The 144,179-nt window shown below is 49.6% G+C and overlaps 1 long non-coding RNA gene across 1 annotated transcript; it reads right to left on the reverse strand.

Moving 5' to 3' along the window:
* Nucleotides 1-1,480: 1,480 nt before the first annotated feature.
* LOC140394763 (uncharacterized) lies at nucleotides 1,481-66,186 on the reverse strand. The gene is made up of 2 exons (XR_011935987.1): nucleotides 66,049-66,186; nucleotides 1,481-2,228 (listed from the first exon to the last, which is right to left on the reverse strand). It is a non-coding gene; the product is annotated as an uncharacterized lncRNA (long non-coding RNA).
* Nucleotides 66,187-144,179: the final 77,993 nt, after the last annotated feature.

The following is a 144,179-nucleotide window of genomic DNA, read 5'->3' on the forward strand; positions in this document are numbered from 1 at the left end:
ATCCCATCTCCCCGATTAAATATACCTATGTTATACCCCACTGTCTGAGTAAATACGTATCTCCTGAATTCCCTGTTGGACTTGATAATGACTATCTTATAATCATGTCCTGCAGTATAAACCTCTCCACAAGTGGAATCTCTGCATCTCCTCTATCGAACTCTTTCATTATTTCAGAGATATTGGCCGGGATTCAACGATATCGCAGCCAAGTGTTGACGCCAGCGTAAAAACCAGCGCGAGCGACGCCGGCGTCAACGGACCTCCAGGCCCAGTCATTCTCCTCTTCCTCAGGGGCTAGAGCCGGTGCCGGAGTGCTGTGCACTGCTCCGGCGCCAAAAGCCGGCCGGCGCGGGTCCGTGCATGCGCGCCACAACCGTGTCCGCGCTGGCGCATGCTTGTGGTCGCCATCTCTCTGCCGGCTGCCGGCCCCCAGGCAACATGGCGGAGCCCTACAGGGGCCTGGCATGGAGGTACATAGCCCCCCCCCCCCCCCCGCCGAATCGGTAGCATTCGGCCCGTTGAGCACGGATAATCGCCGCAGGGGCCGCCCCGCCGTGATTGGTGCCGATTCTCCGGTCGGCGGCCCGGCATCGGAGCAGCGTGGCGGGATTCTCGCGCTCCTCTGGTGATTCTCCGACCCGGCGCGGGCTCGGAGAAAACCGGCCATTATCGCATCAGGCCACCTCTCAGGTTTGTGCCTTCTCGGGGGGGTGAAGGTGATGAAACAATTAAGATTCTCAATTAATCTGCACCAGAAGTGAGGCAAAATGGCAGCCCTGAGCTCCCTGTCAATGAAAACAGAGTGCAACATCCGAGTATTGACTGCTGGGCTTTGAAGGGCGCTGTATCTTGTACCCTGGCTGAGGACTGTGCAGTAGTAAAGAGGCTGGATACCAATCGTGACAGGTGATTTAAAATCAAGCTCCCTTGATTTGAACGCAATGTTGTGTGACTACGTCCTCATCCACAGGATGATTGCTTCTAAGTTTTAAATTAGCAAAGGCATTTGCTTTCTTAATGCTGTACTTGCTCATTTCAGAGTCATCGGTTTCTGGGCAGGTGCTGAGATTGAGTGGCCCTTGTAGCATTCCTGACAGTGCAGAGTTACGTGGGACAGTGCATATAGATAGTTGGCTCGGTTTAGAAATTACTAATCACTTGTGTAATGTCAGCGCATTTTGTAACACTGATTTACTATTTCTATGCAGGGGGCATTGAACTGAAGATTAAAGTTGACATGCATTTTTGTTTTTGCCGGTGCTGGAAAGACACAGTCAATAAACTTCAGCGCACAAGCTGGGCCGAGCAGCAAGTTACAAATTCCAGATAGAAGACACATTTTGAGGCATTAATTGCCAAGACCTCGTACCCCACGCACAATTTCATACATCGTAATTTCCCAGGCTAATACCTTATGTTCTGTGAGTCTATCAGGATGCTTTGAGAACGTAGTGTTAACAAAGAACATCAAGCTGAGTTATTGAACAAAGCTGATTTATTTACACTACTAAATTAAAGATTCTAACCAGTCAACAAAGAATAAGATTAAATAAACTATATGCTATCTCTTCCAACAGAACTCTATGCTATACACCTAATCTATCTCATGCTGAACAACCTTCTCCCAGAATCCCAGTAGTCACATGATATTTATACGACCGCTCCGTATTTCCATCTGGTGGCGCAAAGTATTATAATATTATTGTTAACTCTTTGTATTCCTTACAAGACACATATTGTTACAGAGGCCAAATGTAACAGTCTGATCTAAACATGGTGAGGAGGCATTAAGACACCCTCCTCCTCCCTTTCCTTGGGAGAGCTCTCACCTCGTGCCTCCATTCTCTGAGTGCCACCTGTGTGGGATATACAACTTTGCTACATGCGATTCCAGGGAGAAGAATTTGACGTGATTTTCTTTCATCCATAGGGGAGTGGGGGCCTGGAATTCACTGCCTGAAAGGGTGAAATCCTGATCAATTCTCAGTAACAGATGGTTGGACTCGCACTGAAGCAGCTACAGGGTATTGAACAAGAGCTGGAAAATGGGCTGAATGGCCTTCTTCAGTGCCATAGCTGCACCATAGACTCTCAATGTATCTATGTTTCTATGGTTGGGAACATTCCCAGTGATGCAGGTAGCTCCTTGATGCTGTATGTTCACGTCTGTGGACCTAATTCCATCACGTCTGTCCATGGCATCCAAAACCGGAGGACAAGCGAACCTTAAAAGAAAATGGCAGTAATTAGACAAGCACAACATCGAAGACACAATCCAGCAAAGCTCTTGAAGAACAGTCGGAAAGAAGCAATAGGCTCAGCTGATAAAACGTTCAGTGTCCAAGAAAGTCCGGAAGACCACGGTGGTCCGACAATAACTGACATCGCAGCTTTTACACATAAATAAATGTCTGAGTTTAATCCTCGCTCCGTGCTGATCTCAATCGGTGTGGCAACAAAAGGACACTTAGATTAGCTTCAGACATTTGAGTTTGGGATGGAGAGTAATCAGTCAGCATTCTGACTCTTGATTTTTATCTAGTGAACCATCCACAGCATAAATTGGTATCTTTAGAAGAGATGATTAAACATTTGCAGAAGAGGTAAGAGAAAATCAAAAGTAAGCAAAGCAGCAGCAATCATATAGATTACAAACCAAACCCCTCTCCCCACCCCACCACCATCCCAAATAAACACACCCAGATATATGCACACAAATCACTATAAGTTCCTGAATAGATCATTTATGGTAAGACGTTTTACAACACCAGGTTAAAACCCAACAGGTTTGTTTCGATGTCACTAGCTTTCGGAGCGCTGCTTACTGTGCTCACCCCAGTCCAATGCCGGCATCTACACATCATGGCTAAGATCATTTATGGGCAGCAGGGTAGCACAGTGGTTAGCACTGTTGCTTCACAGCTCCAGGGCCCCAGGTTCGATTCCCGGCTCGGGTCACTGTCTGTGCGGAGTCTGCACGTTCTCCCCGTGTCAGCACGGGTTTCCTCCGGGTGCTCCGGTTTCCTCCCACAAGTCCCGAAAGACATGGGCCGGGATTCTCCCCTACCCGGCGGGGCGGGGGATCCCGGCGGGATGGAATGGCGGGAACCACTCTGGCGTCGAGCCGCCCCAAAGGTGCGGATTTCTCTGCACCTTTAGGGGCCAAGCCCTCACCTTGAGGGGCTAGGCCCGCGCCGGAGTGGTTGGTGCGCCGCCGACCGGCAGGCTAGGCCATTGGCACCATGCCAGCCAGGGCCGAAACAACTTCGCCGGCCAGCGGACGTCCGCGCATGCGCGGGAGCGTCAACGGCTGGTGACGTCATCCCCGCGCATGTGCATGGGGGGGTGTCTCTTCCGCGTCGGCCATGGTGAAGACTGTGGCTGAGGCGGAGGGAAAAGAGTGCCCCCACGGCACAGGCCCGCCCGCGGATCAGTGGGCCCCGATCGCCGGCCAGGCCACCGTGGGGGCACCCCCGGGGCCAGATCGCCCCGCGCCCCCCCCCCCCCAGGACCCCGGAGCCCGCCCGCGCCGCCTGGTCCCGCCGGTAAGAGAGGTGGTTTGATTCTCGTCGGCGGGACAGGCATTCCAGCAGCGGGACTTCGGCCCATCGCGGGCTGGAGAATCGCCGGGGGGGGGCCCGCCGACCGGAGTGGCGCGATTCCCGCTCCCGCCAAATATCCGGTGCCGGAGAATTCGGCAACCGGCGGGGGCGGGATTCACGCCAGCCCCTGCCGATTCTCCGACCCGGCGGGGGGTCGGCGAATCCCGCCCATGCTTTAAGGTAATTTGGACTTTCTGAATTCTCCCTCTGTCTATCCGAACAGGTGCCGGAATGTGGCGACTAGGGGTATTTCACAGTAACTTCATTGCAGGGTTAATGTAAGCCTACTTGTGAGAATAAAGATGACTTTACTTTAACATTATCACCAAAGCCTGTCCACCATGTACAAACGACAAGCCAGGAGAGTGATGGAATACTCCCCACTTGTCTGGATTGCTGCAGGTCCGACAACTCTCAAGAAACTTGACACCATCCAGGACAAAGCAGCCGCATGATTGGCATCCCATCCACAAACATCCACTCCCTCCACCGTCAGTGCACAGTCAAAGCTGTGTACCATCTACAAGATGCACTGCAGGCTCCTTAGATGGCACCTTCCCACACATGACATTTACCATCTATAAGGACAAGGTCAGCAGACACCTGATAACACCACCACCTGGAAGTTCTCCTCCAGGTCACTCACCATCCTGACTTGCAAATATATCACCGTTTATCACTGTCGCTGGGTCAAAAATGTGGAACTCCCTCCCTAACAGCACTGTGGGTGTACCTACACCACATGGACTGCAGCGGTACAAGAAGGCAGCTCACCACCACCTTCTCAAAGGCAATTAGGGATGGACAACAAATGCTGGCCTGGCCAATGACGTCCACATCCCGTAAATGAATAATAGATATTACATAGAATGTGTCGCAGAGAAACAGACCCTCCCCTGCTACATGAAGCTGTACCTGCATTATCAACAATTCCTTTTTCCCTCATATGTCTCTCTAGCTTCCCTTTTCATGCATCAATAAGATAGTGTTAAATCAGTGCTCCTACCCTCTTTCCGAGTGGGGCTCCCCACGGGGAGAATCATTTCAAGGTTAACACCAATTTCCAAACTTGAGTCTGCAGGAACAGGAATAGAAACAGGAACGAGCCTAGTCCATTAGAAGATAATGGCCTGGAGGCACTGGCCCCGCAGTGACAGCGAAGGAGGAGTGCTCTATCTGGAACAGTGGGTAATCTTCTATCAGGGGCAGGTATAAAATGCCTGAATAGAGGTAGCAGAGAGAGCTAACCCAGTTCCAGCATATCCATTGGTCACAGGGCCAAATGAGTCGAAGAAATTCAGAACTCTGGGGAAATCTCCCTGGTAGAACTGACCCAGTTTGTCTCTTCTCAAAAGAAAGAAAAAAAAGAAAAAAGAAATCACTTATTGTCACAAGTAGGCTTCAAATGAAGTTACTGTGAAAAGCCCCTAGTCGCCACATTCCTGTTCGGGGAGGCTGGTACGGGAATTGAACCGTGCTGCTGGCCTACCTTGGTCTGCTTTCAAAGTCAGTGATTTAGCCCTGTGCTAAACCAGCCCCAACGTACGGCATTCAGCTGCACGGCTCAAACCGTTTTACTGTCAATTCAGTCACATCTCAATGAGGCCGTATGTAAAACACTCAAAAAACATTTCAACTCTTCCACACACGTGTCCGTTTTGCTGCAAAGGAGAATTTGCCGCTTTCAATTAAATATTCGTCTTAATGACAAAGAGTCATCCAGACTGGAAACGTCAGCTCTCTTCTCTCTCCACAGATGCTGTCAGATCTGTTGAGATTGTTCCGTATTTTCTGGTTTTGTTGTTGATGAAACTGAATGTCCTTCCAAATCCAAATCCCAATACCTGTACATTTTGTGATTACTCACAGCAAAGGCCACACACAATTACTATTGCTTGAAAAGACCAGTTATTAAAGGTCACTGACAGATCTGCCCCCACCCTGGAACATCATTGAAGTGTTTGATCAAGGAGACAGCTTCACTATGGGTGGACTTTTCCTTTTGTTTTGGAGTGTGGCAGCGGGTGGGAAAAGCGGCGTCAAAACCATTGGCCCCAAAGACAGGTCCCTCCGTCGTATTGCTCGGGATAGGTAAAAATATTATTGAAGAGGCGAGTCCCACGATGTCACGCTGAGCTGAGCTCGTCAGTACAGGAAATGAAGCTAAGTGTGGCCTAGGTAGGGCGTTCCTCGTCAAGGCCAGGGAAAAAAAAGAGTCCAGTTGGATAGCGGAATCATTCTCAGCTTTGCAGGTGCCAAGAAACACCCCACTGCACAGTAGCACAGTGGTTAGCGCTGTTGCTTCACAGCACCAAGGACCCAGGTTCGATTCCCGGCTTGGGTCACTGTCTGTGCGGAGTCTGTACGTTCTCCCCGTGTCTGCGTGGATTTCCTCCGGGTGCTCCGGTTTCCTCCCACAAGTCCCGAAAGACGTGCTTGTTAGGTGAATTGGACATTCTGAATTCTCCCTCAGTGTACCCGAACAGGTGCCGGAGTGTGGCAACTAGGGGCTTTTCACAGTAACTTCATTGCAGTGTTAATGTAAGCCTACTTGTGACACTCATAAAGATAATATAAAAAGATTATTAAAGCGTGCCCAAAATGGGACTCTGTTTCTTCTTATTAAATCGTGCCCCTTGTGAATTGTGAATGGGAAGCCTTGAATGGGATGACACTCTGCTCCCTGCTGTATGATGGGCAGCACATTGAATTCTGCATTCAGTGAAGAAGAAAACAACGTCCAGGACCCACTCTGAGACTCCATAACTCTCTTGTTTGATTGGGTGAGGCAGGAGGTTGTTTGATATTTGGCAGTGCTAACCAGCATGCCTGTGCGAAGAAATCGGACTCATGTATACTGGACACTTGCTGCACTGAACGACAGCATGGAGTTTCGAAGAGTGAGGGGCGATTTGATTGAAGCGAACAAGATCTTGAATGGTCTTGACAAGGTGGACGTGGAAAGGATGTTTCCTATTGTGGGTGAGCCCAGAACTACATCGCACGGTTCCAAATTTAGGGATCACCCTTTTAGGGCAGAGATGAGGAGACTGTTTTTCTCTGAGAGGGTTGCGCAACTTTGGAACTCCCTGCCTCAGAAGGCAGTGGAAGCGGGAATCGCTGTATATTTTTTAAGGTGGAGGTAAATGGATTCTTGTTGGGCAATGGAATCGAAGGATATCAGGGGTAGATGGGGAATGTGGAACTCAACGCAAAGAAGTCAACCATGTTCTTATTGAATTGCACAGCAGGCTCGAGGGATCAAAGGGCCTACTTCTGCTTCTATTTCGTGTGGTCATATTTGAAAGGGTTTATAGGTAAATAACCTCCCAATACTGCAATGAAGCTAAATCTGCCATGATTCAACTTTGTTAAGATGAGGAAGACGATTTCCACAGCGAAAAGCATGATTATCGCAAAGTGCAATGATGTGTAACTTGGTCTGTTAAGCAACAATGCAGAATGATGGAACGCTGGACCTGGATTATCCAATTGAACTGCACGGCCTGATCCAAAAATGTGCAGTTGAAGAGCTTTTACGCAGGGTGCTCATCTGCATTAGCTCGATGTGTGCCCTTAGTTCATTTAACAGACAGTGTCTTGTAGACTGATTACGCTTCATTCCACTGGTAGATACCCAGCACAGTGAAATGTTCCTAGTGAGCTTCATATACCTCTGGGGAGAGAGAAACTTTGCAAATCAACTGTGATGATATTAGTTACAACAGCAAAAGCAGATTAAAGTAAAAAAATGAATTGAAGGAGCCTCATCTGGGGCTGCAGAAAGTATGTTGGCCCACATTCTGTGGACAGCAGTACTTGCCATTCACCTTGAGGAAAGCTGTCCGTGTAGTGTTAGCCAGCTCGAGAGGGAGGCGAGAGTATACTTCTTCTTTTCTGGTATGAACTTGAAATTGGTGCAAACCACAGGGTCTCCAGCACCTGGAAGCAAGGCATACAGTGGGGAGGCTGATCCACCAATCCTATTGAAGAATTCTTCCAGACAGCTAAGCAGGAATTAAAATGTTTTGTACATTTCAATCACTGTACAGAAAACAAAATACAGATCAGGATACACACATGAGACAAAGGAAAAAGTGACACAAAGGGACAGATATAAATGTCAAAAAACAAACTTACAAAGAATATGGGGCGGGATTCTCCCATCGGGCGGCTAGGTGCCGACGCCGGCGTAAAAACGGGAGTGTTTTACTCCGGCGTCGATGCCCGTTCCGAGACCCGATTCTCCGGGCCATAGTGGGGTAGCACGGCGCTGGAGCGGCCCACACCGCTCCAGCTGGCGATCCCGGCGTGAACCCGGCGCCGCGGGATCTGCGCATGCGCAGTTGCCTTCTTCGTCACGCCGGCCCTGACGCCAAATTGCGCAGGGCTACAGGAGCCGGCACGAAGGAAAGGAGGCCACCCGACAGAGAGGCCGGCCTGCCGATCGGTGGGCCCTGATCGCGGGCCAGGCCACTACGGAGGCCACCCCCCCCCCTCCCCCCAGGTGGGATTCCCCCCCCCCACAGGCCGCCCCCGGGTACTTCAACGCCAAGGTCCCGCCGGCTCAGAGGATGTTTGAAGAGCTCCGGAGGGACTTGGCTTTTTGGAGACGGCCGCTCAGCCCATCCGGGATGGATAATCGGCGCATCGGCTCGTGCCGGAGAGTCGGCGCATCCCCCGACCGGCGCCGCGCTGCTGACCACGCTGGGCTCAGTGGCGCCGATTCTCCACGTCCTGGCATCGGGGCGACGTGGCGCAATTCGCGCAGCCCGCCGGTGATTCTCCGACCCGGCGGGGGTCGGAGAATTCCGCCCATGCTTTCAAAATGTGATATATTTTGATTTTCAAGTGAGGGAATGCTACTCTACACTTGATAATTACTTTTCAGAAACAGGGGGCGTCATTCTCCGACCCCCCGCCGGGTTGGAGAATCGCCGGGGGCTGCTGTGAATCCCGCCCCCGCCGGTTGCCGAAGTCTCCGGCACCGGATATTCGGCTGGGGCGGGAATCGGGCTGCACCGGGCCCCACCGCTCGATTCTCTGGGCCGGATGGGCCGAAGTCCCGCCGATAAATTGCCTGTCCCGCCGGCGTGGATTAAACCACCTTTTGAACGGCGGGACAGGGCGGCGTGAGCGGGCTCCGGGGTCCTGGGAGGGGCGCGGGGCAATCTGGCCCCGGGGGGTGCCCCCACGGTGGCCTGGCCCGCGATCGGGGCCCACTGATGAAGGAGATGATTCCTGCAATTCATGGAGAGAGAGAGAGAGAGAGGCAAAGAGAGGCAGAGAGAGAGAGAGAGAGAAGAGAAGGAGAGAAGGCAGAGAGAGAGAGAGGCAGAGAGAGAGAGAGAAGGCAGAGAGAGAGACGAGAAGGAGAGAAGGCAGAGAGAGAGAGAAGGCAGAGAGAGAGAGAGAGAGGCAGAGAGAGAGAGAGGCAGAGAGAGAGAGAGAATGCAGAGAGAGAGAGAAGAGAAGGAGAGAAGGCAGAGAGAGAGAGAAGCCAGCGAGAGAGCAGAGAGAGAGAATGGACAGAGAGAGAGACAGAGAGAGAGAAGGCAGAGAGAGAGAAGAGGAGAGAAGGCAGATGTCATGATATACATCAGCATATCATGGTGCAATCACACACACACTGACACACTGATGGACATACAGTAGGACCAACCAGCATACACAACATCGCAGCCAATCACCAGTGAGAGCACACGCACTATAAAGACAGGGGACAGGAGAGTTCCCGCTCATTCTAGCAGCAGCCAGCTCAGAGCACAGAGCTCACAGCCTGCAACACAGACATTCACCATGTGCTGAGTGCATCACCTAGATAGTGATAGGACAGGGTCCACAGATAAGCTGGTAATGCACGTACCCAAGCTTACAGTATGTTATTACAGTTGAGTTGTTAATAAAATAGAGTTACACCATCTCCAGCCGTGTTGACCTGTTTGTAGACCAGAACACCCAACACAACAGCAGAGAGAGAGGGAAGGCAGAAAGAGAGAAGAGGAGAGAAGGCAGAGAGCGAGGGAAGGCGGAGAGAGAAGACAGAGAGGGAAGGCAGGGAAAGAGAGAAGGCTGAGAGAGAGAGAAGCCAGAGAGAGACAGCAGAGAGGGAAGGCAGAGAGAGTGAGAGAAGAGAAAGAAAGAAGGCAGAGAGAGCGAGAGCAGAGAGGGAGAGAGAGTGGGCAGAGAGAGAGGCAGAGAGAGAGAAGGCAGAGAGAACGAGAGAGAAGTCAGAGCGAGAGTGAGAGAGGCAGAGAGTGAGAGAGGAGGCAGAGAGTAAAAGAATATTCCAAAAGTATTGTGTAGAAAAAAGGCACAAAAATTCAATCGTGTTTTTAGACTTAGAAAGTAATGCCATTGACCAGAGCTGGGAATAAGACTGGAATTTACAAATGTTCGGCATTTTGTATGCTTTATTACACACCCAATGGACTTGTATACCTCACAGCATTTTATTTTCTGTACTGCACTGGTGCAAGAACTCATTAGGTATAGCTACAAACTTTACATAGCATGAAACACCTCAAAGAGAACACAACACTAATCGACATGGACAAGGTCCACTGGCATCAAACCTAATGTAGGGATTGAATGTCCCATCCAAAAGCTGCTTTCTCTGTGGCTCAGCATCCTAATATATTCTTGCAAGACTGATATCTGACACAAAATACGGTTTTTTAACCACCTCCACCCCTTTCAGAATTTATTTTCCCCTAACTCAAGACTACCAACAAGTCCATTCTTGTGAAGGGACTGAAGGCAGACGTGGTCATGCTCCAGGAGACACATCTGAAGGTGGCAGTTCAGGTTAGGCTGAGAAAGGGATGGGTAGGGCAGGTCTTTCATTCAGGGCTGGATGCGAAGAACAGAGGGGTTGCAATACTGGTGGGGAAGCGGGTGTCGTTCGAGGCGCTGAATATTGTAGCGGATAATGGAGGTCGATATGTGATGGTGAGTGGTAGGTTGCAGGGGGTGCGGATGGTACTGGTGAACGTATATGCCCCGAATTGGGATGATGCCGGATTTATGAAACGCATGCTGGGTCGGATTCCGGATCTGGAGGTAGGAAGCTTGATAATGGGGGGGGGGGGACTTCAACACGGTGCTGGACCCAGCACTGGACCGTATGCCGATGACCTGTTGATGTATGTTGCGGACCCAGTGGAGGGGATGGCGGAGGTCATGCAGATCCTTAGGGAGTTTGGGGACTTTTCGGGGTATAAACTCAACGTAGGGAAGAGTGAGCTCTTTGTGGTGCATTCAGGGGACCAGGGAAGGAGGATAGATGAGCTACCGCTGAAGAGGGCGGAAAGGAGCTTTTGGTACCTGGGGATCCAAGTAGCTAGGAGTTGGGGGGCCCTGCACTAGCTCAATTTGACGCAGTTGGTGGAGCAGATGGAGGAGGATTTTAAAAGATGGGATATGCTGCCACTCTCACTAGCGGGTAGGGTGCAGTTGATCAAAATGACGGTCCTTCCGAGGTTTCTCTTTGTGTTCCAGTGCCTTCCCATTTTGATCCCCAAGGCCTTATTCAAACGGGTAACCAGGAGCATCATGGGATTTGTGTGGGCGAATAAGACCCCAAGGGTGAAGAGGGTGTTTCTGGAGCGTAGCAGGGACAGGGGGGGGGCTGGCGCTGCCGAATATATGTGGCTATTATTGGGCAGCCAATGTGGCGATGATCCGTAGGTGGGTAATGGAGGGAGAGGGGGCGGCGTGGAAGAGGTTAGAGATGGCGTCCTGTGTGGGCACGAGCCTGAGGGCGCTGGTGACGGCAACGCTGCCGCTCTCGCCGGCAAGGTACACCACGAGTCCGGTGGTGGCGGCTGAAGATCTGGGGGCAGTGGAGGTGACACAGGGGCGAGGTGGGAGCCTCAGTTTGGTCCCCGATTCGGGAGAATCATCGGTTCGTCCCGGGAAGGATGGATGGGGGGTTTCGGAGCTGGCATCAGGCATGGATTAGAAGAATGGGGGACCTGTTCATCGATGGGACGTTTGCGAGCCTAGGGGTGCTGGAGGAGAAGTTTGGGCTACCCCCAGGAAACGCTTTCAGGTACATGCAAGTGAGGGCGTCCGTGAGGTGGCAGGTGAGGGAATTCCCGCTGCTTCCAGCACGCAGGATTCAGGACAGGGTGATCTCGGGAGTATGGGTTGGAGAAGGCAAGGTTTTGGCAATTTACCAGGAGCTGCAGGAAGAGGAGGAGGCCTCGGTGGAGGAGTTAAAGGGCAAGTGGGAGGAGGAGCTTGGGGAGGAGATAGATGGGGGTCTGTGGGCTGATGCCCTGAGTAGGGTTAATTCTTCCTCCTCATGCGCCAGGCTCAGCCTAATACAGTTTAAAGTTATTAACAGAGCGCATATGACAGGGGTGAGGTTGAGTAGGTTCTTTGGGGTGGAGGACAGATGTGGGAGGTGCTCGGGGAGCCCAGCAAATCACGCCCATATGTTCTGGTCGTGCCCGGCGCTGGATGGGTTTTGGAGGGGTTTTGCGAGGACTATGTCCAAGGTGGTGAACGCCCGGGTCAAGCCGAGCTGGGGGTTAGCATTATTTGGGGTATTGGACGAGCCGGGAGTGCAGGAGGCGAAAGAGGCCAGTATTCTGGCCTTTGCGTCCCTGGTAGCCCGGCGGAGGATTTTGTTATTGTGGAAAGATGTGAAGCCCCCTAGTGTGGAAGCTTGGATCAATGACATGGCAGGGTTCATTAAGCTGGAGAGGATAAAGTTTGCCTTGAGAGGGTCTGTGCAGGGGTTCCTCAGGCGGTGGCAACCGTTCCTAGACTATCTCGCGGAGCGTTAGGAGGAGGTCAGCAGCAGCAGCAGCCCGGGGGGGGGGAGGGGGGGGTTCTTTTGGGGTGGCGTCTGGGTTAGGGTGGGGGGGGTTTCCCTATTTGTGTTTTCTACTGTTAATGGGGGCTTTTGTATTTGGGAGAAATCCAATGTATAATTTCTGCTTGTTGTGTTTTTGTTTCTTTTTCTTGTTGGGGGGGGGGGTTTTGTTGAAAATTTGTTGAAAAATTTGAATAAATATATTTTCAAAACAAAAAGTCCATTCTTGTGTGTAAGCCTGTCACAAAGCGTGTATTCTTCACATTCAATATTCATCAATACACACACTTTTCAACAGAGTCACCGAATAGCACTCCAAACAACAACCAAAGCTTATTTTTCTATTGTGTGTGTCTCAGTGATGGGACCATTATTTGAATGTTGTATCTCTGGGATCGGCCAGCTCAACACAGCAAGGGAATCAAGCCAGAAACCATGTGGGTTACGTGACCTAACATGCTGCCAATCAAGTGCCGGTATTTTTTTGGAAAACTATTGAGCATAACATCTGGACATGGGAAATCCATCTCTTCCCAGTTATTTCTGACCAGCCTCATGAAACATTCTTGCATGCTCTAATGGAGAATCCCTGTTTTAGACAACATTGCAAATACCAACTAATGGCAACCATTAGAATTATAGAATTTACAGTGCAGAAGGAGGCCATTCGGCCCATTGAGTCTGCACAGGCCCTTGGAAAAAGCACCCGACTTAAGCTCATGCCTCCCGTAACCCAGTAACCCCACCTAACCTTTTTGGACACTAAGGGCAATTTAGCATGGCCAATCCACCTAACCTGCACATCTTTGGACTGTGGGAGGAAACCGGAGCACCCGGAGGAAACCCACGCAGACACGGGGAGAACGTGCAGACTCCGCACAGACAGTGACCCAAGCCGGGAATCGAACCTGGGACCCTGGAGCTGTGAAGCAACCGTGCTAACCACTGTGCTACCGTGCTGCCCATCTGAATTGTCACTAATTTCATAAAGGTCCCTTTAATCTGTTGTTTTCACATCCGCACATCCAGACATAGGAATAGCTTCTTCCCCACAGTTACTAGACTCCTCAATGACTCTCTCTTGGACTGATCTCTTCCCTGTAAGAACCCTATTCACGACGCCCTATGCTGCTCTTGTTTGGCCTTGTTCTGCACTGTAATCAATCACTATTTGTTGATGCACCACTGTCAATATACTCTGTCTATTATTCTTTTGTCTACTATGTACGTACTGTGTACGTTCCCTTGGCCGCAGAAAAATACTTTTCACTGTACTTCAGTACATGTGACAATAAATATCAATCAATCTATCAATCAATCAATTCTCACGAGTTATAGGGATGTGATGTTCTTGTTTGTTGTTTTACAAATGTGAGGTTCTGTAAGATGCTTATGTTTTAAACTGTCTTCTGTAATTCAAAGTAAAATTCATTTGCACAGAGGAGCGTGCGATCCCCTATTAGTTCTGCCCAGTGATAGACCTGGGTGCCTTCTTTCCATGGAGAGAGGGGCCCAGGTCATAACCTGTTCAAACTCAAGTGTCAGATTTAACACCTAAACACAAAAGGGGAGGCAACTGTTCTTGAGTTTTGCAGACTTACTGACTCAGAGACTCTAGCCAAATAGAGAGAGGGACTCCCAGAAAAAGAGACAGGGGAGCAACAGCTGCTGTGAAAAACAGAGGAAAAGGCTTCTTTCTATTAGTCAATGGGCACGATGCCAGTCAGGGTTAATTTAGTGGTTGAAGAGATGGGACTTGTGGAGAATTAAGGACACTAGGATAATTTCCCCGATATGGCTAAAAGTAATCTGCTGGGAGTCAGTTAGGGGATTTTTTAGAAGACTGAGGGAAATGACGTGTTAAGAGAAATTAAGGGGGATTGTTTTCTGCAGTTTAGCATATTAGCTACCTACAAAGTCATGTTTAATCAACATTACTTTTAGTTTGCTTGTTAAAGTCTTAAAACTTGAAATCTTGACATATGATGCTTTGAGCGAGCCACTGGGAATTCAAATCCCTTTAACACGTTATCAGGCTGTTTGAGGATGGTAAAAATGTATGGAGGCGAATCAATGGGAAAAAGTTGAAGTGCTGTTTTGGACACGTTTGGCAGGGTATTTCTTGGCGCCTGCAGTACCGAGAATAACTCCGCTATTCAACACCACTTTGCCTTTTCTTTTGCCCTCAGGGTGTTTCTTCCCCATTGAGGCTTTACTTAGGCAGCAGCCCTTCACAGGCAACCGGCTCTTCGCAGATTGGGGTGCCATTTTGGAAGGCTGCCCCAATCTCTAGACCCCCCCCCTTTTCGGCCTCCCCCCATAGGCTTTCAGGGACCCCCCTTCACCCCCCCCAAACATATGGGGCCCTCGAACTCTGCATCCTCCCCGCTCTTATGGGAAAGGCCCTCAAGGCCTGACCCCTGGCACTGCCAAGCTGGCACCTGGGCACCTTTTCACTGGAAGCTTGGCATCCTGGCATGTCCCTTCCCAGGCTGGCAGTGACAAGGTGGTAGGCTGGCAGAGCCTGTGGGTCCGAGTGCCAGGGGAATAACAAGAGCCACCCTGCCCTGCCCCCGATCACCTGTGAGGCCCCCTGAGGTGCCATCACAGCTGGTTCTTGTTTGTGTGACCCAGTCCTGAAAGGCGCCCAGTTGAGGCCTTACAGGCACGGCCATTGAATGCTGGGCACCGGGTGAATCCGGTCAACGCATATTTAGATAAGAATAATGGCGGCAGGCCTCGCGTGTCCGGTAACTCTGGCGAGCTTTTTCTCCCGGCATGAAGGCCGACTTTAATCTCTCCAGGGATTCAACCATTTCCTCCCAACTCCAAGTCAGGCGCGACAAGGTCGTTGAATCATGAATGTGGCCGAAATAACTTTTAAAGATAATAATCTTTATTAGTATCACAAGTAGGCTTACATTAACACTGCAGTGAAGTTAGATCAATAGGAGTAAGATTGTAAATGGAGAAAAAAATGAAATACGAAGGGAAGATGTGGGAAGTGCACAGCACTACAAAGAGAACAATAAATTAACATTTCAGGCTTTGAGGATAACCTTTTCACTTGCCCATGAAGGATAAGGGGAACACAAAAATACCACTTAAAGTTGCCTAGAGGGTCCTTTAATCATTGAAATGTCTTCACAGTGAGATTTTCTTACTCAATAGTTAACCAAAAAACATAAGAAGTGTCGCACGAAAGGTTAACACGAGTTACTTTCATTAAGGCAGCGGTGATATCCGATTTCTTTTTATAATTACTTATATAAATCACATATTCTCTGTTTTTCCAACTAGATTTTGTCAGTTGTATTGATCTAGGGAGGTGACGTTCAGTCTGCAGTATCATGCCTCTAGAGATCCATTTCCCCATGCTCTGTTTCTCTCTTTCTCCGATTTATTATGAACCCATTAGCCTTTTACTAGGGCATGGTCAGGTCACGGGGTCCTTCACAGGGTCTCTGCTGTGCTTATTCCACCTTAAACTTGGTAGATGACATTTTGGGGGACTTCCAGCCACATGTACATCTTCAACAGTTCAAACCGAATAAATGGGCGAGTGAAGTCCTGAACAGCGTTCTTGGAAGCCTGCCTGTGATTTTCGATACGACGTCTGGCAAGGTTTCTGGCTGTCAGCTCATGCTCAGATGGCTTTCCCTGTTATAATACATTTTCTACAGCAGCTCAGTAGTAGCTACTGTTGCAAGAATGTGTTTTCTTTTCCAAAGTAAAAGATGTATTTAATGCCTTTTTTTCCTGACTGGAATTTCATCCCATTAAGACAATGGAAATGCTGGCAGCCAGCTGAGAAGACAACTCGAATTCCACCCCCAAGTGGGATGAAAATGAACAGACTCTCAAACCGACGCCTCCCCGCACCCCTGAACCCCCCCCCCCCCCCCCCCCCCCCACCCCCCACAAGCCTGAGGAACGTGAAAGGCTCCATCTCCTGTTGGCCATACACTATTATCCTTCAAAGGTTTCTGAGACGAGACATCAAAAATGTAATTACCTGCTCTATAACACACTGATTACAGCAGACATAATAATCTACCTCCTCTGGAATATATAGCCAACAAAACTTTTTAAGAACATTTCATCAAGTCAGGCAGAAATCAGAAAGATATACTGAAAGGCTGCAAGAGTTATTTGTGCGTCTCTCTCCCTCGGAAGTATTGTGCACGGATGTTGCAGAGTAATCATTCTAAGGAGGAAAATCTACTGCAAACAAAGATAAAATGTGGACATCTGCTCCATGATGTGACACCCGGGAAGACAACTGAACAAAATGGCAGCAATGTGAAATCGCCGCATTGAGACCAGGCAAAGAACAGTGAACCATATATTTCTTTGATTGTTTAATTTCTCCATGAAATGAAAGTAAATCTTTAAGTTTGCCCTTGTATTTGTGTTGGTATGCATGCTGGGGGGTCCAGGGAATGTGGGTGACTGATGAATGAGGCTTAGTATTTAACCAGTCTGTTAAAAATTCAGGTTGTCGTGTCAATAAACTGATTAATTCTTTAATTTGAACACAGGAAACCTGTCTAGTTAATTATTTATAATCTGGAAGTGTACATAATGAGAAACCTACAATACAGGCAGAACAGATTCTTCGGAAATTCATAAAAACCATGTTGCAGCAAGACCTCGAATGGGAAATTAAGAGAACATGCCACGAGCAGCACGAGGCACACCAGAAATTCAGGTGTCAGCCTGGTGAAGCTACAACACAGGACTACTTACATGCCAAACAACATAAGCAGCAAGCGATGGACAGAGCTAAGCGATCCCACAACCAACAGATCAGATCGAATCTCTGCAGTCCTGCCACATCCAGTTGTGAATGGTGGTGGACAATTAAACAACTCACTGGAGGAGGAGGCTCCACAAATATCCCCATCCTCAACGATGGAGGAGCCCAGCACATCTGTGCAAAAGACAAGGCTGAGGCATTCGCAATGATCTTCACCCAAAGTGGTGAGTGGACGATCCATTTTAGCCTCCTCCAGAGATCCCCAACATTACAGATGCCAGGTTTCAGCCAATTCAATTCACCCCACGTGATATCACTAAACAGCTGAGGGAACTGGATACTGCAAAGTCTATGGGCCCTGACAATATTCCAGCAATAGTGCTGAAGGCTTGTGCTCCAGAACTTGCCTTGACCCTAGTCAAACTGTTCCAGTACAGCTACAACACTGACATCTACCCAGCAATGTGGAAAATCGCCCATGTGTGTCCTGTACACAAGAAACAGGAAAGATCCAACCCAGCCAATTACCGCCTTGGCAGTCTACTCCCCATCATCAGCAAAGTGATGGAAGGAATCATCATCAGTGCTATCAAGCAGCACTTATTTGCTCATTGATGTTCAATTTGGGTTCTGCCAGGGTCACTCAGCTCTTGACTTCATTACAGCCTTGGTTCAAACATGGACAAAAGAGCCGAACTCCAGAGGTGAGGTGAGAGTGATTGCCCTTGACATCAAGGCAGCACTTGACCGAGTGAGGCATAAAGGAGCCCTAGTGTGGCGCTTAGAACTGTACACGATATTCCAGCATTTTTCGGAATGCCTAGTGCTACTCCTGGGCTGTCCTCCGTTGAACCAGGGTAAACCCCCTGGCTTGGTGGTAATGGTAGAGTGGGGTATGCCGGGTCATGAGGTTAAATACAATTCTGCTGCTGTTGATGGCCCACAGTGCCTCACAGAGGGCGTCTTGAGTTGCTAGATCGGTTCAAAGTCTATCCCATTTAGCACTGTGGAGGTGCTACACAACATGATGGATGGCATCCTCAAAGTGAATATGGGACTTCGTCTCCACAAGGATTGTGTGGAGATCACTCCTACCGAGTATTGTTTCCCATCCCTAATTGCCCTTGAACCTCTGAGGCCAATTCAGAGGGGTCATTTAAGAATCAATCAGTATACTATGGAACCAAAGATAAAATGCTGGAAAATCTCAGCAGGTCTGGCAGCATCTGTAGGGAGAGTTTCAAGTCCAGATGACCCTTTGTCAAAGCTATGCTATGGATCTCAAGTCAAACCAGGTAAGGATGGCAGATTTCCTTCAATCAATCACAGTTTAATTTAATTCCGGAATTTTGAAGAATAAAAATTTTACCATCTGCTGCGGTGGGATTTGAATCCAGGCCATTCCGCAGGACTTTCATTGAGTAAAGGTGCAAAGCAGCCGCCGGGTTTCAGGCATTCGGTCCGGTGGACAGCCTGAGGCAAAAGTGAGGTCGTCAACCCAACCTCGGGGCGTCAGCCTGCGAAGCCTTCAGCCAGGCGGGGAGGAGCAGCCAGGTGACTCTCTACGTGCAGGCCAGGTCTGAGGTGGGCGGGCAACCAACCAAAAACAATGTGGCCAGGTAGCCAGCGTCCAGGTAGCCAGCCAGCCAGGAGCAAACACGGTCGTCAAGGCTTGAGGCCCGCCCACAAGAGATGAGCAGAGCAGCAGTCGGGAGGTATGAAGAAGGCTGGGCAAGTGCTGGACCAGAACATTACACAGGACCTATGCTCCAGTGACAATACCATTGTACCACTACCTCCCCCTGTAGATATAAGCAGTCCTGTAGTGTCTGAAGAGTTTATCATGTTATCGAGCATATAACAATGCACATGGATCACTAGCCTGTGGGGATGTCATTATTAGAACTACTTTGCAATTTTTGATGGCTCTTCTCTGAGCAAGTAATAAAACACTGTGCTAACCCTGTGCTATTATATTGCTTCACTAAAATAAATTTATCGGTGATTTTCAATCAATAGATCTTCAACATGCCAAGAGGTTTTGATCATGTCATAAAATTTTAGAGTGAAATCAAGTGACTGACAATGCCATGTCAGCTTGGAAAAATTTTACAGCCTACTATTCGCCATTATATTGTCTCTTTTGTTTGTGTTTGAGCATATAATGGGAAGGATTTGAACTTAAAAAGAAATAATGTTCCTGCGATAGCTCAGAAGATAAACCCATTGTTCCCACTTTAATCCCTGGTTGTTGTTGGACCATCTATTCCGAGCTGCTGGGGTGACGACAGTTGAATCCAGTAGACTGCTGACACCAGCTGGGCTCAAATGTGGAGAATGGTCTCTTGGGCGAAGTTTGCATCCATTGGAGTTGGATATCCCGGCAGGAGTCAGGGCCTTGAGAAGCAAATGGAAAAGTGGAATTAAAAAATAAATAAACATGGTAGAATTTCTGTAGGATACCATCACTTGCCGTAACACCTGTGTGAGATTGACAAGCTGAAGAAAGCAGAACAGATCACTCATAATCTTTACCTGGGGGCTTTCACCAATTGCTAAAGCTACTCCCTACTCGACTTCAAAATTACTTAATTAACTGTAAAGCATCTGTGGGGCATTTTAAGGTCATGAAAGGTGATATAGAACCACCAGTCTTTCTTCTTTCTTTTATTTTGGAAAAATAGAAAATCTCTGCAGAAATTCCAGGAAAATAAATGAAATCTGATCAGAGGTGGACTTTCAATGAATCACACAGCACTGCAGCGTGGAGCCCAGCCAATGGGGGGGTACCATACGCAGAGGTGACTGTGGTGGTGGGAACACCATGGTAACACCAATCAGAGACTTGGTAGCTCTAAATTTGCTGATAGGCTCATTTGAATTTCTTCAACCTATCATCAGACAATACAGAAAGAACAACTTTGGGCTCTGATTGGTGGACTCCCCTTTAGAGCGGAAAAACAGTTTAGAAGGTGTTGAGAGTTGACTTAGAGCAGTTGAGTCACGGATCTCCTGAACTGGTGTGAAGTAGCTGAACTTTCATTGAGTAAAGGTGCAAAGCAGCCGCCGGGTTTCAGGCATTCGGTCCGGTGGACAGCCTGAGGCAAAAGTAAGGTCGTCAACCCAACATCCGGGGCATCAGCCTGCGAAGCCTTCAGCCAGGTGAGGAGGAGCAGCCAGGTGACTCTATACGGGCAGGCCAGGTCTGAGGTGGGCAAGCAACCAACCAAAAACAATGTGGCCAGGTAGCCAGCGTCCAGGTAGCCAGCCAGCCAGGAGCAAACACGGTCGTCAAGGCTTGAGGCCCGCCCACAAGAGATGGGCAGAGCAGCAGTCGGGAGGTATGAAGAAGGCTGGGCAAGTGCTGGCGTTGTCTCTTGGGGAACAGTGGGCCAATGGGAGTGGGATGACACAACCAAGGCCAGAGGCCAGCCAGGCAGAGCTGTGACTCAGAGAGCCGGACAACAACCAACACCTTCTTTCTTTTTCATGTTGAATTTACTGCCTTTTTGGTGTCAGTCGTTTCTCTCCCTTGCCCTTTTATGGTACCCGGCTCGCCTTGACCATCCATTGGCATCACAGCTTTCCCAAAAATTATTGCCAGCAGCCAGTTCCGCCGGTAGGTTTTTTGCAGCGAACTCCGGCTCAACCTCACACCAATTCTTTTCAAAATTTCCCAAGACTACTCCCCGACCAACTCCTGAGCTTTGTTTAATTCGTTGCTGTTTTCGCTGAAGGAAACTTCACTCGACAGGAGATCCTGAAGACACTATTCATGAATCATTGAAATCAGGATGGATCATCCCCTGTCAGTATGAAGAGACACAATTAATCTGACAGCCAAAAACGCAGGAAGTTGAAGGTGAGGCAACAGGACAGTTTGACACTTTACTTTAAAAGGTTTGATGTTTGGAGCAGTGCCCAAACTGCACATTCATCCCCAACAACAACAACCAAAAATGTTTTGGTGAATTGCCTGTTGACTTTGACCTGCCGATTTCCGGAGACAACAAATCTCCTGAAAAACTTGGACAGGATGTGGACTCTGAAATGGGACGGGAACCACAAAATGCTGCTCGAGCTCATTGTTCCTCTGCTGCTGAAGTGAGGGAAGAAACCTACCCTGAAAGCATTGCCTTATGGCCAAAATCTGTTCCACTGTGCACGATTGAATATTCTGTCATAAATAGACCCGAGAACATGGGTAACACGGAAAATTGGAGAAGAGTTTGAGGTTTGATGCCAAAAGCAGTTTAGAAACTTCATGAGCCCAGTTTTCAAATGATGAAGAGAAATGGGATGTTGAAAATTAGAAATTGGTTGACTATTTCAGAAAGCTCTAAGGCAGTCGACTGTTTGTTATGTTTGCAAATTATTCCCTGACCCTAGTGAAGGAAAACAATCATTTGTCGATGGGTACTTTTAGCAACTTGAGGGAGCCAGCAGTAAGAGAACAATACAGTCCTTACTGAGAGAACCAACCACACCAGACCCTGCTTTAGGCCGGCTTTATGTTTGTTTGTAACAAACCCTAGCTGGGTGGCGTCCACCTCCTGTCTGGGGAGCTTGTAATCCACGAGGAGATGAAAATGGTTTGCCCGTGTCCTCATGGGGGTTATGACAGCACTCTAACTGGAGAAATGTTGGAAGAGATATTGCTGATCATGAAGCTTTCAGAAGTCATATTAAGGCTGTGTGTGCATTCATTCAAATATGTAAATTATCTGCAAGAATTGATTCTGTGCTATCAGCTTCATCTTCAGCTGCTTCATCAACGACCTCCCTTCCCTCATAAGATCAGAAGTGGGAATGTTTGCGGATGACTGCACAATGTTCAGCACCTTTCACGACTCATCAGATAATGAAGCAGTCCATGTCCAAATGCAGCAAGACCTGGACAATATCCAGGCTTGGGCTGACAAGCGACAAGTCATATTCGCGTCACACAAGTGCCAGACAATTACCATCTTCTATAAGAGAGGATCTAACCACCACCCCTTGACATTCAATGGCATTACCATCGCTGAATCCCCACTGTCAACATTTGGGGTTACTATTGATCAGAAACTGAACTGGACTAGCCACATTAATACTGTGGCTACCAGGGCAGGTCAAAGGCTAGGAATCATAAGGCAAGCAACTCACCATCTAACCCCCCAAAACCTGTCCACCATCTACAAGGCACAAGTCAGGAGTGTAATGGAATACTCTCCACTTGCCTGGATGAGTGCAGCTCCAACAACACTCAAGAAGCTCAACACCATCCAGGACAAAGCAGCCTGCTGATTGCTCCTCGTTCCACAAACATTCAAACCCTCCAGCAACAACGAACAGCAGCAGTCCGTGTGTACCAGCTACAAGAGGCACTGCAGTAACTCACCAAGGTTTCTTAGGCAGCACCTTCTAAACCTATGACCACAACCATCTCGAAGGACAGACCAGCAGATATCTGGGAACCCCACCATCTGGAGGTCCCTTTCCAAGTCACTGACCACCCCTACTTGGAAATATATCGCCGTTCCTTCACTGTCACTGGGGCAACAAGCTGGAACTTCCTCTCTAACAGCACAGTGGGTATACCTACACCTCAAGGACTGCAGAGGTTCAAGAAGGCAGCTCACCACCACCTTCTGAAGGGCAACTAGGGATGGGCAATAAATGCTGGTCTAACCAGCGACGCCCACATCCCATAAATGAATAAAATAAAAGCTCAGTTTGAAAAGGAGTTTTCTTCTTGGAGTAAAGTACTCCAATAAGTAAACACCGCCCCCCGGTGATTCTTCGACCCCCCGCCGGGTCGGAGAATCGCCGGGGGGTGGCGTGAATCCGCCCCCGCCGGCCGTCCAATTCTTCGGCACCGAAAATTCGGCGGGGACGGGAATCGCGCCGTGCCGGTTGGCGGGCCCCCCCCGGCGATTCTCCGGCCCGCGATGGGCCGAAGTCCCGCTGCTGTCATGCCAGTCCCGCCGGCGTGAATCAAACCACCTACCTTACCGGCGGGACTGGCGGCACGGGCGGGCTCCAGGGTCCTGGGGGGGGGGGGGGGGGATCTGGCCCCGGGGGGGTGCCCCCACGGTGGCCTGGCCGGCGATCGGGGCCCACCGATCCGCAGGCGGGCCTGTGCCGTGGGGACACTCTTTTCCTTCTGCCTCGGCCATAGCCTCCGCGATGGCTGATGCGGAAGTGACCCCCCCCTGCGCATGCACGGACTTCCGCCGGCCGGCGGAGTCCCTTCGTCCCCAGCTGGCGTGGCGCCAAAGGCCTTTCCCGCCGGCCGGCGGCGCACCAATCACTCCGGCGCGGGCCCAGCCCCTCAAGGTGAGTGCTTGGCCCCTAAAGGTGCGGAGAAATCCGCATCTTTGGGGCGGCCTGATGCCGGGGTGGTTCTGGCCACACCATCCCACCGGGACCCCCCGCCCTGCCGGGTAGGGGAGAATCCCGGCCATGATGTTGTCACAGTCAAAGTGCTGTCTTCCTTGGATCTACCTCTAAGAGTACATGAAGAGTCTCAGTGTCAAATTGAAGAGGTAATATTTTAGTCTGCCATGAATATCTCAGTGAATTTGATGAGTTTCTCAAAGAGCATTTGAAAAGTTATCAATATTGTAACTCAGGGAAGACCAACTTAGTGACACACCGAACCTATGATGACTTCATTACTCCAATGGCAGAGCGACCTAGAAACCAATTCACTAATGAAGTCAAAGATACCAAATATTGTTCCATAATAGTTAATTCAACAACAGATGTGAGGCATGTGGACTAGTTAACATTAATTTTAAGATATGTGACCAGTGATGGTGAAGTTGTTGAGCGATTTCTCTGTTTTGCCCAGCTACAATCCCACACTTCTGAGTGCCTGGAGACAACTGTTTGGGAAATAATTTCAAATGGACGTTTGGATATTAAAATTTGTCATGGGCAGAGCTTCGATAATTCTGAAAATATAGCAAGAAAATATTCAGGTCTACAAGCAGGACTGAACAATACAAGCCCCTGTGCTCATCCCATAATCCAGTCACTTCTTGAATTTAATCTTCAATGCTGCAGCTGAATCATGTGAGGCAGTCGGACATTTCTTGGGCTTAGTTCAAAACTTGATTGCCTCTTTTTCGGTTTCCACACATTGGTAGAATGTGTTGCAATCATGCTTGGAGTCGGCACAAGGAAAACTTTTGCTGGTAAAATAATTTGTGACACCAGGTGGTCCGCACATGCAGATGCTGTTCTGGCTTTGAGACTGAACTTTGTCGATATAAAGAAATGCTGATCAGCCAGAGCCACAGCAAAATCACCGAAACCATGTGTGAAAGTTGGAGCAAACCCTTAACAGAGACGTTTATGAAATTGCAGTCTTACTGTTATGTGGAACCTTTTATTTTAAAGTTATTATTATTTATTATAATTTAATGCTGTCAGCAAATGGCTGCAAAATGTTGATACAACTTAATTCAATGCTTCACAATTATTAGCCTCAGTTCGAAGTTTTGTCATGGAAGTTGTCATGAAAGAGGCACTGAAATTAACAAAGAACTCACGTCCCTCTGATGATGCAAACAATCTATAATAATAATAATAGGGAGTTATCTTTTGATGAAACCAGGAACAATTCAACCAGTTTAAAAGGGAAAGAGAAGGAAGGTCGTCATTGAGACTGTCAGTGTTATTTGTGACATAGTCATGGTGTAATTTCAGAGTTGAAGTGAATCTTGGAAGAAGACTGTTGAAATATTTTGTGCGCTATTCAACAAAGGTTTGCACTAGAATGATAATAACCGCGTCAGTAAAAGGTTAATTGGAGGGGGACATAGACACAAGTGAAACAATTCATTAATTTCATCAATAACGATTCTGTTCTTCAAGAGAGAACATTTGCTGGTCTGATACAATGGCTGGTGGTCACATGCGGGCAGTTATAACCGCTGAATAACCTCCATCCCCATTGCTCTTAACTAAACTTCAAAAACTCTCTTCTCTTCTGGACAAAGAAAGGAATCCTGCCAGACAGACACCATCAAAGCCATCGATATTAGACTTGGACTGGACACTCTGCTTCATTTGCTCTTGCACTGGACTTATTCTGGCCCATTCTGTCCTGCACTGTGCTGTAGTCATATTATCAGCTGATTTAACCATCCCATTGTCCATCAGCCAGTTTATGTTTGTTCACCTCAAGACACAGAGATTGCAATATTAACATTCTCTACCGTCAGGCTGACAGCAGATTGCAGACGATCAATTATTACAGGCTTTTTGTTTTCAGAAGTTAAAGAGCAATACAGCAGTCTGTCAATCAGTGATTTGGGGTTCCTGCGCCTTGCATTGTGGCAGCTGGGGGTGGGCGGGGTCATAGGGCATTGATGTCATTGGGGTGGGGCTCTCCGTCATTGGGGACGGGTCACCACGTCACCAGAGGGCGGCGCATGGCGTGGGGCTCCCCCAAATAGGGGGACGCAGGGCCCCCGAAACTGTAAGTCCGCCTGTGAACCCAACCAAAACACAAGTTGATGTCAGTGTGGAGACAATTATCTTTCATAATCTGGTGACTCATTAAGAGATAGGATGCTACTTATCTCATAATAGAGCATTACATACTTTTGTTTTAAAGCTTGATGCTTGTGGAGCTTGTATATATTATCTCTTACTATCTGCAGTTCAGATGGCACCTGAGAGAAAATATTCACAGTTTTTGCAACACTGTTTTGATGAGCAAGTGATTGGTACTCTAACTGACAGATTTGTTTTTCAAAAATGATTCATATTTTCATTCAGCAATTTTAATCACTTCCCGAATATATTCCGAGTGTGATTCACGTTTCTTCCAGGATTTTCTTTTAAAATAGAGCACTATCTCCACATTGATATGACCAAATACATCAGGTTTCTGATGAGATTGTTGAAAGATAACTTTGGAGTGGTCCTGTGCTTTCCTGCCCAGCTGGGCCCCAGTTCCCTTGGGTTTGGTTGATTGAGGAGGTGACTAAACTGTTTGATATGTCAACATGATTTCATGCGATCAATATCATTTCCTCTAATGGGGTCATCGAAAACTCAGCTAACCCTGTCTTAAGTCACACCAGGTCTCGCTCCCCTATTGCCCCAGTGCTCACTGAGCACGGAGGCACTGTGGTTAGCACTGCTGCCTCACAGTGACACTCGGAAGGACTGATGAAGGCCAGACCGCTGTTGAATCCAAATCTAATGACGACCATCTGGAATCGACCCTCAGAGAGATTTTTGAAGCTTCAGTGCCGGGGAGGGTTGTTAGACTTCCATCACCAGATTAGATTGGAGGATGGACGAGTTAATCCAGATTGTTCTGAACACATCAAGGTCACCATTGGAAGGTGCGGACTCGATGGGCCAAATGGCCTCCTTCTGCATTGTAGGGATTCTACGATTGACACCAAAGTAATACTTGTCCTGTGTGTGACCCCACTTGTTAGTAAACCCTGCAGTGAATGTTTGCTTCCAGACTAATGTTGGGACTAAGCATCTCGAAATATTATAAAAAGGTAGAAATTTACAAATTCTTAAATGTGTAAGCACATTGTTAGTTTGTATATTAGTGTGCTTTTGTGCCTTGTGCCCCTGCGTTCCGTGGGGCGAGGGTGGGTGTGGTCGGGAAAGTCATGACATCGGGGGGGGGGTAGGGGGGCGGAGCCAAGAATGAAGGTGAGTGTGAGGCTCCGTGAAGTGTACATGCACCTCTGGAAATGCAGGTGTGCAAAGTATATACAGTGACTGAACACCCGTGCACTATTTCGCTTTCCCTATTTCTTAATTATCCTTACACTACCGTTATTTTTAGGTGCATCCCCGATATCCACAGCAGAGGTGGACTCAGCTGCTGTCTGCTATGCCCTGTTGTCTGCGTTGACCTTGGTAGGTGTCCCCTGGATACTTTGGGTCTCCTGCTGTGGGATAGTTACATCTTCCTCGGCCTGAGCCACTGGAGTTGTTGGGGTCAAAGGCAGAGGGGACTTGGAGTTGCTGGACAGCCTTGGAGTGCCCTGGGTGAATTGCCCTGGGGTGCTTGGCTGATGCTTCCCCTTCATGTAGGTTCCCAAGGGGCCCTGCCTGACTCCTTGAAGGAAGGGGCTCCTGGAGGGAGATTGAAGTGTTCCATCCTCCTCTCGTCCAGCCACTGGAGGATGCCGCTCATGGCTGGAACTATCGTGCAGGTCCAAACGCATACCTGGCACCAACTACTGGACCAGGATCTCTGTGGTGGACATTATGTGATGTGAGAGGCGTGTGTCTATCCTCATGATCTAGGTCTATTACATGGGAAGATGATGGGTTGTCCCTAAAGGTCTGGCTAGCATCACTTGACAGAATCGCTGAGCCAGCTTTCTGAAGACCAATTGACATGGTGTTCTGATCATGACGGTGCCATCAATGCCCCGGACTTCCTCCTGTGTATCTTAAACTGCTGCAATGAAAATGTGGAGGCATCAAATTGAATCAGAGTGGAGCTCCAGTATGTCTAACACGTGCTCTTTATTATCAATGAAATTACTTAGTAATGCTTAAATGTGATGCCTCGATTGATTGGGCCACCTCACTCCCAGATGCCAAGGCAATGCTGGACGGGAACATGGGAAACTCCAGACAAAGGAAGGGTTATGAGAGGAAGTTGATGATCAGACGATGGCCCTGCTGAATCTTTCTCTGTGGAAGCAGAGATGACCTTACTCTCAGGCTCACATCCATGATTGGGACTGACACTCACAGTGTGCTAAAGAACGGCCTCAGAATGAAGATGGCCTGTGGAGAGAGATGCTGCAGTTAGGATTCAGATCAGTCCTCAGACAGTCAAGTGAGAACCAGTGATTGATGATTGTCCTCCTTCAGGCACCTTGCGATGCTGCAGGCTTACTGTACTTGGAGGTTTGCTGTGTCGTTCCTGGCTATTGAAGACTGCCGTAGACAGTAAGCTGTTGATGATTGAATGGACGGCACTATAGCTACTTGCTTCACGGTGAGCGCTGATGGAGTTCATACCTCATTATATAACAGCCACATAGGCTGCCTAGCCTTCCAAGGATGAAGCCACTGTCATGCAAGGTTGTGACTATTCAATCTGAGATTGATATCCTTCATTGCATCATTAAGGATAACGAGGAAGGTGTTAATCTTGAGTTTGCATCTGGGATCAGGTGAAATGGGTTAGTGTGAACTAGTCATCTCCCTCACTGTTAGGATATTGGACCAGACCCCAATGTTTGTTCAAATACTGGACGAGAACTCCAAACAATTTTTCCATTTGAAAAGCTGTGAAGAGGATACCTCACCCCAGCAGTGATGACCCTGACCAACAGGTATCTTTCATGTTAAGCCAAACTTAAATTTAAACACAGAATTAACCACATTAACATAAAGAATTAACTTTACAATTATCAGTTAAACAGTTCTTAAATGAAAGGAAAATCTTGGATTCACTATCTAAACCTGCCACTAATTCCAATTAAACATCGCAATACAGTTCAAATGCCACTTATAAATAAAGTTAACAAAACAGGTTACCTGCTTAACTGTGTGGAGATTTTTGGAGAAAGCTCCTTTCAAGAGCAGATCCGGTATACCTCTACTCAACCTAACAGCATTTGGCAAAAACTTGCTATTCAACCTGTTCCTATAATAGACTGCAGAACTACAGACAGACCTGGCTCCTCCCATTAATACCATCATTGTATCCCACGAAGTTCCATGGCCTGCCTAGCTAGGACTAAACACCACTCCCTCTTAAATCATCTCCCGTAATCAAAACAATGTTCCATTAATAATTTGCACACCTTTTATGACTCCTTAATTACAGCTTTAGTAGACATACTGCCTGTGTGTATTTTAAATCAGGGTTTTTTAATAACATTACTGCCGCAAATATAAATCATAATATATATCAATTTCTAAATGTATCACTCTCACCTTAGAACCTTGTCATTCTAAGGGTTTCAAGGGCGCATTTGCGATGGGGTACTGTTCAATGTGTTGGGATTATCTGATACTGGGAGTATTCTATGTATTGATATTATTCAATACTGGGGTATTGTTCTCTGTCCAAATAACCTTAGCAAACAACAGGTAAGTAATGTTGCCATAGTCCCAGATGACCATAGGCTGCTTTCTTCTTTGAGGGGGGAGAGCTGACTGGTGGTGATTTAACCTGAGGGTCACCACACCTCAGACGAGGAGCAAGGTTGAGAAGGTAGGGCCTTCGTGAATAATAACCTCAGCCGGTACGTGAATTGAGCCCGCGCTGCTGGCCTTGTTCTGCATCACAAACCAGCTGTCCAGCCCACTGAGCAAAGTTAATTATTACATGAAAGTGGGGTATCTCATAGTCTGCAATGCATTTCATCTCAACCTAAAACTGCAGCTTTGAAATGTGCAGGCACTCTTAATGACATTTTACATCAGTTGCCTCAGATCAGACCCCTTGCATACTCTATTTGGAGTCAAAATGCTGTGTGAGAAAGATAAGGCACATGTGCGGGGACGCAGATGATCAAAACAGCAGTCTCTGATGGTATGTACCATTGCACTGCTTTGTTTGCGTTGAAAAGCAATCTTCCAGACGAGATAAAGCAGAAGTGTTTGGAAGAAAGAGGTCATCCCTGTTGCTCGCTGTGAGAGAGCCGGCTGTCGTCGGCACTTTCAAGCAAAGGCCTGGGTCGGGTAATCAGTATCTCGGCTCACAGCTGAATAAGCAATGGGACTGGAGCCAGCAAAAAAAAATAAACCCCAGCTTTCCAATGACCGAGACAAGTTAGACACGATGAGTATCTTAAGAAAATATCAAATATGATTACATGAAGGGATATCATTTTGAATACAAATAGTCGAAGGTTCTTTGTTTGTTTGTTCTTTGTTCTGATTTTGATGAAGTGCAAACTCACATAGCACAGTAGTACAGTCATTTCCTATTAAGCGTATAAGCGATTTGTTATGGAACGGTAAAAGGTATTCTGATTCAGAGCAGCTTGCGACGAAACTATTAGCAAGATTCTTGGCAATAGAATCTTCAAAGTTTTGCTTTGTGACACTGGTTTCGGGAATCATTCAGTTTAACCTCTTGGATTCCAATTTTAAGGTAATGGTTATTTTCTACACAAGGCGTAAAACAACTTCCCATGCTAATAAAACATTTTAAAAAATAATTTGACTGTTTGACCAGGGATAGTTCCAGCTTCTGTCTTGTCCGCAGAGTCATACTTTCACATCGGTCGATGGCTCTAATTGGAACTTAATGTAGCGAGGGAAGTGAAACTGCATTCGTGTAAGAACACTGCGAGGTCGTGAAAGGGTGTGGTTTTCAATTATCCAAACTTCTGCAGACTTTCATCGATGTTGAAATTATGTTGGCACAATCTGCTTGGTCTCACGATTGGCTGAATAGTAGCAAAGGTGTATCAGAGTGTGAAGGTTTAGGTCAGTGTCTTTCAAACTTTTTGCCCGGGACCCGTTTTTACCAATCAGCCATCCTTCGGGACCCATGCCAACCCAACTTTGCGACACACCATTTTTGCTTCCCTTTAATGTGACAGGTGAGCCTGCTTGGTCCCCACGATCTCACTTGCTTTGTTATTCAATGTTACATTTCTGATAATGACTTCAGCCGATGATTTAAGAGCTCGCTGCATCCGTTGAAGAAAATCAAGAGGTTTGTCCTCGAATTTGCTACGCTTAGTTTTTAAATGCCTTGGAAGTTTTAAGGGTTTTAATCCTAACTTTGCCAGTACTTCCCTGCATATAACACACATGGGGTTGGATTCTCCGATTCTGGGGCTATGTCCCCATGCCGCCGTGGGAACGGTGGCGTTTTACACCAGGAAAACTGGCGTAAACCAGCCACCGATTCCCTGTTTTGCTGAGGGCTAGCAGGACGGCAGCATAGAGCACCCGGCTCTAGCTGTCGATTCGCACGGAGAATTGCCAGGTCTGTGGCCGCACATTGCACAGCGGCGGCCTGATGCAGCCGCGCCGTGCTTCATGGTAGAGGCCGCTCGCGGACCCAGTCCACAAAATAGTCTTCTCCTCCAGCCCCGAATAATGTCCCCCCCACTGCCCGTGGATTGGACCTCCCCCGACTGTGGTGGCGTGGACTGAGTCAGCAGCCGCCACACTGAGCTCCCAACGGAGGAGACCACACGTGTCCCACGCCATCGGGAACTCGGCCAGTTGGGGACGAACATCGGGGGGCGGGCCTCAGGCAATGGCCTGAGGCTGTCGATACATCGCGCGGCGTGCTTTGGAGGGGGCAGAGCATCACGACAGCGAAGCCGCCCCCAATTCGGTCGGGAAATGTGATTCTCTGGCCATTCCCTGAACATGATTTCGACGCCGGCGACCGGAGAATCCAGCCCATGAACTTTGGATCCTGATTTGCATTGGCACAATTAATAAACCCATACCTGACGTAATTATCCTTCTGCAGTTTTGTTCCTGTTTTCAGCTTCTTCTTCATGGGTTGTTCACCAGATGCCCTCGAGCTCACATCAGCACTGCTGGCAGCTACAAATTGGAGGGATCTCTCTCACGCCCAGAACACATGACGTCAGTGTCCGGGGTGCATGGCCTGCTCCCTGCCACCACTTCTGGCTGGAAGACTCCATCTGTACCTGGGTCAGCGGGCTGACGTCAGGAGGAGGCGCTCTGCCTCGCTGGGCTCCAGGTCTGCGCATTGCTGAGGGGGAACACATGCGCGGGACAGCCGGAAATCTGAAAGCCGGTTGCGGCCATTGGGCACGTCTTCCCGCGATCAGGAACAACGCAGCCGATGACCCCGCGACTCTCCCGACACACGCCCGGTCTTGGCCCTAACCTTGAAAATGACTAGTTTAGGTTCTCAATCCCACCTCAAAAAGCTGAACACATTATGCAGATTGACACTTCAGTACAATAATGCGAGGGTATCTGGCACTGTCAGACGTGTTGTCTCCTGGGATGATATGTAATCTGCCCTCTCAGATAGATAGAAAAGATCCCGTGGATGTAATTGAACAAGATCAGGGAAATTCTATTGATGTTTTATTCCTCGATCAAATCCTAAAGCAGGCGATTTGGTCATAGGTTTCATTGGCCCCACTATTGGTGGGACCTTGTTGTTTGCAAGGCAGTTGTCCTTTTATAAGCAAGGCAGTTGTCATGATTCCTACATTGCAACAGTGACTCTTTTGTTCTTTATCTTTATTGTTGTCACAAGTAGACTTACATTAACATTGCAATGAAGTTACTGTGAAAATCCCCCAGTCGCCACACTCCGGGTACACTGAGGGAGAATTCAGAATGTCCAATTCACCTAATGTTATAACCTGCCTACTTACCATTGGCTGGGGACTAATGACAATCCCACAATCCTGTGGGAGTATGAGCTTCCCCAATGAGGGGGGCGGAGAAACCATTAGTAAACTCCATGTATAAATAAAGCTGGCCAGTTTAGGAACCAGCAGGAAGGAGTGTGCAGCAAGGGAAGTTGCTGCTGCTGTTATATATATGTTATTGTAAATAAATGTTATTACTTTGTATCCTTAAAACTCGTGCTGGATTCTTTGTGACCCTCACAAAACTGGCGACAAAGGTTAAAGTGAATAGCTGTCTACACTGCTGAAGCCACCTCCCTGGATTTTTGTTGGATACAGGTTGGAAGTTGTTTTCTATTATACCATGCCTCTGTACGGACGTTTGGATGTTTTTGATGCTGCGCTGGAAAGCTGGAACCAGTACACACAACGGATGCGTTACTATTTCCGGGCAAACAATATCACCGAAAACGAGCGCCAGGTGGTCATATTGCTCACCTCCTGCGGCCCGCATACGTTTGGGGTGATTAGGAGCCTTACATACCCAGCTGCGCCGGACACCAAAACATTTGATGAACTTTTGAATATAATGCGGCAACATTTTAACCCAACCCCATCCACGATAGTCCAGCGTTACCGGTTTAATACCGCTGAGAGGACCCCTGGAGAATCCCTTGCCGATTTTCTATCCAGGCTACGCAGGATTGGTGAGTACTGTGATTATGGTGAGACCTTGTCAGAAATGTTACGCGACCATTTGGTTTGCGGTATTAACAATGCGGCCACCCAGAGAAAGTTGTTAGCTGAGCCAACATTGACTTTTCAACAGGCCATTCAAATAGTATTGTCCCGAGAGAGCGCAGAACGAGGAGTGCAGGAGCTACAGGGAATGGAAGTGCATGCCTTGGGGTGCAACCCCTTCCGTCCGAAAACGTCCCCCCGCACTCCTGAGGTACCTTGGGCGAGGCAACATCCGGACCGGCGCCAGTGGCCGTCGGACATTCCTCCCCGAAGGGAGCCTTCTCCAGAGCCAATGGATGAGGAGCCATGTCCATGTCAGACTTGCAGGCGCCGACCCCATCGCGGACGGCGGTCCTGGGGGCGCCAGAGGCGCCGTCGTTCCGACCAAAACTGGGACCAGCCCAGGGGCCGTAACTGGGACCAGCCCAGGGGCCGTACCTTCCATGTAGATGAACCTGCGGCAACTACTCCTGAGGACGTGGAGACGGAGGACGACTGCCTGCAGCTGCATTGTGTAGCAGCTTCCCATGTGGCCCCCATTAAGGTGACAGTACGGGTCAATGGCCACCCGCTTGAGATGGAGTTGGACACTGGCGCAGCGGTCTCCGTGATCACCCAGACGACATTCGACCGCATCAAGCAGGGTATACAGACCTTTACATTAACCGACTCACAGGCCAGGTTGGCCACCTACATGGGGGAACCACTGGACATTGCAGGAACTACAATGACCCCTGTTGTTTATGGACGCCAGGAGGGGCGTTTCCCACTTATCGTGGTGCGCGGCCATGGGCCCAGCCTGTTGGGTCGGGACTGGTTGCGCCATTTGCGGTTGCAATGGCAGCACATCCTCCAAACAGTTTCTGGAGGGTTGACTGAGGTGCTAGGACGATACCCAGATGTATTCCAGCCTGGTTTGGGGAAAATAAAAGGGGCCGTAGCCCGTATCTAAGTCGAACCAGGAGCCACGCCGCGCTATTTCCGGGTGCACCCGGTGCCTTACGCCTTGCTCGAGAAGGTAGAAGCGGAGCTCACTCGTTTGGAGAGTTTGGGTATTATCAGGCCCGTCCGTTTTGCTGACTGGGCAGCACCAATTGCACCTGTAATGAAGCCAGATGCCACAGTTCGCTTGTGTGGCGACTATAAACTTACAGTGAATACGGCTTCCTGACTCGATCGATATCCAATGCCTCGCATAGAGGATCTCTACGCGAAGCTTGCAGATGGACTCTCGTTCACAAAATTAGATTTGAGTCACGCCTACCTGCAGTTGGAGCTGGACCCTGCCTCCCGACCATATGTAACGATTAATACACACCGGGGCCTGTATGAATATACACGGTTGCCCTTTGGAGTATCCTCTGCCTGCGCAATTTTTCAACGTGTTATGGAGGGCATTTTGAGAGGTTTACCACGTGTTGCTGTCTACTTAGATGACGTTTTGATTACAGGGATGTCGGAGCAGGAACATTTGGAAAATCTGGAGGCTGTCCTTAGATGCCTTTCGGAGGCTGGAGTCCGTTTACGTCGCACAAAGTGCGTATTTCAGGCAAAGGAAGTAGTCTACCTAGGTTATCGGGTGGACCGCGAAGGTTTGCACCCCGTCGCAAAGAAGGTGCGTGCAATTCAACAGGCCCCCGCCCCGACTGACACTTCGCATCTTCGTTCTTTTCTCGGTCTCGTAAACTGTTACGGGAAGTTCCTCCCCAATCTGGCAACTACGCTGGCCCCTTTGCACCTTCTGCTAAAGAAAAATCACACCTGGGTTTGGGGTCAGCTGCAAGAAACCGCTTTCCGGCGGGTGAAGCAACAATTGTCGTCGTCTGGGTTACTAAACCACTATGATCCTGGAAAGCCTTTGCTCGTCACATGTGATGCATCCCCGTATGGTATTGGGGCCGTCCTGTCCCACAAGATGGAGAACGGGGCCGAGCAACCGATAGCTTTTGCCTCCCGCACATTGACTGCAGCGGAGAAAAAGTACGCGCAGATCGAGAAGGAGGGCCTGGCAGTGGTTTTTGCGGTGAAACGCTTCCATCAGTACGTGTATGGCCGCCATTTCACTATCGTGACTGATCATAAGCCTCTGCTGGGACTTTTCAGAGAGGATAAGCCAATACCGCCCATTGCTTCCGCACGGATCCAGCGCTGGGCTTTGTTGCTTACTGCATATGAGTATTCTCTGGAGCACAAACCAGGTACGCAGATAGCAAATGCCGACGCACTGAGCCGATTGCCTTTATCGACCGACCCCATGTCGACCCCCACGACCGGTGAGGTGGTTGCAACCGTAAATTTTATGGACACCTTGCCTGTCACGACATCACAGATCCGTGAGTGGACCCAGACGGAGCCAGTCCTGTCAAAGGTTCGGCACATAGTCCTGTATGGTGGGCAGCATAGACAGCTCCCAGGCGAGTTGCGGGCGTTTTCCTCCAAGCTGTCAGAATTCAGCGTGGAAGACGGCATCCTCTTGTGGGGGACGCGTGTGATTGTCCCGGAAAAAGGCCAGGAGCTGATACTAACAGACTTGCACGATGGGCATTCAGGTGTGACCAAAATGAAAATGTTGGCCCGGAGTTATGTCTGGTGGCCAGGCCTCGACACCGACATTGAGAAGGTGGCTCAAAACTGCTCCATTTGCCAGGAGCATCAGAAGCTTCCGCCGGTCGCGCCCCTACATCACTGGGAATGGCCAGGGCGGCCTTGGGCACGCTTGCATGCAGATTTCGCAGGTCCTTTTCAAGGATCCATGTTCCTTCTATTAATTGACCCCCAGTCTAAATGGCTAGAGGTGCATAAGATGCAGGGGACAACGTCCTGCGCAACAATTGAAAAGATGCGTTTATCGTTTAGTACGTATGGCCTCCCTGAGGTGCTGGTCACGGATAACGGCACTCCATTCACGAGTGAGGAGTTTGCGAGGTTCACGAAGATGAACGGCGTACGCCATATCCGCACTGCCCCTACCACCCGGCTTCAAATGGGTTGGCAGAGCGCGCAGTGCAGACATTCAAAAGAGACCTAAAGAAGCAGTCTCCCGGATCAATGGACACGAGACTGGCTCGCTTTTTGTTTACGTATAGGACCACTCCCCATGCGGTGACAGGGGTAGCTCCCGCCGAACTCCTAATGGGCTGGAGACTTCGCACCCACCTTAGTATGGTTTTCCCGGACATTGGCGCAAAAGTATGCCGCACAAAAGAACGTCAGGGACAGGGATTTTCTCGGCATCGGCCGATTCGGCAGTGCGCCCGGTGACCCAGAGTTCGTTCGGAATTTTGCTGGTGGTGCCCAGTGGGTTCCTGGTGTAATCTTTCGCCAAACGGGCCCTATATCTTACCAGGTGCAAGCCCAGGGTCGTCTCCAGTGCAAACATGTAGACCACGTTCGGTCCAGAAGACTATACCCTCAAAAGATTCCCCGCCCCCGGAGCTCATTTCTACAGCCGCAGAGACCAGAGACAAGGGAAGGTAGTCCTCACAATCTTCCACTGGTGCCTCACTCAAAGCCTGCGCAGGTCGTTACAAAACCGAATGGAGATAGAGACGCTGACATGACGGAGGCAGCAGACTCTGACTCCGAGATGGAGACACAGGATGCATCAGAGGGGGAATCCTCGGGTCCAAGGGCCGTGGATGTACAACCGTTGCGCCGTTCATCACGGAAGCGCTGGTCTCCGTCTCGTTACACGCCGCCTGATCCAGCGCCGCGTGCAAATGGTGTCCGGCCTGCGGCAAAACGAGTCCGACGCCCTCCTTCGCCAGGGTCTTCGGTGGATTCCTTGGACTTTGGGGGGGGGGTAGGGATGTTATAACCTGCCTACCTACCATTGGCTGGGGACTAATGACAATCCCACAATCCTGTGGGAGTATGAGCTTCCCCAATGAGGGGGGCAGAGAAACCATTAGTAAACTCCTAGTATAAATAAAGCTGGCCAGTTTAGGAACCAGCAGGAAGATGTGTGCAGCAAGGGAAGTTGCTGCTGCTGTTATATATATATATGTTATTGTAAATAAATGTTATTACTTTGTATCCTTAAAACTCGTGCTGGATTCTTTGTGGCCCTCACAAAACCTAACCTGCACATCTTTGGACTGTGGAGGAAACCGGAGCACCCGGAGGAAACCCACGCACACACGGGAAGACTCTGCACGGACAGTGACCCAAGTTGGGAATTGAGTCTGGGACCCTGGCGCTGTGAAGCAACAGTGCTAACCACTGTGCTACCGCCTCTGCTTTCCAATGAACTGCTGAGAACACCCCCACCTGCAAGTTCCCCTCCAAGCCACACACCATCCTGACTTGGAACTAAATCACTGTTCCTTCATTGTCGCTGGGTCATAATCCTGGAACTCCCTTCCTAACAGCACCATGGATGTACCTACACTACAACTGTTCAAGAAGGCAACAAATCGCCACCTTGTCAAGGGCAATTAGGGATGGGCAATAAATGCTGGCCTAGCCAGTAACGCCTACATCCCCTGAATGAATAAAAATAAGACTTAATTGGCTGTGAAGTGCTTTGGGGTGTTTTACGGTCATTAAAGGTGCCATATAGATGCAAATCATTCCTTCTTTCATGTTCATGCATTGGTGACTTACTCAGTGTGTTGGCAGGGCAGTACATACTTGAGTGGCATTATGCAGGGGAGACCGTGATGTGTTCACAGAGTGTGGCTTCACATGCTGAGCTGTCTGACAACCCCCACCAACCTCATTGAATGGTCGAGCTGTGTGCCACTGCAGTCTGTTGCCATTCAGGCTTTGTTACTTGTTAATGTGGACACTTAAAAGTCAGCCTGGACTGAAGCAAGTTGCTGGTTGCCAGGTTTTTGCTATGCGCCTTTGTGTTTGTGCCTCTGGATGCTCCAATTCCAAATATGGCCTTTGATACAACAGGACTATTTCTATTGATGTTCTCGGCCTCAGGCTATTTTGTTTGTGCTATCTGTTACATCATTACCTATCAGCGACCTATAGCCACGGAACAAGAATTTCTGAATGAGTCAATATCAGTAATGACCTCATCCCATAAGATAAAGCAGACATGTCATCTTCTTTCAATGCAGCAAACTGCTCGATATTGTTGTCAGCCATCAGAAAGCTTCCTTTGATTTTTAAAAAATGTGCAGTTGAATCCTGATAGATGAAAAATTGTGTTTGCCAACAAGTGTTGTACTTGGCTCAGGATCCAAAAGACTGCTGGGATAAAAATTCTGATTTGTCATTTTTGTGCTTCAGCCCAGTATTTTGCAATAAATTGTTGGTGTGCAAATGACTTGGATGGGCTGGACAGCCACTAAAATATTAAGTGCATTAAGCAATGGATTTACAAACAATTTTAAGAAAGACTAATTGTTGGACTCGGATCCTGATGCAAAATATTTTGCTTGGGTAGCGAATCACAGTCTCGGAATTGTTGGAGAGATCACAGAGTCTGTTGCAGAGGAGATAGAACATTCTGCTCAACTTGGCTAATCTATCCAATATGGAGCGGGATTCTCCGACCCCCCCGCCGGGTCGGAGAATCCCGGGGACGCCGCAAATCCCGCCCCGACGCCTGCTGCCATATTCTCCGGTGCTGGTTTTCGGGTGGTGTTCACGCCACGCCGGTTGGGGGCGGTTGGCAGCAGCCCCCCTGGCAATTCCCCAGGCCCCGATGGGCTGAACAACCATCGGTTTCCAGCCAGTCCCGCCCGTGTGGATTAGACATGGTCCCACACAGCGGGACCTGGCAGGTGAGTCGGCTGGTGCGGACCTCGGGGGGGCGGGAGGATCTGAGCCCGGGGGGGGGAGGACCCCTACGGTGGTCTTGCCGCGATCGGGGCCCACCGATCTGCGGGCGGGTCTGTGCCATGGGGGCACTTCTTCATTCCGTGCCGGCTTCTGTCGGGCTCTGCCATGGCCAGCACGGAGAAGTCACCCTCCCTGCGCTTTCACCAGAATACGCCGGCAATTCCGCATATGCGGCGGGATCACACGGGCCCTTCGGCGCCGGCTGGCGCAGTGCCAACCCCTCCGGCGTCCACCTATCTCCCGAAAGTGCAGAGAATTCCGCTACTTCCGGTCTGCCCGACGCCGGAGTGGTTTGCGCAGTTTTTGACGCTGGCGTCAGGGCATCGCAACGATTGCGGAGAATCCCACTCATTGTCTCCACATGCACAGTGGTTAGCACCATTGCTTCACAGCTCCAGGGTCCCAGGTTCGATTCCCGGCTTGGGTCACTGTCTGTGCGGAGTCTGCACGTTCTCCCCGTCTCTGCGTGGGTTTCCTCCGGGTGCTCCGGTTTCCTCCCACAAGTCCCGAAAGACGTGCTTGTTAGTTCATTTGGACATTCTGAATTCTCCCTCTGTGTACCCGAACAGGTGCCATAATGCGGTGACTAGGGTTTCTCCACAGTAACTTCATTGCAGTGTTAATGTAAGCCTACTTGTGACAATAATGATTATTATTATTATTGCATTCCTTTGTTATTATATCCAATGGTTCATTGCTTGTGAAGATCACAATTTGTGCTAAGAATGTCTCTTTCTCCTGTTGCAATTTACCTTGAAGAAATATCCCAGATTTACCTTGTCCAAAAAAGTAACCATACCGCTTAGATGTCAGCTTCCAAGCTGAAAAAAATCAAGTTTCCCCACTCTTACCATCAGATCTCTGACTCTACAACCAGTATTGTGCCTCTTCTTTGCACATGCCTCTGGCACTTGAATGTCTCGATGATCAGAACTCAAGGAGTGGTCTGATCAGAGCACTATTTCATTTCGAAATGACTGGGTTAACAAGCCTGTTAAAAAAAATAGCAGAGGAATGGCATACAGATGCGTTCATTAAAGTGTGAGTCAGAGGCTTAGTGGTGGCCTGAGTCAGAAAACTGTGATTTCAAGCTCCATTCAGGAATTGAATTACTTAATCTTGGCCATAAATTCCGTACTAAAGAAATGCTGCATTGGTGGAGAACTCATCTTCTGAGTAAGATCATCACAGCACCCTTGGTTAGCTAGGTATAAAATGTCCCATGGCCTCTTTCTGAGAGTAGGGAACTCTTCCAGCTTCCTGGCCAACATTCTTTCATTAACTATAGTAAATGCCGCGAAAAGTGATTATAATTTAAATCTTTGGTTCAATAATGTTACTTAATAAGGGGCGATAGAATTTCAGCACTCCTATTATCTGCTCTTATTTGGGAATGCAATGCTGGAGTCAGCAATCGTATAGATTTTGCAATGGAATTGTTGACATGAAAGATAGCCAGATGAGGGATTTCATTCAATCTCTGCTTTTTCCCAAATCCACACTGCTGCTTTCCTCGAGCAGGTTATTGCCAATCTCTGTTCGAACGGCATGTGCAGAGGCAATGGAAGGCACAATTTTACCCGGACTGCAAAACACCTCTGGGGATACTGTTAAGCCACAATGAGCTCTCCTGATCAGGAAGTCATTTTTCCAACTGAGAAGTGAAGGCATTTCCATTGCTACTAAGTAGTATTTAAGTCATTCTTTAAAGAACTTGACGGCATTCTCTTAATTCCTTGATGCACGTTAAAAAATTATTATTCATGTCATATTTACTTAACATTGCAATTGTGGCATTCATTTAACAATAATGAACTAAATACCCCCTTTATAACAACAGATGAATCGTTGGAGAAACATTGCCAGATAGCACCTTTCCAGGTATTCTCTCAAACATTGACCATTACAAAGAACAAAGAACAAAGAAATGTACAGCACAGGAACAGGCCCTTCGGCCCTCCAAGCCCGTGCCGACCATGCTGCCCGACTAAACTACAATCTTCTACACTTCCTGGGTCCGTATCCCTCTATTCCCATCCTATTCATGTATTTGTCAAGATGCCCCTTAAATGTCACTATCGTCCCTGCTTCCACCACCTCCTCCGGTAGCGAGTTCCAGGCACCCACTACCCTCTGCGTAAAAAACTTGCCTCGTACATCTACTCTAAACCTTGCCCCTCTCACCTTAAACCTATGCCCCCTAGTAATTACATAGAAACATACATAGAAAATAGAAGCAGGAGGAGGCCATTCGGCCCTTCGAGCCTGCTCCGCCATTCATTATGATCATGGCTGATCACCAAGTTCAATACCCTGATTCCACCTTACCCCCATATCCCTCGATCCCTTTAGCCCCAAGAGCTAGATCTAATTCCTTCTTGAAATTACACAACGTTTTGGCCTCAACTACTTTCTGTGGGAGCGAATTCCACAGATTCACCGCTCTCTGGGTGAAGAAATTTCTCCTCACCTCAGTCATAAAAGGTTTACCCCTTATCCTCAACTATGACCCCTAGTTCTGGACTCCCCCACCATCGGGAACATTCTTTCTGAATCTATCCTGTCTAATCCTGTTAGAATTTTGTAAGTTTCTATGAGACCTCCCCCTCACTCTTCTAAACTCCAATGAATATAAATCCTCCTAATTAAACAATTAGGAAGCAAAGAAAATGTTACACCCGCCAATAATCAGACAAATAATTGCTACTCCTCCACACTGACATCGCTGGAAGCCAACATCTGGATTATTTCTCTCAGGCAACTCTGATTGGTCAATTAGCTGAACGTCTACCTCTCTGAGTGCTTGTCCTGTTCTCTACTCCATCACGTAGGAGGTCAATATGACTGTTCATCAAAAAAAGGTTTGGACAAACTCTGACAGAGAACTGTACCAAAATGAAGCATGCAAAGTAGGATTCCAGTTCCAATGGCTCCTCGAAAAATCGCATCAGAATAAAATTAACTTAGTCCTTGAACATAGAACATAGAACATAGAACATTACAGCGCAGTACAGGCCCTTCGGCCCTCGATGTTGCGCCGACCTGTGAAACCACCCTAAAGCCCATCTACACTATTCCCTTATCATCCATATGTCTATCCAATGACCATTTAAATGCCCTTAGTGTTGGCGAGTCCACTACTGTTGCAGGCAGGGCATTCCACGCCCTTACTACTCTCTGGATAAAGAACCTACCTCTCACATCTGTCCTATATCTATCTCCCCTCAGTTTAAAGCTATGTCCCCTCGTGCTAGACATCACCATCTGAGGAAAAAGGCTCTCACTGTCCACCCTATCCAATCCACTGATCATCTTGTATGCCTCAATTAAGTCACCTCTTAACCTTCTTCTCTCTAACGAAAACAGCCTCAAGTCCCTCAGCCTTTCCTCATAAGATCTTTCCTCCATACCAGGCAACATTCTGGTAAATCTCCTCTGCACCCTTTCCAATGCTTCCACATCCTTCCTATAATGCGGCGACCAGAATTGCACGCAATACTCCAAATGTGGCTGCACCAGAGATTTGTGACCTCATGGCTCCAAAACTCAATCCCTCTACCAATAAAAGCTAACACACCATACGCCTTCTTAACAACCCTCTCAACCTGGGTGGCAACTTTCAGGGATCTATGTACATGGACCATCCACACGGCCAAGAATCTTACCATTAGCCCAGTACTCTGTCTTCCTGTTATTCCTTCCAAAATGAATCACCTCATACTTTTCTGCATTAAACTCCATTTGCTACCTCTCAGCCCAGCGCTGCAGCTTATCCATGTCCCTCTGTAACTTGTAACATCCTTCCGCACTGTCCACAACTCCACCGACTTTAGTGTCATCTGCAAATTTACTCACCCATCCTTCTACGCCCTCCTTCAGGTCATTTATAAAAATGACAAACAGCAGTGGCCCCAAAACAGATCCTTGTGGTACACTACTAGTAACTGGACTCCAGTCTGAACATTTCCCATCAACCACCACCCTTTGTCTTCTTCCAGCTGGCCAATTTCTGATCCAAACTGCTAAATCACCCTGAATCCCATGCCTCCGTATTTTCTGCAGTAGCCTACCGTGGGGATCCTTATCAAACGCTTTACTGAAATCCATATACACCACACCAACTGCTTTACCCTCATCCACCTGTTTGGTCACCTTCTCAAAGAACTCAATAAGGTTTGTGAGGCACGACCTACCCTTCACAAAACCGTGTTGACTATCTCTAATTAAATTATTCCTTTCCAGATGATTATACATCCTATCTCTTATAAACCTTTCCAAGATTTTGCCCACAACAGAAGTAAGGCTCACTGGTCTATAGTTACCGGGGTTGTCTCTACTTCCCTTCTTGAACAAGGGGACAACATGTGCTCGCCTCCAGTCTTCTGGCACTATTCCTGTAGACAAAGATGACTTAAAGATCAAAGCCAAAGGCTCAGCAATCTCACCCCTAGCTTCCCAGAGAATCCTAGGATAAATTCCATCCGGCCCAGGGGACTTATCTATTTTCACACTTTCCAGAATTGATAAAACCTCCTCCTTATGAACATCAAGCCCTTCTAGTCTAGTAGCCTGAATCTCAGTATTCTCCTCGACAACACTATCTTTTTCCTGTGTGAATACTGATGAAAAATATTCATTTAGCACCTCTCCTATCTCCTCGGACTCCACGCACAACTTCCCGCTACTGTCCTTGACTGGCCCTACTCTTACCCTAGTCATTCTTTTAGTCCTGACATATCTATTGAAAGCTTTAGGGTTATCCTTGATCCTACCTGCCAAAGACTTCTCATGTCCCCTCCTGGCTCTTCTTAGCTCTCTCTTTAGGTCCTTCCTAGCTAACTTGTAACTCTCGAGCGCCCTAACTGAACCTTCATGTCTCATCTTTACAAAAGCCTCCTTCTTCCTCTTGACAAGTGTTTCGACTGCTTTAGTAAACCACGGTTCCCTTGCTCGAGCACTTCCTCCCTGCCTGACAGGTACATACTTATCAAGGACACGCAGTAGCTGTTCCTTGAACAAGCTCCACATTTCCATTGTGCCCATCCCCTGCAGTTTTCCTCTCCATCCGATGCATCCTAAGTCTTGCCTCATCGCATCATAATTGCCTATCCCCGAGATATAACTCTTGCCCTGTGGTATACACCTATCCCTTTCCATCACTAAAGTAAACGTAATCGAATTGTGGTCACTAATACCTGTCCTGGTTCATTACCCAGTACCAAATCCAATATGGCCTCGCCTCTCGTTGACCTATCTACATACTGTGTCAGGAAACCCTCCTGCACACATTGGACAAAAACAGACCCATTTAAAGTACTCGAACTATAGCGTTTCCAGTCAATATTTGGAAAGTTAAAGTCCCCCATAACAACTACCCTGTTGCTTTCGCTCCTATCCAGAATCATCTTTGCAATCCTTTCCCCTACATCTCTGGAACTTTTAGGAGGCCTATAGAAAACCCCTAACAGGGTGACCTCTCCTTTCCTGTTTCTAACCTCAGCTCATACTATGGTTATGTAAAAAATCTGAGGCACGATCTAGAGACCGCAATAGTAATATAAAGCTTCACAGCCCCTTCAGTGGCTTAAATGCATCAAAAAGGAGAAGATAAAATATGTGTACGAGAGAAATGTCAGGAATGGCTGCCTGTCCAGTAAAAACCCCGCAGCCATGATGAGCCTAGGGCAGATACAGATATTTAAGCTGCTTTATTCCTCAGATAGTGAGTGATCAAGAAGAGTGACAGTCAAAACAAATCTCACTTGCTTTGTTCAAAGTTATTTCTCTTTGAGAAAGCAGGGGCAGTGCGGGGTGGGGGAGTGTGGGGTGGGGGGTGAAATCATAACCTATCTGTTCCTGTCAGGATAGGCAGGTGGCAGTGTGAAGGTCATTCTTCCCTTTCGCAGAAGGAATGCAAAAGTTATTTCCCCCTGTCTCCAGCCACACCTCTGTCAGTTAAAAGTGTTCAAAGGCTTTCCTAATGCAGGAGCTTTGGATTCAGTCACATTTCTCAGAGAAAAGTGCTGGTGGTATGTGACGGGTAATGAGCTGTGAAGACTCGCGTGCAGATGTTCCAAGGCAACAATTGCCAGGAATCTACTTGCACCTGTCTGTTACTCATTCTTTGTCTTAAAAAGACCTCTCTCTTGGCAAGTGACAACATGGCTTACAAAATCTGCAAAATGCAAAGCACAGGGAGATCCCATTCTGAACAAGCTGTAAATCAGCACCTCCCACGAACGTGTGCTCTCTTCTCAGTATTAGTCACGGAAACAAATGATAATTAATCATTCTCCCCATGTTTTCAAGCCCCTTCATTGTCATTAAAGAAAACCTCAAAGAAAACGTTAAAGAAAATGCTTAGTACTGCATAAGATGTATATTTGTATCGGTCTGTGTGTTTTCTAAAATAAAGGAATTGTGTACTTTCCTTTCCAAATCATCTCCCTATCCCTCAGAAAGACATTGGGCAGGAATCTCCGTCTCAGAAACTAAGGGCTGGGTTCTCCATCGTCGGGAAATCTCCGTTTTGCCGGCAGCCCGAGCGTTTCCCGACGGCGTGGGGCTGCCCCACAATGGGAAACCCCATCGACCAGCCGGCAAAACGGAGACTCCCAGCGGCGTGCCGCACCAGATTAAGGGACGGAGAAACACGCCCTGAGTGTTGATGCCGGGACTGAATCGGTAGACTTCTACGACAGCTAAATTGGTGCCGGTCTCGGAGCAATTCATGATCCAATAATGGGCTAGCACCGACTCCACGTGGAACTCAATCGATTCCAATGAATCGCGTATCGGATTTCTGACATCGCCGGACGGAGAATCCCACCCATTAACACCCAGTGCCACACTGTTTTTGAGCTCTTCAAGCAGGTGGCCTTTCTCCAGTGAGCTTAGGGAGTAGTTAGGCTGTTCGATTACAGGTGGCATTACAGCTAGGCCTGATCCTGCCCATAGGACACCAGGAAAAACTGCTCTTCTTTGAGAAAATGCAACTGTGATGTTTCATGCCCCCCTGAGAGAGCAGATACAGTCTTTGTTTAACATCTCATCTCATTAGCAGCATCTCTGACATGCAGATTCAGGGGGAAGGACGTATCCTCCAGGAGTTAGAAACAGAGGTTGAGACTGTTTTGGGGGACCTGAACCCATCCCTGGGGTGAAACAGTCACTCATTCTGATTTTCACGGGGGCATTTCCGCAATAGGCCTGGAGATGGGCTTGTTGTCCAATCAAGAATGGTGTGCAGGCTTTCAATGCTGGCGGGGCAATCAATTTCCAACTTGGAAGGAGCAGCAGACTGCCATGGACGTAAGAGAGAGGATATTTCAAAATGGAGACGCTCTCTTCCCAAGTTAAAAATAATCGAACTTAAAAAATTGCTTCTGAAGACAGTCTATCATCATGAGGGAGATTCCACTGTACACAGTGGCATGTGGCTGCTTTTGAATCCAGGCAGCCAGGCAGGGCCTCGAGGCCTACCTGTATCCCAGACCTTCAGGTCTGCTACAGAGAGACCTCCTCCAGGGACTGAAACTGGCCCCCACTAATTGGGGGAACCTGGAGACCAATTGGAAAATCCCTTTAATCGACATGAAGTAGCTCAATGAGCCATTTGACCACTTGGCGCCTGCGGGCAGGTGGTCGTGCTGACCTCACCCGATTCTGACTCCCGAGAATTAGCCCAGGGACTGGATAGAGTTGGGGGACCAGCCTGCAGCCTGGCGGGTCTATCTCTAGCTCCTGCTCCATCTCTGATCCTGGTTCCGATGGGGACTAAAAACCAGCCCGGAGTTAAACACAATCAGCTCAAAAGGAAGGTCATGCCAGATGTGGCACAGTAGTTAGCACTGCTGCCTCACAGCGCCAGGGACCCAGGTTCAATTCCAACCTTGGGTGACTGTCTGTGCAGAGTCTGCCCGTGTCTGCGTGCGTTTCCTCCGGGTGCTCCGGTTTCCTCCCACAGTCCAAAGATGTGCAGGTTAGGTGGATTGGCCGTGATAAATTGCCCCTTATTTTCCAAAAAAGGTTAGGTGGGGTTACGATGATAGGGTGGGGGAGTGGGCCGAGGTAGGGAGCTCTTTCAGAGGGTCGGTGCAGACTCGATGGGCCGAATGGCCTCCTTCTGCACTGTGGGGATTCTATGGGCGTCCAAGACTTTTAGCAGCAGAAAAAGGGCTAAAGCATTTTTTTGGACACTGTTGTTAATCTGCTGAGTGATCTGACAAATTTCTATGAACAACATCTTGCAAAACACATCGGCCATGAGTGAAAGTGTTGGAGCAAAAGGCTTTTCAGATTGTGGTTTAGAGCCAAGAGGAGTCAGTGGCAGGAGCACCCTACAAGCACAATTCAAAAGAAATCCTTGCCCTGTGGGTCACCGGCAGCTGATCGCTGAATTAATTACTTTGAAGCTTGCTACAGAGCCTAATCCTTTCTGCAAGGTGTAGGTAGAATGTTTCTTTTCTTCCGGTGTAACTTGGGCTGGTATCGTCAAGGAGATGTTTTGAAAACTAAACGCCACGGGCTACAGGATCCATCCGCTCTGCCTGGCCCTGTTGTCTCATTTAAACCTATCAAAGTTTCAGCCGTCCTGACGTCTCTTCCTGATGGATTGGGTGCCTGTTGAAGCCTGTCCGCTCGGATGAGGCAGTGCAGATGAAACAAAGAGCATCAATCATCTAATTGCAAACATTAAACTGAATCCATGGTATTGATTCAAAACATTGTGAGCTTCGATCACTGGCAATATCTTGGTTTTTATCCAAGGACTAAAGGCAAATGCCCCGTTAATTGTGCAGTTGCATCGGATTTTTAACAAATTGCTCTAGATTTCATGTTAGTCCTCTGGATTTCCCAATTCCAACACAGGAAGGTCAGGAAGAGATTTCAAAAGGCCGTCTAGCCTTAAACCAACGTAAACGCTGAAACGCAGCGCCGTCTAATGTGGCAGTGCCATCGTACTGGAAGAAGAGGGACCCAAACGAAGGGTCCTGAAGATTAAAACGTCACATTTTCATTTTAAGCCTTGGATTGGAATGAAAGCTAAAACAGTCAGCGGATGATCCCCGAGGAGAGGGAGCAGTGACCATTAATGAGCCTTCTGCAGTCTCAGCTTTGACTGCTGTGGTACAGCAGTCCCGCCAGCATGCGGTCAGGTTCCACTCCAGTGACACAAGCGCATAATCTAGGCTGATAGTTCAGTGCAATACTGCGACAGTGCAGCTGGTTAAATACCAGCAGTGGTGGAATGAGGCAATGAATCGTCCACTAAAATGCCTTCATTAGCATTGGGGCAGGAAGGCCAACCATGAGCCTCCTCACCCCAGATGTAAATGGGGCAGAGGTGCAGCCCCCACCCAACCTCCCATTTGATTAAATGCACAAGCCCTCCACCCCGGACTCCACACCACCTTGAGGAATGGCGCTGAATTCCACCCCCAGGTTTATACTTGAACCCACAACCTTTTGATTCAGAGTACTGTGAACTGAGTCATTGCAGATACTTTCAGATATTAGGGGCGAGATTCTCCGACCTGGCCCGCCCGCCCCCGCTGGTTGCCGAATTCTCCGGCACCGGAGATTTGGCGGGGGCGGGAATCGCGCCGCGCCGGTTGGCGGGCCTCCCCCCCTGCGATTCTCCGGCCCGGGTGGGCTGAAGTCCCGCTGCTAGGATGACTGTCCTGCTGGTGTGGATTAAACCACCTCTCTTACCGACGGGACAAGGCGGCGCGGGTGGGCTCCGGGGTCCTGGGGGGGCGCGGGGCGATCTGGCCCCGGGGGGGGTGCCCCCACGGTGGCCTGGCCCGCAATCGGGGCCCACCGATCCGCGGGCAGGCTTGTGCCGTGGGGGCACCCTTGTCCTTCTGCCTTCGCCATGGTCTCCACCACGACGGAGGCGGAAGAGACTCCCTCCACAGCGCATGCGCGGGGATGCCGTGAGCGGCCGCTAACGCCCCCGCGCATGCGCCGTCCGGCAATGTCATTTCCGCGCCAGCTGGCGGGGCGGAAATCAGTCCGGCTCGGGCCTAGCCCCTCAAGGTTAGGGCTCGGCCGATTAAGGGGCGGAGGATTCCGCACCTTTGGGGTGGCGCGATGCCGGACTGATTTGCGCCATTTTTGGCGCCGGTCGGCGGACATCGCGCCGATACCGGAGAAATTCGCCCTAGATTCTGGTAAGGTGTTTAAAATGCCACTTCAAGGTAATAGCTGAAATTAATTAATTATGTGGTTAAATTAAATGCAACCTTTGCAGCAATGTATGTATGCTTTACAGAGTTACTTTATTTCATACAATTATGGGAGAATGACCAAATGATTTTGTAACAATAATTCTCTGACTGCTTTAGTCCAATCGAGCCTGCAGCAGTTGCAAGTTCATAGTGTTGACTACTTGGCACGGAATGAGGGTAACTGGCTATCATTGGAGAGATAAGGTTGATTGCTCAGCAGATGATTGTAGGCTTGGCTATACCTGCCTGGAGCAAAGTTTTGTTAGTGGATAAAATAATTCAGTTTTATCAGCTGAGGTAAAATGTGTCTTCCCTCAGGCACCCTGAACAGCCAGAGACATCTCCCGCAGAACAGACTTTCTGACTAATGATGTGACAAGTCTTCACATGAACGTAATAAACTGGACATCCTGAGTCATGAGGAAGGCAATCAGCAGCTCGCTGAGTGTTCACAGAGCAGAAAAGGTCACAGGTTCAATCACTGGATTGTGCTGAGTGTGTTGGGATGTGGCAAATGATTTCCACATCTCAAGATTGGAAGATAATATCAGTTGGTAACCACAAGGTGATTGGAATGTCTTCAAAAGTTATGCCAAACCTGTACAGAACTTTGATCAGATGCTATCTGCCATTTTGGATTCAGCTCGGGCATCGGACTTTGGTAAAGAGGGAATGGGCCAGGATTCTCCGGTCTCTCAGCCGCATTGTTCTCGGCTGCCTGCCATTTGCTGGCGGTGGGATTCCCTGCTCCTGCAGTTTTCCAATGGGATTTTCCATTGCAGCCGCCCCATACTGCCGGGAAACCCAGGGGCGGGGATGCGCTGCTGGCGGGAAAAGCAAATCCCACCGGCCGGAGAATTCTGGCCAATGTTCTGGAAGGGTACAACACAGATTGTGATTCTCAGGCTGAATTGGTTAAATTGTAAGGCGACGTTATATTAACTTTGTTTGCATTCCCTTGAGTCACCTTAAGGGTGGATCTCATTGCAGTGTTTTAGGTGACTAAGGGGTTGGGTAGGATTTTCAGAGGCATTGCAGAACATGATAGCACAGTCTTAAACTTAGCACTAGGTGATGTTGAAGCTCTGAAATCAGGAAACACCTGAAGGGGCTGGTTTAGCACCAGGCTAACGAGCTGGCTTTTAAAGCAGACCAAGGCAGGCCAGCAGCACGGTTCAATTCCCGTACCAGCCTCCCCGAACAGGCGCCGGAATGTGGCGACTAGGGGCTTTTCACAGTCACTTCATTTGAAGCCTACTTGCGACAATAAGCGATTTTCATTTCATTTCTCATTTTCACCTGGGGCGGGATGCTCCGCTGGCTGACACCGAAATCGGGAAACGCGATTGGGCAGAGAATAGGTTCCAATGCCAAAATCGCGGCTGGTGCTGATTTGACCCCCAGGTCACCTTGACAGCTGCGCCAATGCATTCTGGAATGCATGTACAATAAACGCCATTGGCATGTCATTAGCGGGCCTGACCCAGTATTCTCCGGGGCCTCCACGACACTCCGCCTCCAGTGGGCCGAATTCCCGAGAGCACGGTTCTCTGGTGCTTTAAAAAGCATGAAACCGGCGTGGTGGCTGCTGAGGGAGAGGGGGGGGGGGCGGAAAGTGCCCCTCATTGCGATAGTTTGCTGGTAGTTGCGCTGCTGGCCGGGGTGGGGGGGGGGGGGGGCTTCTGCTCGGTCCGAGGGGAATAGCGGGGTAGCTCGAAGTCGAGGTGGCCAGGTTGGGGATGATCCAGGAGGCGCGACAAAGATAACAGGACCGGCTGGTGGAAGCTGCAGACCATCAGGCTACCGGAGTCCAGAGGGGAAGAACCTGATGGAACTCGTCTCAAAGATCCTTGGGAAACTGGTCGGAGGGGAGGTCTTCACCAAGCCCCCAGAGGTGGGCTGGGCCCACAGATCACAAAAACCCACGGTGGGGGAACCACACCAGTTCACATGCTTCCAGACAAGGAGCGGGTTCTGAACTGGGCGAGGAGCACGCGATGGTGCGTAAGGATGATAATTGGTTTCTCGCCACGCTATGGCGAGATCCCGATATTGTCTATGGAGGGGGTAAGTTGCATCGCAAACTGTTTGTTGCCTGGTGCGGTTCTCATTATCTGCCACTCCCGCTATTCGCCAGCCTTGTTTCGCTTGAGCGAGTGCGTAATGAGGCTGGGGAATCGCTCCCGCAATCATTCTACAGGAGAAGCACTTGAAAATGAAAAATGAAAATTGTTTATTGTCACAAGTAGGCTTCAAATGAAGTGACTGTGAAAAGCCCCTAGTTGCCACATTCTGGTACCTGTTCGGGGAGGCTGGTACGGGAACTGAACCGTGCTGCTGGCCTGCCTTGGTCTGCTTTAAAAGCCAGCTCTGTAGCCTTGTGCTAAACCAGCCCCTTTAAGAGAGAAGGACCGACTGAGGGTAAGGAAATGCCTCCGGTGTGCTTCAACACAACGGCGAGGGAAGGGGGGGGCATACTGTTCAACAAAAGAGTGGCCTTTACAGCGACGAACATGGTAACGAACCCAGGGGATCAATACATATTGGTTAGCGGGACCCTGGAATAGACCTCGGTGGTACTTATAAATATATATACCCCAAACTGGGACGACGCTGAGTTTATTAAAAAGACTGTGGCTTGGGGCGGAAAGGTGCCGTGGTTAACACTGCTGCCTCAGGGTGCCGAGGACCCGTGTTCAATCCCGGCCCAGGGTCACTGTCCATGCGGAGTTCACATACTCTCCCCGTGTTTGTGTGGGTCTCACCCCCACAACCCAAAGATGTGCAGGGTAGGTGGATTGGCCACGCTAAATTGATCCTGTGTCTGCGTGGGTTTGCTCCGGGTGCTCCGGTTTCCTCCCACAAGTCCCGAAAGACGCGCTGTTAGGTGAATTGGACATTCTGAATTCTCCCTCAGTGTACCCGAACAGGCGCCGGAATGTGGCGACTAGGGGCTTTTCACAGTAACTTCTTTGCAGTGTTAATGTAAGTCCACTTGTGACACTAATGAAGATTATTATTATTAAAACAGATTATTCACTCACTGCTGTTTGTGTGACCTTGCTGTGTGTAAATGGGCTACATTGCAACAGCGACCACACTTTGATGGTACTGCTTGTGCTCTGGAATCCGTTGGGAGCATCCTGACGTCATGAAAGTCTTTCTATTTCTTTCTTCCTGAATGATAATGATTTGATTACAAAGCAAAGCTACACACCGCACTGAAAGCTGATTACTGTCACTTCCCACTTACTGTCATTTTCATTGCAGGCAAACTGGAAGTGACAATGAGGAACTCCACTCGACGTTCACTGGTGGGATTTGTAACTGAAACTGACTTTGACATTGTTCTTGAGTGTATGTTTGTAATCATTTTTTTAAGCCTGTCTCCCTGGTGACATGGTGACAAAAGGAATTGAATTGTTGAACAATGCGTTTACATCAAGACTTGTTTTCAAGATCATATTGTTCTATCTGCTGGGTAGAACCAAGACTTGTTACAGTTTGCAAACGTGCTTGAAATTCAGAATATTTTTAACCGCAGTTCTGGGAAATGGTTTCAGCAGTTTCCAGAATGTTAGGTTAAGTTGTAAAGGGGGTAAATTGTAAAGGAGTGGGAGAGGGGCTGAGTTAGCTCCAAGAATGAATATCAGCCTCTGCTTCAATAAATTGAAAGCACTTAAAATAGGACAACTAATTGTCGTGTTGGGTGTTCCGATACACAAATGAACCAACATGGTTGTAGATGTTCCAACTCTGTTTTATTGTCTTGTACAATTATAACTAATAACTGCTGACTGAGATTTGTGCTTCACCGGCTAACCTGTGGACCCAGCCCTTTCACTATCTTAGTGAGGCACTCAGCACATGGTGTATGTCTGAGTGGCGTGCTGTGAGCTCCGTGCTCTGAGCTGTCTCCTGGTAGCCTGAGCGGGAACTGTGGTGTTCCCTGTTTTATAGTGCGTGTGCTCTCACTGGTGATTGGCTGCGATGTTGCGTGTGTGTTGATTGGTCCAACTGCCTGTCTATCAGTGTGTGTGTGATTGCACCATGATATGTTAATGTGGATAGCATGACATCCCCCCCTTTCCAAGAATATGTGCCTACATGCTAATAAATATTGGTGTGTACTGAGTGCGGCTGAGTATGTGTGTGCAATATTTACAACATGTACATGAGGCTAAACTATATACAGAGGAAGGTGTCAGGTGCAACAGAGCAACGAGGTTGTACCACAAACAAAACAAATGCAATCATCAAATATCGAAAGAGAACATCTGGAACGACAAGAAAGAAACACGTTAACAGTCTGTAAAACAATTCAGTGAGTCCAATGTGCAAACAGGCTCATACGTTCAGTCTATCAGGTGGGCGACAAATTCGGGTTGACCGCCTCAAGGGTGGGTCAGGATCCACCGGCTGAGGAATGGGCCTGGCCACAGGCGATAGAGGATTAGGCAGAGTGGCAGGAAGCTCCACGAAGTTGACATCAGGGACAACAGGCGGGCGTGGCACCGGTGCATGATCTCATAGCGAGCGCAGAAGCAGCCGAAGGGCATGCCGATTACGCCGGCGAATGGAGCCATCAGGCAGGCGAACCAGGAGCGAGCGGGGAGCCACGCAGCAGAGAACTTCGGCGGTTGCCGACCAGCCACCCTCTGGTAGGTGGATGCGGACGTTGTCTCCAGGTGCCAGGGCAGGAAGATCAGTTGCCCGAGCGTCATGTGCCACCTTCTGCTGAGCACGCTGTTGTTGCATCCTCCGCAGTACTGGAGCATGGTCGGGTTCAGGAACATGAATGGATGGCACAGTGGTCCTGAGGGTGCGACCCATCAACAGCTGGGCTGGCGAGAGGCCCATGGACAGTGGGGCCGAGCGATAGGCCAGCAGGGCTAATCAGAAGTCCGATCCGGCATCAGCAGCCTTGCAGAGGAGCCGCTTCACGATGTGGACGCCCTTTTCCGCCTTGCCATTTGACTGGGGATGTAAAGGACTGGACGTCACATGTGTGAAGTTGTATGAAGTGGCAAAAGAAGATCATTCTTGGCTCGCAAAACAAGGCCCGTTGTCATGCATGACGGTGAGCGGAATTCCATGGCGAGCGAAGGTTTCTTTGCATGCTCGGATGACAGCTGATAATGTCATGTCGTGCAGGCGTATGACCTCCGGATAATTTGAAAAACAGTCAATCAGAATGATGTAGTCCCTGCCGAGTGCATGAAAGAGGTCCACACCCACCTTCGCCCAGGGGGACGTGGCCAACTCATGGGGCTGAAGCGTCTCAGGGGGCTGCGCCGGCTGAAACCTCTGGCAGGTGGGGCAGTTGAGCACCATGTTGGCGATGTCGTCACTGATGCCCGGCCTGTACACAGCTTCTCAGGCCCTCTGCCTGCACTTTTCAACTCCGAGATGGCCTTTGTGCAATTGTTCGAGGACAAGCCGGTGCATGCTGTGTGGGATCACAATCCGGTCCAACTTCAGGAGGACACCATCAATGACGGCCAAGTCGTCCCGGACATTGTAAAATTGTGGGCACTGCCCCTTGAGCCACCCTTCCGTCATGTGGCGCATTACACGCTGTAGAAGGGGGTCAGCCGCAGTCTCACGGCGAATGTGGGCCAGACGTGCGTCAGTAGCCGGCAGATTGGCCGATGTGAAGGCTACTTGTGCGTCGACCTGACAAACGAACCCCTCCAATTCGGGCGGTGTGTTCACTGCCCTGGACAGAGCATCCGCGATGATGAGGTCCTTTCCCGGGGTGTAGAAAAGTTGGAAGTCGTACCTCCGGAGCTTGAGCAGAATGCGCTGGACGCGAGGGGTCATATCGTTGAGGTCCTTCTGAATGGTGCCGACCAGGGGGCGATGGTCGGTCTCCACAGTGAACTGCAGAAGACCATACACAGAATCGTGGAATTTGTCGATGCCGGTCAACAAGCCTAGGCACTCCTTTTCAATCTGCGCATAGCGCTGTTCTTTGGGGGTCATGGCCGCGAGGCAGAGGCGACCGGGGCCCATGATGCGGTGTCGTCCCGTTGCAGTAGTAGCGCCCCAAGGCTGGACTGGCTGGCGTCAGTCGAGATCTTGGTGTCCCGAGTGGTATCGAAAAACGCCAGTACCGGGGCGGTGGTGAGCTTGACCTTGAGCTCCTCCCATTCACTCTGGTGTGCGGGCAGCCACTGGAATTCCGTTGTCTTCTTGACCAGGTGGCGAAGAGCTGTTGTGTGCGAGGCAAGGTTAGGGATAAACTTCCCCAGGAAGTTGACCATCCCGAGAAAGCGCAGCACCGCCTTCTTGTCTGCTGGCTGCAGCATGGCTGCAATGGCTGCCACTTTGTCGGCATCCGGCCGCACCCCTGACCGGGAGATGTGGTCTCCCAAAAACTTTAGCTCAGTCTGGCCAAAAGAGCACTTGGCTCGGTTGAGGCGCAGGCCCTGATCTCGTATCCTTGGAAAGACACGCTGGAGCCGACTGATGTGCTCCTGTGTTGTGGTGGACCAGATGATAACATCGTCTACATAGACGCGCACGCCTTCGATGCCCTCCATCATCTGTTCCATGATGCAATGGAACACATCGGAGGCCGAGATGATGCCAAACGGCATCCTATTGTAGCAGTATCTCCCAAATGGAGTGTTGAAAGTGCACAGCTTCCTGCTGGACTGATCCAGTTGAATCTGCCAAAAGCCCTTTGAGGCATCAAGCTTGGTGAAAGTTTTTGCCCGAGCCATTTCGCTCGTGATTTCTTCTCGTTTGGGTATGGGGTAGTGTTCCCTCATAATGTTGTTGTTCAGGACTTTTGGGTCGATGCAGATCCGGAGCTCGCCGGAGGGTTTCTTGACGCACACCATGGAGCTGACCCATGGCGTTGGCTCCGTGACCCGGGAAAGCACTCCTTGGTCCTGCAGGTCCTGCAGCTGCTGCTTGAGGCGGTCCTTGAGTGGTGCTGGGACTCTGCGAGGTGCGTGAATGATCGGGGTGGCGTCCAGTTTGAACCGTATTCTGTATGTGTAGGGCAGTGTGCCCATGCCCTCGAAAACCTCCTGGTTGTGCGCGAGGAATGAGTGGAGCTGTGCCCTAAAGTCTGCATCTGGGAAATCGGACGTACCTTCTGGAGACAGAGTGTGCACCCGCTGAACGAGGTGGAGGACCTTGCACGCCTGTGCGCCTAGCAGGGAGTCCTTCGAGGATCCAACTATCTCAAAAGACAATGTGGCTTTATGTGAGTTGTGTGTAACCTCGAGCTGGCAGGACCCCGTGGCCGGGATAACGTTTCCGTTATAGTCAACCAGCTGACAGCGGGATGGCAGAATCGGTGGTTTAACCTTCAAGGTCTGGAAGGCTGACCATGCAATGAGATTGGCGGAGGCACCAGTGTCCAAACGAAATGTGATGGGTGATCAGTTGACCGTTAGGGTGGCACACCACTCATCGCCCAGATCAATGCTGTGCACTGGCATCAGCTGGTGGTTCCGACTTGGGGACATCCGGTTCTTGTTTATTACCTCAACGCGGAAGGGTTCCCGGTCGTCGGTATCACAGGTCTGCGTGTTGTCAGGATATGACTCAGTGTATGGGGGCTGAATGGCCCGCACGTCCCTGCGAGGCTGGCCGAATTGCGGAGAGTTGGCAGGTTGAGCTGCTCGACAGCAGGCAGCGTAGTGGCCCATCCTGCCACAGCGGAGGCATTGTCGCGCTTTGGCCGGACATTTCCGCTTTAAGTGTGCGGATCCACAGTTGCCGCACGTCGTGACGTCATGGCGTTCGTTGCGCCACCGCGCATGCGCGGTGCGGTCCTGCGTAGAGCGCGCCTGCGTGTCATGTCCCTCTGCGTCGACGTCCCCTATTTTGGCGCGTACAAGAGCGGGAGGCCTTGGAGAGTGCGCAAAATGGCCGCCCTCATCCAGGCCGCGGGCCGGGAGGAACTCGATCGACTGGACCCGCTCGGCTTCGTAGGACCCCTGCCGTGCCGATTCGGCCGCCTGGATTTGGGAGTACCGGCTGGTCGCGTTTTCGTGGAGGACGCAGGTCTCGATGGCAGTCGCTAGGGTGAGGCGCTTTATTTTGAGGAGCTGCTGGCGTAGGGTGTCTGAGGTGACCCCAAAAACTATCTGATCCCGAATCAGGAGTCGGAGGTGGCCTCATAGCCGCAGGACTGCGCGAGGATACGGAGGTGTGTCAAATAAGATTGAAAAGACTCATCCTTACCCTGCAGGTGCTGCTGGAAGAGGTACCTCTCGAAGCTCTCATTAACTTCCATGCTGAAGTGTTCCTCAAACTTTAGAAGGACCATCTTGTATTTTGTCTTGTCCTCGCCTTCCGTGAATGCCAGGGAGTTGTAGATGTGGATGGCGTGATGCGCCGCCATGGAGAGGAGGAGGGCGATCTTCCTGGTGTCCGATGCTCCCTGTCTGTGGCTTCTAGGAAGAGCTGGAAGCACTGTTTAAACAGCTTCCAGTTGACGCCAAGATTTCCAGCGATTCGGAGTGGCTGCAGCGGGCTGATGTTTTCTATGGAGCAGGATCGCGGATTTCTGGAGAGGTGCAGATAGGTCTCACAGTCTAGTTTCCAGTCCTGGTATCATGTCGTGTTGGGTGTTCCGATACACAAATGAACCAACATGGTTGTAGATGTTCCAACTCTGTTTTATTGTCTTGTACAATTATAACTAATAACTGCTGACTGAGGGTCGTGCTTCACCAGCTAACCTGTGGACCCAGCCCTTTCACTATCTTCGTGAGGCACTCAGCACATGGTGTATGTCTGAGTGGCACGCAGTGAGCTCTGTGCTCTGAGCTATCTCCTGGTAGCCTGAGCGGGAACTGTGGTGTTCCCTGTTTTATAGTGCGTGTGCTCTCACTGGTGATTGGCTGCGATGTTGTTTGTGTGTTGGTTGGTCCAACTGCCTGTCCATCAGTGTGTGTGTGTGATTGCACCATGATATGTAATGTGGATATCATGACAATAATATTGTCAGAAATATTATAGATTACTGTTATTTTTTTAATGAACTTCTGCCCAGTTTTAAAATCTCCTAGTTGGATAGCAGACTTGCCTCCCACTTTCCTCTCTGTGTTTGCAAGTTGTGAGTTCCTGTCTTGCTCCAGGACTTGGCTACCTAATCCAGGCTGACGTAAATCAGTATCTACTGCAGGACTGAGGCAGACCCTGGACATATTGCTCGATAACCATGGGTCAGCTGAGGGAATTGGAATCCTATGGGTTCTCGCCTCCATACTGCTGAGTACACAGGATGCCAGGACAGGCCTGCTGTTACTCTGAGTGTGCGCGGACAGAGCACAGGCCTCTATAGTTAAATGATTGCTCAGATACACCAGCTGGGTTGGGAATGAGGTCACTGTTGACCTCACTGCTGCATTTACACCATTGGAGCAATTCTGAAGATTTACACGTCCTCGCGCGTTCAGATGGTCACCTGGTAAATTCAGTGATCTGAACAGCTGATCGCTGCCTCCTGCCATTCAACGCAGTTCATTAGCAATGGACGCAGTTTTTGCGATCGAGCCAAACATTCTGTACTCGAAAGAAAGAAGGGGCGGCACGGTAGCACATTGGTTAGCACTGTTGCTTCATAGTGCTAGGGTCCCAGGTTCGATTCCCCGCTAGGTCACTGTCTGTGCGGAGCTTGCACGTTCTCCCAGTGTCTGCGTGGGTATCCTCCGGGTGCTCCGGTTTCCTCCCACTATCCAAAGATGCGCACATTTGGTGGATTGGCCATCATCATTGCCCTTAGTATCCAAAAAGGCTAGGTGGGGTTACTGGGTTACGGGGAAAGATGGAGGCATGGGCTTAAGTTGGGTGCCCTTTCTAAGGGCCAGTGCAGAGTCGATGGGCCGGATGGCTTCCTTCTGCACTGTAAATTCTATGATTCTATGAAATTAGCTGCTTTGCCCAGGTTGGTCTTTAACTTCTGATCGATGCTGTGTTGAAGAGTCACAAAACCACAGTGAACAAAACAAGCAAAAAAACTTCCCACTTATAGAAAAGACAGAAGTGTCATTTTGCACTGCAGAGACCTGCTCCTGTGTGTGGCAGGGCAGGCAGGGACCAGAGGATACATTTAAACCAATTGACACAAAGGCCAGGGACTTGGGGAGTTGTGGTGCAAAACGTGAGTGTCGTGCTGGGTGCCCTGGTTCACAAACAAGCCAACAATGCTGGAAGTGGTGTAACGCTATTTTATGAACTGTTCAACTATGCTAACATGGGCATGTAAAAGTGGGTATATACCAGCTTAACTATAGACCCTTTCCTATCACTAGCTATGGTGAGGCACTCAGCACATGGTGAATGTCTGTGATGCAGGCTGTGAGCTCTGTGCTCTGAGCTGGCTGCTGCTAGAATGAGCGGGAACTGTGGTGTTCCCTGTCTTTATAGTGCTTGTGCTCTCACTAATGATTGGCTGCGGTGTTATGTATGCTGGTTGGTCCTACTGCATGTCCATCAGTGTGTGTATGTGATTGCACCATAATGTACTGATGTATATTATGACAGTGAGGTTTTATTTTTATTCATAGCAAGTTGTTTGAAGCTGGACTGTCTGGAAGGTGCGGTGGAAGAAAATTCAGTAGAATACTCACCCAAAGAGAAGAATCATTCTGGGTTATGGGAAAAGAGCAGGGGAGTGGAATTAAAGGCTGCCTCATTTGAAGAATCAACAGAGGTGCTGTGTCGTGACCTCCTTCTCTGCTGTGTAGTCCGAATCTTAGCACCAATTCCAGGGCTGGATTGATGTTCCTCTGCAGCATGTTTGAAGGTGGAAGGGGCTTGGCACATAAAATCCAGCCATGGTCGTCCAGTCACCTACCCACCCACCCCCTGTCTGAGATTTACAGTTGGAGGGCTGGCATCGGGTTGCCCACACGTCCTTGGCTTTATCGAGGCTTTTAAGTGGAGAATTAATGGCCACTTAATGGTGTCATCCCAGCACTGCAGCCTGTATTTTACCCGTGGCAGAGGTAAACCCTCTTTATGCGAAGCCCAGCGGTTTTAGCTGTGCATGCTGATGTTGGGCTGGAGGCGGTCAACCTCCTTTGGGGGCCTGTTGTCACCGTCAGAGGGCTCCCCCTGACACTAGTCCCCTCTTGAACCCTCCCCACCTGCTCTTGAATCTAAGCCTCCACCCTCCTCAGCCCCCTTGGCTCCCCTGGAGTTACCTGAGCTCCTCATCATTGGAGACTGCCTGTAGTTCCAGCTGTGCCCAATGCTGCAGGTGGCGCTGCTCTAACTACAGCCTTCCAAGAGAGGGTGGAAGTCTCACCTTAAAGCAATTAGTGCCGCTGCTAGCATTATATTGGTGTGGAGCAAACGTTGGAATCCTGGGTGGGCTTGCCACTGAATTTTTAACCGGCAATTGAGGTGGGGATGGGGGGGGGGGGGGGGGCGGTGGAAGATGCGGGACCACAGGTCCCTGTAAAATCCAGAGTCAAGTTATTACACTGCATTCTCCTATCACTTCTTAATACGAATGGGGGAGTGCGATCTGAACAAAATCCTTTGTCAGGGTTAGTTTTGCAACAAACAGTTAAAAGCCTAGAGCACCAACAATGCACCAGAAGCCTGCTTGTTGGATATAGAACGGAATCATTTCACCCTCATCCCTCCCCCTATCCTCCAATTCTTCAGAGAGCTGACCTTTCCTTAGCTATGACTCCCTGGACACATTTCTAAGTGACCATTGTTCATGTGTGATTTTATCTAAGCCTGACCTTTCTTCACCTGACATCTGCACATTCAGACTTCCATTGTGTCCAGATAGCAATCAAGACTTGCTGGCTTATTCTTTTTCCACTTTTTACCCACTGGGGTAAGTCCAATTATGGCAATCCCCCCCACCCCACCCCACCACTTTCACTAGGATCACCTATTGATATCAATTCCATTAAATCCAATCGGACTTTGAGCTCAGGATGAAAGCAAGTTACTGCGGTTGCTGGAATCTGGAACAAAAACAGAAAATGCTGGAAAATCTCAGCAGCAACTGTGGAGAGAGGGGGGAGCTAACTTTTCAAGTTTGGATGGCTTTGACAAAGAGTCTTCCAGATTCAAAATATTGGCCCTGCTCTCCCTCCACTGATGTATCTGTTGTGGTTTGAGTTTAGGATAGTCATCGGCTACATGGCTTAGCTTGTTTATTGGACCATTAGTAGATCCCAGAGAGTTAGTTAAAGAGGGCAAGATCACTGAATCACAACATACTGCTGAGATGTAGCTTCAGAGTCATGCCATTGGGAAAGCTACGAATTTTACCAAGCACTACTGAAATTCCAACACAGGATAAATCTGAGTAGAATTGTGCTGTAATCCACTCAGAACAGCATTGCTGTTTTTGTGAAGAGCCTCCCAGAGCTATGGGATGGATTGTGGGTCATGGCTTCCGTCAGGTCCTCCTGGTCAGTTACAGTGGGTTCAGCAGCAACAGTTTATAGTTTGCCACAGATTACAGTGGTGACATTACACAGGGCTTGAGCTGACCATTCATTATGCTTTGTCTTTGGCATTGGTGATCAGGGGCGAGATTCTCCGACCCCCCGCCGGGTCGGAGAATCGCCGGGGGCTGGCGTGAATCCCGCCCCCGCCAGTTGCTGAAGTCTCCGACACCGGAGATTCGGCGGGGGTGGGAATCGCGCCGCGCCGGTTGGCGGGCCCCCCCGCTCGATTCTCCGGACCGGATGGGCCGAAGTCCCGCCGCTAAAATGCCTGTCCCGCCGGCGAAGATTAAACCACCTACCTTACCGGCGGGACAAGGCGGCGTGGGCGGGCTCCGGGATCCTGGGGGGTGCGCGGGGTGATCTGGCCTCGGGGGGGTGCCCCCACGGTGGCCTGGCCCGCGATCGGGGCCCACCGATCCGCGGGCGGGCCTGTGCCGTGGGGGCACTCTTTTCCTTCCGCCTTCGCCACGGTCTCCACCATGGCGGAGGCAGAAGAGACTCCCTCCACTGCGCATGCGCGGGAAACTGTCAGTGGCCGCTGACGCTCCCGCGCATGCGCCGCCCGGCAATGTAATTTCCGCGCCAGCTGGCGGGGCACCAAAGGCCTTTTCCGCCAGCTGGCGGGGCGGAAATTTGTCCGGCGCCGACCTAGCCCCTCAAAGTTGGGGCTCGGCCCCCAAAGATGCGGAGCATTCCGCACCTTTGGGGCGGCGCGATGCCCGACTGATTTGCACCGTTTTGGGCACCAGTCGGCGGACATTGCGCCGTTTCCGGAGAATTTCGCCCATGGTGTGTGCCCATTCGTTGCCAAATTTGTGTTGCCATTTTCTGATTCTTTTCCCCCAAATTCAGAAAGACAATTGTTAAACAGGAGAGTGAGAGTTTTAAATTTGAGGCATATCCAGCTGTTCGTAGCGATGTAAGTGTGCCCTACCAACTTAGGATTTCTTCCACACTGTTAGCCCCCACCCTCGGAAATCGGAAAATGTGTGGTTCTCATTTCTTGGAGTTCACTTTCTATCGCGGTGCGTCACACGCACATGTTTAACACCGCCGGCACTCTACCGATATCAAACCGGCAAGGTGCATTTTGATCCTACTCAAAATATTGAACACATACCAGTGGCTGAACCAAGAATAGATAAAACTTTATTCAATCAGTGTTGAAATGATGAGTAACTCTTGACGTTAGATTTTTCTGGTTGGGAGCTAAATCACAAATATTGATAAGTGGGTTCTGTTGCAACCTGAATTGAAGTTATTTAAAATAGCAAAATGAAAACACTTGAACGGAGATATAGCGCCTTTTGCATTGTGCAATGCCCCAAGGTGCTTAACTGGAGCATTAGCAAACAAAATTTGACGCTGAGACATATAAGGTGATATGAAGGCAAGTGAAGAGGTAAGTTATAAGGAGTGTGTTAATGAAGGAGAGAGCGAGGTTGAGGGGTGAAAGCAAGAAGACAAGAATTAGGAGCAGGTGTAGGCCATTTGCCCCCTTGAACCTGCTCCAACATTGATAAGATCATGGTGGACCTGATTGTGGCCTCAAATCCACATTCCAGTCTGCCCCCCATAATGCCTGACCCCCTTGCCGATCTAAAAACTATGAAATTCAGCCTTGGCTATAGTCAATGACCCAGCCTCCACTGCTCACTGGGGAAGAGAGTTCTCTGAAAGGAAATAAATTATTTGGCCTGGGTTTACCCCCCACCATCTGGAGAGTTGGCGGGGAATGCATTCCCGCTCACTCCGACAGGCCCGCTTCCATTCTTAACACAATTGAGTGTGGATTGGCAGCAGGCCGGACTTCCATCTGTACTCAGAAAGAATTCCCACCTTGGAGAGCGGTCGGCAATCAGATTGGTCCTCTCGTCCACCTTCCCGCCTGAGATTAAGGATGGCAACTTTTTTTATTTCCCAGCCTGACTTGTCCAGCACCCACCAGCCTGAGCAGGAAAAGGGCCTGAAGTTCCCATTAATTGGGGGAAGGACGGGCTTCCTATTTGAGGCCCTGCCCGGCCCACCATAGTGTCGCATCCAGTGAGGGCGAGAGCCAGATCACGAGATTTGCGACGCTCGGCACACCGTTAGATCTCACGAGGCGTTGTGAGATTGAATGGCTTTGTCGCGTCCCGAGTCGGACGCAACGAGGCTGTTCAATCGGGCCCATGGTCTATCTAAGGCCCTCTACAGCTGCAATAATACTTCCCTTCTTTTATACTCGATTCCTCTTGAAATAAATGCCAACATGCCAACTTTCTATTTGCCTTCCTAATCACTTGCTGTACCTGCAAACTAACTTTTGGTGATTCGTGAACCAGAACGCCCAGATCCCTCTGCACCATAACGTTCTGCAGTCTCTTCCATTTCAGATAATGTGCTGCTTTTCTCTTCTTCCTGCTGAAATGGATAAGTTCGCATTTTCCCACATTTCCCATCGACCAGATTTTTGCTCACTCACATAACCTTGTCTAAATCAGTTTGGAGACTACCTCCTCCTCACAGCTTACTTTCTCACCTATCTTTGTGTCATCAGCAAATTTAGCAACAATATGTTCCATCCCTACATCCAAGTCAATGATATGAATTGTAAATGACCCATTATCCCTACTCTCTGCTTCCTGTTAACCCTCCAATCTTTCATCCATGCTGGTGTTACCCCAACACCATGAGCTCCCATTTTGTGTAGTAACCTTTGACATGGCAACTTATCAAATGCCTTTTGGAAACCCAGGTTTCCCACATCTACAGGTTCCCCTTCATCTACATTGCTTGCTATTTCCTCAAAGAAAGCTAATGAAGTGGTCAGTCATGAAATCCCATTCAAAGAATCATGTTGACTCTGCCTGATTGTATTATGATTTTCTAAATGTTCTGCTATAACCTCCTTAATAATGGATTCTTGCAATTCCCTTATTCAGATGTTAGGCTAATTGGCCCGTAATTTCCTTTCCGTCTCCCGCCTTTCTTAAATAGAGGTCATAGAGTCATAAAATCATACAACACAGAAAAGTCCTCCGACCCATTGAGTCTACACCGGTCAAAAATAATCACCTAATTATTCTAATCCCACTTTCTAGCACTTGGCCCAGAGGACTGTCTGCCTTGGCATCACAAGTGCACATCTAAATACTTCTTAAATGTTTTGAGGGTCTCTGCCTCCACCACCCTTTCAGGCAGCGAGTTCCAAACTCCCACCACCCTCTGGGTAAAAAGGCCTTTCCTCACATCCCCTCTAAACCTCCTGCTCCTTACCTTAAATCTCTGCCCCCTGGCCATTGATCCCTCCAACAAGGGGAAATGTTTCTTCCTGTCTATTCTATCCATGCCCCTTATAGTTTTATACACCTCAATCATGACCCCCCCTCCGTCTCCTCTGCTCCAAGGCAAACAATCCAAGTCTATCCAAACACTCTTCACGAGGGTGAGAGGGGGGGGGAGTAACCGGTTTTGGCCCTCTATTGGGGGGGGGGGGGGGGGGGGGGGGGACCTCCATTGGGCTCAGGATGCCCAAACAGATGTGCCTCCTCCCCAACCCACAAGGACCCTGGTGGCCTGACCACATGGTGTGGGTACCCCCATCACTGGTTACATTTTACTGGATGTGGGCAGGCAATGGAAACGCCCCAGCCATGCCGTCCAATTTTAGTGCCCCCACCCCACACCGCACAACCACTCCCCCACCCGTTCCATTGCACCATCCTGCTAGGCCACTCCTGTGAGGGCATAACATTACAGCCACTTTAAAAAAATAATCTTTATTGTCTCAAGTCAGCTTACATTAACACTGCAATGAAGTTACTGTGAAAATCCCCTAGTCGCCACATTCCGGCTCCTGTTCGGGTACGCGGAGGGAGAATTCAGAATGTCCAATTCACCTAACAAGCACGTCTTTCGGAACTTGTGGGAGGAAACCGGAGCACCCGGAGGAAACCCACACAGACACGGGGAGAACGTGCAGACTCCGCACAGACAGTGACCCAAGCCGGGAATCAAACCCGGGACCCTGGAGCTGTGAAGCAACAGTGCTAACCACTGTGCTTCATTGCAACATTATTCTGCTTTTGGGAACATTATGGGCAAAACTCCTTGAAGCTGAAGACTGCAGGGACCCATCTAGCCAATGGCAGGTGCTGTTAGATGCTGTGCTACAGCAAGCTCTGACCTTACAGTAAGCAGAACATTAGACAAGGAGGAAGTCCTTTGAAGCAGAACACTAAGAGAATTCTACATTTTTTGCCACAAACTCTGCAGCAAGTTTGGCTTCCACTTTCGTTAAACGTTTTACTGCTCCAAACCCTGAGCGCAATGGCCAAGCCGTAAGCACTCACCTCCTCACGGGGAGCTCAGGCAGCGAGGCAGACCTCATTATTTCATCGCACGACTAGGGACACTCTTTCAAACCTCCCCCACACCAGGTCTCCCACAGCAAGACCACGACTTTCTACTGAATCAGCTGCAAAAGCTGACTGACTAAGCAGCCCTCCCACGCAGCACACTCCACAACTGAGGAGTGACACTCATCTTTTGGGGAACTAAATGTCAGCTGGCCGCAAAGGGCCAGTGGCTACAGCAGAAAATTCTAAGAATTTAACCCTTGACATTCACACCCCCATTTGTTTTGTGAATCAGGCATGGCCAGCTTTAAGTCCACTACAATAACTGAAGCGATGTGCTTGTACTTTTCAAAGTTTCCCCACCACCCTCTGGCCTCGCTCCTCCTGCATCCCACACGCTATACTGTGGGAAAATATTGTAGCTTTGCAATAATTACAGTTGGCTGGATTTTTAATTGTATTTTTAAAGTTCATTTGCGGTTTACGAAGGTGAAAGCCAATATTTGTCACCCGCGATGTTTTGCCAATATCTCCAGTGCTCACACAATGTGGGACCACAAGATCACAGTCGAAGGCTAGGACATAAACTATAATTTGCACAATGTACACCAAAGTGAACTTTTACATTAATTGCCATTTCATCACCTCCTCTCTCTGTCTTCACCTACTGACCATATCATTTGCATTAAGGGTAACTCTGTTTTTCAACATTTGACCATCATACTTGTGTAAAGCGTTAGTTATGGTTTAATGGTAGCATTTCCCGTCGATGAGTCAGAAAGCTGTGGATTTGAGCCCCACTCTACAGACTTGGACTTAAAAGACTTCCCATGTTTTGTAAGGACCACGAAGAATCCAGCACGAGTTTTAAGGATACAAAGTAATAACATTTATTTACTATAACATATATACATAACAGTAGCAGTAACTTCCCTTGCTACATACTCCTTCCTCCTGGTTCCTGAACTGGCCAGCTTATTTATACTAGGAGTTTCTCCGCCCCCCCACATTGGGAAGCTCATACTCCCACAGGATTGTGGGATAGTCATTAGTCCCCAGCCAATGGTAAGTAGGCAGGTTATAACATCCCTCCCCTCCCAAAGTCCAAGGAATCCACCGAAGACCCTGGCGAAGGAAGGCGTCGGACTCGTTTGGCCGCAGGCCGGACGCCATTTGCACGCGGCGCTGGATCAGGCGGCGTGTAACGAGACAGAGACCGGCGCTTCTGTGATGAACGGCGCGGTTGTACATCCGCGGCCCGTGGACCCAAGGATTCCCCCTCTGATGCATACTGTGTCTCCATCTCGGAGTCAGAGTCTGCTGCCTCCGTCATGTCAGCGTCTCTATCTCCATTCGGTTTTGTAACGACCTGCGCAGGCTTCGAGTGAGGCACCAGTGGAAGATTGTGAGGACTACCTTCCCTTGTCTCTGGTCTCTGCGGCTGTTGAAATGAGCTCCGGGGGCGGGGAATCTTTTGAGGGGATGATCTTCTGGACCGAACGTGGTCTACATGTTTTTGCTGGAGACGACCCTGGGCTTGCACCTGGTAAGATATAGGGCCCGTTTGGCGAAAGATTACACCAGGAACCCATTGGGCACCACCAGCAAAATTCCGAACGAATACTGGGTCACCGGGCGCAAACTGCCGAATCGGACGATGCCGAGAAAATCCCTGTCCCTGCCGTTCTTGTGTGCGGCGTACTTTTGCACCAATGTCCGGGAAAACCATACTAAGGCGGGTGCGAAGTCTCCGGCCCATTAGGAGTTCTGCGGGAGCTACCCCAGTCACTGCATGGGGGGTGGTCCTGTACGTAAACAAAAAGCGAGCCAGTCTCGTGTCCATTGATCCGAAAGACTGCTTCTTTAGGCCTCTTTTGAAAGTCTGCACTGCGCGCTCTGCCAACCCATTTGAAGCCGGGTGGTAAGGGGCAGTGCGGATATGGCGGATGCCGTTCATCTTTGTGAACCTAGCAAACTCCTCACTCGTGAATGGAGTGCCATTATCCATGCCCAGCACCTCGGGGAGGCCATGCGTACTAAACGATAAACGCATCTTTTCAATTGTTGCGCAGGACGTTGTCCCCTGCATCTTATGCACCTCTAGCCATTTAGACTGGGCGTCAATTAGTAGAAGGAACATGGATCCTTGAAAAGGGCCTGTGAAATCTGCATGCAAGCGTGCCCAAGGCCGCCCTGGCCATTCCCAGTGATGTAGGGGCGTGGCCGGCGGAAGCTTCTGATGCTCCTGGCAAATGGAGCAGTTTTGGGCCACCTTCTCAATGTCGGTGTCGAGGCCTGGCCACCAAACATAACTCCGGGCCAACATTTTCATTTTGGTCTTGCCTGGATGCCCATTGTGCAAGTCTGATAGTATCAGCTCCTGGCCTTTTTCCGGGACAATCACACGCGTCCCCCACAAGAGGATGCCATCTTCCACGCTGAATTCTGACAGCTTGGAGGAAAATGCCCGCAACTCGCCTGGGAGCTGTCTATGCTGCCCACCATACAGGACTATGTGCCAAACCGTTGACAGGACTGGCTCCGTCTGGGTCCTCTCACGGATCTGTGATGCCGTGACAGGCAAGGTGTCCATAAAATTTAGGGTTGCAACCACCTCACCGGTCGTGGGGTTCGACATGGGGCCGGTCGATAAAGGCAATCGGCTCAGTGCGTCGGCATTTGCTATCTGCGTACCTGGTTTGTGCTCCAGAGAATACTCGTATGCAGCGAGCAACAAAGCCCAGCGCTGGGTCCGTGCAGAAGCAATGGGCGGTATTGGCTTATCCTCTCTGAAGAGTCCCAGCAGGGGCTTATGATCAGTCACGATAGTGAAATGGCGGCCGTACACGTACTGGTGGAAGCGTTTCACCGCAAAAACCACTGCCAGTCCCTCCTTCTCGATCTGCGCGTACTTTTTCTCCGCTGCAGTCAATGTGCGGGGGGCGAAAGCTATCGATCGCTCGGCCCCGTTCTCCATCTTGTGGGACAGGACGGCCCCAATACCATACGGGGATGCATCACATGTGACGAGCAAAGGCTTTCCAGGATCATAGTGGGTTAGTAACCCAGACGACGACAATTGTTGCTTTACCCGCCGGAAAGCGGTTTCTTGCGGCTGACCCCAAACCCAGGTGTGATTTTTCTTTAGCAGCAGGTGCAAGGGGGCCAGCGTAGTTGCCAGATTGGGGAGGAACTTCCCGTGATAGTTTACGAGTCCGAGAAAAGAACGAAGATGCGAAGTGTCAGTCGGGGCGGGGTCATGTTGAATCCAGCACGAGTTTTAAGGATACAAAGTAATAACATTTATTTACTATACATATATACATAACAGTAGCAGTAACTTCCCTTGCTACATACTCCTTCCTCCTGGTTCCTGAACTGGCCAGCTTATTTATACTAGGAGTTTCTCCGCCCCCCTCATTGGGGAAGCTCATACTCCCACAGGATTGTGGGATAGTCATTAGTCCCCAGGCAATGGTAAGTAGGCAGGTTATAACACCATGTCTACAAATTCATTAGCTTGTTTTACCTAGAACAGATCGCTAGCTTGAAGCCAGAGGCTGTGGCTTGAGAGGTGCCATTTTGCACCAAGTGCAGCTGACCAGGAGTCTCTCCCATTTTTACTGCTGCCATAGGCATGTTGGAAAGATTTGCAGGTTGGCAATCGACCTGTTTGGTCACATTAACGCACCCATTGCAATCAAGTCCTGGATTGGGACTCGGGCCCAGAACTTGAGAGGAAGGGACGCTACCCACTCTGTTACAAGACCTCCCACACACTCCAGAGACTTGAGAATAAAACCAGGCTGACATTCAGTGCTGTACTAGTGACGGATTGCACAGTTGGAGTGGACATCTTTGATAAAATGTAAACGGAGGCCTCTCTGTTTTCCCTCTCACGTCCCATGACTCTATTTCGAAGAAGTCCAGGGAAACCCTCCTGAGCGTCCTGACAATATTTAAACATAACCCAATATCACCAAAAATAGGGGTCATTATCATTGCTTAAGTAGGGCTTTGCTGAGCTCACAGATGGCTGGAGTGTTATGATGTTACGTTAGTGAGGGCACCTCAAAAGCATTTAATTGCTTGTAAAAGGCTTTTGGGTGTCCTGAGGATGCTATGAGGCCATGAAGGATGCTATTGAAACGCAAACCCTCCACTTCCTTTCTATCTCATTTCATGGCAAGAAGATGTATTGCCTCATCCCAGAATTCACATTCTTGTTACCCAACAAGGTGAAAATACGTTGATAAGAATAGAGCACAATTTGCATAAAAACGTACATTACAAATCAAGGAATTGATGACGATTAAAAGTCCAGATTGGCTAATTAATTTTGTGTTGAGATGAGGGAATGAGAAGAAAACAAATTTCTCTGAATGGAGCTGTGAGATCTGTAATATCAAGCTGAACCAATGGAGAGGTGCGAGGAATATGCACTATGTGCCTCGACGAATACAAACATGAGAAACCTGACACCATTCAGACTAGAGTAATTTTCTTCACCAGTTCCCCCACCGTTGGGATCAATAGGCCTTCCCTCTACCATTGAGGTGCTGAGGCTACAATATTGAGGCACTTTGGGAAGTCCTGAGTAGATGGAAAATGCTGTGGTTTTAAAAATCTGTTCAGGGGATATGGGCGTCGCTGGGCTGGGCCAGCATTTATTGCCCATCCCTAATTGCCCTTCAACTGAGTGGCTGGCTGGACCATTTCAGAGGGAATTTAAGAGTCAGCCACATTGCTGTGGGTCTGGAGTCACATGTAGGCCAGACCGGGTAAGGACGGCAGATTTCCTTCCCTAAAGGACATTAGTGAACCAGATGGGTTTTTACAACGATCGACAATGAAAATGAAATGAAAATGAAAATCGCTTATTGTCACAAGTAGGCTTCAATTAAGTTACTGTGAAAAGCCCCTAGTCGCCACATTCCGGCGCCTGTTCGGGGAGGCTGTTACGGGAATTGAACCATGCTGCTGGCCTGCTTTCAAAGCCAGCGATTTAGCCCAGTGTGCTAAACAGCCCCTAAATGGTTTCACGGCCATCATTCGACTTTTAATTCCAGATTTTTATCGAATTCAAATTTCACCATCTGCTCACTATGGGAATTAACTTGTGATTATTTATGGTTGGTTCTTCATTTGGGCCTTAATTGTATCATACCAAAGCTCCAAATTTGCACAGAGCTGATTCAGCATGAGGCTAAGTGAATTGGCATAGTCTAACACCATGAGAAGTATCTTGGGCGGAATTCTCCGACCCCCCCGGCCGGGTGGAGAATCGACGCGGTGCCGCGCGAATCACGCTACGGAGTCCCGATGCCGGGACGCAATTCTCCACAATGCGGAGAATCGGCACCATCGGCACCAGCGTAGTCGGCGCGGCGCCAGTCGGGGTATGACTCTCCAGCCAGGGCCGGCGGCTCGCCGATTATCTGGGCCGGCTGGGCCGAGCGGCCGTCAACAAAAAGCCGAGTTCCCCCGCCGCTGTTCTAACCTGCTGTGGGCCGGCGGGACCTCAGTGTTGAAGGGTCTGGGTGCGGCCTGTGTGGGGGGGAGGGGGTGTCCGACCCCGGGGGGGGTGGCCTTCGTAGTGGCCTGGCCCGCGATCGGGGCCCACCAATCGGCGGGCCGGCCTCTCTGCCTCCCGACCTCCTTTCCTCCATGCTGGCTCCGGTAGCCCTGCGCCATTTGGCGTCAGGGCCGCCGCGGGGAAGAAGGCCACTGCGCATCCGCTAGTTGGTGCTGGCTCAACTGCGCATGCGCGGACCCTGCAGCATCGGGTTCAGGCCAGGATCGGCAGCTGGGGTGGCGGAGGCCACTCTAGCACCGTCCTAGCCCCCTGTGTGCTGCAGAATGGGGTCCAGGAACGGGCGCAATGCCGGAGTAGAACACTCCCGTTTTTACTCCGGCATCGGCACTTAGCCGCCCGTTGGGAGAATCCCGCCCCTCATTCCTACACTACTTGCCTGTGGTGCTGGTGACTGCCCGAGTACCTCAATTGTGCATCAAATGGTCCAAAGGCAACAGAAATGGAATTCTATATGAGCAGATTTGTGTGATAATAAATCACGTTTCCTAATCGTGACATCATTACTGAGTTGGCGAGACACCTTTTGGGAGGTACTGGCTATGAGATGTGAGTTGCTGAGTTTACTGGGAACAAACAATGCCAGTGGCTAATTGCCAGGCTAAGAAGGGTTAAGCAGCTGAACACCTTTGACATTCTTTGCACAGCGGCAGTTGCAATAATTTTTTTTACAACTGTGCTCATTTCGAACAAAGCTTTTAGCACGTTTCCCCTGCTTGACTTTTATCACTGATAGCCATCAGATATCACTTTTGCTGAATTAGTCGGCGCGAGGCAAAGCAACGTTATACGATTTCCCTGTGTGTAGGTAGCTGCACTGCTCGATAACCTCACCATAGTCCACTTTTGAAGGATGTTAATGCGTCATCTCGATAGTATACAATGAGAAAAACAGTCAAACCATTGAGGTACAGAGATAGTGAAACATCAAATGTATTAAAAGCTAAACTAAGTTTAACAGGCACATTGAGGAAATAATATCTTTCTCCCCTGTAGAATCTAGCTGCGGATAATACAGCTCACCAAACATTTGTGTTGTTGTGTATCTTGCCCCTGACAGCAAATGATTGCACCCTACAAAGTCTTACACTCCTCAACTAAAGCATTACATGACTGTGTTGCTATGTCCCTTAATCTTTATTTGGCCAAGAGCTTAAAAATATGACAAAGGGAACCACCCTTGGGATTGGAAACGTCCACCCCATGTCTCACACCTGCTGTGTCACTTTGCCAAACAAAATCAAAGCATTCTACCCACTGACTCGCCTGTCTTAACATCGGATGGCTGCCTCAAATTCAAAACCTTCAGACCTTCCCAAAACCCACACAAAGGAATTGAGGGTCATCAGGGCTTTCCCCCACAGCAACTCAACATAGTTAAATGTTGCTTTCCTTAAATATCTTTTTCCCCTTTCATCTCAGGTCCCATTGTCCTTAAACACCTCTTTGAACTCAATTTCTCCAAATATAATTTTTGTTTTCTATTTTGCTTCTATTTAGGGTCACTAAAATTTAACATGCCTTCCTGTTTACTCAAGGAACCATCATAAAATGCAAATCTTTCTTGTCTCCTCTGAAGTCCCTTTTGAAATTCAATAGCTGGAAAATCAATATCCTCACTTATCTCACAATGCAAGTTTCAGACCCCACCTATTTACTTGTAACTCAAACACACCATAGCCTGTCTTTAGAATTGCACAAAGCCAACACCTTTAACCTTTCATCTCTTTGACCTCACTGTCATGTGAGTGTCCCTTTAAGAAAGGACTTACCACATGACATGCAGCACGGCTTCAGTGATGTCATTTGTGGGTGGAGCTGGGCTGTGGCTGTCAGGTGAGAGGGGGGTTAGGTTTTTGGGTTTCAGTTTCAGTTTGTTGCTTTGGACTGCAGAAGAGAAGCAGTGTTTCCCTGTTTTCATTTTAAAGCAGTTCCAGGGAACTGAAAGCACTTCAGGTGTGGTAAACCACCTTGGTAACTTTAAAGATAGAGCTGCTTTCCGGAAGGAGTTTTGAATCTGCTGGTTGGAACTGGATCAGAAACTTAGGGAAAGGACCAGTCCCATTCAAGTGAGATTACAGTGTGCTGGGCCACACCTTGAAAGGGGTTATGGTTTATTGGATATTGTTATTGAATTGGAACAGCTAAGGGGGATTCTTTAAGGGTTATATACATAGATTACTGTAGCTGTTGTGTTTTTTTAATGTTTGTAATTGATAACAAATTCTTGCTGCGTCTTATGTATGTTTAACTACATTCTTACAATAAACTTTGCTTTGATAAAAGCACCTAGGAAGTCTGATGAATCACACCTGAAGGGAAGGCTCTTGTGCTCATCCCAGCCAAGTTCAACATAAATGTTATAAGTCAGGTGAACTTAATAATACACTTTGGAGTTTCTAAACCCTGGCCCATAACATTCATTGACAACCTGTCTCTAGTAACCTTCCTCCCATTGAATTGATCCTCGACATATACTCACACAATTTTATTTACAGTACGTAGTCTTACAACACCAGGTTAAAGTCCAACAGGTTTGTTTCGATGTCACTAGCTTTCGGAGCGCTGCTCCTTCCTCAGGTGAATGAAGAGGTATGTTCCAGAAACACATATATAGACAAATTCAAAGATGCCAGACAATGCTTGGAATGCGAGCATTAGCAGGTGATTAAATCTTTACAGATCCAGAGATGGGGTAACCCCAGGTTAAAGAGGTGTGAATTGTGTCAAGCCAGGACAGTTGGTAGGATTTCGCAGGTCAGATGGTGGGGGATAAATGTAATGCGACATGAATCTCTCATCACACTGGTGTACGACATATTTTGGAATAACCTTGATATAAGTGGAGTAAGGCCCCAATGTTATGCCAATGATTCCATCAAGACTGTCATATATATTCATATGGAATTGTATGAAATCACTGGTTATGTTTATGTAGATTATGTAGAATGCCCAGCACAGTAACAGGCCGTTTGGCACATTTGGTCCATTTTGGTGTTTTATGTACATGTTCCACATGAGCTTCCTTCCATGAAGGATTGATTTCAGTTATGTATTCAGAGGCACTGAGTAGATGTTTGACTAAATGTTATTTTGCTTCTCCTAAAATGCAGGAAGGCTGAGTAAGGATTAAGGTTATGGGAGTTAAGCATTAATGTATAAACTTCTCAATATGGGTTTGAAAATGCAAATCTTTTGCTAAATGGTTTAAGGAGAGCAAATGATCAATTCAGCTGCAAACCACGAATGCTATTAGCTTAATAACACAATTCCTTGCATACCACCAAGCTAATGATCAGGATGCAAATCCTGATCCCCTTCTCGATTTGTAGAAAACTGGACCAAGCAGTGCTGGCTTTTTCTGCAGATGCCCAAATTTTTATCGAATCCGATAATCTTGAGACAGGATTGAAATGAAAAATGAAAATCGCTTATTGTCACAAGTAGGCTTCAATGAAGTTACTGTGAAAAGCCCCTAGTCGCCACATTCCAGCACCTGTTCGGGGAGGCTGGTATGGGAATTGAACCGTGCTGCTGGCCTGCCTGGGTCTGCTTTAAAAGCCAGCGATTTAGCCCAGTGTGCTAAACCAGCCCCCATTGGTTAACCCTTTATGTTTAAGGAGCTGCCAACCATCAACATTTATTGTTGCCATTCAGATGGTACCATTCGGCATTCAGCTGGTGACTAAAACCTGGGTATTGTTTCAACTTGCCACACTGTAAGGCTCTCCCAGAATGATGTTCTGTGTCACAATGGCACCAGATCGCCCCTATGTGCATGTGGCGTGTTTGTATATGCAAAGTCAGTGCTTAAAGAATTTTGGAAATCAATCTTTGGAAAGTCACAGCTGGCAACTGTAAGCAATGTAGAAAACGTAGTGTCAAGTTGGAGTTGGGTAAATTAGTTTGTTGGATGGAGTGAACACTGAGAGAAGGTATGAAACTGGGTGACTGGGTGTGATCGATGTGTTCGAACCACAAGGGTGGGCAGGAAGTCAGATATTAAGGAGAGGATATCAGTCAGGTAAATTCCACCTCAATGTTTCTGGTGGGGAGCCTTATTCAACAGCAACCCATAGTAAAAGATTGCACATGTTCATCTCAGGATTTTATGTTCATTAAAATGAATGAATAGATACCTGTGGACTGTGCATGCATGGTGTCCTGATGTGAACTCTGCACGCTACAAATCGGCCTTTGTACCATCCTACCTCGGAACGCAACTAGAATACCAATTACAACATTGAAAATAAATTCCTAAGAACTACTTTGCCATTACCCAATGGGTGGGGGGAGGCGTCCAGGTGGTGCTGGCCAATCGACAAACACCGTTCTGCAACATTAAGATTAGTTGTTCCAGTCAGCGTAAGTGAAGCTAATACAAAGTCTAATAATGATGAAAATTGAATTCCTCATCTTGTAATGAATTTCTGCTCAAACTAAAATGAGCAAATGTTATATCAATAATGGACAAGTCAGCAATAAAGCAGGAGTAATAACAATATTAATCTAAAATTTATCTTTAATGATTTACCATGCATTACTAGAATTATCCACGTTCTGAAATAGAACATTCTGGTGGATGTAACTCGAAGCAGCACAAACCATTGAACTAGTTATTAGCCCTATTGACCTGGAAATTACACTGTGGGCTGCCAAAGAACGAATGCTTTGGTCTGAAATAACTTTCTCTGTTATTTCAGTAGAAGCATTAACCTGTTTAAAATAATGGTCTGCAGCAAACAGAATTTCAGATGAATTAATTAAACATTCCACAGTGCAATTTCAGGGTCTCTGGAAAGCTAATTAAGACAAATTAAGTTGATATATTGGGCGAGATTCTCCAATCCCCCAGCCGTGTGATTCTCAGCACTGCGCCGTTCCCTAGTGGTGGGATTCTCTGCTTCCGCCACTTGTCAATGGGATTTCCCATTGAAGCCACCCTACGCCGCTGGGAAACTCACGGGCACAGGTGCACTGCCAGTGGGAAAATAGAATCCCAAACGCATGAGAATTCCGGCCATTGTCCGCACCTATACAGATTGAGATGAGTAAGGCAAAACATTTGTCTGCCTGTCTCATCTGAATGATTTTGTGACTAAATCTTGGCCTCCAACACTGCATTATCCTTCTCGATGCTGCCAATGAGCTAGATACACAGAAGGAGGCCCCGGCAGCATTGTTACATTGAGAAAGGCAGTCCGTCTTTTAAAGGAAAGCTCAGCTAAAAGATATCTGCAATGTAATTTCTTGCAAGCTGAATAGCAGAGAAGACAGAGAGATCCATATTGATCGACGGCGCACTGGAGACATTAGTGATGCAAGTGGTCAGGAGGAGGGATGGCAAGAGACCCTGAATGACTGCCCTCAGAAGAAAGTGGGAGCAGGTCGCATGGGAGGGAGGTCAACTGATGGAGTCTGGCCCAAGAACCTGGTTACAGTGCCGCAAGGAACCAAATGATCTTACATGAGTTATCAAGGTCAGTCAATGCACCTTCACATGATATTTCCCACCCACCACTCCACTAACATCACACACGGCTCAATGCTCAATGCACTACATCACCCAGAAACACTGCCTGGCACTCAGACACTGCGCATTCCCCTTACACATCTATCAATGCTGACAGCCTCACACGTATTCTCACTGCTTCCACATACCTCCAGTAATTCAGCTATGGCAGACAAATCGCCCAAACCCAGTGCTACGCAAGCACTGATACTTTATTCTCTGTTTTACAGGATAAGCTGGTAGACCTTAGAAGGGAGGAGACCAGGGCCAGTGTGGGGTCGGAATGCGTGCATTTCCTGAGACCTACAAAGGAGATGGCTCTGAGTCTAATGGAGCTGGCTGCAGCAGGGTCCCAAGCATCGGATGTCGCTGAGCATTTTGAGGATGACAGTGTGTTGCTGCCTCATTCTTCTTCTCAACTCCCAGCGCACACTCATCTTGCTGCCCGGCAAAATAATAAGCTACGAATGACGTGATCATGGATCTCTTGCTAACCGCCCACCAACCGTGCCACCTGTCCCACCAGAAGAGCCTTTGGAGGAGGAAAGAGAGAAACACAGAACTGGTGAAGAAGGTTCATCGCTTGATTTGACTCTCACAACTGAAAATTCAGACACTGGCACTGTACTCATCTTGGAGGTTACTATGGAGTTGGCATCAGCACGCCACGGTAAGTCACTGGTCACCAGTGAGCTGCAGCCAGGCCAGGGATAAAGGATGGTTGGGTTGCCACCTCGCAACTCAAGAGATGTCATCGTCTTTACTTGGGATTCGAGTTGCAGCTAGCTAGGAGGGCAGAGCTCACAGCCTGCAACACAGACATTCAGCATGTGCTGAGTGCATCGACTGGTTAGGACAAGGCAAAGGTCTTTAGTTAAAGCTGGTATCGTATTTACCCACAGTTCAAGTATGTTTAAATAGTTAACCTTTTAATAAAATAGTGTTGCACTACTTCCAGTGTTGATGACCTGTATGTGATCCAGAACACCCAACACATCATGATACCAGGTGTGGTGGGATACTAGCACTTCTTCGACCTACCTGCAAGTGAGCTGCCGTCTGCCAGCATTCCGTCATTCTGCAACATGGACAACATCAGCCCGTCGCCGCCGCTCCGCATCACCGGCAACCTCGGGGCCAACTGGAAGATTTTCAAACAGCGCTTCCAGCTCTTCCTCAAAGCCACGGACAGGGAGGGCACCAGAAAGATTGCTCTTCACCTCTCCACGGCCGGGGACCATGCCATCCATATTTTCAACTCTCTCACCTTTGCAGATGACGAAGACAAGACGAAGTTCAAGAAAGTTCTCCTCAAATTTGACACTCACTGCAGTGTAGAGTGAATGAATGTTTCGAATGCTACGTGTTCCAGCAGCATTTGCAGGGTAAGGACGAACCTTTCCAATCCTTTTTAACGCACCTCCGCATTCTTGCGCAATCTTGCAGCTACGGGCCCACCTCCGACTCCATGATACGCGAACAGATCGTTTTCGGTTTTCAGTCGGACCCCCTACGTCAGCAGCTCCTCAAAGTAAAGCAACTCACCCTAGCGACCGCCATCGAGACCTGTGTCCTACATGAAAATGCCACCAGTCGGTACTCCCATATACAAGCGGCTGAAACGGCGCGGCAAGGTCCCCACGAGGCGGAACGGGTCCAAGTGATTGAACACCTCCAGGGCCTCAGCCTGGATGAGGGCGACCATTTTGCGTGCTTTTCGTGGACTCCCGCGCTTGTACGCACCAAATGAGAGGACGGCGCAGGTGTGCACCACGCAGGACCGCACTGCGCATGCGCGGTGGCGCAGCGAACATGCTGACGTCACGACGTGTGGCAACTGTCCGCCCATTTAAAGTTGTAATGCCCCGCAAAATCTCGACAATGCTTACGATGTGGAAGACTTGGCCACTATGCTACCTGCTGTCGAGCAGCTCAGCCTGCCAATTCATATCGCTTCAGCCAGCCTCGCAGGAATGTTCAGGCAATTCAACCCACGGTCACCGAGTCCGATGCGGACCTCCCACACAGCAGTGACACCGAGGACCCCGAAGGCGCCTTTTCGAGTCGGTGTCGTAACGGAAAACAGGCTGTCCCCGAAGCAACGACACCAGCCGCTGTCGGTATACAGCATCGATCCAGACGATGAGTGGTGTGCCACCTTGACAGTCAACCGGTCCCAAATACGATTCCGCCTGGACACTGGTGCCTCCGCCAATCTCATGGCCTGGTCTGCTTTCCAAAGCCTTCGTGCCAAACCAACCATTCTCCCATCGGCCTGCCAGCTATTGGACTACAATGGCAACATCATTCCTGCTACCGGCTCATGCCAACTTGAAGTGACGCACAAGTCACGAAAAGCCATCCTTCCTTTCGAGATCGTGGGCTCCTCGAAGGACTCTCTGCTTGGTGCACAGGCGTGCAAATTGCTAAGCCTCGTTCAAAGAGTTCCCTCTCTCTCTCCTGATGGCACGTCTACCTTCCAGAATGCTGACTTCAGGGCGCAACTCAACACCATCATCAATCAGCACCGCGATGTCTTCGAAGGCATGGGCACGCTCCCATATACTTACAAGATCCTATTCAAACAGAATGCCACGCCTGTGGTGCATGCACCTCGCAGAGTCCCAGCACCCCTCAAGGACCGCCTCAAGCAGCAGCTGCAGGACCTCCAAGACCAAGGAGGATCTCCAGAGTTACGGAACAAACCGACTGGGTCAGTTCCATGGTGTGCGTAAAGAAGCCTTCCGGCGAGCTCAGAATCTGCATTGATCCAAAGGATCTGAATCGCAACATAATGAGGGAGCATTACCCAATCCCCAAGCGCGAAGAGATCACATGCGAGATGGCTCGGGCCAAGTTCTTCACCAAACTTGACGCCTCGAAAGGATTCTGGCAAATTCAACTTGACAGATCCAGCAGGAAACTGTGCACCTTTAACACCCCTTTTGGCAGATATTGTTACAACAGGATGCCGTTTGGGATCATATCAGCATCAGAAGTATTCCACAGGATCATGGAACAAATGATGGAGGGCATTGAAGGTGTGCGCGTCTATGTTGATGACATAACCATTTGGTCCACCACCCCGCAGGAGCATATCAGTCGCCTCCAGCGCGTGTTCAAACGCATACGGGAGCAGGGCCTACGCCTCAACAGAGCCAAATGCTCCTTTGGTCAGACGGAACTCAAGTTCCTAGGGGACCACATCTCCCAGTTGGGTGTGCGGCCGGATGCGGACAAGGTGGCTGCCATCACAACCATGAAAAAGCCAGAGGACAAGAAGGCGGTCCTCCGATTTCTGGGCATGGTCAACTTCCTAGGGAAGTTCATCCCTAACCTCACCTCTCATACCACAGCTCTCAGGAACCTGGTCAGGAAGACGACAGACTTCCAATGGCTTCCTGCCCACGAGCGTGAATGGAGAGAACTTAAAACCAAACTCACCACGGCCCCGGTATTGGCCCTTTTTCATCCAGCGAAAGAGACAAAAATTTCGACCGATGCCAGCCAATCTGGCATTGGGGCAGTGCTCCTGCAATGCGATGAGGCCTCATCATGGGCCCCCGTTGCATATGCGTCACGCGCCATGACCCCCACGGAACAGCGCTACGCGCAGATAGAAAAGGAGTGCCTGGGCCTGTTGACCGGTGTCGTCAAATTTCATCATTATGTGTACGGCCTTCCCCAATTCACCGTCGAGACCGACCATCGCCCACTGGTCAATATATTACAAAAAGACTTGAACGACATGACGCCTCGCCTCCAGCGCATTCTGCTCAAACTCCAGCGATACGACTTTAAGCTCTTATACACCCCGGGCAAAGACCTGACCATAGCCGACACTCTGTCCAGGGCAGTCAACACCCCATGTGACCCAGCGGGATTTGTCTGCCAGGTTGACGCCCATGTGGCCTTCGTGGCCTCCAATCTACTGGCCACGGATGAATGCCTTGTCCAAATTTGCTGCGAGACTGCAGCTGACCCCCTGCTACAGCGTGTCATGCGCCACCTAACAGACGGGTGTCTCAACAGCCAATGCTCGCAGTTCTACAACACCAGAGACGATCTGGCGGTAGTCGATGGTGTCCTCCTGAAGCTGGACCGCATTGTTATCCTGCACAGCATGCGCCAGCTCGTCTTGGAACAGCTACACGAGGGCCATCTTGGCGTGGAGAAGTGCTGCCGACGGGCCCGAGAGGCTGTGTACTGGCCCGGCATCAATGACGACATCGCCAACACAGTGCTCAACTGCCCCACCTGTCAACGGTTCCAGCCGGCCCAACCGCGTGAGACCCTACAGCCCCATGAGTTGGTCACGTCCCCTTGGTCGAAGGTTGGCATCGACCTGTTCCACGCGCTGGGCAGGGACTATGTTCTGATTGTAGACTATTTTTCAAACTACCCGGAGGTGGTACGTTTGCACGACATCACATCATCTGCAGTCATCCATGCCTGTAAGGACAACTTTGCTCGTCACTGCATCCCACTCACTGTGATGTCGGACAATGGCCCCTGCTTCGCAAGCCAGGAATGGTCCAACTTTGCCAGGCGGCACAACTTTGTGCATGTGACATCCAGTCCCCTGTACCCCCAATCCAACGGCAAAGCGGAGAAGGGCATCCACATAGTCAAACGGCTCCTCTGCAAGGCTGCCGATGCGGGATCCGACTTCTACCTCGCCCTGCTGGCCTATCGCTCGGCCCCACTGTCCACTGGCCTGTCGCCAGCCCAGCTGCTCATGGGTCGCACCCTGAAGACGACTGTGCCGTCCATTCACGTCCCAGACCTCAACCACGTTCCGGTCCTTCGCCGGATGCAGCTGTCTCGTGCACAGCACAAGGCGGCTCATGACGCCCGTGCAGCTGATCTCCCGGCTCTGGCTCCAGATGACAACGTCCGCATCCATCTTCCGGATGGTGGCTGGTCTGCAACTGCTGTGGTTCTTCAGCAGGTGGCTCCCCGCTCGTTCCTGGTTCGTCTACCGGATGGTTCCATTCTGCGCCGTAATCGACGTGCCCTTCATCTCGTTCCGCGCTCGCTATGTGATCCTCTGCCAGTGCCATGCCCTCCTGTTGTCCCTGACCTGGACTATGCAGAGATTCCGGTTACTCTGCATCCTCCTCACCCTGATGCAGTCCAGCCCGCTCCTCAGCCGGCGGCTCCTGACCCACCCTTGAGGCAGTCAACCAGAATTCATCGCCCACCTCACCAGGCACCTTCCAATGTAAATAGCTTAGTTTTATGTGCATAGTCCTGTAAATATTTCGCACACACGTAGTCAGGAACATTCACCACACATTATTTATTGTCACGCAGGCACATTTTATTATATAAAAGGGGGGATGTCATAATATACATCAGAATATCATGGTGCAAACACACACTGATGGACACACAGTGGGACCAATCAACATACACAACACCGCAGCCAATCACCAGTGAGCGCACACGCACTATAAAGACAGGGGGCATCAGAGTTCCCGCTCATTCGAGTAACAGCTAGCTAGGAGCTCAGAGCTCACAGCCTGCAACACAAACATTCACCATGTGCTGAGTGCATCGACTGGTTAGGACAAGGCAAAGGTCTTTAGTTAAAGCTGGTATCGTATTTACCCACAGTTCAAGTATGTTTAAATAGTTAACCTTTTACTAAAATAGTGTTGCACTACTTCAAGTGTTGGTGACCTGATGTGATCCAGAACACCCAACACATCACTATGTTCTATGTTCTCTATGTTCTATGATGCCGCTCCTGAGAAATTACCATTGATGATAAAGGCCTAATAACATCCTGTAACGTTCACATTTCTGTTAACTTAGCAGAGACTTTTGATGGGGAAATATTTAATAAAATATCAGAGAGATGTCATTCAAATGCGTTGTGTTTGTACAATAGTGTCACCAAAAATAACCCCAAATCATTTAATTCTAATGCCGTCTGTCACAAAAAGGTTTGCCACATGATTTGCTGTTGTTATTTTGCTTTAAGATGAAAGAGCTAAGCATTTATATAATACAAGTTATTCTTGACTATGTAAGATTTAAGCTCATAATTTGAACCTTGTTTTTAGTTAAACAAAATGTTTGATAAAAATTAAGCATTTAGCAATTTGAGGATATGAGAAAAAATCCGCAGAATTGCTTCCTTCCTCAAACTCAGTTTCAGCAGATTGGACATCTTAACCAAGCACCAGCTCCATCAAGTGAATCGCCATTTCCCTCGGTAGTCAAACTCCCAGCCGAGCAGAAACCTTCGTTGTTGTTCTATGAGGAAATGAGAAAAGTGGCAGACAGGAAAACATCCTTTGGCCCACCCAGCCTGCCCCACACAGCTGCATTGGTCTGCTCATGAGACTCCACAACCCATCCAATAGCAACAAGGTACCAAGGAGAGGGGAAGGATCAGAGACACGAGTCAGTGGACCAAAGTGAAAGCCTGGTTTTGGGCGTGTTTGGCGGGGTTTTGCGTGACGGCCGCATTGGTGAAATCGCGGCCTGTACTCAACGTCACTTAGTGCCAAAAATCAGCCCCCTTTAAATGTTCGACATTACTGGCGGTCTCGCTGTCTGATTCACCAGGCTTGTGCGCCAGAGCTCGCCGATAACAAGGGGGAGCTGCTTATAAAAGTTCCCCAATCACTCACTATGTCAACACACACAAGCGTGGCAGCGAGCAGACCTGCTCCTCGCTTTCGCGGTGCTGAGCTACCCACCAAGGCTTCTCGGGCCTTGATGAGGAATGGGCACCTTATTCCCTCGAAGGAGTCAGAGAACCAGTAACAGGGTCAGCAATGTCACCTGGGAGGCAGTGGCAGTGGCAGTCAGTGCAGGCAGCATGACCAGGGGGGTCAACGTCTGATGTCAAAAGAGGACCAATGACCTCCACCGAGCGGCAAGGTTAAGTTAGCACCTTTTCCTGGCATCAGTTCCACCTGCCAACCCTCAAATCCCCAACCCCCCTAACCACTAGCTGACATCTCTCACACTCCCCAGATCCGATCTTTAAGCTTGTTCCTCAGAACCCCCTGGCACGCACCAGCACAACCACTTCATACCCAGGTGCGGTGCTACTGCCACCTGCTATAGACCCCCCTGACCCATCAAGCATACAGTTCACAATGCCCTCTCTTTGTCCCCACAGGAGAAAACAGCCCATAATAAATAGGAAATGGCCAAGATGGGGGGAGGGGTCAGATGACCTGTCTCAAGTGATCTGGTTATGTCAGACAAAATGATCCTTTCCTCTCACTGACCACATGTCCATTCTCTCGCAGCTTCTCGATCTTTTACAGATGCACCACAGAGCGTACCCTATCTGGCTGCATCACAGCCTGGTGTGGCAACTGCTCGGCCCAGGACCGCAAGAAACTTCAGAGAGTCATGAACACAGCCCAGTCCATCACACGAACCTGCCTCCCATCCATTGACTCCATCTACACCTCCCGCTGCCTGGGGAAAGCGGGCAGCATAATCAAAGACCCCTCCCACCCGGTTTACTCACTCTTCCAACTTCTTCCATCGGGCAGGAGATACAAAAGTCTGAGAACACGCACTAACAGACTCAAAAACAGCTTCTTCCCCGCTGTTACCAGACTCCTAAATGACCCTCTTATGGACTGATTTGATCTCTTCATACATCTTCTCTGCTGAGCAGTACTACACTCCTGTATGCTGCACCCGATGTCGGTGTCTATGTATTTACTTTGTGTATTTTATGTTTGCCCTATTATGTATTTTCTTTTCATGTACTAAATGATCTGTTTGAGCTGCACGCAGAAAAATACTTTTCACTATACCCCAGTACACGTGACAATAAACCAATCCAATCCAACCTGATGAGACGGGCCATTTGGAGTCGTGCCCCAACCTGCCACCCAAGGGACCCCCCTCAGAAGAAAGAACAAAGAACAAAGAAAAATTACAGCACAGGAACAGGCCCTTCGGCCCTCCAAGCCTGCGCCGATCCTCATCCTTTACCTAAAACTGTCGCCTATTTTCTAAGGATCTGTATCCCTCTGCTCCCTGCCCATTCATGTATCTAGATACATCTTAAATGACGCTATCGTGCCCGCCTCTACCACCTCCGCCGGCAATGCGTTCCAGGCACCCACCACCCTCTGCGTAAAGAACCTTCCACGCATATCTCCCTTAAACATTTTCCCTCTCACCTTGAACTCGTGATCCCTAGTAATCGAGTCCCCCACTCTGGGAAAAAGCTTCTTTCTATCCACCCTGTCTATACCTCTCATGATTTTGTAGACCTCAATGAGGTCCCCCCATAACCTCCGTCTTTCTAATGAAAATAATCCTAATCTACTCAACCTCTCTTCATAGCTCGCACCCTCCATACCAGGCAACATCCAGGTGAACCTCCTCTGCACCTTCTCCAAAGCATCCACATCCTTTTGGTAATGTGGCAGAGTACTACGGCAAGGCAGAGTACTACGGCAAGGCAGAGTACTACGGCAAGGCAGAGTACTACGGCAAGGGTGTACTAGGGCAAGGCAGAGTACTACGGCACGGGTGTATTACGGAAAGGCAGAGTACTACAGCAAGGGAGTACTACAGCAAGGCAGAGTACTACGGCAAGGGTGTACTAGGGCAAGGCAGAGTACTACGGCACGGGTGTATTACGGAAAGGCAGAGTACTACGGCAAGGCAGAGTACTACGGCAAGGCAGAGTACTACGGCAAGGGAGTACTACGGCAAGGCAGAGTACTACGGCAAGGCAGAGTACTATGGCAAGGCAGAGTACTACGGCAAGGCAGAGTACTACAGCAAGGGAGTACTACAGCAAGGCAGAGTACTACGGCAAGGGTGTACTAGGGCAAGGCAGAGTACTACGGCACGGATGTATTACGGAAAGGCAGAGTACTACGGCAAGGCAGAGTACTACGGCAAGGCAGAGTACTACAGCAAGGCAGAGTACTACGGCAAGGGAGTACTATGGCAAGGCAGAATACTATTGCAAGGCAGAGTACTATGGCAAGGCAGAGTACTACGGCAAGGCAGAGTACTACGGCAAGGGAGTACTATGGCAAGGCAGAGTACTACGGCAAGGCAGAGTACTACGGCAAGGCAGAGTACTACGGCGAGGCAGAGTACTACGGCAAGGCAGAGTACTACGGCAAGGGAGTACTATGGCAAGGCAGAGTACTACGGCAAAGGAGTACTACGGCAAGGCAGAGTACTGCAGCAAGGCAGAGTACTACGGCAAGGGAGTACTACGTCAAGGCAGAGTACTACGGCAAGGCAGAGTACTACGGCAAGGCAGAGTACTATGGCAAGGCAGAGTACTACGGCAAGGCAGAGTACTACAGCAAGGGAGTACTACAGCAAGGCAGAGTACTACGGCAAGGGTGTACTAGGGCAAGGCAGAGTACTACGGCACGGGTGTATTACGGAAAGGCAGAGTACTACGGCAAGGCAGAGTACTACGGCAAGGCAGAGTACTACAGCAAGGCAGAGTACTACGGCAAGGGAGTACTATGGCAAGGCAGAGTACTATGGCAAGGCAGAGTACTATGGCAAGGCAGAGTACTACGGCAAGGCAGAGTACTACGGCAAGGGAGTACTATGGCAAGGGAGTACTAGGGCAAGGCAAAGTACTACGGCAAGGGTGTTTTATGGAAAGGCAGAGTACTACGGCAAGGCAGAGTACTACGGCAAGGGAGTACTGCAGCAAAGGGAGTACTACAGCAATGCAGAGTACCACAGCAAGGCAGTACTACAACAAGGCAGAGTACTACGGCAAAGCAGAGTACTACGGCAAGGCCGTACTACAGCAAGGCAGAGTACTACGGCAAGGCAGAGTACCACGGCAAGGAAGAGTACTACGGCAAGGCAGAGTACCATGGCAAGGAAGAGTACTACGTCAAGGCACAGTACTACGGCAAGGCAGAGTATTACGGCAAGGCAGAGTACTATGGCAAGGGAGTACTCTAGCAAGGCAGAGTACTACGGCATGGGAGTACTACAGAAAGGCAGAGTACTACGGCAAGGCAGAGTACTACGTCAAGACAGTACTACGGCAAGGCAGAGTACTACGGCAAGGGAATACTACGGCAAGGGAGTACTACGGCAAGGGAGTACTACGGCAAGGGAGTACTATGGCAATAAAGGGATTAAGGGTTGTGGTGTTCGGGCCGGAAAGTGGAGCTGAGTCCACAAAAGATCAGCCATGATCTCATTGAATGGCGGAGCAGGCTCGAGGGGCCAGATGGCCGACTCCTGCTCCTCGTTCTTATGTTCTTATGGCAAGGCAAAGTACTACGGCACGAGAGTACTACAGCAAGGGAGTACTACGGCAAGGGAGTACTACGGCAAGGGAGTACTACGGTAAGAGAGTACTACGGCAAGGCAGCTCTGGGTGTTTGGTGGCTAAAGGAATCATTGGCACAAGTGGAGAGACAGCAGTGTCATAGATCTGCTGAATAACAGCAGTCAGACATATTTAACGAGGTATGATTGGATGCCCAGCAACAGGTAGAAATCGGCCTAAAAGGGGAAAAACTGTGTAATTGCCAGCACCCTCAGAAGCAGAGAGGCCAGCTTGAATCTAACACCTTGAGAGCCAGTCCACAACTCATAGCCAGGGGGCTAGGCCGCATTTTCTAGTATGCCTGATGTTGCTCCTGGCATGCCCTCCTGCACTCTTCATTGAACCAGGGTTGATCCCTGGCTGGGTGGTAATGGTGGGGTGGGGGACATGTCAGGCCATGAGGTTGCAGATTGTTGCAGACTGCTGCTGATGGCCCACAGCGCCTCATGGATGTCCAGTCTTGAGTTGCTATATCTGTTCGAAGTCTATCCCGTTTAGAATGATGGTCATGCCACACAACATGATGGAGGGTATCCTCAATGTGAAGACAGGATTTCATCTCTACAAGGACTGTGCGGTGGTCACCCACCGATACTGTCATGGACAGATGCAGCCAGGCCAGGTGAGGACTGCAGATCTTCTTCAGTGAAGGACATTAGTGAAGCAGCTGTTTTTTTTTTACAACAATCGACAATTGTTTCATGGTCACCGTCAGAATTTTAATTCCAGATATTTATTAGATTCAACTTCTGCCACATGCTGCGGTGGGATTCGAACCTGGGCTCGCAGGGGATTACCCTGGGTCTCTGTGACCAGTCCAGCGACAATACATCTACACCACCGCCTCCCCTTAGATGCCCTGACACGGATCCGTGGGAAAGCTGACCCACCACTATCCCGCCATAGAAGTAGTGAGGGGAAAATTCTGACTCATGTTTCCACTGGCAGAGATCTGCCCTTTGTTTTTCCATCATTTTTCTCTCCCATCCCCCCCCCTCCCCACAACCTCGCACCCCCCGCCCCCTGGCCCCTTCCATTCTCATTTCCCCAAAGTGTCGGCTGCGGTGTTGTCTCTGATACGTTCCACAGCTTCTCGTTCTTCACATAACTCCCAGCATGGAGATCAGTCACAGCCAAGCCCCACCTGACTTTCAGTGGAAGAAGCCAGAGAGTGATCAGGAACAGTAGCTGAGGTGTGCTGCAGTTCATTCGAAAGTCTCAGCTGTCACTGCAGCTGAGCTCAGCAGATTTGGCACAAATTAGCATCAAATGGACACCTTTGTGGTCTGCAAGAGCTTAGCCATGCCATGGGTTGGCAGTGTGCTTATTGTAACTACACTCGGGGAAAATGTTATTAGGTATTCTGGTAAAAAAAATTAATCTTTTTCCATGACGAAGTCCCAGTTATTTATAGCCCGGAACTGTAACAGCTCAGGTAAACAATTACTGCTTTGTGCGTGCAAGTGGTTCTGATGATGCGACTCTGTGGTCATTTACGGACTGCTTCCTCCTCACCTGTGGGCTGCACGGCAGACACACCGGTGTGTTCCTCGGCTTCAGACCGCTGCCTGCTCCGCTCTGCTCTGGGATGTTGCCACAGCTGGGATCTGGTGCTGTAGCCTGGTCAAATGTGCTCCAGCGAGAGAAAATAAAGTAGCACAATCAGGAGGGAAGGCATTGGAAACGAAAGGGCCCATCGGCAGCCGTGCCCTACAGCATAATTCCAACCCGAAGTCCATCATGTGTGGGATCTCGGGAAAGAAATGCAGTGGTTGTCATTGCAAAGATAAGCTTGAGACTGTATCACTTCACAAAAAGAACACTTATGTAAATAATTGCAATGAGGAGTGAATGAGTAAAGATTTTCCTTTGAATAATCAATGTTACAGAGGAAAGGCCGTCACTGTTTCGTGTTTTTGGAGCAGAAAGTTTAGTCTCAAAAAATAGTAAAGTCTACAATGCAGACGTAGCTCTACATAAAATTACAATTGGAAGAAATATATTGAGCTCACTTTAACGGAAAGTTGGCAGCACGGTGGCGCAGTGGTTAGCACTGCTGCCTCTCGGTGCCGAGGTCCCAGGTTCGATCCCGGCTCTGGGTCACTGTCCGTGTGGAGTTTGCACATTCTCCACGTGTCTGTGTGGGTTTCGCCCCCACAACCCAAAGATGTGCCGGGTAGGTGGATTGGCCACGCTAAATTGCCCCGTAATTGGAAAAAATGAATTGGGTACTCTAAATTTATTTTTAAAAAATTAACGGAAAGTTTCACATGAATCACACAGAATTGCTGACCCAGTTTCGGAGCCATCAATAATGGTTTTAATGCTTGAAGGCCAACACATCTATGCACAAACAAACCCTCTTGGCAGGTTCATAATTTAGCTCTTAGAGGACCCGATTTTAACTCACGCACCAACCATCCAGTGGTACAAAACAGTAAAAAAAATTGAAACAATTATTTAATATTCAGGAATACAAACTCAAAATCACTGGGCATGTAGGTGCTGTATGATAAAATAATGTAACTGCGAGGGATATGCAGTTAGGCAAAGGCTTAAAGACACAACACCCAAGACATTAGAAATAGTCCATATGCAGGCAGCAGAATGCCAGTTATCTGGGTCACTGTGACCTTTAGCTGCTTTGGGAGGACTGATAGAAATTGCCTCAATCTGTGACATGCCCGACTTTCTGCAAGTCATTTGTGTATCCCCAGCCATGGCTGCCTGAATTGATGTCAGCAGCTGTATTCTGCAAGAACCTCAAATTCATCTCCGTGCAGTGAATTGAAAACAACATCTTAGCAAGTATAATTGTGATCAGCCTGACATTCTCTCCATCACAGTCCCGTCATTTAATAATTAAGCTTTTCTGGGGGGAAGATTCACTTCTGCTCCTCCCCCTTCCACTTCATGCTGATTCTGTGGGTGTTACGATGTGTATCGTGCAACTTGCCACATATCAAATATATTCAAATTTGTGCTCCTGATCACCGGCCATCAGTTGGTTGTACAGGCAACGTCTTGTACCCGCACAGGTTGGGATCTCATTGTGAGGGGCACGTCATTGCCCTTATTCAAAGGTGTAGTTCCTGCTTCCTGTAGGGTATAGGGTATCACAACATCACGGTGGGTCTCAAAGGCACGAAGATTTTTGCATCAGTTACGCCTCATTTGAAAACCACCAAAATAATCAGTTGATCACATTACGCAATAACATATTATAAGCTTAACCACTAAAACCAGCGAGTAACCTAACTTAGACATAACACAGAACATGCAAATTATAAGCAAACAATAAAATACAAAGGGAATAAAAATGCATAGAATCATAGAATCCCTACAGTGTAGAAGGAGGCCATTCGGCCCTTTGAGTCTGCACCGACCCTTTGAAAGACTACCCCAACTAGGCACAATCCCCCCCCTATTCCTGCAACCCTACCCTAAGGGACAATTTAACAGGACCAATCCACCTAACCTGCGCATCTTTGGACTGTGAGAGGAAACCGGAGCACCCGGAGGAAACCCACGCAGACACGGGGAGAACGTGCAGACCCCGCACAGACAGTCACCCGAGGCCAGAATCGAACCCGGGTCCCTGGAGCTGTGAGGCAGCAGTGCTAACCATTGTGCCACCGTGTCTGAACAATTGGAGGAAATTCTAAAATCAAATCAAATTTTTAAAAAATATTGGGGGAATATTTTATGAACCAATAAAATCTGAAGCTGAAGGGTGGGATTTGCTGTCTCGCCGCACCTGTTTTCTGGTGTGGCGCGCGCGCCCCCACCGGCAGCAGGATACTCTGTTCTGGCAGAAGTCCAATGGGGTTCCCACTGTGGGCAGTCTATGGGCGCTGCCGGCAAAATGGAGGATCCCGCTGACGGAGAATCCTGCCCCAAGTGTTTGCTGTCAAAAATACAACTGTTAGGGAGTGTGGTGATATGCCTGTATACCGTTCTGTATATAGTTAGCGATGCAACCTTCAACCAGCTGTTGGCGATAGAGATCTACCATGTGGCTCAAGACACCCGCCATTTGGTAGTAAGGTGTACAAGAGGATAGTCACACTTAGAGTAGCTCCAGGAGAATTCATTGAATTCATTTAGTAGCCATCATCTGTATTATAGTTTGTTAGCTATCTTTCCACGTGTTTGTTAATCAATCATCTTTCTAGTTAAAGAACTAGATGTTATGCGCACATCTTTGCCATGGTCACAACACAGAACACAACAGGGATGCACTGGTTACAACAGTTACCTTGCTTCTGGTAACCGATTACATTTCATCAGCTGGTTAACCGGTTAACAGGATAATAATAGCGTTAGTAAGTTCCAGTCTTTTTAATGGCATAAAGACGACCAGTAATTTGAAATGAAGTTTAATATCACCGCATCCTTTTTTTCCCTTCACATTTGTTCAAACTGTGCTGCTGAAATTTCCAGACTGTGTGGGATCGACCCTGGGCTGTCAGTTTCTCCAAGGCTGCCGTTTTGCCATTCCATAATTCGTTGATAAAAGTAATTTATGGAACGGGTTTGCTCTACATTAGCCCTTTCCAAGGTGGCTCACTCCTGCTTCTCACTCCATCTGGCGGCCCGCAGAGAAGGCTAATCTTATTCCTCCGAGACAAATGAGCTGGAATGATATTAGGAATTAGCAAACCTGAAGTCAAACATTCAGCTGCCTGGAGTAGCGCTGATCCTAACTTGCTCAGTGATGCATACTCATATTCGAATATTTGTCCAGCATCTTTTCACCCCACTTCCCCGAAAGCTCAATGATTCAGTTAGTAAATGCACATGAAATTATATTCTGTGGACCAAGAGAATTCCCATTCAGTACCTGTTTTGTGCTGAAGTAACTGACCTAACCCCTTTTGGTCAGTTGAGAGGAGGACGAAAGTTCGCCCATTGTCAAAAAGCTCACTGTCCAGGGTCACATTGAGGGTTAAAGTCGGGAATATGACCTTTATCAAGCACCAGTTAGGCCACAATTAGAGTATTGCACCTAGCCCTGGTTGCCCCACTTTAGGAATGATGTGAGGGTCGTTGGGAGGGTGCAGAGGAGATTCACCAGAACGGTTCCAAGGATGGGGGATTTAAGCTACAAGGTTAGGGTGAAGAAGATGGTGTTTTTCTCCTTGGAGCTAAGGAGGAGGATGTTTGGTAGAGGTGTATAAGATTAGGACAGGTTCGAAGAAAGGTTAAATTGTTCCCATTAGCAGATGGTAAAAGAATTAGGGGACACAGATTCATGATTTTGGGCAGGAGATATAAGGGGGATGTGGGGAACAACATTTTTACACAATGAGCAGTCGTGTCCTGGAACTCAATACCCACTGGACTGGTGGAGGTGGAGATGGGTGGCACCGTAGCACAGTGGTTAGCACTGTTGCTTCACAGCACCAGGAGACCCTGGTTCGATTCCCGGCTTGGGTCACTGTCTGTGTGGAGTCTGCATATTCCCCCCGTGTCTGCGTGGGTTTCCTCCGGGTGCTCCGGTTTCCTCCCACAAGTCCCGAAAGACGTGGTGTTAGGTGAATTGGACATTCTGAATTCTCCCTCCGTGTACCCGAACAGGCGCCGGAGTGTGGCGACGAGGGGCTTTTCACAGTAACTTCATTACAGTGTTAATGTAACACTTGTGACACCAATAAAGATTATTATTATTCAATGATTTTGGAAGGAAATATGATGGACACCTGAAGGAAATAAATGTTTCTGACTGACAGAGCCAGGGATTGGGGCCTACTGGTATGCTCGAGACAACCAGAATGGACTTGATGGCCTGAGTTTCATCTCAATAAATGATAACTCATCACAGCGAAGTGTGTTACTTAACCCTGATTTGCAAATATAAATGGGCCCCCATCAAGATGGTGATAGCTGGAGTGCCAGTGTTTGTGAAACAATAAGTGGTCTCTTGCCATTTTTCAGTTGCTGCCGACCCATTTATGCCTGGCACCCACCGGTAAAATCGGCCTCACTGAGTCAAGGCTACACCCAGTGACCTTACCCAGGCTCGATGTTCATCTGCTTTACATATTTATTCGCCATTCATAGAGGTGACCTGCCTGCGGCAGCCATTAGAGCCAGAGATTCTTATAGACCCAAAGAAGGGGCAGGAAAGGTTGCCCCAGAGATCATCCCAGGGGAGTTCCAACATTGTGTCTTTGACCTTCAGCCACCAAAATGTATCACTTCTACTTAGAATCATAGAATCCCTGTGTGGTGATATACATGCGCGCATCAATGTTTATAGTTATTGTTTGACCTCCGACCAGCAAGTGACGATAGAGATCCACCGTGTGACTCGAGAGATTCGGCAGTTGAAAGGAAGTCGTACGAGAGGACAATCGCACTAGAAGTAGATCTAGGAGAATTCACTGAATTCGATAATTAGTTACCATTTGCATTATAGTTCATTAGTTATCTGTCCACGGGTTCATCTTGTTAATAAACTATCTTACTGGTCAAAGAACTAGATGTTGTGTGTACATCTTTACCATGGCAAAATGCAGAACATAACACCCTACAGGGCAGAAGGAGGCCATCTGGCCCTTGGAAAGAGCACTGTACTTAAGCTACTTATCTGTCCATTTCGTCTGGATTCTCAAAAGTAGTCTCTTTTAAAATTGTTTTCACGACCGTATAATGTGTGTAATTATTGTTGAGAACAGTTTTTTGTTCTTACTAATGTTATTCTATTGTCTGCGGTGCAATATCTAAAATGTTATAATTAAACACGGAGACATTTCTGTAAACCAGAGTTTGTGTATCGCCTGCTGCATGAGGAAGGGGATCAGTGTAGTCTCAGAGTGATAAAGTTATTTATTTCCCTTTGAAGGACAGCCCGGTTACTCTTTGCTGGCCTAAATTCCTTTAAAAAGTACTTTGTTGTACCATTTTGAGGTGTCTCGCAGCCTCCGGCCCAGCCTTCCTGCAGTGGGGCTGCTGGGATCTCCTGGCCCTCTGATCAGGCCGTCAGCATCAGGAGCCTACTCACCATCTTAAATTGGACAGCGGGCCCATAGGCCACCCATAAGGCGGTGCCGCCTATGGTAAAATCACCGAGCCACTCCTGCTGCCGGCCAACCCAGGCGCGGCACTCGCTCTTCGACCACATGTCAGGGTCAGAGGCCTGGGATAAAATTGAGCCCGATGTTCTTTGTCTCAAAGAGTGTCTCCAGGATGAATCCAGACCAACAGCCTGTAAAACAGTTGTGCAGATGGTTAGCGCAATTGATTGGCCATTAAATACTAATAAAATGTCCTATTCAATTGAATTCTGGAATGTTCATGATTGGTTTGACCATTTGAATGTTCGGTTCATTGAGATTTAACCAAAATTAGGTAAGTTCTGACAAGGGAAGCTGAATAAATTCATTTGGAAACTTGCTTGTCAGGAGCAGGTAGATGTGGTTGGTCAATGCACAAAGCACCTGTTTCAATACCACTGAATATTGTCTTTGATTTTATCACTGCTTTGGGAGTTGTGAAATGTAATATTAATACAGTGTTGTCACTGAGTTTATTTAGTGTACTGATATCAAAGTGTCGTATGAAACATCGCACTGCGCCAGCATCCTTCAATATTACACGATATGCTTCTCACATAATATTATTTCCTCAGCTCAAATTGCCCAAACACCATCACTTCATCGTATTAATATATAGCTCAAAATGCTCTCTTCAGATAAAACGGTACGAGGCCAGTGAATAGCGGGAGAGGCTAGAAACGAGAACCCCGCCAGGTGCCGGCCAGTTTGCGATGCAACCGGCCCACTCCTGTAGGCGAAATCGGGATCTCGCCGTAGCAAGGCGAGAAACCAATTATCACCACTTAAGCCCCATTTCCATATAATTAACGGGAGCCACCCCATATTCAGCGGCCTCCCGACATGCAGCGGCCTCTCCAGCAGGTGCTCACACTGGCACCGATTAGTCCTCCTTTTGAAAAATGGGAACTGGTGGAAGGGCTTCTGTGGGGAGCCGAGGAGGTGGGTAGCCAACTGTGTTCACAGGCAACGGGCCCGGGGGCGCTGGCTTGCCACCCCAGTGCTCGGCGGGGGTGAGGGACCCTCAGCTGGGGGTGGGGGACCCTCATCAAAGGGCCACCATGGGAAGGTGGGGTGGGGTGGGGGGGGGGGGGGGGCGATGGGGGGAAATCGTGGGAGAAACTGCTCACGACACCACCATGACAACCCCTGGATCGTTTATCCATTGCGAGGGCAAACCTTGTCTCTGCCCGTCCGTCCCAATGACCACCCATGTCCCATATCGACTGCCGAGGCCTCTGGCCATGCGGCTGAAGGCTATCGCGAATAGAGAATTGGCTATCATGGTTAAGTAAGCACTTCACACAACCCAGGTGGATTCCTGTGGGTGGGCTTGCCCTGTATGTAGCCTGTGGGAGTCATTGCCCAGCATTCCAATCACAGCTCGATGCCTGCACATTGCGGGAGGAAACATCACACATGCAGCAGCCAACATCCGGACACTCAGGGGATGGTAGACCGGCCCGAAACACGGCCTCATCCGAGGGGTGGAACTCTGGGGGGCTGGTGGCCACCATCGCCACTCCATGGGACGGGCCAGGGTTGGCACCCAGCGCCCCTCGTCCCGGTCAGTTCCCATAGGACCCTGGGGTTCACCATGGGACGGAGGGGCAACTGGTTCGAGCCCGGCTGCCCCTTCATCATCTGGCTCTGCCAGCTCTGGCGCTTCGCCATGGTGCGCACGCCCTCGGCGATACTCCTCAGTGAATGGGCCAAGCTCTGTAGTGCCTTGGCAATGCCCACCTGTGACTAGGACAAACTCTGCAGCTCCTTGGCCATGCCCATCTGAGAGCGGAACATGTCACCCAGAACCTCATCAAGGTCAGGCTGGTACTGGGTCACGTCCCCCAGCGAGTCAGACATTCTGCCGAGACCCACAGCCGTGGCCGTCACCGACTGCGCGATGCCTTGGACACCTTCACTCACGGTGCCGACACGTGCCCCAGGCTGCCCACTGTGGTCGCCACCCTGGCAGTGTTGGCCTCGGTGCCACGCATTGCCGGCGACATCTCCGGTGCCCGTAGCCTCTTGGACTCCACCAAGCGGCTATGGATCTGCTGGAGAGACGCTAACATCTCCCTCTGAATGTCCCGGCCGCTCCCTATCGTCTCCACCAGCTCCGGGAAACCCCATACCACAGGCTCAGCATCAGGCTGGGACCCAGCTGGGTCCAGGGATCCAGCAGCCCTCCGACTGCGGTCTCGCCTGGGGGTTCCTGCCCCACCTGATGTACATCATCAGCAGTGCGGTGCTCACTGGATAGTGCCCGGAAGCCTGTCCACTAACATGTCCCACCGAGATGTGTGTGTATCTGTGCTGGTGGAGGGTGGGGGTCACAGCTGTGCCGTGACTATAACGGTTGCATCCTCGGAGCTCTCTGAGGTGTTCTTCCCGGAGTCAGGAGAGGGGGCCGTTTGGAATGGGCCGGCGAGGTCATCTGGAGGACCTGCGGGAAAACGGACATGTGGTCAGTGGGAGGGATGGGTCAGTCAGTAAAGCAATAACAACTCACGTTTCACCGGTGCTCCAGGTGCAGCCCGGTGGTTCCTCACCTCTGAGGTGTCCGCCTGCTTCCGCGTGGTGACCGCTCTGTCCTCGGCCACACCGGTCACCCCCAGGGCCCACTCCTCGAAGGAGGTGAGGATTCTTAAGTCCGGCACCCCACCGCCAGTCTGGACCCTCTCCCAATGCTTATGGGAGAGCTTTTCCTGAAGAGACACAGAGGGGGCATCGTAAGCCACACGCATGGTTCACAGTGGTGGGCGGGGGGTGGGGGTGGGGGTGAATGGAGGGTTGTGATGGTTGAAGGGGGAGGAAGGGCTGGGGGTTGCTCCCTTGGGAGGGTGGGGGGCTTTGGTATCTACTCAGCCGTGCTACCCGATGTAGGTCGTTGACCTTTTTACGGGCACTGGAGGCCCGTCCTCCTGGTCACCCCCCCCCCCGAGCTGACAGCTGCCGCCACCTCATCCCAGGCAGCACTGTCTGCCTAGTCGCTCACCCTTCGGGCCCCCCCGGGGGGACATCCCTCCTGGCCTCCACCATGTCCAGGAGCCTCCCCGGGTCAGCACCCCCGAATCCTGGGCGCCATTGTTGCGAGCTGGCTGGGGTTGGCTGAGCTTAAGTGCTGCTCGACCTTGTTAGCGGGGGGCTGGCGAGCGTGGTCCCGGCGAATCAGCTGGTGAGCCTTCATTTGCGACGAGAAGCCCGTGAGGCCTATGGGAGACTTCCAATCGGCTGTGGACCTGCTGGAGTGTCACTGACATCTCGCTCTGAATGCCCTGGCCACACCCTAACATCACCAACAGGTCCGGGTAACCCTGCACCAGAGGCTCAGATTCTGACTGGGGTTTGGTGTTAAGTCACTCGTGCTGCCCGGTGTAGATCTTCGATCTCCTTCCTGCACTGGAGGCCACTTCTCCTGGTCACACTTCCCGAGCTGACAGCGCCGCCACCTTGCCCCAGGTGGCACTGGCTGCCCTGTAGCTCACCCTCCGGGGCCCTCGGGGGAACAGGACACCCCTCCTGGCTGCCACCGTCATCTAGGAGCCTCCCCAGGTCCACATCTTCAAACCTTGGGGCCGGCCTTCTCGGCGTCATGGCCGCGAGCTGACTGGGGTTGGTTGTGCAAAGCGCAGTTTAAGTACTGCTTGACTGTGGCAGCCGGGCACTGGCGAGTGCGGTCCCGGCGAATCAGCTGGCGAGCCTTCATTTACGGCATGCTCGTTAAGTGGACCAATTAACGTTGAACCGCGTTACTGGCCGAGCGCCAGGAATCCCGCGGCAGTTACCGCTCGCTACCACACTTAGAAACCTTCGCCATTTTTGGGGTGAATCATGCCCAGAGTTAATGTTTTGAGTCCACACGACCCTTCTACAGCCCTGAGAAGGGATTGAAAGGTAATGAATTATGAATGGAAGAGTTTCATAGATTATCATAGAATTTACAGTGCAGAAGGAGGCCATTCGGCCCATCGGGTCTGCCCCAGCTCTTAAAAAGAGCACCCTTCCCAAGGTCAACACCTCCACCCTATCCCCATAACCCAGCAACCCCACCCAACACTAAGGTCAATTTTGGACACTAGGGGCAATTTATCATGGCCAATCCACCTAACCTGCACATCTTTGGACTGTGGGAGGAAACCGGAGCACCCGGAGGAAACCCACGCACACACGGGGAGGATGTGCAGACTCCGCACAGACAGTGACCCAAGCCGGAATCGAACCTGGGACCCTGGAGCTGTGAAGCAATTGTGCTATCCACAAGGCTACCATGCTGCCCCCTGGGTTGGGGTGGAGAGTGTCAGGAATAGGTCGGAGGCGAGGAGAAATTGACAAAGTTATTATGGACATAAAACAAAGGGAGTGTTGATGTTGCCATTCAGGACTGACGTGTGTTAACAGTGGCACACTGGTAAGCTGGCAGAATGTGGGAAAAGGAGAACAAGGGTCGGGATTCTCCCCTACCCAGTGGGGCGGGGGAATCCAGCGTAAAGGAGTGGTGTGAACCACACCGGCGTCGGGCCGCCCGTAAGGTGCGGATTTCTCTGCACCTTTAGGAACCAAGCCCCCACCTTGGGGGGCTAGGCCTGCGCCGGAGTGATTTTCGCCCCCCCGGCTGGCGGGAAAGGCCTTTGGCGCCACGCCAGCCGGCGCCGAAAGGGCTTCGCCGGGCGACGCATGCTCGGGAGCGTCAGTGGCCGCTCGCGGCATCCCCACGCGAGCGCAGTGGAGGGGGTCTCTTCCCATGGCGATGACCATGGCGAAGGCGGAAGAAAAAGAGTGCCCCCAGGGCACAGGCCCGCCCGTCGATCGGTGGGCCCCGATCGCGGGCCAGGCCACCGTGGGGGCACCCACCGGGGCCAGATCGCCCCGCTCTCCCCCCAGGACCCCGGAGCCCGCCCGCTCCGTCTGCTCCCGCCGGTGAGGTAGGTGGTTCAATCCACGCCGGCTGGTGAGGGTGGGCAGCGGCGGGACTTCCGCCCATTGCGGGCCGGAGAATCGCCGGGGGGAGCCCGCCGAATGGCGCAGCCCAATTCCCGCCCCCGCCGAATCTCTGATGGCGGAGAATTCGGGACACGGCGGGGGCGGGATTCACGCCAGCTCCCGGCGATTCTCCGACCCGGTGGGGGGTCGGAGAATCGCGCCCCAGGACAGTGCTCAGCGGAAACAAGGGGAGGGTGGGGTTATTTGGGGGCAAATCAAGGGAACCGAAAAACAAAACATACAAAGGGGGATCGGGATGGAGGGGAAAGTTGACATGTCCAAAGCTGTTGAACTCAATGTTGAGTCCGGAAGGCTGTAATGTGCCTAATCAGAAGATGAGGGGCGAGATCGTCCAACTGTTCACACCTGTGGGATTTTCCGGACCCACCGGCAGTACACCCCAGCCATGGGTTTCCTGCAGCGTGGGGTGGATTCAATGGGAAATCTATTGACAGCAGCGAGACCAGAAGATCCCGCCGCAGAGAACGGCCAGAGAGGCCGAGAATTCGCCCGCGGTTCTGTTCTTGCAGTTTGCGTTGGGCTTCACTGGAGCAATGCAGCAACCGAGGACAGGCATGCGGGCATGAGAACACGGTGCTGAGTTCAAATGGCCACCAGCAGGACAGTTGGGGTCATGTGTGAGGACGGAGCAAAGTTGTTCTGTAAAGTGGTCACCCCAGTCTACAGTTAGTCTCCCCAATGTAGAGACCACGGGTGGGATTCGCCGCAATCGGCGCGATGTCCGCCGACCGGCGCCAAAAACGGCGCAAATCAGTCCGGCATCGCGCCGCTCCAAAGGTGCAGAATTCTTCGCATCTTGAGGGGCCGAGCCCTCACCTTGAGGGGCTAGGCCCACGCCGGACTGATTTCCGCCAGCTGGCGCGGAAATGACTTTGCATGCGGCACATGCGCGGGAGCGTAAGCGGCCGCTCACGGCATCCCCGCGCATGCGCAGTGGAGGGGGTCTCTTCCGCCTCCGCCATAGTGGAGACCATGGCGAAGGCGGAAGGGGAAGAGTGCCCCCACGGCACAGGCCCGCCCGCGGATCGGTGGGCCCCGATCGCGGGCCAGGCCACCCCCCGGGGCCAGATCGCCCCCCCAGGACCCCGGAGCCCGCCCGCGCTGCCTTGTCCCGCTGGTAAGAGAGGTGGTTTGATTCTCGCCGGCGGGACAGGCATTCCAGCAGCGGGACTTCGCGCCAACCGGCACGGCGCGATTCCCACCCCCGCCGAATATCCAGTGCCGGAGAATTTGGCAACCGGCGGGGGCGGGATTCACGCCAGCCCCCAGCGATTCTCCGACGCTGCGGGGGGTCGGAGAATCCCGCCCCACATTGGGAGCGGCGAATACAGTAGACCAGATTGAAGGAAGTGCAAATGAAATGTGCTTCACCTGAAAGGAGTTTTGGGGCTCCATATTTTAATTTTTATGACCAATACCGCTTGAGGCCCAGCTTATGTTCCTTTCCCCCTCATCCCGGAGAGGAGGAGAACCGCATGTGCAGGAACGCGAAACTACCTGTACCTGCATGAGTTTCCAAATTAGAGTCATTCACACGGGCTGCTTGTGGGCCAGTTTGGAATTTCCATCTGAGAATGGGTGGTCCTCGCAGTCTAGAGCAGTTCCAGGAAGGTTGGAAGAGGCTAAGTGGCAACTTTAAATGCCCCCATCTCCTGCAGTTAGCACTGGACGCCTGGATGTGGAAGCCCCGTCATTGGGCGGGATTTTCCGCATGTTTCGCGGAGGCGGGGGAAGCCCCCCATTGGCTGACAGGGAGATCTACTGGTCCTGTCGTTGTCAATGGGGTTTCCAGTTGAATGCTTCGCTCACCGTTGGGCAAACCTGCCTGCATGTGCGGCCAGAAAATTCCAGCCAATGTGAATGTTTAAAGCAGAGGTGGGTCGATTTCTGATTAACAATAATGTAAAGGGTTGTGGGGATAGTGGGTGTAAAAGGCATTGGAGTGTCCAATCAACCATGATCGATCTGGGACAGGATTGACAGGCTGAATGGCCCTCTCCTGTTCCTATGTTCCTAACACAGGGAAATCTGCTGGGAGCATTATGATGCACAATTATCATAACATTTTAATATTGCCGTCTATTCCAAGTATGCTTCAATAAATGTTGCCAATCACCAAGGAGATTTAGGGTCATGGGTCAGCTGACATCATACCCCTGCAAAAGTCAGCATTTTCGGGAGGGCAGGGTGCAGGCGAGGGGCACAAAAAGAACAGCACTTCAGCAATTAAAGGGTAATATGCTGTGGCATGATGTGAATTAAACAAAATAAAAATTAAATGAGCTATTTACTGATGCACAAGTCATTAGTCTCCTGTCCTAGGTTTTAATTACAGGGTGTAGTACTTGCTTTCTCAGCTGGCCCCTGGACCATTGCCACGGAATGTAAAACAGACTTAATTTTACTATCAAAACCTACTGACTGGCATTGGAACGCAAAGAAATCTGCATTGGAGATAGGCTAATTGGAGACTGTGGTTGTTCTGCCGCCCTTCAACGTGATAGGGAAGCAATTAACTTTGATCTTTCCGATACCAAACTGACCCCTTCCTCAAGCAGCAGGAGATACACAAACCTGTGCTTACGGAAACATCTCCATGTTTAATTATGTAGCATTTCCTGACTGCTATTGCTCGGTAGACAATGGAACAGGATCAGTAAGAACAAATGACTGTTCTTAACCCTAACTAGATGATTGACACGTTATACGGTTGAGGAAACATTTTTTTCCCCCTCAAGAAAAATTACTACTTTTGACAATACAGCCAAACTTAAGAGACAAATTCAATAAATTCCGATTTTAAAAAATGCCTCAGAAAGTTAACCCCTGTCTGCGTTTTAGGTTTGGTCCTCAGACTGACCATTAACTCCAGCAAACTGAAGGTTAGTTACACAAGTCTTTTCTATTCTGCAGTTGACGGCACGGCAGATTGACAACAGGCAGCATAAGTTGAAAAGGATGCTGCATCCATAGCTACTTTCAGTCTTTGTGTTCTCCACTGCTTCTCTTCAAAGATAGAAACCTCCTGAAGCCTCTGTGTCGCCTGATTCAATGTCTGTTGATAAAGAGCTATTTTTGGTTGGGTTGAGAGAAAAAACAACTTGAGTTTGGAGTTTGAGCCCGTCCATCTGGAGCATTCCAATGCATTGAAAACTCAAACAAAGACCTGAGACTCTGAACTTGAATGACTGAGGGATGTAAAAGAAAATAGGTGAAAGCACAGTTTTACACTTAGCTTTGCTCATGTTGACTTTTCCGTGTTGGTGGAGAAAAAGAAAGTCTGCTCCGGTATTTGAACGCAGCTTGGTTGTGACCTTATTCAGTCCTATAACTGAGAGATAGATTTGCAACCTAGCACCATGCTAAGTTCTAAGTTTAATGTCACTTCCGCGGTGTTACTGCAGATATTCTGCATTGAAAACTGCATAAGCATTAAAAATGTATTTAATGTGCTCCTGCAGTGTGGCAGTTTTCAAACAGATGGGGATTAAGCTGATTTGAATTCTCTCTCCTCCACAACTTATGCTGTCCATCTGCAATGCATAGAGTTTGCGATTTGATGAGAATCTCTCCAACTTTGCAATTCTTCATGCACACGAAAACATTCAAACTGAGCGAGGTTACAAAATTGGATGTGGCAAGGGTGCTGCTCCTACTAAACAAATGTACTGGCTGTGCAAGAGTGTCCAATTCTCTATTTTTGCAAACTGTGCCCAATGAGGGCAACAAGGAAGATTCCCATATACAGATCACCTGTCATGTGACTGGACTGTCACCTGGGGCGGGGGGCGGGGGGCGGGGTCTCTTGATTCTGCACCCACCCAGAGTTTTAAAGTCACCAGTTTCTACACTGGGTGATTCTTCCTGTCTGTCAGCCCCCTTCACACTGGCCGCCTCACCTCCCTTTTATTATTCCTGTGAATCCTACAGCATTGTCAGCTCTCTTTGGATGGCAAAACTGTGCAAATGTGCAACAGGTGCTGACGATTCTGGAGACCTTGGGGTGGATTGTGGTGTGAGCAGTCCAAGCAATGGAATCGTCGCTTCAAAATTCTTATGATATGTTCGATGATAGCTCCAGCGGCCCTGCACTTGCACGTTGCTGCTTTGTGATGGTTAACAACTGGGGCCCAAGCCCTAAATGTATAGGGTGCTCTGCTCTCTCATCTGCTGTCTCTTTGAGCCTTGAAATAATTCAGGCATAGTAGACAGTTGCAGAAGTGTGGTGGTATGTATTAGGTGTAATACGGTACACCACGTGTCGACGGTGCTACAAGAAGGAAAGGATCGTATGCATTCCATGGATATTGGAAGAGACACTTTACTGTGATCAGCATCCACCTGAAAATTTATGGAATGGTATTGCTTCTCTTTTACACAAATATCATAGCGTTAATCTGTGGAGCATTGATTGTATCCATAATGTCTGAGATACTTGATAAACCTATCTGTTGGCAAACTTTCTGTGCTTGCTGCAGTTGATATCTCCTTTCTATTGCATTCCTGACAAGCACTTGCCTTTTATAGGTGTGAATTGCAGATTGACACGTGCCCCAGAAAGGGGCTTTTTTCAGAGAGCACGATCACCATTATATCCTTCATTATTAAAGAAACTCTCATCGTTCAGACTGGCTGTGAGCCCACTGGAGATGGTACAGTTCATAGGGAGACATGAACAGAACTGGCTCCCTTGATTCTGTACCAACGTTCAATGAAATCATGGCCTGCAATCTAACTCCAACCTTCACCCCCTCCACATCCCCCCTCCTTAATACCTTTGGTTAACAAAACTACATCGATCTCGCATTGAAAACGAACAATTGATCGAGCATCAATTGCCATTTGCAGAAGAGCGTTCCAAACTTCTACCTCTCTGTGTAGATGGGTTTCCTGGTCTCTCTCCTTGAATGTCTGGCTCTCGTCTTTTTACTTTGTCGTCTAGTCCTGGACTCCTTGAACAGTGGAAATATCTATTTACCCTAACTGTCCCCCTTTGTATCTTAAAAATGTTGATAAAATCCTCATCCAGGGAATACAGCCCTAGTTTAACTCAGGCACCGATTTAACGGAAATGAAACAGGGCCCCGTGTTCAGCCCTGCTGAGGCTGTCCTCAGTCCCATTTCCTGCACTAATGAGCTCCACTTGCCAGTGCAGGAAGAGATCGGGGTGACATTTCAAAAGGTGTCTCAATCCCGAGACCCCCTCACCGTGGCCTCAAGACCTCTCAATTCACCTATAAGGGGGGGCGGGGGGGGGGGTCAAAGAGCCTCAAAGCTCATTAAGGCAGGGCATACCCAGACCCGATCCCCAGCATGGGCAATGTGCCATCCAGGCACCTTAACACTGCCAGCCTGGCACCCTGACAGTGCCCCTGCCAGGATGCCCAGGTGGCACTACCAAGGTGCCAAGCTGGCATCTCCCAGGTTGCATCAGGGGTGCCAGGTACCACCCTGCCCAGGGCTCGACCAACCAGGAGCCCCTGACTGCCAGGGAGACCCCCCGAAGTGCTTGTATGCCTGGTCCACATTTGTGGAAACCAGTGCTAACCAACACTCGCTCAGGGTCTCAGAGACACAGGGGCTAGATCTCGTGCCTTGGGTGACTCCGGCGAGTGCATATTCAACTGAGCCTGACTGCACACTTGGACATGCACTTTTAGATCCCGCCCATTGTGAGCAGGATCCAAATCACAACGTCTCGTGAGATTCCGTTGGAATCTGTCGCATTCCAAGGCGGGTACGTCAAATTCCGCCCATAATCACACCTTGGAATTCAGGTCTGGTAAGTCCTTCCTTCCCAAGGTGTGGCTCCCAGTTCTGCTCCCAGTATTCCAGGTGTGATCTAATCAGGGCGTTGTGCAGCTGAAACATGCAACCTTTCCCTTGTATTCTCGTTCACGAGAAACAAAGACCAGAATTCCAGTCGCCTTTTAGATTAATTTCTGTAGCTGTTTATGAGAATTCAATGATCCAGCTACTTAGAATCATAGAATGCCTACAGTGCAGAAGGAGGCCATTCGGCCCATCATGTCTGCACCGACCCTCTGAAAAAAGCCCCTGACCTAGGCTCAACCCCCCACCCTATCCCTGTAACCCCACCTAGGGGCAATTTAGCATGGCCAATCCACCTAACCTGCACATCTTTGGACTGTGGGAGGAATCCGGGGCAACCGGAGGAAACCCACGCAGACACGGGGAGAACGTGCAAACTCAACGCAGACAGTGACCCGATGTTGGAATCGAATCCGGGTCCCTGTAGCTGTGAGGCAGCGGTGCTAACCACAGTGCCACCGTGCCGCCCCCAAGTCTCTTTGGGGCCGTCACTGTTCCAGCTCCTCAATTTTAATAAAATATTAAACATAATAAAATAATGTTCCTGTCTTTATCCTTTTCAATCCCTGGGTCTGACATGAGGAAACACTGAAGACTGGTACTTTGTGGGATGTACTGTGACCGACAGGACCATGGGCGTAACAAAGCCAATGTTGTTGTAAAAAGCTAAGGATTCAGTCTTTGTCATTCAGTTCATGTAGCACAAGTGGATATAACTAACGCCGCTTCCTCACAGCTTGTTAGCTGTAACTTGTTCTGCAAGTGAAATTCACAAACTGTAGGAAATGTTTGCTGAATTAATCAAAGCTTTCAGCAAAAATGCAGAAATGCAGAGACCATAAATTCCTGTGTGGATAAATACTCACTGCCCCAAAAAACTATATTCACTGCCAATCCTAAAGACAGAAACCTTGCTTTAGTTTTCAGGGTAAAGCCACCAGCCCATTCCTGTTAAGATGATATGCGCCCATAGGTGCATGATGGTCAGAGGTGACCCCATCAGGCATGAAGTTTACTGTGCGATCCTATTTGAAAAGAATTAGAGTTGCAGTCACCAGCAGCAGTGTCTGAGTGAGCCTGCAGTAGCTTACATAACAACACCCCCCCCCCCCCCCCCCCCCCGGTGTCCTGGACAATATTAATTTCTGAATCATAGCTGTTTGTGGGACCTTATTCTTTACGAATGTGTCTGCTGCATTTGAGTACCAAAGCTAACAATTCAAAAAGTAATTCAAGGTTCTTCGGATATTAAAGATGCTATATAAATGCAAGTTCTTCCCCCCACCCCCCATCCCCCTTCACGACAGGCATAGAGGTTCCATGTCTGACTACATTACGGGGTAATGTGAATTGCAACTCTTAAAATACACCCTCGCTCCTGATTGAACAAGCGACACTGGTAATAAGATGGTATATCTGTAAAAGGCAAATACAGCTAGAGCACTCACTGAGCCATTTTGCAAGAATAGCAAGAGACATTTGAACAAAGACACGCAGCAGAAATCAATACGCTGCGAGGTCAAGGAGCTTTCACGTTACCAGCATCTAAAAGTGGTGAAAGACCAAATGTTGCAAACTCGGAAGGTTTAGCCGGAGACATGCAAAGTCATTCCTTCATTAGCCAAACCGCACGTGACACCCATTAATGTTAGTTAGCACCCCACAGATACAGCCGAAATGGAGACAATTTAGACAGCCTTGTACTGACTTTCCGTTTTCTTTCATTTTACATATATATTTTGAGACGGGAAATATTCGTTTTTTTCCAATCTGATGGGCTTACAGAATGTGATGAGCTGCTTCCGTCAGAACTGGGGATCCGCTACTTGGTATGAAAGTGGTTAAAATCTGAACACCTGCCTTTCAACATAAATGTGGTATCGATTAATTTAAATCAGGTTCGGGGCGGCACGGTGACACAGTGGTTAGCACCGCTGCCTCACGGCGCCGAGGTCCCAGGTTCGAATCCCGGCCCCAAATCACTGGCCGTGTGGAGTTTGCGCATTCTCCACGTGTCTGCGTAGGTCTCACCCCCACAACCCAAAGGTGTGCGGGGCAGGTGGATTGGCCACGCTAAATTGCCTCTTAACTGGGAAAAAAATTACTGGGTACTCTAAATTTGTTTAACAAACAGAAAATAAAAAATTGAAATCAGGTTCGCTTCCAAATGATTAATTCAAATGAATAAGCGCTTTATTGAAAGTGAAAATATTTGTAAACAGTTGATTGAGAAATACTTACATTGCTCATTGAGCAGAGAGATCGATTGTAACTCCCCGCCCCACCTAGTGGCGAGAGCTGGGACACCAGTTTGGGAGACTTCTTTTCCATTTGGGTTTAGCTGAGATGGGCGGCCAAGCAGTCAATTTCATTGGTTCCCTGTGCGCCGTGAGGAGAATGAGAGCTTAGTTTAGGTTGGTTAATGGGCAGAAAACGGAGAGTTGGGATATTAGCGCTTTTTCGGCTTGGCAGGCCGTGACTAGAAGCGTACCACAAGGTACCACTAAGAGCATCAGCTGTTTACAATCTACGTCAACAACCTAGATGAGGGCCAGAGTGTAACGTAGCCAACTTTGCGGAGGATACAAGATTTAGTGGGAACATGAGTAGTGAGGAAGACATCAAGTTGCTGGGTGGGCAAGAACGTGGTTGGTACGATTTGGTTGGGAAAGTTAAAAAAACATTTTTTCGAAGTGGTTAGAAAATGGGGAATATTTGTGTTCAGAGGACCTGGGTGTCCTTGCAAATAAACCACAGCAAGTTAACATGTAGGTACATATAAGATGGTGTGTTGGGTGGGGTTCTCCAGCCTCCCAGCCGTGTGTTTCTCGGCAGCGGGAGGCGGCGTGCCGTTCGCTGGCGGCTGAATTCTCTGCTCGCACCGCCGTCAATGGGGTTTCCCATTGAAGCCACCCCACCCCATATCTAAGAGAAGACTTGCTACAATTATTCGGGGCATTGGGGAGGCCACACCCGGAGCATTGTCTACCGTTCTGGCTTCCTTGCCTAAGAGTGACATAATTCCCCGAGAGGGAGTACCACAAAGTTTCACTAGACCCCTTCCAGGGGTGAGGCGATTGTCCTGTGACGATGGATTGGGTAGACCTGGCATGTATTTCCTGGACTTTAGAAGCATAAGAGGTGATCCAATTGAAATATGCCAAATGTTTCAGGGGCTTGACAGGGTGGAGATGCTGAGAAAATGTTTCACCTCACTGGGATATTCAGGATAATCTTCCTTCCCGAATTTATCCCTCCCTGTTCCCACCTTCCAGCACGTTCAAATTGGCCCCATGAAATTCCTGCGTCGAACATGGGGTCACAGTCTCAGAATAAGGGGCTGACTATTTCGAACTGGATTGAGGAGAAGTTTCTTCACTCAAAGTGAATGTTTGAAGTTCTTTAACCCCGAGAGATGGAGCTGCTCGGTAGTTGGGTATATTCAAGGCAGCGATTGGTAAATTAAGGAATATGAGGATGGTGTTGGAAGGTGAAGTTGTGGTAATAATGATCAGCTGCAATCTTATTGAATGTCTGCTCGAGCCCGCGAAGGGCCGACTTCTTATGTTCTTATGTAGCTTTTAAAATCAGTAGAAACTTTGTGCTAACACTCCGAGATGAGTGAGTTCCTTTACCGCATTCCTGACCAAGGGTTCACAAAAAGCTCATTCTAGGCTCAGCAGTAAGATCTCCTTTCTGCTCTCTCTATCTTTCAGCTCGGCTCAGATAGTAGTGTTCTTCCTTCTAAGCTCAGAACGTTTAGGGTGCAAGCTGCACCTTACAGGATTTCAGCATCTTGCCATTATGCCACTGTAAGCGAAAGTAATTGCTGCACTATGGAGACTCCGCCTTTTGGGTGGTGCCTCATGTAAAAGCCCTTCCTGCCTCTTCAGCTCGATATAAAAGATCACATGACTCTCTTTGTTTAGAAGAACACAGAAGTTTGCCCGGTGTCCTGGTCAATATTCATCCCTCAATCAGCAACTGGTCATTCAGTACAGTCTGTGGGATCTTGCTGTGTACAAACCGGCTGCCGATTTTATACACATAACAGCAGTGATTGCATTTCAAAAGTAATTTGTTTGTCACAAAGAGTGGGATATTCTGCCCCTCCCCGCCCCGCACCTCGACTGTTCCGCCATTGGGGATTCCACCATGGGGCTTGGGTCTGGGGGCGGGGGGGGGGGGGGGGGGGGGCGGGGGGGTCGCCTTCAGAGGGAAAAGAAGTTCCTGCTGGTGGGAAGGGCCGCAAGTGTCCACTCAAAGTGTTTTGGGATGTCCATAAGACGCGAAAACGCATCATTAAAAATGTAAGTTCTGTTTCTCTAGCTGTTGTTCTACCAAATTATGGTTTCACTAGAGATAACAGAATAAAATGCAAAGTGTCGGCATGGCTAAATTGGGCTGAGTGACCTCTTCTATGGCGAATGGTCACAAAGTCAGAAAAACCTCCTGTGTTGCATTGATTATTTTACTAACAATGGGCAAGCAGGGAATATCTTCCTACCATTTGGTTGGCAAAAGTTATGCGCCTGTTTACAATGATGTTTTCCACATTTCCGGCATGTGCGCAACAAATGTCATTTTTATAAATTATTGATGGCAGAGGGGTGTCTCTGGCTGGGCCAGCACTGATTGCCCTGGAACGGAGTGTTTTGCTCGGCCATTTCAGAGTCAACCGTATTGCTGTGGTTCTGGAGTCACATGTAGACAGATTCCCTTCCCCGAAGGACATTACTGAACCAGATGGGTATTTACGACAATGGTGCTCATCACTAGACGTTTAGTTCCAAATTTGTATTGAGTTCAAATTCCACCGTCTGCCATGGTGGGATTTGAACCTGCAACCTCCGAGCATTATCCCAGGTTTCAGATTTCCAGTCCAGTGACAATACCACTACACCCCTGCCTCGCCTAAATATGGCGAACTTGAGCTTTTCCCATCCTCACCACCGCTTCTAAGACTCACAACTGCCTCTTTAATGTAACATTTTACACACACTTAAAACATGTTTAGCACAGAGGCTGTTTAGCACAGGGCTAAATCGCTGACTTTGAAAGCAGACCAAGGCAGGCCAGCAGCACGGTTCGATTCCCGTAACAGCCTCCCCGAACAGGCGCCGGAATGTGGCGACTAGGGGCTTTTCACAGTAACTTCATTTGAAGCCTACTTGTGACAATAAGCCATTTTCATTTCATTTCATTTTCATTTTCAAAATAAATTTAGAGTGCCCAATTCATTTTTTCCAATTAAGGGGCAATTTAGTGTGGCCAATCCACCTACCCTGCACATCTTTGGGTTGTGGGAGCGAAACCCACGCAGACACGGGGAGAATGTGCAAACTCCACACGGACAGTGACCCAGAGCCGGGATCGAACCTGGGACCTCGGCGCCGTGAGGCAGCCGGGCTAACCCACTGCGCCACCGTGCTGCCCTCCACACTTAAACATTATAACAGCGAAGATTATATTGTGCCTTTTCTGACATTTTTATGGTGGACATCAAGCTAATTTCCTCTCTTCCATTCCATGAACCACTTTTGAATGGGGACACCAAATTTCAATTGTTCCTTTCTGTAACTGGGAACCTTCTGACAAATATCCTAGCCAGATACTGTTGGAAGTGTGTTCTTGCAACCAGAACTGGGATAGATTAGTACTTCCAGATGCTCTTTAACATTGTGAGCTTGTGGTTACATTGAGCATTCATTTGTAAAGGCCCTTTATAAAGAATGATTTGATGGGACGTGGGCATCGCTGGCCAGACCAGCATTTGTTGCCCATCCCTAACTGCTCTTGAGAAGGTGGTGCAGAGCCGCCTTCCTGAACAGCTGCTGTCCACGTGGTGTAGGTACACTCACAGCGGCGTTAGGGAGGGAGTTCCAGAATTTTGACCGAGCGACAGTGAAGGAGCGGTGATACGGTTCCAGGCCATGATGGTGTGTGGCCTGGGGGGACAACTGCAGGTGGTGGTGTTCCCATGTATCTGCTGCCTTGTCCTTCTACTTGGGAGAGGTTCTGGGTTTGGAATGTGCTGTTGAAGGAGCCTTGGTGAGTTGTTGCATCGTCAATGCATGATTTTGAATTAGGATAACAGAAGTAATATCAAGCAAGTCAGATTACTTGCTAGTTTTGTCTTGATATTATCTCACTTATGTCTGGAAATTATACTTTGGAGGCAGCTGGGTGGTGCAGCAAGCCAGTCAGTGATCTTTCATTCTTCCTGTGTTTGGCAGTCTCGGAAGCGTTCTTGGTGCACAAGGACCTATAGCATAGAACCACTTTGTTGGCATTAATTGGCAATGGATTTTAGGCCCAAAGTCATGAGTGTGGAATCTGTAGTTGGGGCGGGGGAGGGGTGGGGCTGGGTGTTCTCCAAGCTGAGAACCTGATCTGAGTGTGCTTCATAGTGACAAGGGACAAAATACTCCAATCCCTCTCACTTGGAAGAGCGAGGTGGGGGTCTACATGTGACTCCAGGCACACAGCAATGTGGTTGACACTTAACTGCTGTCTGAAATTGCCGAGTGAGACACTCAGTTCAAGGGCAGTTAGGAATGGGGAAGAAATTCTGCCCCGCGAAACACCCACATCTCATGAAAGAATAAAGAAGGGTCCAGCAGATCTTGCAGACCTGGCCATGGAATAACATATGGACAACCATAAAAAACGTGCATTAACATAGCAGCTTTACCCTGAGAAAATGTCCCAAGGCCCTTCCCCGAGGCACTGGAAATAAAATATGACACCAAACTCCAACAAGAGATATTTGGGCAGACGACCAAAACTTTAGTTGGTCAGAGAGATGGGTTTTCAGGAGCACTTCAAGAGGGGCAGAGGTTCTGGGAGGGAATTCAAGAGCAGAGAACCCGGTCGGTTGAAGGCTGGACCACCGATGATGGTCAAGAGGTGGTCAAATTGGGGCAGCACGGTGGCGCAGTGGGTTAGCACTGTGGCCTCAGGGCGCCGAGGTCCCAGGTTCGATCCCGGCTCTGGGTCACTGTCCGTGTGGAGTTTGCACATTCTCCCCGTGTTTGCGTGGGTTTCGCCCCCACAACACAAAGATGTGCAGGGTAGGTGGATTGGCGACGCTAAATTGTCCCTTAATTGGATAAAAATGAATTGGGTACTCGAAATTTTTTTTTTTAAAACAAAACAAAAAAAAGAGGTCAGAATTAGGTGAGCGCCGATTTCCTGGAGGTTTGTAATGCTGGTGGAGATTCCATAGGAAGCGGCAAGGCCACAGAGGGATATTTAAACTTCCGGATGGGAACTTTAAAGTCTCACCTGAAAGATGGGAGGACTGCACTGAAGTGTCGGACAAGTGTTGGAAGGGCTAATGCAGGTAGGGAATATACAGTGAATGGTAGAACCCTCAAGAGTATTGAAAGTCAAAGAGATCTAGGAGTACAGGTCCACAGATCACTGAAAGGGGCTACACAGGTGGAGAAGGTAGTCAAGAAGGCATACGGCATGCTTGCCTTCATTGGCCGGGGCATTGAGTATAAGAATTGGCAAGTCATGTTGCAGCTGTATAGAACCTTAGTTAGGCCACACTTGGAGTATAGTGTTCAATTCTGGTCGCCACACTACCAGAAGGATGTGGAGGCTTTAGAGAGGGTGCAGAAGAGATTTACCAGAATGTTGCCTGGTATGGAGGGCATAAGCTATGAGGAGCGATTGAATAAACTCGGTTTGTTCTCACTGGAACGAAGGAGGTTGAGGGGCGACCTGATAGAGGTATACAAAATTATGAGGGGCATAGACAGAGTGGATAGTCAGAGGCTTTTCCCCAGGGTAGAGGGGTCAATTACTAGGGGGCATAGGTTTAAGGTGAGAGGGGCAAAGTTTAGAGTAGATGTACGAGGCAAGTTTTTTACGCAGAGGGTAGTGGGTGCCTGGAACTCACTACCGGAGGAGGTAGTGGAGGCAGGGACGATAGGGACATTTAAGGGGCATCTTGACAAATATATGAATAGGATGGGAATAGAAGGATACGGACCCAGGAAGTGTAGAAGATTGTAGTTTAGTCGGGCAGTATGGTCGGCACGGGCTTGGAGGGCCGAAGGGCCTGTTCCTGTGCTGTACATTTCTTTGTTCTTTGTTCTTTGTTCTAATACATCACTGTTCTGAAGTCTCTGGCATGGGGCTCAAACCCACAATGTTCTGACTCAGAGGCAAAAGTACTGCCAACCAAGCAAAGGCAGACACATTGGTTTTTGGTGCGCATTGAGCTTTCATGTTGTAATATTCATTCACGTGCTGTATTCTTATGGTCTTAGCTTGTTTCGGTATAATGTGCTGTATCATCAGTAGCACAGCTCCTGTGAATGGGAAAAATGACTACACATCCAGATGCATTATTACATGGATTTCCTTTCCGCCTTTATTTTTTCTCGCTCGCTGGTTCCAGTAACAACAATAAAGGCGACAGCTGTGACCATGAAGATTAAACATACAGAGGAGGAGATGATGCAAATGAAATTTTGAACAAATAAAAGGGGTGAGTCACGTTTCTTTTTGTTGCCTGTTTTGTTGGCTGGGGAGAAAGATATGGCAGAGGAGATCAGAGAGGAAATGTTTATCGAGAGCCATTGATAGAAAAAGCACTGGGACACAGAATGAGAATGAAAAGTAAATTATAACACACATTTGCTGGTAGTGTCAGTGTGTGATGAACATCAGCCTGACTGTTAAACTGACACCTGTGCCTGACGGATCCAGATTACGAAACAAACGGTTTTAATCATCAACTAAGAGCTAATTCCAGAAATTATTTTCTAAGGTTGCGACCTTCCTGAATTCTTTACAAGTCAACTGTATTCTAACCTGTCCTGAGTTCTGGTAAGCCTAAGGGACATACAACTGGGCCAAACAACGGGTATGTGGATTGGGAGCGTGTAGAATTCAGCAAAGGAGGAACAAAATATTGATTAAGAAAGGGGAAAATAGGGTACAAGAGTAAAATTACAGGGAACATACAGACTGACTGCAAAAGTTTCTCTGGGTACATGAGGAGAAAAAGGTTGGTGAAGACAAATGTAGGTCCCTTACAGTCAGAAACAGGGGAATTTATAATGGGGGACAAAGAAATGGCTGAGCAACTAAACACATACTTTGGTTCTGTCTTCACAAATGAGAACACAAATCAGAATGTTGGGGAACGGGGGGTTTAGTGAAAGGGAGGAACTGAAGGAGATCAATAGGAGTAGCAAAATGGTGTTGGGAAATTGATGCGATTGAAGGCTGATGAATCCACAGGGCCTGAGAATCTACATCCCAGAGTAGTTAAGGAAGTGGCTCTAGAAATAGTGGATGCATTGGTGGTCATCTTCCAGGATTCTGTAGGCTCTGGAACAGTTCCTGCAGATTGGAGGGTAGATAATGTAACTCCACTTTATAAAAAAAGGGGGGGGGTAAAGAGAAAACAGGTAATTATAGACCAGTAAGTCTGGTATTGGTAGTGGGGAAATTCTAGAATCCATTATCAAAGATTTAATAGCAGAGCAGTAGACAACAGCAGCAGGATCGGACAGAGTCAGGATGGATTCATGAAGGGGGAAATCATGTTTGAGAAATCATAGATCATAGAATTTACAGTGCAGAAGGAGGCCATTTGGCCATCGAGTCTGCACCGGCTCTTGGAAAGAGCACCCTACCCAAGGTCAACACCTCCACCCTATCCCCATAACCAGTAACCCCACCCAACACTAAGGGCAATTTTGGACACTAAGGGCAATTTATCATGGCCAATCCACCTAATCTGCACATCTTTGGACTGTGGGGAGGAAACCGGAGCACCCGGAGGAAACCCACGCACACACGGGGAGGATGTGCAGACTCCGCACAGATAGTGACCCAAGCCGAATCGAACCTGGGACCCTGGAGCTGTGAAACAATTGTGCTATCCACAATGCTACCATGCTGCCCCTGAAATATTCTGGAATTCTTTGGGGATGTAACTAATACAGTTGATGAGGGGTTTTCGACAAAGTCCCATCTCAGGAATTAGTGTGTAAAATTAAAATGCATGTGATTGGGGGGGGGGGGGGGTGTATTGAGATGGATAGAAAATGGGTTGGCAGACAGGAAACAGGTGGTAGGAATTAACAGGTCTTTTTCCAAGTGGCAGGCAGTGACTAGTGGGGTACCGCAGGATCGGGGCTGGCACCCCAGCTATTCACAATATATATTAATGATTTAGATGAGTAAACAAAATGTAATATCTCCAAATTTGCAGCAGACACCAAGTTGGGTGGGAAGGTGAGCTGTGAGGAGGATACAGAGGTCCTTCAGTGTGATTTGGACAAATTGAGTGGGTGGGAAAATTAATGGCAGATGCAGAATAATTTAGAGGAATGCGAGGTTATCCACTTTGGTGGGAAAAACAGGAAGGCAGACTATTAACTGAATGGCCATAAATTAGGAGAGGGAATGTACACCGAGACCTGGGTGTCCTCATACACCAGTCGCTGAAGGTAGGCATAATAATAATAATAATAATCACTTATTGTCACAAGTAGGCTTCAATGAAGTTACTGTGAAAAGCCCCTAGTCACCACATTCCGGCGCCTGTTCGGGGAGGCCGGTACGGGAATTGAACCAGCGCTGCTGGCATTGTTCTGCATTACAAGCCAGCTGTTAACCCACTGTGCTAAACCAGCCCCTGCAGCGCAGCAGGCGGTAAAGAAGGCAATGGTATGCTGGTCTTCATTGCGAGAGGATTGGAGGACAGGAGCAGTGATGTCTTGCTGCAATTATACAGGACCTTGGTAAGGCCTCACCTGGAATATTGTGTGCACTTTTGGTTTTCTTACCTGAGGAAGAATGTTCAAGAGGGAATGCAGCATAGGTTTACCCGGCTGATTCCTGGCATGACGGAACTGATGTGTGAGGACAGATTGAATCGGTTGGGATTGTATTCGCTGGAGTTCAGAAGAATGAGGGGGGATCTCATAGAAACCTATAACATTCTAACAGGACTGGAAAGGGAAGATGCGGGAAGGATGTTCCCGATGGTGGGTGTGTCTGGAAACCAGAGGTCCCAGTCTGAGGGTACGGGGTAGACCATTTAGGACAGAGATGAGGAGACATTTCTTCACCCAGAGAGCGGTGAGTCTGTGGAACCCGTTACCACCGAAGTAGTTGAGGCCAAAACATTGTCGGTTGGATTCGCCGTTCCTGAGACTAAGTGTTGACACTGGGGCAGGGTTCATGGAGTTCTACCACAGCGAAACTGGTGCCTCACCTGGATTAATTCAGTGACCAATTCATTGGGTTTGGGTTTTGGAGTTGGGTCTGGTTGGGTTATCTTGTCCAGGAGGGTGAATGATATCTTTTTTTTCATAAATGTTTTCTGATTGGATTTTTGCACAGAGTATATTTTGCCGTTATGTACACAGGATATGATATATCTATATATATGTATGTAGGCATCCGTTCGTGCCAGCGAGGCACTTTCGGAGGGCAATCCTGGAGTGGGGCTGGTGCCGGTGTTGCCCCTCACTTCTCCCGGCCGGATTTCGCCGCCGTTGTCTTCTCGTGCTCGCTGCCGCTTCCGCCGGCCCTCCCCTCCTGCCCGTGTTCTCCTTTTTCTCTGTTCCTGGAGATATCAGGTTGGTTAACGTTTCCCTGCCTCCCCCCCCCCCCCCCCCCCCCCCCCACCCCCCTCCACACCTCCCTGGCTCTCCTCTATTGTTCCCTGTCTCTTCCCCCCTCCCCCCCCCCCCCCCCCCCCACCCCCCACCGGCCGTGGTTCGCCTTTCCTTCCTTGTTGTACCCCCCCCCTCTCCCGGTCTATCTCTCCCTCTCATGCTTTGGCTACTTTCCCCTGGTTCCTGGCTACCTGGCTATTCTTCTGCTTGTTCGTTTGCCACAAACAGGTCCCGGAACAATTGGGTGAATGACTCCCACGTTCTGGGGAAGACGTCGCCTGACCCTCGGATGGCGAATTTGATTTTCTCCATTTGGAGAGATTCCGAGAGGTCGGACAGCCAGTCCGCAGCTTTGGATGGTGCTGCTGACCGCCAGCCGAACAGGATTCTGTGGCGGGCGATCAGGGAGGCCAAGGCAAGGGCGTCCGCCCTCCTCCCCAGGAATAGATCTGGCTGGTCTGATACCCCGAAGACCGCCACTTTCGGGCATGGCTCCACCCTCACCCCCACAATTTGGACATTGCCTCGAAGAAGGCTGTCCAGTACTCCACAAGTCTGGGGCAGGACCAGAACATGTGGGCGTGGTTGGCTGGGCCTCCTTGGCACCGTTCACATCTGTCCTCCACCTCCGGGAAGAACCTACTCATACGGGTTCTTGTTAAGTGGGCTCTATGTACCACTTTTAGTTGCGTCAGGCTGAGCCTTGCGCAGGTGGAGGTGGAGGTGGAGTTGACCCTATGCAGTGCTTCACTCCAGAGTCCCCACCCTATCTCGATCCTCAGGTCCTCCTCCCATTTCCTTCTTGTTGCGTCCAGTACGGTGTCGGCCCCTTCTACAGTCGGTCGTACATGTCGCTACAGTTTCCTTTCTCTAATATGCTTGCGTCCAGTAACTCTTCCAGTAATGTCTGTCGTGGCGGTTGTGGGTTGTGGCTTCTCATCTGAATGAATGCCTCGTAATTATTAATGGCGATGCTGGCAGACAAATGGTTAACGCATTAGTGAGACATTCACTCTTCCCTACCTCAGTGGTGGAATTAACTAATTTCAGTCAAAGCGGTTGACACTGTAATTAAAAGTTGGCAAAGGGAAGTCACACCAATAGGTTAGGCTTACTTCCATTGACAATACTTTCTGGACTATGGCTTTGCTTCAATTAAATCACAGTGTACATGTCCAATTATCTTAAGCAAACTACCACTCAGCTAATCACTGAACAGTGGAAAATTCACCATCAGACCTCCTGCTGCGGGAGAGCCCTGGATAAAATCTCCCTACGACGTACAACGCTGGGAGGAGAGATTGAGCCTCATTTCTGGAAAACGTCTATTTCGGAGATGAATCCAGATGATTTTTGTTTTGCTCTTTTAAGAGACACCAGGGCATGAGAAAATTCCACAAAATCTGCACTGTCCCAGGAAAGCAGGACAATTGGCAAGTGTACCGTTTCTCAGTGGATAAGAATCCCCATGGAAGTGACCTCAGATTCCACACATTGTGCAGGAATTTGGCCAATTCAGTCCGGGACAGGCTGCAAGATGGAGGACTGGGACAGCATGAGCCAGGTGCCTTTTGCAAAGACCACGGAGAAACGGCACCGAGTTGGTTGAAACAAAAAGTTACTTTATTTTGCAAATACTATTCTACACAGCTCCAGCGGTTCCCGACTGGGTCGTCTCTAGTCGGTGCCTCACTGGCCAACTCTATTTATACAAAGCCAAGAATCTGGGGGGAGGTGGTGGGGGGAGGGCTCGTGTTCTGCAAGATCCACGGGGTAGTTAATCCCTTACCCCGCAAGACGGTCATAATAGTGCACGTCTCAGATTAAACACATAGGGGAAAGCCAACCCTCTTAAATGTTCAAAGCCTTTTCAGATATTTGGCCTCTGGATCTCGATTGGAACGAACTAAGTTCACATTAACCGAGTTTATCTTTGAAGGTCAGTGACCTGCAGCAATTCCTTAAATGAAGACAGCTGAGGTCACAAACACATGGCATTCATTGTTAATGGATGAAGAATTGATGGCAATGCATCCATAATTTCCTGTCAATGATTGAGACACCCTCCCTCCCACTCTGTGGTGTTCAATAGTTTAATTGTTCTGGGTTCAATTCTGTGACTCTGTTCGCTGATCTATGATCATTGTTCCTGATTGATTATAAATCTGGGTGGTGAGTCAGAACTAATGCAAACAGACGACATTAGAAAGCTCCAAAAGCTAAAACTGGGGTAAGCGTGGGTGCAGATATTCTGGGCTGGATTTTCATGGAGACTCTGTGGAGCTGTGGAAATGGTGGATGGGATTCAATTCTGGGAATCCTAACCTCATTCCCGGGGCTTCTGATTTTCACCAATGGTGTTTAAGGGTGTGGGGAGCTGGTTGGGGCTGCGAACCTGTACCCTGCATTTCCAACATTGCCGGCTACAGTGCCGGGACAGGCATGGCCTCATCCTCTGCAATTTTCATGGAGTCGAGGCAACTTTTGAAAGACTCATGGTGCGCGGCACCTTCGAGGTGCCATGACCCATAACCTGGATCAGGAAACCTTTTGAAAGGTAAGTTCCCATGCCCCCCTTGCCAAACTATGCCCCACACCCAACCCACTCCCCTGACTTCTCATAACCTCCAGGCCAAACTATGCCTCTCCACCTACTCCAATAGTCCCTCATGCCCTCTTATGCCATGCCATCATACTTCCATGCCCACTCGCACACTATACACTCTTTATAGAACTGAGTAAACCTATAATGACAATAGGATATATTTTTAGAAAGCCATTTTTTCATTGATATTGCTTTTACTATAGCCCAATAAGAGTGTCAATCATTCAGACCATTTAAAGTATCAATAGCAGAAATGACAAGCATTTCAAACCTCTTTATCTTGTGATATAAATATTATGAAATTACTGAATAGATGAGAGAGAAGGATTTGTCAATCAAACAATGTTTTTCCTGGGGCAAAGCTGTTTAAAACTCTAATGGATATCTGGCTTCTCAGCCAATCCTTATTATGTATTCTTGGCTGAGAGCCAAGACATCCATTTGAATATTGAAACAGTTGAACCCCAGGCCTGCTTGATTGACATCTCTGGCTCTCTGATCTATTTTGTCAATTTCACAATATTTATTCACACAGGATAAGGAGATTTACAGTGCTTCCAGTTTCTCCTTTTGATACTTGAAAAGGTCTGGATGATTGACACATTTATTGGATTATAGTAAAAGCAATTTCTCCACAATACAAAAGATGTGCATGCTAGGTGGATTGGCCATGCTAAATTGCTCTTAATTGGGAAAAAAATAATTGGGCACTCTAAATTTATTTTTAAAAAGTAAATAAAAAGATTGGCTGACAACTCTCCAACTTGACCAGGCACAGCACTGCAGTGGCCAGGAGTGGTACTGCAGTGCTCTGCCTGGAACAAAGTCCTGGGACCATTGAAAAGGTACATCCTGGAGCGGGGCGGGGGGGGGGGGGGGTCCTTGGAGTATGCCTTGGGGGGAGGGAGGTTGGGAGTAGGGTGATAGTGGCATTGGGGGGTAGGGCAGGGGGAGGGAGAGCTGGAGCTTCAAAATCCCAGAGGGATAGGCGCCCCAACTCTGAGGAGGCCTGAAAATTGAGATGCCTTTGTCCCCCTGCTGGCAGTAAAAGGCCCTTATGTGGCCATTAAGGGCGTTCGCCTGAGGTGAATGGGGTGGGGCCTGAGACCCTCCCCACCCAGGTGTGAAGTTGCGTCTGGGTTTGGGTGGACAGGTCCCAGGGAGAAACATGTTCATCCAATTTTAAACTCCCCTCCACCTCAGAGCCTGCCTTGAGGGCAGCCTAAAATCCTGCCCTTAGAAAGCAATCTCCTCTCTGCATTTCCCTGAAATGTACAACAAAACAGCGAAACTCAACATTTGTCACACAGATTCCCACTTCTGCCAGCAGGATAATCCCACCTATTACACCCTCGATGACTGGCTAAGAGGTATGTTATGTATTTGGGCATAACGGAGGTTGAAGGATCCATCGCTTTCTTCTGGGAGAAGCCTGCACATCTAATTGAACCTGTGTGATGCTGAGGGGTGAAAGAATTTCTGAGCTGCATTTGCATCATGCTCGCCCACAGGTGGCACTATCAGAATCGAGCAGGTCCGCTTCTGTGAGTGCATTGAGTGTGGAGATTCAGGTCCTCAAACTGGGCACAAAATACACAAAGTTGGATTTGAAACATTCATGTTCTGAGGCGGTGATTGAAAAAGCGGATATTATGCAGCCCCCTATTGAGCTGCATGAGGTACAGCACAGAATCAACCCATTCAGTCCAACTGGTCCATGCTAGCACTAATGAGGATTCTCCCATCCTATCAGCAAACCCTTTAATTCCTGCTCCCTCATCGACTTATCTGAATTCTCTTTAAATGCCTCGATGTCGTTTTCCTCGTTTTCCCCCCATTTGGAGTATTGAGAGCAGTTTTGGGCCCCGTATCTGAGGAAGGATGTGCTGGCCTTGGAAAGAGTCCGGAGGAGGTTCACAAGGATGATCCCGGGAATGAAGAGCTTGTCATATGAGGAACGGTTGAAGACTCTGAGTCTGTACTTGTTGGAGTTTAGATGGATGAGGGTGGATCTTGTTGAAACCTACAGGAAACTGCGAGGCCTGAATAGAGTGGACGTGGAGAGGATGTTTCCACTCGTAGGAAAAACTAGAACCAGAGGACACAATCTCAGATTAAAGGGGCGATCCTTTAAAACAGAGATGTGGAGCAATTTCTTCAGCCAGTGTGTGGTGAATCTGTGGAACTCTTTGCTGCAGAAGTCTGTGGAGGCCAAATCACTGAGTGTCTTTAAGACAGAGATAGATAGGTTCTTGATTAATAAAGGGATCAGGGTTATGGGGAGACGGCAGGAGAATGCGGATGAGAAAAATATCAGTCATGGTTGAATGGCGGAGCAGACTCGATGGGCCGAGTGGCCTAATTCTGCTCCTATGTCTTATGGTCTTGCCCCATCTCTGGATCTGTAAAGATTTAATCACCTGCTAATGTTCACATTCCAAGCATTGTCTGGCGTCTTTGAATTTGTCTATATATATGTTTCTGGAACATACCTCTTCATTCACCTGAGGAAGGAGCAGCGCTCCGAAAGCTAGTGACATCGAAACAAACCTGTTGGACTTTAACCTGGTGTTGTAAAACTTCTTACTGTGCTCACCCCAGTCCAACGCCGGCACCTCCACATTATGGTCTTATGATAGTGCATTCTGCATACTTTCTCCTGAACCACTTCTGGAATTATTAGTGACTACCATATATTTATGTTATTTGTTTTAGTTTTGAACTTCCGTCACGAATGGAAACATTTTCTCTATCAAACTCTCACTGATCTTGAAGATCTCCATCAGGTCACCATTTCTCCATCACTTTCTAGAGAAGGGAGTCCAGCCTATTCGCCCTTTCACTGCAATGGTCAGACAACAACGTGCACTTCTGTCACCCTTTTATCATAGCAAAACACCCCAAGGTGTTTCCCAGGAGCATTGTCGAACAAAATCATTCAGCCAGATAAGGAGATGTCAGAGCAGGCGATAAAGGCTTGAAAAAGAAAAGTGAGGCAGTGAGACAGAGGGGTTCAGGGAGGAAATTCCAGAACTTAGGACGTTGGCAGCCAGTGGTGAAGCAATTAATATCGGGAATGCGCAAAGCAGCACAACCACTCTTGCATGCTCAAACTGCAAGCTTGGAACTGGTCGACAGAGTTCTTCAAATTCTATAGTTACCTGTGGGACTTAGGCCATGACTATTATATAAGAAGGCCCCGAGTCAAAACCCTTTCACAGCAGCTGTTGGACTCACCATTAATGTTCATGAACAATAAATAGACAAGAGCCACTGCATTTGTAATGGCAAGATGCCAGCTCACTTTGCAAGTTTGCAATATAGAAGAGTTAGAGCTCTTACCTTGAATATAGTGTCAATATTATTTACATGATTATCCGTCACTTTCAGTTAATCTTTATACCTAATGGATTCTCTTCCACCTGGAAAGCCACCTGATGTAGAAACGTAGCTTAATACATCTGGCTAACCTTATCAAAAAGGAAGGAAATCTTCTGACTAAGCAGTTCCATTGCAAAGGGTATTGATTCTGAGGTGCAATGAGCTGAATATGTTCCCATTAGAGAGTTGTGTAATAGTTAAGTTCTACAAACATGAAGTCTACTCTTCATTTACGTGACGAAAAGTATCAGCAAAGTTGAAGTAAAATATTACTTGCAAAAAGGAACAAAATAGTGCCTTTGAAATAAAGATTGGACCTGGTTTACCCAACCCCACCCTTCCTAAATTGTCACCCTGATTTCCTGCTTTTACCCAGCTTTGCACGAACAATCCATGCTGAGCGGCTCTTCCACTAATAATGGCAGCTTTCAGTTCCTTGGCCAAGTGACTAATTGTTGTGTGGGCCCCTGACCCCTGTTTGAGGCTGTTGCAGGCCTTTTGCAACTTGGTCTTCCTATTTCATCGATCTGAACTTCTGACCCCATATGCTCCCCTTGGCCAAAGCCACCCACTTGCATCTATCACTTATCGCTGCCTGCCCACCCCGTCTGCCACTGAAACCCGCTCTGTGCTGTTACTAGCTCTTGTATCTCCAGCTTCCTCGACCCTAAAGGTTGTGGAATTCACTTACATCTCATGTGGCTCAGTATCAGATTTTGTTTGGTAATAATCTGATGAAGCCCCTAGAAATGTCCAACAGAGTCAAAGGCACTATATAAATGCAAAGGTGGAGATCTTGTTGCGCAATGGGGTGTGTGCGTCCTTGCCTCTGAGCCAGATGCTCTGGGCTCAGGTTCGATCTCCAAGATTTCAAGATTGTCAAGGGAGTGTGAATTCACAACGTGGCCAAACACATTGAGTATCAACCCTGTAAATCTTTCCAATGTATACCAATGACAGGCAGTAGGAGCGGGGGATGTTCCTGATCAGCCATGCGAGGGAAGGAAAATTGGAACCTCTGCCACCACAACTCATAGCTTTGGATGACAACACGGGTGACACAATGCAGGCCGCCACGGCCACTAGGGGTGGAATTCACTGGCCTCATCGCGGTGGTGATGGTGGGGCCGGAAAATGTGGCGAGCTGGTCAAGTGTTCTCTGACTTGGATGGGAGCAGATAGTCCCGCCTAATGGGAGGGGCCATAAAATTCTACCCTTGGACCTTTGCCCAAGGGACGGGGGTATGCCGCCGTGGGGAACGGGCCGGGTGTGGGGTGCGGGCGCGTGGCTGGCCGAGGAGGGGTCATGGCTAGTCGGCGGGGGAGGGGGGCGGGTAGCCCCCTGATCCAGCTGGTAACCTGGAATGTAAGGGAACTGAATGGGCCGGTTAAGAGGGCCCGCGTGTTCGCGCATCTGTAGGGGCTCAAGGCAGATGTGGTTATGCTCCAGGAGACACACCTGAAGATGGCAGACCAGGTAAGACTGAGGAAAGGGTGGGTAGGTCAGGTGTTTCACTCAGGGTTAGATGCCAAAAATCGAGGGGTGGCGATCTTGGTGGGAAAGAAGGTGTCATTCGAGGCGTCGAGCATTGTGGCAGATAATGGGTTTGGTACATAATGGTAAGTGGTAAGTTGCAGGGAGAGAGGGTGGTACTGGTCAATGTGTATGCCCCGAACTGGGACGATGCGGGTTTTATGCAGGTATGTTGGGTCGGATCCCAGACTTGGAAGTGGGGGGCCTGATAATGGGGGGAGAATTTAACACGGTGTTGGATCCGGCACTGGATTGCTCCAGGTCTAGGACGGGTAGGAAGCCGGCGGCGGCTAGAGTGTTGAGGGGATTTATGGACCAAATGGGAGGGGTGGACCTATGGAGAGTTGCAAGGCCGGGGGCGAGGGAATTTTCATTCTTCTCACATGTCCATAAGGCTTATTCTCGAATCAACTTTTTCATTTTGAGTAGGGCGCTGATAGCGAGAGTAGAGGATACCGAGTATTCGGCAATAGCCATTTTGGACCACGCCCCGCATTGGGTGGACTTGGAGATGGGGGAGGAGAGGGACCAGCGCCCGCTGTGGCGCTTGGAGGTGGGGCTGTTGGCGGACGAGGAGGTGAGCGAGCGGGTCCGAGGAAGTATAGCGAGGTACTTGGAGACCAACGACAATGGGGAGGTCTGAGTGGGGATGGTATGGGAGGCACTGAAGGTGGTGGTGAGGGGAGAGCTGATCTCCATTAGGGCCCACAAGGAGCGGAGGGAGCGGGGGGGGGGGAGAGGGAGAGGCCGGTGGGGGAGATGGTGAGGGTAGACAGCAGGTATGCGGAAGAGCCTGAGGAAGGATTGTTGAGGAAGAGGCGCAGCCTCCAGGCCGAATTTGACCTGGTGACCACCAGGAAGGCGGAGGTGCAGTGGAGGAAGGCCCAGGGGGCGGTCTACAAGTATGGGGAAAAGGCAAGTCGGATGCTGGCGCATCAGCTTCAGAAGCGGGACGCAGCTAGGGAGATCGGGGGAGTTAAGGACAGGGGAGGGAGCATGGTGCGGAGTGGGGTTGGCATCAATGAGGTCTTCAGGGACTTCTACGAGGAATTGTGCCGATCCGAGCCCCCACGGGAGGAGGGAAGGATGGGCCGTTTCCTGGACCAATTGAAGTTTCCAAAGGTGGAAGAGGGACTGGTGGCGGGACTGGGGGCCCCGATTGGGCTGGAGGAGCTGATTAAAGGGATAGGAAGCATGCAGGTGGGGAAGGCACCGGGGCTGGACGGTTTCACGGTCGAGTTCTATAAAAAAAATATGGACTTGTTGGGCCCGCTGTTAGTTAGGACCTTTAATGAGGCAAGGGAGTGGGGGGGCTTTACCCCTGACGATGTCCCGGGCACTGATCTCCTTGATCCTGAAGGGGGACAAGGATCCCCTGCAATGTGGGTCTTACAGACCGATTTCCTTGCTAAATGTAGATGCCAAGGTGCTGGCGAAGGTCTTAGCCACGAGGATTGAGGTTTGTGTGCCGCAGATCATCCATGAAGACCAGACGGGGTTTGTGAAGGGGAGACAGGTGAACGCGAATGTGCGGAGGTTTTTCATGATGCCAGCGAGGGAGGGGGAGGCGGAGATAGTGGTGGCGATGGACGCTGAGAAAGCCTTCGATAGGGTAGAGTGGGGGTACCTGTGGGAGGTGCTGAAGAGGTTCGGGTTTGGGGAGGGGTTTGTCAGGTGGGTTAGGCTGTTGTATGAGGTCCCGATGGCGAGTGTGGCCACAAATAGGAGGAGGTCCGAGTACTTTCGGTTGCACCGAGGGACGAGACAGGGGTGTCCCCTGTCCCCCCTGCTCTTCGCACTGGCGATTGAACCCCTGGCTATGGCACTGAGAGAGTTGAGGAACTGGAGGGGGTTGGTGCGGGGTGGGGAGGAGCATAGGGTGTCGCTTTATGCGGACGACCTGCTGCTGACCCGGTGGGAGGAATGCCAGAGGTAATGAGGATCCTTAGGGAATTCGGGGACTTTTCAGGGTACAAGCTCAATATGGGGAAGAGCGAGCTGTTCGTAGTTCAGCTAGGGGACCAGGAGAGGGGGATTGGCGAGCTCCCACTAAAAAGGGCGGAGAGGAGCTTCAGATATTTGGGGGTCCAGGTGGCCAGGAGCTGGGGGGCCCTGCATAGGCTTAACTTTACAAGGCTGGTGGAGCAGATGGAGGAGGAGTTCAAGAGGTGGGACGCGTAGCCACTGTCCTTGGCGGGTAGGGTGCAGTCAATCAAAATGACTGTGCTCCCAAGGTTTTTGTTCCTGTTCCAGTGCCTCCCCGTGTTTATCCCGAAGGCTTTTTTCAGGCGGGTTAACAGGAGTATAATGGGGTATGTGTGGGCGTGAGTGACTCCAAGGGTGAGAAGGGTGTTCCTGGAGCGGAGTAGAGATAGGGGGCTGGCGCTGCCCAACCTCTGTGGGTACTACTGGGCCGCCAATGCGACAATGGTGCGCAAGTGGGTGATGGAGGGGGAGGGGGCTGCATGGAAGAGGCTGGAGACGGTGTCTTGTGTGGGTACGAGTCTGGGGACGCTGGCAACGGCGCCGCTGCCGCTCCCTCCAAGGAGGTATACCACGAGCCCGGTGGTGGTGGCGGCCCTCAAAATGTGGGGGCAGTGGAGGCGGCATAGGGGGGAAGTTGGGGCCTCGGCATGGACCCCATTACGGGGGAACCACCGGTTCACCCCAGGAAGGGTTTTCGGGGTGGCGCAGGGCAGGGATACGAACGTTGGGGGATCTGTTTGTGGATGGGAAGTTCGCGAGCTTGGGTGAGCTGGAGGAGAAGTACGGGCTCCCCCCCGGGGAACACCTTCAGGTACTTACAGGTAAGGGCGTTTGCCAGACGGCAGGTGGTGGAATTCCCGCGGCTACTGCCACACACAATACAGGACAGGGTGCTCTCGGGGGGGTGGGTGGGAGTGGAGAAGATCTCGGAAACTTACCAGGTGATGCAGGAGGAGGAGGAGGCCTCGGTGGTGGAGTTGAAAGGTAAGTGAGAGGAGTAGTTGGGAGAGGAAATTGAGGAAGGTATGTTGCCAGATGCCCTGGGGAGGGTGAACTCTTCCTCATCGTTGGCGAGGCTCAGCCTCATACAGTTTAAGGTGCTGCACAGGGCACACATGACCGGGACAAGGGTGAGCCGGTTCTTTGGGGGTGAGGACAGGTGTGTTAGGTGCTCAGGGAGCCCAGCAAATCACACCCATATGTTCTGGGCATGCCCAGCGCTGGAGGAATTTTGGAAGGGCGTAGCGAGGACGGTGTCGAGAGTGGTAGGATCCAGGGTCAGACCGGGCTGGGGGCTCGCAATATTTGGGGTGGCAGAGGAGCCGGGAGTGCAGGAGGTGAAAGAGGCCGGAATTCTGGCCTTTGCGTCCCTGGTAGTCTGGTGAAGGATTCTCCTTCAGTGGAAAGATGCGAGGTTCCCAAGCGTGGAATCCTGGATCAGCGATATGGCAGGGTTCATTAAATTGGAGAGGGTGAAATTCGCCTTGAGAGGGTCGGTACAAGGGTTCTTTAGGCGGTGGCAACGGTTCTTAGACTTTCTGGCAGAACGCTAGACATTGGTCAATGGCAGCAGCAGCTCGCGGGGGGGGGGGGTTACTTTATTTTTGTTTATGTTAGTTACACTGGAGGGTCTGAGGGGGTGTATACACCTGGGGCGAAATTCTCCGGTATCGGCGCGATGTCCGCTGACTGGCGCCCAAAACGGCGCAAATCAGTCGGGCATCGCGCCGCCCCAAAGGTGCGGAATGCTCCACATCTTTGGGGGCCGAGCCCCAACCTTAAGGGGCTAGGCCTGCACCGGATGAATTTCCGCCCCGCCAGCTGGCGGAAAAGGCCTTTGGTGCCCCGCCAGCTGGCGCGGAAATGACATCTCCGGGTGGCGCATGCGCGGGAGCGTCAGTGGCCGCTGACGGCATTCCCGCGCATGCGCAGTGGAGGGAGTCACTTCTGCCTCCGCCATGGTGGAGACCGTGGCGAAGGCGGAAGGAAAAGAGTGCCCCCACGGCACAGGCCCTCCCGCGGATCGGTGGGCCCCGATCGCGGGCCAGGCCACCATGGGGCACCCCCCGGGGCCAGATCGCCACGTGCCCCCTCCAGGACCCCGGAGCCCGCCTGCGCCGCCTTGTCCCGCCAGCGGGACAGGCATTTTAGCTGCGGGACTTTGGCCCATCCGGGCCGGAGAATCGTGGGGGGGGGGGGGGGCCCGCCAACCGGCACGATTCCTCTCCTCTGCCGAATCTCCGGTGCCGGAGAATTCGGCACCTGGCGGGGGCGAGATTCACGCCAGCCCCCGACGATTCTCCGACCCGGCGGGGGGTCGTTGGGTTCTTTTCTCTTTCTCATTTTGTTCTTGATATTTTATGAAAACCTTTAATAAAAATTATTTTTAAAAAAAAACAGGGAGCAGAATTGAGGGAGTTGACCAAAGACACGGATTGAGGAGGTTTATGAGAAAGAAGCTTCTGAGGGTGGAGAAAGATGTATCGGGATCCCAGGTTGGGAAGAAAGTTGCTGAATGCGGTGGTGACATGGAGTACAAGAGAGGAAAATGGATGGGCGGTGGGAGTGAGATGTAGGACTGGAGGAGATTTCAGAGAAGCACTTTCAGATACAACAGCCAACAATAAAGGATTTATTTCGTGATCTTCAAGAGCAGCAGCATGTTTGCAGCTAATTCTAAAATATCTCTGCTTCAGAGAACCCCTCCCCCGGGAGCCGATTCCTCAGTCTGAGTCCCGATTGGTCAACCAGGCCAGGCGACCCTTACTCTGCTGTGTTGCCCTTAAAGGGACAATCACCACAGATGGTGATGGCTGTTGAAGAGAGGGATGATGAGTGAGCGGGCTGCAATGCAAGGGGAAGGGTTGTGAGAGTGAGTTGGTGTGGATGATTGACATACCTGAGGAAGAGTGAGAATTCCCTCTTCAAATGAGCCCAAACTACTTTTTAAAAATAACTTACCTGCTTTCCTCCACATCTCCCCACTTTAATCATGTGAATTCAAGCTCAGCCAACTCGCTTGTTAAATTATTTATGGAATCAGCTCGCACCACCTTATCAGGGAGAACATTCCAGATCACAACAACTCTGCATCCCTAGGCCTTTCGCCAATCTTTTTAAATACATGCTCTGTTTTAATTGGCTTTTCTCTACCTACTCTCTCAAAACCTCTCATCAAATTAACCTTCTTCATTCAAAGGAGAACAATCATAGAACAGAATCATAGAATCACTACAGTGCAGAAGGAGGCCATTCGGCCCATTGAGTCTGCACTGACCCTCTGAAAGAGCTCCCTACCTAGGCCTGTGCCCCCATCCTATCCGTAACCCCACCTAACCACCTTGCATGGGCAGCATGGTAGCACAGTGGTTAGCACTGTTTCTTCACAGCGGCAGGGACCTGGATTCGATTACCGGCTTGGGTCGCTGTCTGGGCGGAGTCTGCACGTTCTCCCCGTGTCTGCGTGGGTTTCCTCCGGGTGCTCCGGTTTCCACCCGTAAAGTCCCGAAAGACGTGCTGTTAGGTAATTTGGACATTCTGAATTCTCCCTCTGTGTACCCAAACAGGCGCCGGAATGTGGAGACTGGGGGATTTTCACAGTAACTTCATTACAGTGTTGATGTAAGCCTACTTGTAACACTAATAAAGGTAATTTTTAACATTTTTTAACACTAAGGGGCAATTTTAGCATGACTAATCCACCTAACCTGCACATCTATTGACTGTGGGAGGAAACCAGAGCACCCGGAGGAAACCCACGCAGGAAAGGGGAGAAAGTGCAAACTCCACACAGACAGTGACCCAAGGCCAGAATTGAACCCGCTCTCTGGTGCTGTGAGGCAGCAGTGCTAACCTGTGGCACCTTTTCCTGTCCTATCTTTTCAAACCTGACTTCATCACTACAGCCCATTATCCCTGGTAAACCTGTTTTGTTTTGTACTCTTTCTACGGCCATTATATCCCCCCAGTGTTAATTCAAAAGAATCCGAATATTTAAAGTTTTGGAAGATGTGTCTGGGTTTGAACAGTTGAATTTTAACAGTGCCAAAAAGAAGAAAATTGCATTATTGAGTGCTTTCTTTAGACTCATTACATTCATACATTTTCTCAAGCCAAAGGAATCGTCAGTCAGTTTACTGATGCTTCACAACTGTGAGACAGGAGACTTGCACCATTCCTCAATCCCTGTGCATCATTGGACTGGCTGAGCCCGGCCTGAATGCTCTCAAACAATTACTAACACCAACACAAGTACGCGGCAGAGTGACACCCCGAAAAGCTCTATTCACAAAACCCACCAGATGTTCAAGTTTTTTACAAGTCCACACCCAGGCGCCATTCACATGTGCAGATCCACCCCATGCTCCCAGTCAATTCTTTGAATAGTTTCCTTTTGACACCACAGTGGTCCTGCTGTCTCTTGAGGGCATTAATTTAGGAAGTTTAACTGCAGTGTTAATGAGTTAGTGCAGATAGTTTCGCTGCAGAGAAAAAGGGCTCTGGCATTCCTTGTGCTAAGGTCATGGCGCCCAGCAGCAACGTTTGTTTAGGAGTATACTCGCAGCTGCTGGGTTATCCGGGGGCCTGCCTGAAAAGTAAGGAACAAACTTGACAGCTTGCGGCAGCTCTGGGTAAAAGGGAATCTGTCCAGCTTTTCAGCCAATGGGAAATGAACAGGAAGCATTATGAGATGGTGCCAAAGGTTGTTTTCACGCCTAGCAAAGGGGGCGCATGTGTGTTGCATTTTGTCCTCGCACTCTGGGGTCCAATCATGACCCCTTCAATATTACCCCTCCGTCCACACACACACCTTGTCCTCCAACTTCACCTGCCCATCATCGCCACCCCCCATCCACACACACACACACACACGCACAACACCTCCCCACCCCCGCAAGCTCCCAAGGTCCACAGACTGAAGAATATTGAATATAATTAACTGACTGAATCCGCGTTGAAATAAAGGCACAGAGTAGCCTGTGGGGCAGCATAAAAGAGTAATGGAGTCAAACGGAAGATCGCAAAGGGAGGGATGGGAAACAAAAAAAAAAAGAAGGGGGTCAGGAAAGAGGATGTGATTTGGTTGTGCAGGAAGCAGGTGCCGGAGACCATGGAGGCAACGTGAGATGTGAATGGGGAGCTGAAAGGAAGGATATCTGACTGTGTGCAGGATGCAGCACAAAATGATTAACAATAGCCCCGTAAAAAACGGTGTAAGAAATTCAGTCCGAAGCAGTGAAGAGCCTCAAGCATCAGCGACATAAATCTCCACCTCCTCTTTGTGAAAATATCACTAACAGAAGCTCTGTTAAACTGTACAACAGGAAGACAAATTGGTAGAAATTACTGTTGGCAATAAACAGAAGGCTTGCATTTACACTTGTCTGTCAGAAATATCCCACTTCATATACGATGAATTACCATGACGTAGCAAACACAAGTCATCATTTTCCATACGAAAACCTCCTGGGGAAACACAATGAGATGAATAATCTCTTAATACGTTTTTGTCTGAGGGAGAAATGTTGGCCAGGAGAACACTTTGCTTTATTAAATTGGACCATGACATCCTCCACCATTTCAACAGACAACAGCTTAGTTTAATGGCGCATTGGAAAGATTGCATTTTGAACAATGCCGCACTCCCTCAATCCGACACAGATGTGTCAGCCTAGATTTGGCACTCAAAATTCCTGCGACTTCGAGACCAGAATATTATTAAGGTAGCCCAGAGGACTTCCTCACTTTGCTCAGTGACCGTCTATCCATTGTTTATGGTGTGGCCAAAGGATCAACTGAGGGGTCAGTGTGTCACTGTGGGTTGCGGAGGTGCCACAATTTTATGCTTTGGAGTAATTAATACTTTTACCATTTCACGGTCCAACCCCTTGTAGTCGGGTTGCTGCACTGATTCTGTCCATTCACCGGCTGTCCAGTTGCAGTTTACCATTTTCAATCTTCAGATCCTTAACTCCCTCCAACCACTTAATTTATGGTTGCCGTTGAATCGTGTTGTGTGGAGAATGTGATGGGCTGGTACTAACGGGTTGGCATCCTGATTATCAATGAGGGTAACAAATGAGTTTTCATTGCTTTACCGAGTATCTCAACAAGTAGACCAACAACACCGTACCCCCCCATTTCCGAGTGAGGGCTAGATGACCAGGCAATGGCTGCAGCAATGGAGAGAAAGGCAGGAGGAGCAGGGGGTGGGACAAGGAAGGTTTTGAGCTAACACTTGGCAAGAGGACAATTTGGAACGGAGATCTGCTGCAAAGCTGGGGGGGGGGGGTGGATTTGAGAGGGGTGGATACCTGGGGCATGGAGTGGTTGGGTACGTGAAGGTGGAATCTCGGATTAAAGGTGTGGAAAGTACAGGGTAGAGAGGATGTTTGTGATACCGGGAATTTCTGGAGGTGAAACATCGTTGAAAATTTCTGGGGGCATAATTTTGCCCATTGACGCCCTAAAGTGGCCATTGACCTCATCCACCCCCACAATTGTGACCGTACTCCACGCCCGCAATCTGCTTGTGCAAAATCTCCAATCCCTTGACCCACACTGTCCCCCCCCCACCCCACCCAAGGTGATACCATCACCACCCTGATTTCTCCTTCCATCTCTCCCTCCTTCCCTCCCTCTCTCTCACTGGTCTGCTTCTCAGCACCCGACAGCCAACTGGTCTTCCAGTCGGCCTGGCTGAGGGCTGGGAAATGGAGAAAATTAAATCTTTCAAATGAGGTCCTGCTGTTAAATTTGGAAGGAGAACTGCGTCGCTCCCATTTCTAGGTTTTCCAGCCACTATAATGGCTCCACTCTCCCTGGAGGCAGGGAGGGGGAATATAATAACAGAGCGAGCACAGATCATTCCTTGGAGAAATGGTTGATGAGATGAATAAAATTAGAAGTGGAATCCTGGGTGAAACTTAATGTGGTTTTGAATGGGGAGGGGGCCTGTAAAATGCAACAAGCGGCCTGCCCCCCCCCTCCCCCTCCCCCCCCCCCCACCCCGACCTGTCTCACATTTTATGGGGATTGGATTGGATCTGTTTATTGTCACGTGCACCGAGGTACAGTAAAAAGTATTTTTCTGTGAGCAGCTCAAAAAGATCATTTAGTACATGAAAAGAAAAGAAAATACATAATAGGGCAGCACAAGGTAGTCTTAGAATTGAATTTTAAGAGATTAGTATGGTTACAGGAGATGTAAAAAGAGGATCCATTTGGGAGATCTCGCAAAAAGTCACCATTCTCCGGTGACATCTTGGAAGGCATGGAAGGTGGAGGCATCAAGTGAGCCACCCAATTGGGCCTATTGAGACCCTTAAGTAACCACCTACTTCATCCCACCCCCACCACTATATCAATCAGGTGGATAGCCCGGCAGCTTGTGTCTGACAAGAAGGGGGGGATCCTCCTTTGGGGGTTCCCATGCCCACTGGAGCTACCCCTCCAAAACATCACACCTCCCCTTTAACTCTAATCCCCAGGTTTCTCAAACTTGGCCTCCATCCTCTGGGGCCTGCGGTGCTGACTGTAGTCCCTGCAGTGGCCACTGCACAAACATGGCACTACTGAGACTACAGAGCTGCGAGCCAATCGGATTGGCCGGCGGATCACTAAGGCTGAATTTCCACCTTCCTAAAGATTGTCGGTCAACTCCTTCGGAGTAATTGTCCAATCTTTATACAGTGAATTGAGTATTGTTACGTACCGTTTCAGAATAAGCATACAGCACCGAGGTGTCATTCGACCCAGGAAAATTTCCTATTGTGGATATTTATCCAATTTTATTTTGAAAGATAATATTGAATCTGTATCTGCTACCCTCTGAAACAGTCCCTTACCCTTTCCGTGACATTGTCGGGGCCCCCTCTCCATTTTATACCAGTGTCAGGCCATCAAGGATCAAATCGCTTTCTAAAGTGTGAACATCTAACAGCAGACAGACACGGAACTTGGGCATCACATTACACAACTGCCAACGTTTCCCCTCCCAGAAAACACTGAGCAACACTGTTAGATACTGACGCAAAGCACTGATGTAGCAATGTATTCATTCCAGTGTCCACCTAATTCACAACTGTTATGCTCATGAATATTCCATTCATCTTCAGTTATTCGGATCGATTGGCGAGGTTGGAACTAATTTCCTTGGAGAGAAGAAGGCTAAGAGGAGATTTGACACAGATATTCAAATCATGAGGGGGCTTGGACAGAGTAGACGGGGAGAAACTGTTCCTGCTCGTAACAGGATCAAGAACGAGAGGGCACAGATTTAAAGTGTTTTGCAAAAGCAGCAAATGTGATGTGAGAAAAAGCTTTTTCACGCAGCGAGTGGAATGCACGGTCTGGAAGTGTGGTGGAGGCAGGTTCAGGCCAGGCATTCAGGGTGGCATAATTTATTGATTATTTTGAATTGAAACAATGCGCCGGGGTACGGGTAAAAGGCACCAAGTCACGATGCTCGTTTGGAGAGCTGGTGCAGAGACGATGGGCCAAATGGCCTCCTTCTGCCCTGTAACATTTTTGCGATTCTGTGAAAGAGAATATGAATACCCTGGGGAAAGAGAGAAGGAGTCAGGATTGAAGGGAGACACTGTTTGCTTGTTGAGCAGTGATTGACGTTTTCAGGTTCCTGCAATTTAGGTGCGGACTGGAAACAGCTGAGCAGTTGGGAAGCAGGCTGGAGTGAAATGGATACAATCACCTTGATTTTGCAGCCACATCACTTCAACATCCAATAAGGGGTTAAGAAAACATGTTACACAAATGGACATTATCAATAAATAGCAGATTTAGCCTTGAAAATTAGCACAACCATGATCAAGGTAATGATGATTGTTGAAGGGAGTACAAAGATCACAGAAAAGTACCAAAAAAGGACAGGGTATTTATGTTGGCAGTGTCGCCACGGCAAAACAGAGAGGTTGATTGCAAAGTTCAAGAACAAAGAGCAAAAACGAGAACCTCCTCTTAACTTTACAGCTGTTTTGGAGAATGAGAAATCCGACAGCTTGTTTACTTTAACTCATGCAGGGGAAAGTTTGGAAAATTATTTTTGGAGGGAGTCAGGGCCCTTTTCCCCTTTCACTTCTATTTGAGAGGAATTCTGGTGTGCTCGATAAGCACAAATATCAGAATTGGAACATGGACAACACAGTCCAGCTGCTTTTTAATCAGACCATTCGGTAACAAGGGACATTACCGTGATTGTAGCCTTATCGTTATGCTAGTAAATTTTCAAATTTTGAAATGGGTTGATGTACTGAATTTTTAAAAATCAGATACTGAAGTGGCCAGCAGCAGGCCTTCCCCAGAATTAAAAAACTTGGGGTAGAAATCCATCACCCCATCGCCTGCCCCACCTGCCCTGACATAAAGCTGCCAGCCAATCAGTGACTGGTAGCTGTCAATTGCAGACAGGACCACCGGTGGGAATGCAGGTTATGGGAGGGGGGTGGACATGGGAGGGTGATGTCAGTGTCGGCACCGGCAATGTTCCTACTAGAGGCCTAGGATTGTTGAAGAATCAAGTCATTGGTGAGTGAGGGAGGATGGGGGTTTTGGGGAGGGAAAGGACGGGGGGTGATCAGAGGCAAGATTGGAGGGTGGCATTTAGCATTCACTGCCTTCCCAATGCTTGTTTCCTCAGTGTCTCTCTCCTCCCATCGCCCGGAGCCAACAAACTATTGTTTGCGTTTTGTGTTCCCCACTTGGCGAACTCCCCACAAGCTGCTGGGTGAATACCAGTGGTGGTGCGATGAGGATCTGAGGTGAACATTAATTGCCCATTTAAAGGCCTCAATGGGTGGTGGGGAAGGAAAGCCATCCACGAACGTTCCCACCCAGACCTAGGCAGGGCAGAGGTGATCAGGTGGTGGGGTTCAAATCCGCCATCCCTTGCCCCGAAAAAATGACCCCTCGTCTCAAAACCTTCCTTGAGAAGGACATTAAGTACCACCCCAGCGAAGCAAGAGTTCAAAGATAATTTGACCAAGGGCCATGGAGTGCGACCTGGACAAAAATGAGAATCTGTTGGAAAAGAAATGGAAAGAATGTGGGGCGAAATTCTCCCCCAACGGCGCGATGTCCGCCGACTGGCGCCAAAAACGGCGCCAATCAGACGGGCATCGCGCCGGCCCAAAGGTGCGGAATGCTCCGCATCTTTGGCGGCCTAGCCCCAACATTGAGGGGCTAGGCCGACGCCGGAGGGATTTCCGCCCCGCCAGCTGGCGGAAATGGTGTTTGTTGCCCCGCCAGCTGGCGCGGAAATGTGGCGCATGCGCGGGAGCGTCAGCGGCCGCTGACAGTTTCCCGGCGCATGCGCGGGAGCGTCAGCGGCCGCTGAAAGTTTCCCGCGCATGCGCAGTGGGGAGAGTCTCTTCCGCCTCCGCCATGGTGGAGGCCGGAGCGGAGGCGGAAGGGAAAGAGTGCCCCCACGGCACAGGCCCGCCCGCGGATCGGTGGGCCCCGATCACGGGCCAGGCCACCGTGGGGGCACCCCCCGGGGTCAGATCGCCCCGCGCCCCCCCCCAGGACCCCGGAGCCCGCCCACGCCGCCTGGAACCGCCGGTAAATACCAGGTTTGATTTACGCCGGCGGGACAGGCAATTCCTGGGCGGGACTTCGGCCCATCCGGGCCGGAGAATTGAACGGGGGGTCCCGCCAACCGGCGCGGCCCGATTCCCGCCCCCGCCCAATCTCCGGTACCGGAGACTTCGGCGGGGGTGGGGGCGGGATTCACGGCGGCCAACGGCCATTCTCTGACCCGCTGGGGGGTCGGAGAATGACGCCCGTGAAATGAAATGAAATGAATGAAAAATGAAAATCGCTTATTGTCACAAGTAGGCTTCAAATGAAGTTACTGTGAAAAGCCCCTAGTCGCCACATTCCGGCGCCTGTTCGGGGAGGTTGGTACGGGAATGTGTCAGGAAAGCCAGGGGCATTTTAGCTTTTGATTTTTCACGAGTGAGGGGTCCAAGTTGGTGAAAAGCCATTAAGGTTTCTCCATGAGGACTTCCGGTGGGGTGGGCGAGCAGGGCGGCCGCAATAACAAGAGCTCCCGCTGGTGGCCGCGATTCGCTGCGATTTTGGGGAAATCCCCGAGACCCCACGCACTCCCCAACTATCGTCGGCCTTTGGGGCCGCCACGAGCAGCCAGTGGGGCCGGTTTAAAAGCCGGTGAAGAACCCCGCGCGGGTGTCGGGCGGCGGGGGCTGAGGCGCCGGGCCCGGCAGGTCGGAGCTGCGGGGCGGAGCTACGAGGAGGCCGTGGCGGCAGGCCCGAGCGCCATGTAGGGAGACTGCTCCACGTCGGATGGCTCCCACCTAGGAAGAAGAAGGTTGAAGCCTGGTCCCAGGTGAATGTAGAGGAGAAAGGAAGAAGATTTATGGAAGTTTGGTAAAAGTTTTTTTTTTCTCAAAAAAAGAAGAATGTCAGATTGATGGAGGGCAGGAGGGTGAAGGGGGAGAGAGGGGAAAGGAAAGAAGATAAAAAACAATAAGCCGCTAAAAGATGCGAAAAGCAGCGTCGAAGAAAGGAGGAAACGCGGGTTCGCCGCCGAAGGAGAAGACGAGCAAAAGTGGTGACAGGATGGCGGAAGCCAAACTGCAAGGCGGGGCCGCACTACTTACGGTGGAGAAGATGACCGAGGTGATGGCGGTGGAGCTGGAAAAACGTTTGGTGAGGCACATGGAGATCCTGAGGAAAGACGGTGGTCGTGGTGAGGTCATTGGTGGAGGAGGCAATCGGCCCGATGAGGGTGGAGGTGGCAAAGGCATTGGCCGAGGTGAGAGAGCAGGGCGAGAAGATGAAGGAGGTGGAGGAGGCCGTGACACGACACAGCGACCAGGTCACCTCGATGGAGGACGAGCTGCAGAGGGTGGTGGAGGTTAACAGAGGGCTCCGAGCAAAGCTGGAAGACTTGGAAAACCGCTCAAGACGGCACAATTTGAGAATTGTGGGCTTGCCCGAAGGGACAGAGGGCCCAAGGCCAACGCAATACTTTGCTAAGAAGTTGGCGGAGCTGATGGGGGAGGGGGAGGGTGAGAGCCCCACCCTGTACGAGCTAGACCAAACTCATCGGTCATTAAGGCCGAAGCCCAAAGTGAACGAGTCGCCAAGGGCAGTAATTATCTGCTTCCATAAGTTTTGCATGAAGGAGAAGGTATTAAGCTGGGCGAAGCAGGAGTGTGAGGTGCTGTGGGATGGTACTGCGGTTCGGATCGACCAGGACTGGACGGTGGAGTTGGCAAAAAGACGAGCGGCGTTTGGGCGAGTGAAGGCGGCTTTGTACAAGAAGGGGGTGCTATTTGGTGTGGTGTACCTGGCGAAGTTGAGAGTAACATATAACGCCAAAGACTTTTATTTTGAGACAGCGGAGGCGGCTGAGGCGTTCGTGAGGGCAGAAGGCTTGGGACAGACGTGAAGAGCGGAGCTGGGAGAGAGACTGTGGACTGTGTTTGAGCGGCTGGAAAATGTACAAATGTTACAACTTTCTTTTTACTGATTTGTATTGAAATTTGAAATTTACTTCTCTTTGCATTGTTACAGAGTTCAAGTTAATGGCGTTCTGTGTTGCGACGGTTAAATGTTCTGTTAGTGAATTGTTGGGGTTGGATTGTTGGGTTTGTTTTGGTGTTTCTTTCTCTGGGACTGGGCGGAAGGGGGCGAGAGGTCTTGGCGGGGGGAGCCACCCGCGCTATCTAACTAAAGTCAGTTCGTGAACGGGGGTGAGGTGAGAGGAGGACTGCGGACGTTGGAGCCTGGATAGATGCTTCAATGGGCCTACGAGGCGAGCAAGGGGGGGTGGAGGGAGGGATGTTGGGGGATGTTGTTGTAGGGGGGGTTCTTGGGAGGGGGGAAGGGGTTCGATGTTAACAATGGACAGGGGCGGGTCAGGCTTATGGGGCAGGGCCCGGTGGTATGGTGATGGTGGATAAGAAAGGTTGGGGGGGGGGGTGAGAGACCCCCAGTAAGGATAATCACGTGGAACGTGAAAGGGCTAGGAGGTCCGGTCAAGAGGTCAAGGGTGCTTGCACATCTTAAAAGTTTGAAAGCCGATGTAGCAATGCTGCAGGAGACACACTTGAGGGTGAAGGACCAGGTGAGACTTAAAAAGGGCTGGGTTAGCCAAGTGTTTCACTCCGGATTTGATGGAAGGGCTCGAGGGGTAGCGGTGCTGGTCAGCAAAAGGGTACGCTTCCAGATGGAGAAGGTGGTGGCAGATCAGGGGGGTAGATATGTGATTGTGACAGGGGCATTGGAGGGGAGATTAGTGGCGCTGTTAAGTGTATACGGTCCCAATTGGGACGATGTGGGATTCGCGAGGAAGGTGTTTGGGGCTATTCCCGACTTGGATATGCATGAGCTGATTGTGGGGGGGGACTGGAACCTGGTGCAGGAGCCAAGGTTGGACAGATCACGGCCGCGCTCGCAGGTCCCATCAGGGGGGGCGAAGGCGCTGGCTGGGCTAATGGTGGAAATGGGAGGGGTGGACCCTTGAAGGTTCCTGCACCCAAGGGAACGGGAGTATTCGTTTTTCTCAGCGGTCCATAAGGTATACTCGCGGATCGACTTTTTTGTGGTGGGGAAGGCTTTGCTGGCTGGAGTCAAGGGGTCGGAATACTCTGCAATTGCAGCGTCAGATCACGCTCCACATTGGGTGGATATGGTGCTAGAGAAGGGGGCAGCGCAGAGACCAGGGTGGAAACTGGATGTGGGGCTTTTGGGGAACCAAGTATTCTGTGAGAAAATTGAAAACGTAATTAAGGAATATGTAGGTTTCAATTGTACGGGTGAGGTGTCGAAGGCAGTCGTCTGGGAGGCTCTGAAGGCGGTGGTGAGAGGTGAGGTAATTTTGTTTAAGGCTAGGGTGGATAAGGAGGAGAGGTTGGAGCGGCAGAGGGTAATAGATGAGATGTTGGAGGTAGGTAGGAGGTATGCAGAGGATGGGGACCCGACGAAGCTGGAAAAGTGGAAGGAACTACAGGCGAGCTTCGACCGACTGTCCACCAGGAAGGCGGTGCGCCAACTGAGACGAGCAAGGGGTGCAGTTTATGAACATGGAGATAAGGCGAGGATGTTAGCAGGTGTATGTTAGCAGGTCCGCTCCGGAGGGAGGCAGCGGCAAGGGAAATTCGTCAGGTGAAGGATAGGGCAGGGAAGTTGGTGGTGGCCCCAGTGCTGATTAACAACGTTTTTGAGGAGTTTTATGAGAGGTTGTACAAGTCAGAGCCACCCGGGGGAGACCGTGAGATGCAGGAATTTCTGGATGGGTTGGAGTACCTGAGGCTAGAGGAGGGGGACAGGGCTACATTAGAAGGAGCAATGGTGGAGCAGGAGATAAAGGATGCGATTGGGAGGCTGCAGTCGGGGAAGGTGGCATGGCCGGATGGGTTTCCGGTGGAATATTACAAAACTTTAAGGATAGGTTGGCACCCCTGATGGTGGGGATGTTTGAGGAGGCGCTAGGGAAGGGGGTGTTGCCGCAAACCTTGGGGCAGGCATCGATTTCCCTGTTACTAAAAAAAGATAAGAACCCGACGCAGTGTGGGTCGTATCGGCCCATATCACTTCTGAATGTGGACGTAAAAGTGTTGGCGAAGGTACTAGCGGGTAGGCTGGAGGAGTGCCTCCCGAAGGTGATAGGGGAGGATCAGACGGGGTTCGTGAAAGGGAGGCAGCTGTTTTCGAACATTAGAAGGGTTTTGAACGTTGTTATGGCACCGGCGGAAGGGAAGGAAACAGAGGTAGTTGTGGCATTGGACGTCGAGAAGGCGTTTGATCGGGTAGAATGGGGGTACCTGATGGCAGTGCTGGAGCGGTTTGGGATTGGACCAAGGTTTGTGAACTGGGTAAAGCTATTATATAAGGAGCCGAAGGCGAGTGTCCGTACAAATAATATCAGTTCGAGATACTTTTCTCTCCACCGTGGGACGAGACAGGGATGTCCTATGTCCCCCCTGCTGTTTGCACTTGCGATTGAGCCGCTGGCCATCGCATTGAGAAGTTCGGGAGCATGGAAAGGAATAGTGCGGGGGGGGGGGGGGGGGGGGGGGGGGGATAGAGCATAGGGTGTCCTTATATGCCGACGACTTGCTGCTGTATGTGTCGGAGCCGAGTGCGTCGATAGGAGGAATATTGGAGCTACTGCGGGTATTTGGGTCTTTCTCGGGGTACAAGTTGAACCTGGACAAGAGTGAGTACTTTTGGTGTCTCGGCCGGGGGTGGGGGCAGGGTTGGGGGGGCTGCCAGTCCGTAGAGCAGGGACTCATTTTAGGTATCTGGGGGTGCAGGTTGCCCGGGAGTGGGGGAGGCTTCGCAGGTACAACATCACTAGTTTGGTGGGGAGAGTGAAAGCCGATCTGGCAAGGTGGGACGGCCTTCCTCTGTCACTGGCAGGTCGGGTACAGGCGGTTAAAATGAATGTGTTGCCGCGATTCCTGTTTATTTTTCAATGCCTACCGATTTTCCTGCCAAAGTCTTTTTTGAGGGAGATTGAGGGAAGGATTACCTCATTCATATGGGGAGGGAAGGTGGCCAGAGTGAGAAAGGTGCTGCTACAGAGGGGAAGGCAGGCAGGGGGTTTGGGTCTCCCGAACCTGTTGTACTTCTACTGGGCGGCGAATGTGGAGAAGGTGCGGAGCTGGGTCAGAGGGGTGGATTCTCAGTGGGTCAGAATGGAGGAGAGTTTGTGCAGGGGGTCGGGGCTTAAGGCACTTGCAACAGCGCCGCTCCCGATAGCTCCGGGGAAATACTCAGGGAGTCCGGTAATAATAGCTTCATTGAGAATTTGGAGGCAGTTTCGCCAACACTTCGGGTTGGGTTTAGGGTCAAGGGAAATGCCGATTCGGGGGAACCACAGATTTGAGCCAGGGAAGTGGGATGGAAGTTTTCGGAAATGGGAAGAGAAGGGGATTAAGACGCTAAAAGATTTGTTTCTTCGGGGTCGGTTTGCAGGATTGAGGGAGCTGGAAGCGAAGTATGGGCTAGAGCAGGGAGAAGTGTTTAGGTACATGCAGGTTCTGGATTTTGCCAGGAACGAGATACAGAGCTTCCCAGAGGAACCGGCCTCCACATTGCTGGAGGAGGTGTTGACGACAAGGGGACTGGAGAAGGGGGCAGTGTCAGCGGTGTACGGAGCTATTCTGGAAGAGGATAAGGCACCACTGGAAGGGATCAAAGCAAAGTGGGAGGAAGAGCTGGGAGAGGTTATAGAGAAGGGGGTCTGGTGTGAGGTGCTCCGGAGAGTGAATGCCTCCACCTCATGCGCGAGGTTGGGGCTGGTACAGCTGAAGGTGGTATATAGAGCGCACCTCACGAGGGCGAGGATGAGCCGATTTTTTGAAGGAGTAGAGGATGTGTGCGAGCGTTGGGGGGGGGGGGGGGGGGGGGTGCAGCGAATCACGGTCATATGTTTTGGTCCTGTCCAAAGCTAGGGGAGTACTGGAAGGAGGTGTTTAGGGTAATTTCCAAGGTGGTGCACGTGAAACTGGACCCGGGTCCCCAGGAGGCCATATTCGGGGTGTCGGACCAGCCAGGGTTGGAAACGGGTGCGGAGGCAGATATCATAGCCTTCGCCTCGTTGATCGCCCGAAGGCGGATCCTGCTGGGATGGAGAGCAGCCTCTCCACCCAGTGCCCTGGCGTGGCGGGGGGACCTGTGGGAATACTTGACCCTTGAGAAGGTTAAGTTCGAACTGAGGGGAAGCTCGGAGGGGTTCTACAAGTCATGGGCATTATTCATTATGCACTTTCAAGAACTGGATAACATCGAACATTAGTTGGGGGGGTGGGTGGGGGGGAGGGGGGCTGTGTAGATTAAGGGTGACTACGGGTAATCCCTGATTCCTTTTTGTCATTTGTTTATGTAAACATGCGGGCTGATGTTTGGGGGTTGGTGGGCGGATGGGATCGTTATTATTATGGGGATTGACATATCTTGCTGATTAATGTTTATTGTTGATGGGTATAAATGTGGGAGAAAATGTGAAAAAGGAGGAGAATAAAAATTTTTTAAAAAAAAGGTGTCTCCATGAATCCACACCTCATCAAGCCGTTTGTTATTTGTGGCAGGGCTCCGCAACTGACTGAGGAAAGCTTTAACCTTTCGATAATTTGTCTGGAAAAATGCAAATGATGTTTGACTGGCAATCGCAGGCTTTTAAAACCATGGCAGTAAGATGTCGCATGAAGGAATGAGGTTGAGAAATTAGTTGCAGTGTTTACGTGTTTCTGCAAACTCCAAAGGGAAATGCAAGGAAGCTTAGGGAAGATTATTCCTTATCTGGAGATCTGTTAACTGGCCTTTCCCCTGTGTACTGTCCTGCTTCAGGGGTGTGACATTCAGTCATTTCTCTTTCCCTATGCACGTCACACAGTAGCTGGTCATGCTGGGCTCCAGAAATCGATTTCTGTAACAGTGGATGCATTGGGGGGGTATGGGAAGACGATATCAGCTCCCCAATACTGAAACAGATCCATTAATCTGACAACACATTAAGAGGATCAGATCCCCAGTGCTATAACGAAGCCATCATTTCCCCCCAAACTCCTTATATTAAGGAGTGCAGTCATCGGACAGATCTTAACGTGTTTATAATATATTAACCTATTGTAATAAAAAGCACCTGTAGGATAAAG

This window comes from Scyliorhinus torazame, chromosome 18, assembly GCF_047496885.1.
Source record: "Scyliorhinus torazame isolate Kashiwa2021f chromosome 18, sScyTor2.1, whole genome shotgun sequence".
Classification (NCBI taxonomy): domain Eukaryota; kingdom Metazoa; phylum Chordata; class Chondrichthyes; order Carcharhiniformes; family Scyliorhinidae; genus Scyliorhinus; species Scyliorhinus torazame.